The 144,179-nt window shown below is 34.9% G+C and overlaps 7 protein-coding genes and 1 long non-coding RNA gene across 13 annotated transcripts in view; 3 read left to right on the plus strand and 5 right to left on the minus strand.

The window, feature by feature from the left end:
• Positions 1-11,648: 11,648 nt before the first annotated feature.
• LOC122533058 (angiotensin-converting enzyme) lies at positions 11,649-92,326 on the plus strand. 3 transcript variants are annotated; one of them, XM_043662412.1, is made up of 13 exons: positions 11,649-11,667; positions 20,079-20,315; positions 22,499-22,657; positions 23,369-23,465; positions 26,178-26,321; positions 26,813-27,004; positions 27,224-27,321; positions 27,905-28,074; positions 28,281-28,405; positions 30,525-30,867; positions 63,210-63,350; positions 80,269-80,435; positions 89,558-92,326. In XM_043662412.1, the coding sequence occupies exons 2-13, from the start codon at positions 20,082-20,084 to the stop codon at positions 89,701-89,703; spliced, it is 2,016 nt and encodes a 671-aa protein (XP_043518347.1). In that variant the 5' UTR covers positions 11,649-11,667; positions 20,079-20,081; the 3' UTR covers positions 89,704-92,326. The 3 variants fall into 3 exon arrangements, with proteins under 3 accessions (XP_043518347.1, XP_043518348.1, XP_043518349.1); XM_043662413.1 differs by lacking the exon at positions 11,649-11,667 and adding an exon at positions 12,472-12,525; XM_043662414.1 differs by lacking the exon at positions 11,649-11,667 and adding an exon at positions 19,721-19,739.
• Positions 32,863-34,734, minus strand: LOC122533059 (repetitive proline-rich cell wall protein 2-like). The gene is made up of 2 exons (XM_043662415.1): positions 34,636-34,734; positions 32,863-34,442 (listed from the first exon to the last, which is right to left on the minus strand). The coding sequence occupies exons 1-2, from the start codon at positions 34,645-34,647 to the stop codon at positions 33,306-33,308; spliced, it is 1,149 nt and encodes a 382-aa protein (XP_043518350.1). The 5' UTR covers positions 34,648-34,734; the 3' UTR covers positions 32,863-33,305.
• LOC122533061 (tetra-peptide repeat homeobox protein 1-like) lies at positions 38,956-40,336 on the minus strand. The gene is given in 2 exon segments (XM_043662418.1): positions 38,956-40,239; positions 40,328-40,336. Coding segments are annotated over 2 exon segments (1,293 nt in total).
• On the minus strand, positions 44,983-48,959 carry LOC122533067 (proline-rich protein 4-like). Its single transcript, XM_043662430.1, has 4 exons — positions 48,859-48,959; positions 46,747-46,762; positions 46,427-46,652; positions 44,983-45,974 (listed from the first exon to the last, which is right to left on the minus strand). Exons 1-4 carry the CDS (start codon positions 48,957-48,959, stop codon positions 44,992-44,994), a joined length of 1,326 nt encoding a protein of 441 aa, XP_043518365.1. The 3' UTR covers positions 44,983-44,991.
• On the minus strand, positions 53,398-55,655 carry LOC122533060 (proline-rich protein 4-like). Its single transcript, XM_043662417.1, has 2 exons — positions 55,502-55,655; positions 53,398-54,995 (listed from the first exon to the last, which is right to left on the minus strand). Exons 1-2 carry the CDS (start codon positions 55,511-55,513, stop codon positions 53,913-53,915), a joined length of 1,095 nt encoding a protein of 364 aa, XP_043518352.1. The 5' UTR covers positions 55,514-55,655; the 3' UTR covers positions 53,398-53,912.
• Positions 92,327-110,926: 18,600 nt separating the features above from the next.
• LOC122533096 lies at positions 110,927-143,022 on the plus strand. 4 transcript variants are annotated; one of them, XM_043662479.1, is made up of 11 exons: positions 110,927-111,097; positions 118,871-119,060; positions 119,847-119,949; positions 120,213-120,339; positions 134,100-134,286; positions 134,996-135,113; positions 136,326-136,582; positions 137,335-137,634; positions 138,448-138,666; positions 139,501-139,641; positions 139,818-143,022. In XM_043662479.1, the coding sequence occupies exons 3-11, from the start codon at positions 119,855-119,857 to the stop codon at positions 139,955-139,957; spliced, it is 1,584 nt and encodes a 527-aa protein (XP_043518414.1). In that variant the 5' UTR covers positions 110,927-111,097; positions 118,871-119,060; positions 119,847-119,854; the 3' UTR covers positions 139,958-143,022. The 4 variants fall into 4 exon arrangements, with proteins under 4 accessions (XP_043518414.1, XP_043518413.1, XP_043518415.1 ...); XM_043662478.1 differs by having other exon boundaries at positions 119,850-119,949; XM_043662480.1 differs by having other exon boundaries at positions 110,946-110,966; positions 119,850-119,949.
• LOC122533107 lies at positions 142,391-143,557 on the minus strand. Its single transcript, XR_006307646.1, has 2 exons — positions 143,395-143,557; positions 142,391-142,564 (listed from the first exon to the last, which is right to left on the minus strand). It is a non-coding gene; the product is annotated as an uncharacterized LOC122533107 (long non-coding RNA).
• A 61-nt stretch (positions 143,558-143,618) lies between these two features.
• LOC122533069 (balbiani ring protein 3) overlaps positions 143,619-144,179 on the plus strand; it is an 11,715-nt gene continuing 11,154 nt past the window's right edge. Inside the window, exons 1-2 of the mRNA XM_043662432.1 lie at positions 143,619-143,920; positions 144,087-144,165. Of these exons, the coding sequence (XP_043518367.1) occupies positions 143,763-143,920; positions 144,087-144,165 (237 nt within the window). The 5' untranslated portion in view covers positions 143,619-143,762. The remainder of the gene's footprint in view (positions 143,921-144,086; positions 144,166-144,179) is intronic.

Here is a 144,179-nt window from a genome sequence, read left to right on the forward strand (position 1 = left end):
GGATTATTCTAGAGGATTAAGCTCTATTCTTGATGGAATTTTATTATTAGAAGAGGAACGATTTACAGCGTAACAACCTAATTTCCTGCTCGTTAGTCGTACGAAATTACTTGGAGAAGAAGAAGCTGCTACATGAAAATTCTTAAACTAAGTTTAGAATAAGAAGAATATCGTTTAATCATTGAGTTAACTTTTCAACTAATTCTATAGCTACTACATAATTAAACGAAACCTCAAATCTTAAGCAATGATGTCGACTCAGGGCTCGCGGATAAGCAAGCTAGCTAGAAGCTAAACTGAATTAACCTGATTCTCGGCTGTTATACGACCGTGTTTTCATGTCGCGCGAACCACGTGCATTCAGAATAATCCGTTGACTTTCTAAGCAATCGGAATCTCGGTCCATATCCATAATGCAAACGAAGAATCCACGAATGTATTATTACCAATCTTTTCGAAATCTGTAGGAGGTATCAATAAAAAATTATTCGCAAATGTTCGTCAATGGTTTATGGTATGCAAATTGCGAAGCAGGTCGTGAAAAGTTGCGAAAAATAGTGAGAATCAAACAGCCATAAGCGTTATATAAATCTGAGCTCACTTTGGGATGAGAGTTATTTTATACGTATTCAATCATGCGTATATTACATCTCACGTATATTACAAACTTGTCTGTATGTTGTGTAGAAAATTTCATCCGATTACGAACATGTTGTTTCCTCATTACTTTCTTATTGCTTTCTTCTTTTCATTTCAGTATTAGGAAGTACTAATACTTCAATTCATGACTCACTTTAACACGTTTATATTGTTTTCACAATGGAACAGAACTTTCGCAAGGAAGTTATTAAAAGAATTACTAATAGCCGACGACCGAAAACGAAACTAATGTAACTGACGTTTCGTATTGCAAAAACTTCATCGTATTCAACCATTACGGTTGGCGATATAATCTGCTCAAGAAGGAGACCAACGTCGGCTATCAAAAATTTGTGTAACCGCGAATTCCATTAGACATGCGTTCTAGCTTTGATTGCAGCTTTGATTACGAAATACACGCGTAGATTGTTGCAATAAAAGTCTACGGGCCATTACCTGCAATTTCACGTCCCGACAAATGAATACCCTGTCAACGTTAACGAGTTCATGATTTCGTGTAATTTACTGTGGTACGAATGGTAACTGTAATGGATATTTACATGTTTTCATACTGCAGACAATTTGAAACTGGCGAGACAAGCGCGGGTATTTACTTAGCAAGTGTTGGTAAAGCAGATGCCTTTTTTAATTAAAATCACAGATGGTCACAGACGAGGTATATGATGGTACAACAGATATTGCATGCAATGTAAATATAATACAATATCACAGACGTGGTATATGATGAAGTATGTAACGACCTTGTATCTTATGGGATTCGGTATTCCACGCTCTGGAATACCGACATACTAAAAAATCAATGGCTTTTAGCGCACTCTACGCTTAAACAACGGTGAATTGGGGAACTACATCAAGTAAAACGATAAAAGTTGATCAAGTAGTGAACGCGCCAGAAATATGATTTTTGAAATTCATTACAGTGTCCAATTTTCAATACCGAAATGTGAAGCTAGTAACTAACCGAAATCATTCTATTATATATAAAAATAAGAGCTCAATCCATGTTTTACGGTATTACGCTGGTTTTTTTTTCGTATAGTAAATTAAAATTGTCAAGTTATTAATAAAATATTAAAGAACCTATCAATTTTATTAAAAGTTCGATATAATATAAGAGAAATTAAAGAGAAGGAGAAGAACAATCCTCTCATTTCTTCCATCTCTTCCAGAGATATAATCATCATTGTGGAAGAAACAATTAATCCTAGATTTTCTAAAATATTTTTGTGCGAAAAATATACAAATTCGGATGAAATATTTTCCACACGTTTACAAATTAATTATCCATATGTCAAATTTACATATTATTTATTTTTCATTAATCTAATGGATATGTACATCTAACCGAAATCCCAGCCAATCAGCTCGTATTAATTTCCGTATAATTGTATCAGTTATATAAATAATTGTATCAGTTATATAATTAATTACATAATATTACAATTATGTAGTAATTATATATCAAATAATACTAATTACCCAAGTTTCATCACGTGGAAATGCTGCAAATCTAAAACAATAGCCAAAAAGACTACTGAGAAGAAAATCGCGATATAGTAGCCAGAAGAGCTACTAGAAAACAAGCATCTCCTATTCAACAATACAATAACCAGAAGGGCTACTATACAATTATCTACATTACAAACCCGAGCAACAAACTGTATTTTGTTTCGCAACACTAATTCACTAGCATTAACTGAAAAATTTTCAAAATCAAACGCGAAGAGTGCTTCATTATGTTTAAAACTTCCGAAAATAAGTACACAACGCTATTAATCTATGCACTCATGTTTAAAAATGCGCAACACTAATTGCGATGCGTCCACTGCAACCATGCAGGAGATTGCTGATGAATGACCACCTCTGTACAGCTTTTCTAGCTGCATCAGGTGATCCAGGAGCAGAAACAGCCTTCCACAAATCCAGTGGAAGAATTTGGGCATTTTGTAAACGTAACACTACTTCAAGAAACGCGATCATTCATTGTCGCAACACTAACAAGAAAAAAAGTAATTGGAAATCGCGATGAAATAATATCGCAACACTAACTCTAAAATTAAATTCAATGAAAATTATGATGAACAATACAAAATTGTACAAAAGCTACTTTAAATACTCTAAAATTAATTAAAAGCTCTAAAATTTAAAAACTCTAAAACTAATTAAAATGAATTAAAAATTTTAATTAAAAGACAATTACGGTATCGTAATTCGCAACTCTAAAGCAAACACGATTATCACTTCTTCGAAAATTCTAATTCAACCTGTAATCGATCTCTCGCAACACTAACAAGAAAAATCGCGATTTGCCCAAAATGAAGATGAATGAGAAGAAAAAAAAAAAAATACAACTACAAATACTAAAAGAGCATAGTGACAAAGTAGTAACGAGAATGATTTCCCATGCTCTGGAATCATTCAAATGATCCAGAGGATGAGAAGCCATTTGTTGTGACCCTCTTCGTGGCAGTTTGCCGGGCCTCTTCAGCTTTTAGCCTCTTCTTCCTTGGAGCGCAATGCTCGCTGAAACTTACGTCTAGCTCGAGTCTTTCTAATCGCAAATCAAAAAATAACTTACAAAGGTGAAATGAAAAGACGGAAGCTGATACTAATACACATGAACGACCATCGATCATAGTGATCGTTGTCCGTTCGCATGTGCGTGCTCGAGCAATACCTACATAAACGTTCGTTTCGGGACCTACTCGCGACCTATCCGCGACCGCGACCGCGATACTAAATTCGAAAAATCGAAGAGTAAAACCAGAAACAAATAGCATGCTCCATTTGGACCAATTTCACTGTCGATTTTTCAAATTAGATTTCCTGAAACAGGTTGGACACGCGAAAAGGGGACACGAGACCAGAGACTGTGCCAACCTGCCCGGCCCTACCTACTTACAATTAAACACATTCACACCAGAAAGTATGCTACCTATCCTATCCTAACGGATGCCCTATATTTAAAAAATGGCAAAACAGGCACACCAACACATTCACTCCACGATTCTCACACATACCACTCGGGCGCAGAGAACCTAAACTAGAGAGGACGTCCCGGAACACCTCCGACACCCGAGCTTAACACACAACTTTCACACTCTAATTTACGTACCATTTTCCTGAAATCGACTGACAGTGGCTAGCGAACATTGCGTAAAACGTGATTAATACACGTTTATATTTACAGTGAAATATTAATAACTTAGAAAAAATATATGTAATTTCCATAGAAATTACAAGTGCAAGTTAACTTGTGATTATTATATCATATTATATAAATGATAGTATAATTAATAATACAATTATAGTGTATTTAATAAGTATTATTGTAATAAATTCGTATTTCAAATATTTTAAATATTTATAATGAATGGGGCAATAGAAACGACGCAATTCCACATCCTAACCATACACATACATGCGGAAAATACGTCGTGCACGATACGCTAACACACTGTCAGTCGCTGAGAAATTTTTTATAAAATTACAAACTATGGTCATCGTGCCCAATGTCTTTCACCCACCCAAGTAGCACCTGGGCACGTGAGTGAGATCCTGACAATGAACACGGAAGGGGTTAAACCTGAAAATCCTGAACTGAAAAAATGATTATTTATGTAATTTGTATCTAACGGACTATTGCATTATTTTGTTTCAAACACCAATGACTCTACTTTTTTAGAAATTATTGAAATTGCAAGAAAATAAAGAGAATGAACAAGAATTTATTGAAAAAGATACTATGAACAATCTAACAATTAATTCAAACAATCGAAATCAAAAAGTTGACTCTAAATTAAATATTAATACAATATTAATAATCTTAGGCGACTTCTTCATCAAAGCATATTTCCGAAAATGCGAAAACAGTGTTCAAACTTGCTGCTTTGATTCAAAAATCTGCCTGTCGCGAAGTATCTTCTTGCACATAAAATTTCATACATTTTTCGGTGAAAAAAAATTCTAATCTGTTATATTTCAAAATTATACTAAAGTTCAAAATTATAAAACTCAATTAATTAAATTATTTAATACTATCATAAAAGAGAAAATGAAATTAAAAATTATGAATTACTATAACAAAATATATCACTAGTATCAATAAGTAATAACTGCATCTTTCATAGTAACGAAGTTGGAGGACATCCATCTTCTCTACTATGATATGCTCAAACGAAATCGTTTTAATAATAATTATTCATAAACATTTATAATCTGGATATTCATATTTTACTTTTGCAAACATTTATACTGAAGATATTTAGATTTTATAAATAATTACTATAAATATATTCTAATTGTTAAAATCGCGATGTGCAAGAAGCCCTATCCTAATCTAATACATAAAAAAAATTTTAAAAAATTGTTACTACTCACGGGTATAAAAAATACCCGCGGTCACTATGCTCATCAAAAATTCTACGAATACAACCAATCACCCTTGCCGATTCGGACCTTTCGTCCTACGACATGATTGAGTGACCGGAGGAACATAACTGCATGCGACTCACGCGATAGATGCGAAGAACGTTGTCATCGATGCTGCACTGAAGCAGGGAAAGTTATCATGAAGATCCTTACCAAGCAGGTACACTGAGAATCCCATGATGGAAGTGAACGCCATGAAAAATTTCTAAAGGCAGAATGTTATGTGTAAAAATTTAAATTTTAATAATGATAAAAATTGGAACTCTAATACTTTTACATTGAACTTCAATGGAAAGAGAATTGTAGAAAATAGAATTATTTCAAATACAACGTGCTAAAATACTTACATTTTTAGCTTTTGAAGCAGCATACAATTCTTAAAGGATTAGGGGAAGTGGAGATTGTAAAAGATCTGTAATAAAATATTAAACATTAGAATTTGTACATAAAAGCAAAATCTTCTAGTTAGAGATAATGAAAGATTCTTACATTCTTGGCTTTAAAACCATCGTTGGATTTTCCCCAATACAAAAAAATTAATGCTGATGTGAAGCATCTGTAACAAAACATCAAACATTATACTTTGTTGTTGAGTTTGAAAAATTGAATAAATTAAAGCACAATATTATAAAACTACTTACGATTTCCTGGAGAGGCCTTATCCTCTTGAGCACTGATATTACCGAATTCTAATACCGAAAACGAGTTTTGAACAAGAAAAAGTATGAAAAAAGAAAAATAAAAGACTATCAACGCGCACGTTTAAATAACAATCGGCGGACTCACTGACTCTAATTTCGCGAATTATAATTTGAATAAATTATTTAATTTAACAAGAGCCATTTTGCTCAGAAAAATATAAAACTATTTCGCAACAAACACTGATTCTACCGACCGCATTGCACGCAGTCACAAAAACTTTCTGAAAATAAAACTGATTAATAGGAAAGGGAGGAGAGGATATGTTTATTTAGAAAATACTACTATTTTTCTAGAACATGATTGTAAAGAAAACTTGAGTATATATTAAAGATATTAGTTGTAAATTATTTCTCAATACTGAATATTAGTTTAAAATATTTCTCAATATTAAATACTGTAAATAGAAGACGAGTATTGTATTCTGAATGTTCGTTATTAGAATAGAAAATATGCACATTAATAATATATCACATCAAATGTTATAAATATTCTAAAATGTTTCACAAGTCAAAATTTGACAGTCAAATGTACTTAAGAAATAATATTGCGAAAAACGCTTGCTTTGAATCGTTTAATTATGCATCAATCGTTTGTGTATATCTAAAATAAATGAAATATTACCAAATTTCCGTCAAAGAATATCAGATTGTCCATTAATAATCGTAACGTTTGTGTTCTATCCTATCTCTGGGAACAAGGAATAACCTATACAAAAAAAAGCCAAAAGTTAGAATAAATGTATCAAACGAAAGCAAACGTGTAAAAATGAAACGATAATCACATCAAATTCTACTGAAGGAAAACATAAGACAAGCTACCAGTAACCGTACAAGTGAAATCGACGATTGAAGAAAAATCGACGCGAAAAGATTCAAAGTATTATACGATTTCATTGCCGTTAAATACACATGTATTAATTAAATGATACTATTAATAAGGTATAAATGGAAGTAAAAGAGTGTCGAAGAAGCGACGCTATCGAAGAGACGCCACCGATAGGTTAGAAATTACGAGCCTAATGCGACGTAACGCGTGTTGTTATCATGAAATTCTATAGCCGAGTGACTTTCAGCTACACATCTCGTCCAGCAATTGAGAAAATAGTAGGGGATGGGGTGATCTTGAACGAACGAGCACTATGGTTAAGACGAATATAAACATTGTGTTGATTTCTCTTGTGCGATGTCTCGACACGTTTAGTCGAAAGTGTTTATTTGGGACGCCAAAAAAATAGGTGCAATATTAAGAGTCTTACACACAAACACGTAAGCGTGTGTTTATGTTGTTTTGAACTACGAATTTCGAGCCTCAAGGAAAATGTTGTAATAGAAGTATGTATGTAAAAGCATATAATAAAATACATGTATATATATATATATATATATAATGAGTTAGTCAAGGTTACAATATTTTTGGTTAGAATTGAAATGAAATTTTGTATAAAAATTTTATATAAAACTTATAAATAACTTTTAGCATAGTATGTTCTGTTTAAATGTTTATACGCGATTATTTCTTTAATTGTTGAAAATTATATGTAATAGTTTGGTTAAATCTTACCTTGAATTAAAGCCAAAAATGCACGTTTTATCTAAAAAAAATTCACACTACAAATACAAATTTAACAATTACTGATTTATATTTTTACTTTTGATTTATATTTTAGAACTTTTAGACGATACTTCTTTCTGATGATTCTTCTAAATAAAACTTTCTTGTTCACAGATGAGACGTGCTCCTTTCCGCCATGTTTCCCGTTTAAAAATCGATCGTGAGAAATATCGATCATGATTTGAGAATTGTAGGAAGTATATTCCATATTTCACCGTTGTGGCGCTGTAATCACGCATTTCACATGAAATGATAACTTGGAATAAAAAATAAAAAAAGGGTCTAAATCAAATACAAAATTCATAAGATATTCTTCAAAAAGAACGAATATATTCACACACTTGATGAAAAATTGTCAATACTTTACTAAGATATAAGAAATTTTATTATATTACATATTAAGTAAAATTACTATTTTAGCCATTAAATACGTACATCCTCAATAAATTATTGTTGAATTTAGTATTGAAATTGTGCAGTATGAGGTTAAAGAGTCGACAAATTAATAGAAAATGTTGCAATAGAAATAGAAGTATGTTACATACATAATAAAAAAGTAGTCATATTACAAGATCACAATATTTGTACAGGTTAGAATTGATATTAAATTTTGGTATAAAATTATAAATAACATTTAACATAGTATGTTCTGTTTAAAGGTTTATGTGCTATTATTTCTTTAATTGTTGAAAACTATATATAATAATTATTTGGTTAAATCTTACCTTGAGTTGAAGCCAAATATGCATATTTTATCTCAAAAATTCAAAACACAAATATAAATCTAACAATTATTGATTTAAATTTTTACCTAAGAATTTTTGAATGATACTTTTTTATAACACTGGATAATACTTTTTTCTTTACAGACGATGTGTGCTTCCTTCCGCCATTCTTTACGCTTTAAAATCGATCGTGTGAAATATCGATATATTCGAGAATCGTAGGAAGTATATTGCATATTCCACTGTTGACGCTGTAATCTTTAATTAATTTATAAATACGCGCGCATTTCACGTAATGTTAATTTATTGTTAAAATAAAAAATAAAAAACTCTGGTCTAAATCAAATACACAAAATTCAGGGAATTTCTTCAGAAAAAATGAAAATATTTATATACTAGATGAAAAATTGTATAATATTTTAATCTGTTACAGCTTCGTGAAAAATAAATTGTAGAACAATTAAATTGATTTTATTTTAAAGAATGAAGTCTCCACTTTAACAATCTTAAGTTTAGTTCATTTAAAGATATTTATTTTTACATCATGCAGCAAGTCATGACCTCGTCTATGTTAGAATGTTTCTTTAGTGACTAAGTATTTAGTAAACGGCGAAGTCGGTAAAGTTAGGAGCGTAAACGAATTACTACAGTTATCGACGAAACAAAGGACAAACCTGACGTCACAGACAAGGTACTGGATGTGTAGTGATTTTCTGTGTCTCGCAATTTGAAGTGTCAAGTGAGGAATCAAATTTGATTTAAATTGCAGACATGTACAGAAAGACACAAGAGGTAATACATTTCTATACTACATGTTAATTATTAAGTAATACATAGTTAATAAAACGTAAACATTGAAATGTTACTACTCACGGATGAAAAAAGTCCAATGCCTTATTTCTTCGATTGATTTCCGCAATCAGCCAATAACCTGTGCAAAAATTAAACTAAGATTTAAGATTAATGTATGAAGCTAACACTATTTATGTTAGATATGATTATGTTTATGACTATAATTATGTTAGAATAAAATAATAAGTATGTTCAAATTTTATCTCAGAAGCTTATAATATAACCTATTGGTAACTCTGATTACGAAATAAACAGTAGACGAACAAACGACAAGAGTTAAGAAAATATTCATAATAATGACGAAGAATTAAATAAAAACATATTAGATATACGAACCTATTCTAGTATTCTACAAAAATAATAGCATAGTAGTAGAAATATCACGAAATAGAAATCACATACCAAATGAAAAAAAAGATATATTTTTCGACATATAGCTGACGTCTAGCGCCAAAAATCGCCACGCTACATTCTTATTGGCTGATGCAGAATAGTTTCTTTTTTATTTAAAACCGCGCGTAAATTCGAAACATTGTACGTCGAGAAAACTTCCTCGATTAATGAATTATGACAACTTTAGACCACATATCATGACGGAAAATTTATAATTATAAAATATAAAATTACATATAATTATAAAATTCAAATTTTATAAATAGTGAACTATGAAATTATAGTAGTAAAAACTATTATGAAAATCAAAATGTAGTTTCAGCTTATAAAAACTATATAAATCATCATATTTATTGTAATGAACTAGTGGGAGTAAAATATACAGTAAAGATGTAAAATTTGTTAAATTATTTTTCGTTTATATTGGAGGAACTGAAAGCATGCAACTTACCATTCGTAGATAATACTACATAACACCAGTAGAATTTTTTATGCGTTAATTATCGAAATGAAAATTGAAATATAAGTTAATTGTAGTTAACGTAGTTTTTACGCAAACGAATAATTCGCGAATTGAAATTATATTAAATATATGTGATTTCCGATTTCAATATTGAATTATTTAAGACCAACAGTTGGTATAATAGGAGCTGGTATAATAAGTGATTTTTCTAAGATGTACTATTTTCTTAATTTATTAATAAACTTTTTCACAGTAAGAAATGCTTGCAATGTAGAGAAATACCTTTGTGAGACTTTTGTTCTTTTATTTTTGAATTATAATCTTAAAATATCTATAAAAATCATTCACAAAATTGTAACTTACGAAAATTTTGGAAAATAGTTTTGTTAAAATTACTTTTTACAGAGTTTAATAATTCGTCAAACAATAATTTAATAATTCATCGACAAATAAATAACATTTTTCACGTGGAAAGTGTTTCACGTTCTTCCGATGTCACGTGCAGCTCTAAGTGAAACTTCTTAGTGCAATAACATGATTTCATGTAACGAATCATGATCGGTAAACGAAGATCTACGATTTCTTGGAATTCGAGAAAGTAATTTTTTATTATAAGTAAGTTATTTCATTTTTTATGAGATTACTAAGGATTAAGAGTACTTCTGAATCTTCAAAAATACAAATGTCCAAAAATCAGTGAAAGCCATTCGATTTAAAACTCTTGGAGTCTCATGACAAATTAAGAAATTATGACCTTGTTAATTATTCTAAAATGTCCTTCTCAGTCGTTCACAATACGCCATAGTTACGTATTTAATTCTAGGCGCGGGAAAAAGTGACGACACCGATTGTCGTATGATTAACTCGCAGTGAATCAAATTAAAATCGTAATTCAGATAAATTAATTAAAAATCTTGTGATTATTCTTCTTAATGAGACTTTTTCAATTTAACTCTATGCTAGATTAATCCAGCTGCGTTTTTTCAGACATTTTCTTTAATATTAAAAAATATTTTCAATTTAATTTTTTTAAGAAATTTAAGAAATTGTGTCAAAAAGAAGGAGCTTTTTTTAATTTTATTATTCTACTTTTTCATTGTGCTATAATTTTTTTTTAATTTTATTATTCCACTTTATGAAATGTCTCTATGAAATATTTTATAAAATACTATTTTTTCGAAAAAGAAAAATATTTCTGTTTTTATATAAGAAATATGTAAAAATACGTAAAAGTTATATAAAATTTACTATATCAGCAAATATTATAAAGGTGAAAATCCTAAGTGGTACGAAATATGAAAAAGTTAGTTACATATGATTTCCAGATTAAATTCTATATTAAAACATTATAAATTTAACAATTTCTCTATTTCTGCTAAACCGTGCATAAGATTGAAATATAAGTAACAATTTATAAACCACAAAATTAAGATCTACGGGTAATTATAGTTAATAGCTACGTATTTATATTTTTATTATTATGCTCGTGGTGGTGGTGGTTCATTTGTTATGCATCCAATAATGACATAATTGCACTCATATTCAGTTGCTCCGGGAAAATTGTTTCCATATCACTACGCAGAAGAATTTCTAATTGCCACGTAATCAAGAATCAAATAATCAAGGAATCGGTATCCTTGTTGCAGATAGCTTGGATAATCGTCATTTGGAAACGTGCTATTCTATTGTAATTCGTACGTCAGAAATAGAACCACCTACATCGGAAACAATCTCTAACAAAGAAAGAAAAATGTATGGACAGGAAGAGATTCTATAGAACCGTGTAAATCTATATTGAAGTGAGAACATACAAGTCTTCCAGTTTCAATTGTAAGTACAGTTTTGGTGACAATGATTATTATTAAACAATAAAAGAAAAGAGTACAGATTTCAATGAAATGTCAGCGACTTCCTGTTTTCTTCGTATTTTTTACTATAGTTTTTTTATGATTCAGTTCTTGTGCAATGTTTCTCTTATGCATATTATAGTTGAGACGCTTCTTCCTCTTCTGCCGATCGTATCGACAATCAATAATTATTCTAATTGCGTTTACGTCAGTGTCAGATCAACAACAACTCTAATAGTGATCTGTGATTCATATCGTAATTTCATTTTTTTCTCTTAATTTATTATGATATTAAAAATTTACTGCAACTTGTTAATCCAATCGAGAAGCTTTTCATAAGCTACTTTTTCAATATTTCCAATATTGACAATTGAAAAAAATCTCGCACAGGGAAAAAGGAAAACTCTAAATTGCTTAATCGTCGAGGCATTCCGAGCGTACAATGCGCAATCGCGTTAATGACTGTGCAATACAGTGGAAGTTATCGTTGCACGATACATGAAATTGCAAAGATGTGTCACGTGCCCCTCGTTTCCGGTTCACACTGTCGATGCTCCTCACAGTGAAATTAACAGAAGAAAATTTCACATTGTTCAACAATAATTTTCGCTTCTGTTTTATACAGCGTAAAATAACTAGAAATTGTTAAATGGATCCAACACTCGATTTGAAATAACCTGGACGAAGGTACGATAGAAGTAGAAACATTGTTCGATATTTTTCTTCGAGCGTCAACGAGAATAGTCATTAAATTGTTTGTCAGTCTCGTGTTACGATTCGGTTGTGAAACAGTGTCCAGAAGGAATAATTGTCTCTGTCATAGCGTCGTATTCATGCAAAGGTAAATGTGGTGTTTCTCATTTAAATTTCAAGCAGCAACAAAAATGCAATCAGGATGATTGCCTTGAGATTTTTTTCCCGCTCCGTCATGTTCACACTCCTGTTCATAAATATTAGGATACAGAAGGTGAGATTAATTTTAGAAGTTGCCAGGAAATTGTCAAAACCACTAAATGAATAAGGAACTCACATGTGAATCTTTCGGAAGCTAAACCAATCGACTCCACTTTTTTATCAAGTTCTTTACTTCTTTACATAAATACAGGATCAATATTCAGTTGTCGAGAAACAAAAATTTGCATATTTCCAAAAGTTTGTTTGTATTGAGTAAAGATAAATTTCGAAAATGGTGCTTACAATATCATTTCTCTGTGCTTTTCAGTTCATGGAATTGATCAACATGACCTATGTGAATTCAAGATAAATTTCAATAGTTATCATTTAATAAGATTCCCGATTCCGTTTCTTTTTGCGATTAACTTTCATCCATAAAATTAGACGATTTTGTCTTCCGAGTGACAAGCATTTTAAACATTTCGTGACGGTTTTTACACCTGACTCGCTGTTTTCCGATTCCCTTTCCCGTCGTAACACGTTGCTAACCTTCACCTAGAAGTGTGACGAGCCGATCGATGAAAAGGATTCAATCATTTAGCCGATCGGCCTTGCCGTCGTCGTAACGTTGCATTTTGAATAATTCTTGAGCGTGCTCACGTAATACCGGTAACACGTATCACTGTTTTCCCACGTTTCATCGGCTGTCTTGTAGTAACTCTGACAATCGCCGTCATCTGCCACATTACGAGACTATTGTCAGTTTGCATGAAAGATATACCAAGATTCGCAATCGTGCGTATATCAGAATATGTGAACGTCAGGAATAATGTTTAAAAGGATTTAGTGAAAGTGTAGTAAAACGTGATGTCGAGGAAATATCACACAGATTTACTTTCTTCGGCACAAATTGTTGGTGCAGAACGCTTATGCAATTCCACTTTAAATCCACTTTAAACGAGTTCCTCTTACTTAATCGCTCGTACGTATCTTTTCTCGGTGTATCAAGCCACGACGTGTTACGTTACTCTTGACGAGCGTGGATAATACAATTCGACAGTTCGTTCGATTTTTCCTTTGTTTTTCCTCGTTAAATCACGCGCCTTGTATTTAAATATCTTGTATTTAAATTAAGAACCTTAGGATGTCAATTAATCTTGCGATTCCTTCTTGTTGCATTAAATCATCCTCCATTTGCCTTGCTAATACATGCAAGTGATTATTAGCGAAGGGAGAAGCAAGCAGGGATAAATCGACATATACTCACTGTTAGTAGCAGGGATAAATCGACATATACTCACAGTTAGTGTATTCTCCTCCTGCGTGTCTTAAATCCTCATGTCTTTTCTCTTTGAAAATTATATTCTATCATTATTTTCAAATTTTATCAGCACTGAAGTAAGCAGACTGCGGACTTCTGTGCATTTCAAAATGCAAAAATGTACATAATGCACACTAGAAGAAAAAAATTCAAACTATAGTACTTTCCGCAATCTGCATTTTCCATCAAAGTTGTATATTGTATATACAAAAATATGAATTTGCATAAGAATTCGCGTAACAATTCTCATGATTGTATAAGTAAAATTCAAGACCAATCTAAATATATTTAGGAAAAAATTTCTATAAACTCAAACGTTTCGCGAGTTCCTATAAAAATTCGAGCTGTACAGCATCCTCTAGCTTGAAAGAAACAATGAACACGATGATTTATCAGCTGTCGACAAAAAGGCCGAAGAAACGCACGGCTGCCTCTCGTAAACGTTTTCGTACTTGAACCCAGAATTGCGGCCAGTACGTGGGACCGGTGCACCCATTATCTCTTGACAGGATTAGCATTGTCGAAGTTGCTTGTTGGGAGAGCATGAGGCGCGCTTTTAAAGTAGAAATCACCTGCGCCGCGATTGCGTTACCGCTTGTGGCGCGTGCTGGCTGACGGCATTGAAACCTGAATTCGCGTGTCCTTCTACATGTTAATTCAATTTCGCCGGTAAGGAGACCCTAGTAATTAGTTACGTGCGTCTGATACGTAATTTCCAGTTCTACGAAAAATACGCGAGATCTTGAAATGGAACTTTTCTCCAGAAAAAGGATTGATGAACTCATTTAGAATCATAGACTATACTTTTGGGAAGTTTGCAGGAATATCTGGGAGAAACGAAAATTATCGATTTTGTATTGTGATTTTCGTTGAATGTAAAGTGATCATTCACGTATTATGCAAACAGGTGGCTCATTATGTATAATAAAATGTATGCAAGAACAACAGAGCTTCACCATACTGACTCAAGGTCTGACTTACCGATAGATTCAGTCACGTATATATACAGGGTGTTTTGATATTTGTCGCGTAATCAGCTAGAAGGTAATTGAAAAAAGAATAAAGCGGAAGTGTAAAATAAAATTTTTTTAAAAAAAGTCGAATTTGAATTTGTTAAGCATAGCGAATAATTGTACCACTAACGATGAAAAATTCTCGATACTTTAAATTGTTATAACTTGTAAGGAAAAATCATAAAATAATAATAATAGTCTTATATGTAAATACAATACTTTTATTCTCGAAAATTGTAAAAATTCAAACTTCTCTAAAAACGTTAAAAAGTCCACAACTGGTCTTCAAAAATCTACAAAAAATCTTCTGAAAATTTGAGGTTTTCTCTTTACAACGACATCTTAAAACTTGCTGTAGGTCTTTTTCGTCATTTAATTAATATTAACAATAAATGGTGAGAAAGAATCCTATTGTAAGTTTTCAGAAATTATTTCTCGAAAGAGAAAATTTCAATCCTCAAGATCATCGAGGATCTAATCACGAAAAGAAATTTTTCAATGTTTTCAACGAACGTTCGGATTTTTACAATTTTTAAATTTTACGAACTTTTAAATTTCTACATAATGTAAAAACATCTTTGAAAAGAACGTTAAAGTAGAAGCTTCACGCTTTAAAATTAGACTAAATGGATCGTTATACAATTGTCTTTTACGATATTGTGACACCTTAAAAAAATCGACAATTTTTTATTGGTAGTGACACAGTCATGTTCTTCATGTATATTTGACTCATATCCGGTTGAATATGCATAATCACTGAGACACCCTGTGCACAGTTCCATCATCATCGCGAGACTGTCTTCGTAATCCTCGGTAGGGTGCGGCTGTTTACGGCTGTTTCTTGCCGATCAATGAGTTTAGTCTCTGTCAAGTCGACGTGCGTCACGCACGTTCACGATTTGTTCCTCGATCGATGAAAACAAATGCACGGCAATTGCCTTGAACAAGTGCTCGCAATGAATACTAATCACCTATTTTCCCTGCATTCTTTCCCACGGTCCGCCGTCTTATCACTTTGCCTGTAAAATTACAAATCGCAGTGGGAATTGGAAAACAGTTAACTACAGGAAGATAGTTGTCAGTAGTTAATTGCTGCGGCTTTTTACGCGTTTGTGGAAAATTTAGAGATTCATATCTTTAAATTTATCGGAGTACTTCCTTCTTCAATTACTTTATGTTAAAATACTTCTTCTTAATCACCGTACGATGTGAAAGTTAGATAAATTATATCATACTTTTCTCATATGTCCCGCGTGTACAATACACCCAATGTAGAATACTTGTCACGCTTAAACTCCATCCTAATTAAAAAGTTTCAATTTTTCTGACACGTAGATATGCAAATTTTAAACGTAAGTCTGCACGAATATTCACTCTTTGATAACACTAACGAAATTTTTAATAATACCAGTAACAGAATTTTAAAGTACACAATTACACAATTTCACTTAAATTGCAATGGATTATTGCTAAAACTGTGAGAAACTGCAATCTTTATGAGCGATCTAGAGACGACTATAGCTGAGTTGATTTCAATTCATAGCTTCTAGTTATTAATCCTTCAAAGTGAAACGGTATTAAAATTCTGAATCATCGCCCGGTTGAAAAAGGCAGAAATGACGGAAGATTGCGATTAATTGCGAGTCGAAAACCCGATTGTCGAACAATGAGTATTAAACGTGCAATTTCAACCCCGCCGCCTTCCCACGGCCGCGCGGCGTTATTAAAACTTGCAAAATTATGAATCACTGTTTCAATTAAAGGCTGATGCAGTGGTGACACAATGGCGCACATGAATTCTCAGGAAAGCACAGGTAGCATCGAAGCAGGAAACAGCATCGATGAGATTCAAAGATAATTATTTAATTAGCCACACCGGCTACGGGTGAATCATCCTGTTAAATCGAGTCATTTTTTTTTTTTTTTTTTTTACCTCTTCGGGGAATTCGACGATGTTTCATATGCAAATTATATTATTCCTTTTAAAGCAAGTCGGTAACGTTTTTTCGACTTTTTTTAATTCTGAATATTCTTTGCATTAAAGATGTTAGATGGTGTCATTGTATTGATTATTATACTTTCATGAAGCAGAGTATGAAGAATGAAAGGAAGAGTAAATTCATTCAGTAACATAATAAATACATTTATCCATTTATGTGGAATATCCAAAGTAAAGTAGGTATTTAGGCGAAATGTGCAATGACGAATCTATTAGATATTATATCCATTTTTCGTTTTTGTTTTGACGTATTGTACACTTCATAAATATTCATTGGGTTTCATTTATTTAATTGTGTTTATAAAAATATCTGCAATCTATTTATTAGTGAAGCTTCATGATTTAAATATAAGAATTTGGAGCATTAGATAAAAGAATATATTTCTATATAACAATTCTTCTCACTGTGCTTCAAACGCACCCTAATCTTATCGAAGATAATATCTATTGTTCTATCAGTTGTCTATCATCTACAAAGTTCCGATCTATCGTCCATCCATCTCAATTTTGATTAATCAATCAAAAATTGGACCACCTTTCGTCACAACTGAATCTTCACCCTAAGAAACTTTATTCCCCAGAGGCATCATTAAAATCGCTGGCGATCAATTAGTGAAGTTGCTCGACTTCAAGGTTGTCCTTTGAAAATGTGTAATTGAACTATTGGTTTGAATAGAATTAAAAAATAAATGGAAAACAGTTGTGAGATGCAAAACAGACATACTCAACTCGAAAACAATGAGACTCATTGAGAGGGGTCGTCGACGTGTACAACGGTTGTCAACGTGAGAGCTTCGAGCTTTCGCAATCCACCAGCAGGTTGGCCCTCGATTCCATAACCTTCTCGCTGACCTGTTTTCTTCCAGCAACATTCCTCTATTTCCTTCGAATTTCACCTCATTTCACGTGACTGTTACCTTTTTTTGATAGTGGTGATAAACTATCGCGGTTTCTTGAAAAACATGAGATCATCAATGAAGGTTGGTACGAAGTGAAAAATAACAGTAATATAGATGAAACAAGAAATGCATTATTATTATGCATTCACAGAAGACATCACGTCATGTAGAGCAAAAAAGCGCGGTAAAAACTCTGAATTATTTGATCCACAGATCATACAGATCAATGATTTTTCAATTGGCGTGTGCTATATTCCATCTTTTTTGAATTTTTTGCCCTCCTTTTTTTTCATACACGTGAAGTAAGAAATAGATGTTCATTGGTATCATAAAATCTTGCTACTTGCAAAAACATTATAATTTTAGTTTCAACAAACAAATTAAGCTTCGGCTTAGTCTTTGCTAAAAATATAAGTATAATTTCTCAGGTTACACTGAAAATTTTCGTAATTTTCTATATTTTTTCCCCTTGAAATTGTACGTTTTTATTTAACGTCCATTACAATTTTTCAGGAGGAAATTTTGCAGAACAACTTAATCACAACCTTTCAATGGGATTCAATTGTGACTCAAGGGGTTGATTCACCCTCTCGCGATCCACCAAGATCAGGATCATACGTCGTCGACTATCCAATTTACACTCTTAACCAACTTGCCAGAGAGGTTGACCCTCTCTTTTTTCCATCTTCCTAACATTGAATCCCACGCTTGTCCACGACTCGAGACGTCGCCGACGCGACGACGACACCGAGGTGTACACGCGGATCCCCACCTCTCGCTACGGATGACCTCCCTGTGGTTGCGTTCGAACTGCTTCGCAGGGATAAATGTACACTTGGCATCGGCCACGAGGCTTTTAGCGACGCCAGAACGAAACGGCCGCTCGTCAACAATCGTTGTCGCGTCTCATCGTGCATCGTTCACAGCCGCGAGATCCGTATGCCTGCTGCTCGATCCAAGATCGAACGGCGTCCCAACGGAGAGGCGACGCTCGATCATCGGGGGACAAAAGGACTCGTAAGTCTCTCCCTCTTTGAACTGCGTCGATCGACTCTCCACAGAAAGAATTGGAGAACGCTCGGAGGACGAAGAGGGTCTCTCGTAATGAGAGTGAAAGTGCTCGACGTGAATGGGGTAGAAATTTAGAGGGTATTCGTCGTATGGTTCGGTGAACCCGTTAATTGGATAGTTCTGCGAGTTTTTTTTTTTTTTTTTTTACTGTCGAAAAAGTGCGTGAGATTGAAGGGTTAGGTGAATGAATTAGAGTATCTTTGCTTCGGTTTCGATTGACAAATTTCTCGAGTTTCTTCGATTCGGTGGCAAAAGTGTGTGATTCTTGGAACATATTTGATATTTCCTCTGGACGATATTGGAAAAAATATTTCCATTTTCAAGAGAGCATAATGGAAGTTTCTCGAGGCTTTTATTTTCTTTTTTTTTTTTACAGAGATAGTAGTGCATCAATATCGAGTGAATGAGGTGGAGATTGTTAAATAAAAAATCCTCTCTATGAGTAAGATGCAGCGAGTTTCTCACGTGTCGATTAATCGGGCCGCGTGATCGTGCTCGAGTATCGAACGTTCAAGGTCACAGGATCGTGCGATCGTAGATGACCCACTACTCTGCATGAATAGCCTTTCATGTTGAAAGGAACTACGTAACGCGAAGACGTAACACGTGACCGTGAAGTAAACAAATGAATTGCACGTAAACGCTCCGCTCGTAATTCAGCTTGTGGCATTATTTATGAAAACAATATAATATCCAATGGTTCTCGTTAAACTGACTCACGTCCTTATTATCATTGAGCCACGGATAATTTCATTTACATTCAATGTTATCGTTCGCGATTTCTTGAAGTTTTCTAAAAATAGTAAAGGAAAAAATCCTTCGACAACAACTGCTGTGGAAAAAACATAGAGCTAAATAGTAATCATATTTTATGGAACTGAAAAACTCTATAGTTTTGTTTTCATTCTCCTAAAAACATTTCTTCGATAGTAATTATTTACTTGAAATAATGTGGAACTAAATAATGATTAAGTTCCACAAAACTGAGAGCTTTATCGAAGTTTATTATCCTCGATATTTTAACCATATTTGTCGATATTTGTCGATCTTATAATATCTATTAATAGCAACATGGTTTCAATATGATGCCATAAATACTTATTATCGATGCAATAGTGATTGATAACAGTTTACATTACAAGCAGTTTCTCATCGACAGTGCTTCTAATCTTGTTAATTATTACAATTCTTTTTCAGATAATGTTCGCTTGGATCCTTTTCGGTTTACTCTGCCTGGTCTCCGGCCAGCTAGATCTACCCCCTCTAAACGAAGATTCTCGTAACAATTTTGGGAGACGATTTCCACCCACAGAAGCGCAGTTACAAGATGTTTTAGCCAGATTAGATTTCCTTGGTACCGAAAGATGCAGTGCCAATGTGGCAGGACAGTGGGCTTACGAAACGGACGTGAACGAGTACACGCAGCTGCAGGCGGTAAATACAAATTATCCACCAGCATGTATTATAATTTGAATGACAATTTCTACGAATTCGTGGCCGAAATACCCGCATACGATAAGACTTTTTTTAGGCCTGGTGAAAGTACCGTAGAAAAAAGACGATTACACAGATTTCTTATTAGTTGACGTTTTCGTTGCTCATTAATGTCATTGACTTATGACCATGAATTCTGTTCGAGTTAATGCAGTCGACCTTGAATTTCAACCAGTCTAACAATCAGTCTCGCCATCAAACTACGGCTTAATTAAAGCAACAAACTATTTAACTCCGACACTTCAAGTTTCCACGTTTCAAGGGATATTTTATAATATAGATGAACAGGAGAACTGTTCATAGAAGAAAACTTTACGTATAAGTTATTTTAAATTGAAAAGATGGGATATATTTTAAGTGCAAAAATTGTGAAAACTCAACTATTACATATAATTTAAATTTCAAAATATTCATTTGTTTCAATCAATCGAAATTTCGTTGAAAAATGGAGTTGCCACCATTTTCAAAATAAATGGCCCAATTGTCAGACTTTAGACTAATCGTAAGCTATAATTGTAACACTCGAATTTCACAACAGTGCTAATAAAATTTCTCGAAATGTCTCGCACAAGACACGTAGCAGTAGATTCATAAAAATACTTTCGTGAGTCTGGATGTGTAATATTTAATTCTGGACAAGTGTTCGACGTTTCTCGATGGCGCTAAGACCTCGACCTGCTCTACGATTCGACTCGTGAGACCGTGGAACGTCATCGCGGTGAATCGCGATTTCGCCTCGTGTATGCAAGGTTTTCCTCGACGATGGCCGGCCTTTATTGTCTGCCGAAAGGCTAAAAACCTCCGCGGGAAATGTTCCCAACCGATTCCATTGTACCATCGGTGTGTCTCGAATGATTTCGCAATGGTACATCAGTCCGAACGAACCGAGAACGGAAATCTTCAGCCTTCAACGCGAAATTCACTAGGCAGTCGCGTGATGGTAATGATAATCGCTGGTTATCCGTGCCTCGTTTCTTCATATTATTTTTTGTTATTCTTAGAAACTTAGGGAAACTCGTCTATCGCCAGCATGCGAACTGCTGTGAGACACGTGCGTGGCATTCTTCGACGTTGCTCAATGATAATACGCCTCTATCATTAGCTTGGGGACTTTAATGCATTTGTGGGAAATTTAAGTGTTTGGAAATATACAGAATAGAATTTGTAAAATATTCAGAATCAAGTGTTTGTTTCATGCTTAGGTACAGATTTTTATGATTATAATTGAAAAGATTAGGCAAAGGTTTATTTCACTTACTAACTCTAAGCATTCATAAACTTCGAGTTATCACGTAAATTCTTACGTGAACGGATAATCAATCTTCTCTTATGCACAGACAGATGTTCAATCAGGCAATAATCAAATCTTAAATAAAGTTCGAATATCAAACTTATATGTGAGAGATTTTGGGAATTTTCTACAGAAGGGAAAAAAATTTTTATTCAGCGTTATGTATGAGTCTTAAAATATGAAGTATAAAATATAAGATGAAAATAAAAATATAATATATTTTATATCTTGCATTCTATAGATTTTTGCATCTTTTTAATTTCCCACAAACGCATGAATATTACACAGTCCAGTCGTAATTTCTCTCGAATATAAAATAAAACTCTATTTAGGTTCTATTTCTTCAGTTTCATTCGCTACGTTGATTGAAACTCCGTAGAATTTTCCTCGCTTCTCTCGATACATTTAAAGTGAAAAGGAAACGAGGCGCTCTTTTACTTTTCATTTCGAGTTCCTCCACGATATCTGAACGGCTCCCAGTGACCCATAAAGAAACCCGTGCACACTTTCTCGAGCATTTCCCTCTTATTCGTCGTCTTTCTCTATCTCTAATCCCAGGAAGGGTAAAGATAGCGACGTTTATCTCTAACAGTAAATACGGTGTTGGTTGATTTGCACTTCGTACCAGTTCCGCACGGACGATCACCTTCGAGCTGATTACTACCTTGCTTTCCGACACAAGACTTGCACATTCTGACACAAACCGCGTCTGTTAACAAATAGAAATGGATATTAAAAGAATTTACGATTAATTTAATTAAACTTACGAAAAATTATATATTGTATAATTGTAAATGATGTTCAGTGAGATAGAAATATTTTCTTTTTTCAGCTGGAAGCTCAGAGGATATACGCAGACTTTCAAAATCAGGCCTGGTTCTGGATTTCGAGGATCGACAAAGATAACATTAGGGATCCTGTGATCAGAAGACGTCTCAGATATTTATCTGTGGTTGGACCATCTGCTCTTCCACCGGATCAATTGGACAGGGTAAATAATTACTATAATACGTGTTACTGATCCTTTCAGAGCTAAATGAATCCTCTGTTGATCCTAAAAAACTGTTTTTCTTTTTTTATTAATTAGTAATTTAAAGCTAGTTTTGCTTCAAATAAACACATTCACCATTTACATAATACACACTGGAGTTATTCAATTAACACATTTACGTAGCAACTTATTAAAACACAATGTTCCATATACAAAACAAACGTAAAAGGGTTAATGAGATTATGTTACCTGATATAACTCCATTCTGTTAACTAACTTGCCACATTTGAAACACGAACACCACGCGAAAGGTAAAACAGTTTCTCTCCTGTAATCGATTCGATTAACATTAAAAGAAGGCTGGCCTGCCATTTTGCGAGGAAGGAAACCTAAGGCAATAAAACGAAAATCAAGCGAATCTATTCTATCACGCACTTTCGTTCGTCGCGTAACAAGCACGCTCAAAGAGACAGGAAGTATCTGTCGGTAACAGGCTTCATTTTCTATGATAAATGATTACGGAAACAAGACGTGACAAAAAAACAGGCTACGAGACGGTCTATCGAACGAGATGCAGGAAACAACGCCTCCTGTATCTTGCATTTTTTCTTTTCTTTCGCTTCTTAACGACACGGTCAATAAAGTTTTCTCTCTAATGCCTCTTTTCTTCTATCGTTCCTTTCTTCATGTCCTTTTCTTCCTTTCTTTCAGTACAATAGCGTGATCAACGACATGCTGGCGGTGTACAACGATGCCAGTATTTGCGCGTACAACGATCCCTTCCGGTGCGGGCTGCGGCTCTATCCAGGTAATGAATAACTAAGAATTGGATCAAGTCCAGTATATAGACTTGATTCGAGTCAAGTTCGATATCAAAGTTACGCAATTCATAGATAATGATACTAGAAAGTAAAAATACTTTTACGAATATTGTACTTATTGCACAATGTATTCATTTTAGGATTCAAACTGTTTTCGGGTCCTAGAACGGGTATCTACTCACGATATTAATCCGATATTTCATATAATTACATGTTATTAATGCTAGAGCAACTAAACTCGTTAATATTTTAATAAATTTTAGATATTCTTTCTTTACAATTGCTTAAAAGATAAGGATTTTTTCTGTCAAAATTAATATTGATTTCTGTTTAGAGACACAATGTGGAAGTCTATTTATTTTAATTATTATCGTTGAAATTATAATGATTTATAGTAAGAATATTTTGAAACCCCGATTGTTGTAGTGTTGAATATATTATTAAATTACCAAGCCAAATTTGTACCTCATGAGTATTCTATATTTCGCATGTACAACAGACAAAACGTACATTAAAAAGACACTGTAAAGAGAAAGTTTCAATTTTTAAATCCATAACAGAAAAAATATTCTTTCCTGCTGTGAAAAAAATTTGTTAAATACTTTTACACATTGTGGAAGTTAAAGTATTTTTGGCAAGAAAGTATTTTTACATTCCCATTTGTTACATGATGCGAGAACATTTCAGAAAAATATCAACGATGCATTGCAAAAATAAAATTAGCCCTGGATAATTGTTCTATAATTTTTCTTAACACAGTTTAAATATCAACAGCAAAATTTCGGATAATATATATATGTTCTCTACAAATATGCATGTTTAAGAATTCTGAATGTTTTCTTATAAATTATGAATTCCAGAATACTAGAAAATTCAGAATTCTGAACCATGTAGTTCTAAGTTAATAAATTCGTAATAATATTAATACATCTGCATTCTAAAATTTACAAATTTAAAACTATGCAACTTCGGTGTAACCTTAAGTACAATTTCGACATTAGTACCTCTGAACGCGATCTTATTCACAAGTTTCAGTTTTCTTCTAACGGAAGCGCGTGCTTAAGCCAGTAATTTTCCACGAGAAATCGTTTTCAAAAACCGATTAGAAAATCGTTTTCTATGACCAATGACCAGATCGCAAAACGCTAATGCCAATGAAATCGTCGACAAAGAACTGTTACGTATGTTTCCATGCGTGTTACGTGTACGTTATTACCAAGTGAATCTCGATCGAGTAAATGAACCGTGAAGCAAGCAGAATCGCACGATCAGACGATCGCAAACTTCCGTGTTTCTACGTTGCTGTTTGGGCGTTGATTAACTCCCGCGGCTTACGAGGCATCATTTACTATAACCAGACGCTCGAAAAACATAATACATCATGTAACGCGGGAGAAAATCGTTTTCAGATCTCGAGGAACGATCTGTGAGATCGTTTCATCTCAAATAGAAATTAATCCTGTTAATCCTCTGAAAAGAGAAACGATCTTACAGTTTACATTGAAAAATTACTCTTTCTTTTGATACGAAATCTACATAACAATGGCTTCCACGATTGATCTTCCTCATTAAAGAAATAGGGAAAATGCTCTAAGAAAACTTCACCGCGAATAATTCAGCCAAGAGAAAGAAGAAAGGAAAATTGGAGAGGAGCATCGCGAGCGAAAGACACTGCGAATTAAATCGCGATGAATTTTCATGACGTTCCTTCCGATCCCTTTAGCAACGTGTTTCAACGCAGAACGTTGAAATATTCATCATTCAATCGCGCTTTACGATTAGAGAGGCACTTTCTTGCGCGTAACAGCGGCCGTTTACGCGCACTGTGGCAATTTCGCTCGGCTGCCAGCCGTGAAAATCGTATCGTCGTTTATTTTCCACGGGTTCGGACGATTCTTGAATTCTCGGACGTTACTCGTTACTGTGACTAGTACGTTCGAAGTTTTAATTTTTGGATTTTATAAGTATTTCCAATAGTACTTGCAAGTATACTCGAATTTAGACGAGATAGTTTTGAATGTTTCGTAAGTATCTCTAAAAATAGAAACTTGAATATTGCTAGGTAGAAGTGGAATCGAATATCTCACAAGTAAATTTTTTAATTGAATTTCATAACTTTCTTTATAAGTATTTTCAAAGATACTTGCAAGTATACTTGAATCTAGACGAGAATAGTTTGGAGTGTTTTATAAGTATCTCTAAGGAAATGAAAACTTCCAAGTAAACACAGACGCTGCTGGATAGAGATTGATTCGAGTATCTCACAAGTAGATTTGAGCTTTTTTTTTTTTGACCCAAGTTTATACAAACAGGTGGAGTATGCTCCTGTTTTTCTATATTTCGCGAGTTTCAAATGTTGTCTATGCTTCAATACTGTTGTCAATACTTCTCTATTATTATATCAGTAGGAACGCGTCTGTTTCTCCATCTTTGATTTATTTACATATCGTGAATACTGCAGATTTATTTAAATTACAAGTATGCAGATTAACTTTAACGGTTGCGGCAACCAACTTTCCATGATACTTAGATCACACGTGTCGCAAGAAACCATAAAATCGAATCGATCGCACGATCAACGTGAAAGCTGCTCGAGGTGAAAATTCCTAGTTCAACAAAGGCAGGATTCTGTAAATAGAAGGACTGGTTCATCACTTCGTGGACGATAATATTTATTTCGAAATAACGTTATTTTGCAGATATATCGCAAATTATGGCAAAAAGCCGCAATTGGGACGAATTGCAATATGTTTGGGCAGAATGGAGAAGACGTAGTGGAATGAGGATCAAGGATCTCTATCAACAACTTGTTACGTTAAACAATGAAGCAGCTAGGCTAAACAGTATGTATAAAAACCAAAACTAAATTTATATCATTTGTATAATTTATATTTTATCATATTATATGTACCATTATTATTTTATGATAATATTTGATATGGCAGATTTAAACTTTAAATATAAAATTCATCTTTCTACTAAAAATTTCAACTTGAAATATGTTTATATTTCAAGATTCAAATTCAAGTTTCACTTTATATAACTTAATTACAATATTAATAATTATAATTATTACATCAACAGTTTTGTTTATTTAATAAATATTTAATATTTAATAAATTTTTTAATTTAACATTATTAAAAAATTGTGAGCACTAAAGCTTGTAGTTGAAGAAAAATATATTTAGATAATTGATAATTTATCTAATCATTTAAATTAATTAATTTAATAATTTATTAAAGTGTAATGTTACATTTACACAACATCAAACATGAAAGAATTGAAGTTAGCTAAAACAATTGGTAATTATCAAAAAAATATATCATTGTGTAGATTTTACCGATGCAGCCGAATATTGGATGTTCCCCTATGAGTCTCCTAATCTACAACAAGACATCGAGGAAGTGTGGGAAATGATACGTCCTCTTTACGAAGAGTTACACGCGTACGTTCGAAGGAAATTGAGGGATTTATATGGACCAGAGAAGATCGGCACTCATGCTCCTCTTCCAGCTCATATTCTTGGTATTGGCATGATTTTCAATTCATTTGAGACCAATGGTTCTAGTTGTGAAATATTCATTTTAATTTTTAAATGAGCATTCTGCGTTTGCACACTTTATTCTATAGTTCACATTTCAAACTAAATGATTATTTTTTTCATTGCAGTCGAAGAATTTATTAAATATCGAGTACGTTAATACTATCATTGAGATTAACATGAGATGCTCGTTTGATTAACAGGTAACATTTGGGCGCAGTCGTGGACCAACATCATCGACATCACAACACCGTATCCAGGGAAATATTACCTAGACGTGACGCAGGAAATGCAGGCACAGGTAAAAGTTACACGTTATATAATCCTTATCAGGAGAATTAACTTCGACAAGCTAATGAATTCAGTCTGGTACGGCCATTGTTTCCAAGTAGAATCGAAAGTAACCTGTTACGATTCGAAAGTGACGGCGAGGTAAATGAAGATTCAAGAGAAATACAATTCACTCACCTACTTCCATTCGGAATTCTCTGATTCCTCTTTCCTCTATTCCATCCATCGTTATGTGATTCTCAGAACTTCGAATCGCCTGTCACGCACGAAAAATATCGAATTCTCTTCTCTTCTACGAATTAAATGCTGCCGGATTTAATTTTTTATGATTTCACGGTTGGTTCTTATTTGTGCTTCGCTATATTCAATAACAATCGTTCTTATGATTTCTTGCGTTTGATCCACCTTCAAGTAGATTTTCACGCTGCGTTTCTACATGAATTTATTTCGTGATGCGAGATAAGCTTGTGCAAGAACACGTTCGTCGAAAATAATTAATCATAATCTATCAAAATAGTTGGTTCGCATATCATGGATCGTCGCATTGATAGAACGAGAGATTGAAACGAAAATTGTCTTGGTAATTCATTCAGGGTTACACGCCTATTGAGATGTTCAGGATCGCGGAAGAATTCTATCTGTCCTTGAACCTGAGCGCGATGCCGCCGGAATTCTGGGCCGGAAGTATAATCGTGGACCCTGGAGATCGGCCTTTGATTTGCCAGGCTTCCGCTTGGGACTTTTGCAATCGTTTAGACTACAGGTGAATTAATCAATATGTACACTACGGACATTTATGCAAATATTATGCATTTTCATGACAAATGATAGATAAAGATGTAAAACTCAGATGAAAGATTTCATGCAAATTCTTGCACGCATTTGCATATTAACGCTGTGAATGAATAAATGACTGTTATCTAGTTGTAAAGACCAGATCGATAAGCTAATGAATTTAATATTTTTCAGAATTAAAATGTGCACCAAGATCACAATGAAGGATTTAATCACGGTGCATCACGAGATGGCTCACATTCAATATTTCTTACGCTACAGTGGATTGCCTCGTGAATTCAGAGACGGCGCCAATCCAGGTAACTAATATACAATGATTTCTATTAATACTCGGGCAATACAATGTTCAGAGAATTATTTCTTTATATAATCTTGTTGAATTAATTGCTTTTTAATATATTGCAAGAATAAAATTATTTTCGTTGAAGGAAATAAATTTTATTTATTTTGTGCATACAGTTTTTTACAACGAGAATATATTTTATTGCTTTGTCGTAATCAATAATTAATTAATTTGTGACAATACTGCTTATAATAATTATTCTAGTTGGAAAAGCACAAATTTTATTAATCTCATGCAGTTTCTAATCGAAAAAATATTCGAATAATAAAAAAATTTTATTCATTTCATATTAAATATACATATACGAAATGTGTCAAGAGATACAGAATTAGTATGAACTTGATGTAATTTGTTCAAGCAAAAGCTATAAATAAAATAAAATAAATAAAATTTATGTTCTTATCGACTACGAGCAATTAATTTGATAAGGCTATTATAGACAAAAATGAAATAATGATTTCTCCAACCACCAGTTTGTCCGAATATCAACGAGCCACTTCTTATAAGAAACTCCCTTTCAAACTTATCGATTATTTCCTTCCTGGAGAATTGATATTACAGAAAAAGAACTTCTCGTAAACTATTAAAAAAAGAAGCGCGAATTTCTCGGCTTTCACAAAAAAAAAAAAAAAAAATCCGTCGCACACAATCGCGAAGCCACGGAGGAGATACAAGAAGGAGCATTAAGTTCTTGAACGAGAAACGACGGAGCGACACGCGATGGCATGACGGACGACACGCGGTCGTTACGTAAGCGTGGTCGGTTTCCTCGACTTCCGGTAGGCGGTTCGCGCGCGACTTTTACGTCTATTAGCTCGAAAGCGAGAGTGAGAACGATACGGTCGAGATGGATTCGCGCGAGCGAGTGGATGTGCGAGTACTCTCCAATCCGTGTACTCGCCAGATCGTTAAAATATTTTTATTATGGTATAATCGCGCTTTCACCGTTCCGCCAGTTGGTCGTTCGCCCAGTCGCCAAAGTAGATACATATATACTATGGAAATAAATCTCGAACGATGACTGCGACCTTGCCGAGTCGCCTAATGGGAGCTGGAAAGCTGGTTCGAATAACCGGACTCTTGTAGATAGATATTATGAAAAATTTGACGGTCAGGGACATTTGATATTTGAGCCAGAAGCATATTTTAGCCAGGCTGAATTTATTTCTTTATGTACGAGACTTATACGGTGTCTTGCACTAGTATGTTTCATGAGTTAAAATAAGAAGGAAATGTTGTATAAGCATAGGAAATGTTTTATCATCACCCTGCTTTATAAAAACGTGAAAGAATTTGATTTATTTTTCCATTTCGAACTGCCCTTTCCTGTTTCGAATGAAAGTTTGACGTCATGGGAAGATTAAGTTTCTCTAAATTTCGTCCCTTCAAGCATCATCGTGAAAATATTTCCAAACATGATTAAAAAAATCCTAAACACATTGCATTATGACGTATCAATAACAAAGCCGTTATTACTTTTGGGTTTCATATTTTGGTTACAAGTTTTTTCATAAAGCGTTTATGGACTTATTTTGTCATTTCTATTCGTGCAACATGCTGGTGAGGTTTGATCATTCAAACCTGGGACACTCTGCATAGCGAATGTGATTATTCTAAGCAAAGTAGAGATTGAATTTTAAAATAACCCTATCTTATTTAATATTTTTTCATACTTTTTTCACTTATAAAGATTCTTATGATATAAAACAAGTCTGATTATTCTGTGCAAAGTTCAAGATTGAATTTTAACTTATCTTATATTCTTCCTATTTTCTCAAATTTGGACAGACTCTACAAAAAATTCTTATTTTAGTTTTTATACTATGTTCAAAATATAAAAGTTTGAGAGGCGTAGCAAGTTTTATTATGACTATACACCTCTATTTTCACGACAAGATGCGATCCTAGTCACGGGACTAAGAATCTAATTACCAGTCTGCAAGGAAGTCACGATTCGATAAAAACTAACTCTTCTTTCACGCTTGAAGAGTAAAAGAGGCTAGAAGATTTACTGGTTGACAATTTACTTGTCGCTTTCCCCGATGGCTAGAGGCAATAAACGCTCATTTGTGCAGGATTTCACGAAGCTGTGGGTGAAGCCGTGGCCCTTAGCATTGGCACTCCCCGTCACCTTCAAACTCTCAGTTTGGGAAGCAAGTACATCGACGAGCCCACAGCGGATATAAATTACCTATTCTCTCTGGCGATGGATAAATTAGTGATGCTGCCGTTTAGCATCGCGATGGACAGATGGCGGTGGGACGTCTTCCGTGGTTACATCAGCAGGGAAGAGTACAACTGCCACTGGCATCGATTGATGGAACAATACGCTGGAATCAAGCCGCCTGTTCTGAGAACCGAGGATGACTTCGATCCTGGTGCCAAGTATCACATACCAGCGAATATTCCTTACATTCGGTAAGTCTTTAATTCTGCATTTCTATGGGAAGGGGAAGTTCGGCAACCGAGGAATTGAGAATCAAATTTACTATTCTTACAAATTGTTACGATTTTTTTGCTATTCTTAATTATCGTTCTTTAATTATCTATCAAATTGACAATATATGCTTTGGTTCAGAAAATCCTTGAATGATACAGGTGAATGATTTTTTAGTACATGATAGAGATTTCTTGACGAAGTCATGCGTCTGACGTTTATAGGAAATCAATGTTGGATTGTTGTATAATATTGTCGGAAATTTTTGAGAACTTTTCACTGTTACGACATAGACCATACGAAATAACTTTTAATTGAATTTTTTCCTGTTTCTGTCATACTGTTTTGTATTCAAAATAATATGAAAAATAATAATATTCAAAATAATATGAAAAGTCTAGGAGGGATATTTGAAGGAATCTATGTTAGGTAACATTTAGGAACATTTTTGAAAAAAAAAAATAGATTAGGATCTATGTTTCTGCAAATTTTCAAATTTTCTTTTAATTTTTTATATACAAAATAGGTATCCTAATCCTTATCGCGATTGATGTAAAATATAAAGTATATACCTACATATATTGAACAATACTTGTTCAGAATGTTATTGAAATATCAATTTTCTAGCATGGGTTTCTATGAAATCCACAATCCAAAGTTAAAATTTCATACACACTGGCGTTTTATGACATATTGTTTTATATAATAAAATCAGGGAAATATGCAAATAACTGATAATAACTGATAATATTGCTAGTAATCTCTTAGAATAGATTCTAACAAACCCAGTCATCGAGTTCTACAATTCATATTCTAAGAATGAATGAGCTGAAGTTTTCAACTTCATCGCTCAGACACACGATTGGCGTTTAACATATTTAATGTTATTAATATTATTAAGTACATAATTAATGAATATCCAACATTTTATTATCAGTTAATCAATATATTAATTTCATAATTTTACATTTCAAGTGAAAATAGTATATACACGATCGCGAATTTCAAGATAAATTCCTAAAAAATATGTTTATAACTTTATAACGTCTACATTTCAATTCGTAAAGTTGATCGACAAGGCTTCTGAATATCTGGAATATCTCACGCGCGATGAAACTTTTATCAACGAAATCTTCAAGCTCATCGACGTCAGCTAGATTTCTCCCTAGCTGTAGAAGACTATAGGCGGCGATTTCACTCGTGATCATTTTTTTAATTCGAAGACTTCTGCGTTTCGTCTTGCGGTATCATCGATGCAACGGGAGAAAGAGGCTTTCTCCGTGTCAGCGATCCTCCGCCGAGTAACACGTGATCCTGTCTAGACGCTTATTCAAACTTTTCGGTTCTTCCATCGTTACGTGTGTATACGCGAGTTCGATGAAAGTTTCCCCCTTTCTTCGACTACGTCGGCTGGCTAATTGTTGGCCAGTTTTCTTTTATTGCGTTAATCACCGGGCCGCTTCCGCGTTAACGCATTCGCGAGCAATCGTTGCTGCATACCGGCTCGTTACTTTCCAACTTTTCCGGGAAACGTTCGTTACGGACGTAACGTTGCGTTACCGCCGGATCGCGAAAGTCGATTCAAAGATGATATCGTGTGTTCCGCGTTGGACGCTTTCCTCAGGGAGGAAAAGTCCGTTACGAAACTGTGATCCGAGCGAAAATGTAATCGCTGGATCGCGGCCTTGATTCGATTCGGAGCAGAGTCTCGCGAATGGAGAAACTGAAAAATTCCAGGAGGATGTTGAAGATCTCAGAGTTGATATTAAAGTCTTTACGGAGTTTGTTTAGGTTTCACGGAAGTGTGCTTCTTCGATTAGAAAACTAAAGATAATGCGAGACGCTTGAAATAATTAGTTTAGTCATTAGAGGTTCAAAATTCATATTATTAAAGATAGATCCTCTGGATTAAGGAGGCCTGTAACAAATGTTGTCAGATTTTTGGTAATTGGGATTAAATAAGCCATAGAAAGGAATTTTTGTTCTTTGGTTTTATTAAAAAGAAGCGAAAGACATGGGTACAGGGGTGTTCACCGGGCTGAGCTCGCAATCAATCGCCAGCAAACACCATCTATGTATGAATCCTTCTACAATACATCGCACGTGTACAATATGTGTATTCTTAGGTACTCAGGTATCAAAAGATATCAAAATCGCTACGATCTAAGTGAATCACTGGTTGAAGAACGCTCTGGAACGTCACCTTGCAAACTCCTTTACTTTACAAATCATTCTTCAACGCAGCGAAATGCTTTTCCGAGAAATGTAATAAATATACCCCCGTCGCGTCGAAAAGAAAGAAAAGAACGAATTCTAAAATATTTCCAACCAAGGGAAGACGAATGTAACGCGACAAAATTGTGATATTAAACAATATTACCAGGCGCCACTGGCTACCACTCGACCTACCCTAATTCTTCTAATGTTCCCCATAACTGGACTCGTAGCCACCCTCGTATCCTCCAGACTCCTCGTAACCTCCTCCGTGACTGTGCACCACCACAGGTACTGGAACCTTGACTGGATAGGGCACAGGTTTAGCGACAGGCACTGGTACGTGTTTCGTCACCGAAACTGGCACTGGCCGTTCCACCGGTACCTTCACCGCGTACGGTACCGGCTTCTCGACAGGCACAGGTACTGGCTTCTCCACTGGATAGGGCGCTGGTACTGGTACCTTGACATGGACAGGTACTGGCTTCTCCACTGGTACTCCGATTGGTCGCTCCACCGGCACCTTGACTGGATAAGGTACAGGCTTTTCGACAGGCACTGGTACGTGTTTCTCGACCGGAACTGGATACGGTTTCGGGATGTGAACGGGATATGGCCGTTCAACGGGCACGTTCACGGGGTACGGTACAGGCTTCTCGACAGGGAACGGTTGAGGAACGTGTTCCACGACTTTCACGGGGTATGGTACAGGCTTCTCGACAGGGAACGGCTGAGGTACAGGTACCTTCACAGGGTAGTGTACTTTTTTCTCCACCGGGTACGGCTGTGGCACGTAAACCTTGTACGGTACTGGCCTCTCCACGGGTACTTGGACCGGGTATGGTACCTTTTTCTCCACTGGATAGGGTTGCGGGATATGCACCGGTACCTTGACCAGGACTTTTACTGGAACTGGAATCTTCTTTTCCACTGGATACGGTTGTGGTACATGCACCTTGACTGGGTACGGTATCTCTTTCTCGACCGGATAGTGGACCTTCTTCTCGACCGGATAGGGTATCTTCACGCTCTTCACGATCGTGATCTCCTTCACTTTGCCTTCTTCGTGACCGTAACCTCCAGCGTAACCACCGCCGAGGTCATCTCCACCGTATCCACCGCCGTATCCACCGCCGTATCCACCGCCATAGCCACCGCCGTCTCCACCCGACAAAGAGATCTCGTGCCCTCCGCCGAGATCACCCCCTTCGTAACCTCCCTCGAGATGGCTGAGACCTCGTTTCTCTTGCTTCTTTTCCACGCTCGGTTCTTGAGCCTCCGCGTTCTTCGCGCTCTCCTCGCAGAACGCCGTGGCCAGCAGGCCGAAAACTATCGTAGGAATCTGAAACGAAAGAATAGTTGCCTCTATCCTTATCAAATTTTAACTTGGAAACTTTCGGCAGCAGTGGTGTCGTAAAATCGTGAAAGTCGAAAGATCGTAGGCTTCCAAAGGATACGTCGAACGCTCTTCGCTTCTGAAAGACTTTCGCGCCAGAATTTTATTTAATATCGATGCCAGAGTGGCCGCTACTTACCAAAAATTTCATGTTTCACAGGCACTCGGGGTATCTGGTCGAAGTCCAGACTTTACTGGATACTTCCCCCCAAGGTGCCACCGTCTTTATAGTCCGCTTTCCCCCGGCTCGGTCGCGAGCCCCTCTGTTCGCGCTACGTTCGCGGAAAAGTGAAACACGCGCGTGTGGCGCGCGCGAGCGGCCGCTCGTTCGGAGCGTGCGACGTTGTAGCATTTTTTTTTTTTTTTTTTTTTCAAATCTCGGCCGGCCACGATCGTTGCTTCCATAACCCGTTGCACTGGCGTAGCCACAGACCGCCTGTGCTCTTCCAGGGTGAAAGGAAACGCTCACCGCGCGCGGAAGACGTAAGAATGTTTACCAAGCTCTCCGCCGTTCGCGCCACTAATCTCTAGATCGATCGATTATATCGACACGATACGGAGGTTTACCGTGGGCTTGAACTGTAATTGGATTTAACGCGCTGGATAATAGAGGAGAAACAATGGGATAGTACGCGAGAACAATGACTCGGAGATGGTGAAAATCGCAGTGGCGATGGACAATCAACGACAAATTACCGCGGGTATGATTTAACTAAGTGAGCCGTTTGCCGGCTTTTATGGCAGAAAGAGAACGTACGCGGTCGATCGTTCAGAATCCTAAACGATTCGCCTAACGGCTCTATTAGACTTCCTTGTGAGAAGAATGCGCGGTGGTCATCACCGACTCAGTTCATCTCTCTCTTCTGTCTGGAGGCTCAAACGCTTCTTACTGTTACTTCTAATTCGAGTTTTTATGTCTGTATTCGGACGTTTCGTTAGTAGAGGAAAATCAATTTTGCACAAACTGTGTTTTAATTATTATAAAAATTGTCGTGCTTCTTTGATCAGAGATTATCGGATAAAATTGACAGTGTAATCAAACTGTCGTCGGCAGAATTCGATGTTCATTTAAACTGGTATTTTTATGAACAAAGTTGAAAACATAGGATCTAAGAAAAATTTGTACCAACTAAATATTTTATCATAATTTGAATATTTCATGCGTTTTAAATTTCTTTATAAATGCATAGAAAAATTCACAATCATCAGTTTTTAGTTTCATGAATTGAAAGAGTAGAAAACGTTCAAACAAAGCTTCATACTAATTGAATTCATACCAATATGAATACCATATTATAGTATAGTTATGCTATTTTAACTTTAACACGTTTCTCATAGATGCATGAAAAAAGAAATGCGCAGTTTGATCATCAGTCTGAAAGATGAGGCAATCTGAAATGCTTACGAAACATTGAACCTCTTACTCTCGAAAGTATCCATTTCGATAATTCTCTCGACCACGTGACTCGAAATATTCGCTCATTTCGAGCGAAAACTCGTCCAATTCTACGCCAGTGCGTCGGCGAATTCGCATTTAGCCAACAGCTTCTCTCTTTCTCCTTCTCCGTGCGAGAGATATTTCGAAGTTTCTCGCCAGGACGATTGCCCCCACCCCGTTTCCGGTCCCCAGCAGAAGGACGCGCGCGACGTTTCTATCACTTATAAATCCTCTCGTTCGCGGCGAAGTCCTCTCTCGTCGAACGAAGAGAGCGCGAGGAAGGAAGAAGTCACACAAGTGGGAGAAAAAGTTTGTGTAACAAAAACAAAATCAATAAATAAAAAGCGAGAGAAGGAGTATACTGGCGAGAAGGATTCAAATGAAACTACGCCCGACTCGAGAGATCGATCGTGTAGATCCTGAGCTCGTTGCAACGAACGTTAATTGCATTGCACCTGGAGAGAGTCATACCAAATTCTGTTTGTTTCCGTATTAGCAAAAAGTTTGTAATCACCACGTTATTTTATTGAAATCGATAATTTCAAAGGGAAATTGGAATTTTAAAGGAATTTTAAAATTCAGGAAATTTTTAGGAATATACAGAAATGTAGAAAAATTACTGCTGATGGTTTGTGGTGTTGATTTTGAATTAATGATAAAATGAATAGAAAGTTCAGAGTGGATACAATTAAGAAGTAATTTTTAATTTTTCATAATGTAATTAAATGGTAAAATGTATAAAATGTATGATTTTTCACGATTCATGCTTCATTAAATCCTGAAAAGTGATGCGTTTTAAACGTAGATATTGGAAAAGTAAAATTATGTAGAGAAAGAGAAAATTCTCTGTTTTGAAATGACACATACTATCTATTATAAAATAGAGAATTCCTACTTACATTTAATAGAAATTGAATGCTTTCTAATTTTATTACAAAGTCATGATTTCATTCAAATTATATATAGAAAATAATATAATTTGTATTATGTATTAATATTATAATATATATAATATATTATAATATTAATATTATATATATATATATATATAAAATACAAAATAATACAGATTATTATATTTAAAATACCGAATAAAGCAGAATTTCATCAAATTTAATCATTAAATGCCAGTCTACGTGTTCTACAGACGATAAAAAATATTTATGGAGGACAACATTTAGGAATACGATAAATTTGCCGGGAACTTGTTAAATTTTAATTGAAAATAAATATACTGTGTTTTCCGCAGAAAATAAATTTACTGCGTTACGAAATGGAGGAAGTGTATTTACTATGCTACATCAGATTGGTAATCTCAAGCCTGGAAAGCAGAGTGATAGGAGCAGTTAAATGGAAAAGTATGCTTGCTGTTGCTTTTAATGGTGGATTTAAGTAGCAATTACGCGATATTAAAAGTGAAATGATGCGGGGGAGAAGTAAGCAAGCAATGAGCAAAGTGATATCATTAATAGATTGCTGATTTCTTATACGTGATACAAGTACCACGAGTTCTCTGAATTACCATCTTCAATCGAAGAATTGTGCATCGTTGTCGACGAGCAGGAATCGCTTTATTACAACCGGAAGGAATTACCGGATTCGTAAGAACAGCTAAACACGAGATTAGAGCAACTAATCATTAGATAATTTCTTCCTGGTGATCGTTCTTCCTCCCGTTCGTGATTTACAGTAATTCAAATGGTAATTTCACATGTTCAGCACTTTACATTTATTTAAAGCAATGTGAATTTAAAAAAAAAAAGACTTATTATTCTACAACTTGATAGTCTTTCTATAAATTACCTTTGCTCATAATATTCCATTCGAGAAGTTCATCAAGTTTTTAAAAATTTCGAAGGATTGAGAGATTTATACACCATTACAATTGTGAATGATTATGCAATTTTGTATCTTTATAAATTTTGCTAAAAACTGGAAGTTGAATAAAAATTTGTTTCATCTATTAAATATCATTCTGCTCTGTTCTATATTCTATATATTGTTGTGTATAATACGTATCTTCATGTTTGTGTAAATGTGTACTTTTAAATTTTCCAAATGTGCACAAACATCCACATTCCACACTTCGGTAACGTTTTGTTGTTGTTCATTATTTAGAAATCAATAATAATAATAATAATAATAATAATAATAATAATAATATTTAACAGTTCAGTTACCTCGAACTGTTAATATTGAATTGCTGTGAGATCAAAGGAAAGTGCGTCAGTGAAATTTGCATGAGTCTATCAGAGATTATTCCGTATTCCATCACGTGCACAGTAGAACGAGCAAGGAATTCGCGGGTAGAATATTAATCAACGAGGTACGAGCACTTCCTCGAAAAGAATCCGCTGTTGGGAAAGAGAACAGTGAAATATGGATATTGACTGAAGCGTTAACAAGTTTTCCGTGAGAAACACGAGTAGTTGCATTCATATGTTCAATCATTCGCAAGGAATGAATCTAATCGAAGAGAAACACGCGAGGAACGGTGAGAAAAACAAGATTTCCAGATCGTATACTATTAGATTGAAATCATGTTTATTTACATTTAACAGAAAGTTTACTTATAAATGTAAATTATCCTTAAAAATAAGAATACTGAACATCTTTGCGTTTGGAGAACCAACGATGTCGGAAGTCAGTCGAAATAAATAACCAGTATAATATACACTGCTCGGAACAATTAGAGGATCGCTGCGACAATATAAAGTATGTTCATTCTCTTTTGCATAATACATAGTGTTCAAGTGCAGTGTTCTCACTTGCCACATGTTCGTCAAATACTATTCGTCAAGTATTTAATCAATTATTTAATCAGTTTCGCATAAATTGGACATTCTCTCCAAAAGTTAGTTTTGTTATCAAATTTCGATACAATAAATAAAAAACAGCCTCTAAAACAATTTTAAAATAATATATGTAAGTACACTATAAGAAGCGAATGTGATAATCAAAGCAAAACGATCCCCTAGTTGTCCCAGCCAATGCAAAATCACCATCACGAATACGTTGCCATCACAAATTCATTTCATTCGCGATCCACACTTTCGTCTTCTACTCCCTCTTTTTACGTTCATCCTTGTCTCCCACGCTCTTCGTATCTCCCCTCGAATCTATCCTATCCTTCCACCCATTCGATTCAGCTTGCTTCCAATCGAGATTCACCGGCACCGGCTCCTGCACCCAGTAAGGGAACGGTTTCTTCACCGGTATCGGTACTGGTTTCGTCACGTGAACTTCGTACGGTCTGTCCACGGGCACTTTGACCGGAACGGGATAAGGCTTGTCCACTTCGACCTGAACCGGTTTCTCCACGCTGTACGGTTTCGGCACTGGCACCTTGATCGGCACTGGTACCGGCCTCTTCACGGGCACGGAGAAAGGCACGTCGACAGGTACCTTGACTTCAACGTGGTACGGCTTGTCCACGGGTACTGGATAGGGTTTCGCGACTACCACAGGATACGGTTTCGGTACCGGAACTGGGTATGGTCGATTGATGACTACCTTCACCGGTACCGGTACCTTCTTCTCCACTTCGTACGGCTCTGGCACCTTAACAGGTACTTTCACCTCGTAGGACACTGTCTTATCGACGGTGTACGGCTGTGGTACCGGCACCTCCACCTCCACCGGTATCTTCTTCTCGATGGTGTACGGCTGAGGGACCGGAATTTCCACCTTGTACGGTACCGGCCGATCCACCTTCACTTCGTACGGTACTTTCTTCTCTACTATGTACGGCTCTGGCACCTCGACTGGTACGTTCACGAACACTTTCACTGGGTACGGTACCTTCTTCTCAACCGTGTACGGCTGCGGTACTAGCACTTTGACCTCGTAGGGAACATGTTTGTACACAGTGTACGGTACCTTCTTCTCCACGGTCACAGGTACCGGAACTTTCTTCTCAACTGTCAACACCTTCGGGGTGTGCCAGGGCGAAGCTTGCAAGGATAAGTCCTTCCTCCGGAGTCGTCTCCAATCTTCCTTCTTCACTCTGCTTGGCCGTTCTCTGAACGAATTCGATCGAGATCTTTCAGTATGGATCCAATCCTCGATATCGTCCTCCTGTGTTCCTTCGTCTTTCACTTTTCGCACGTTGGAGTATGATTCACTGGCTGTTTTTGATTCGGTGGTAGTATTCCCGCCATCTAACGCTTTTTTCACTGCTCCCTCGGCTGCCCTTTCCGCTGGCTTTTCTACTGCGAGCTTCGCCGCCTTTTCCACGTCCTCTTTTCGAGTGGCGGAACAAGTTAGGGCCACGGAGAAGCATAGTAATGCGATTATGATCTGTCGCTACATTGAAATTTCGTAAAATTACTCGCCAGTTTACATCGAATTTTTACGAAAAAAAAAAAAAAAATCGGAAGGGGAAAAGATAAACCATCTGCATATTTACATCTACTTTGATCAAATCTCTAGAAAAATTTATCGAAACGGAATACTTTTTGATGATAAATTACAGGTCGATCAACTTAAGAGAAAGACAAGAATATTGATAAAGTATTAGTGACTTATTTATCTGTACATTGATGAACTTTTTCGAACTACAAGATAATTCATGGATAGAGAATCATTGAATCACTTTGGTATTTATGCGTTAAAATTTTTGGAAAAAATGTCAAAACAAAATAAATCAGTTTAATAATTCATAATGGATTTGTTAAAAATTTTAAGCAACAAGAACATGTTTCTCTTTACTTTTTCAATAATACAATTTCCGACAAACCATCTGGGATTTAATCTTCTGCGTTGAGTATAACAGACAACTCTTATATACTGTGTAATCTATTTTATACAACTCCAACAGAAATATCGATCAAATTCCTCCCAAAATTAAACAAATTTGTTCGACCTTTAATCTGTTAAAAACACTCGCGAAAGGAGGAAGAGGAAGGCTCTGGTTAATGAAAGTAAATGGCTGAAGTTTCGAAATACCAACCAGACGTCCCATGATTTTTCTAACCGTACCGATAGATCAACGTGCACTGAATCCAAGCGGATGCTGCTCCAGTATTATTTATACACGGTGGACGACTTTCGCCTGTTCGACCAGCTAGATCTTTATAGATTTCGCAATGCCTATCTCGTGACAATGATCGGTCATTGTTTTTCCCTGAGAATTAGCGAAAATCTACAGACATTCGTTACTTTGCTCGTAAAACTATTTTACCACAGAAGAAGTAATCTTGGAATATTTCTGCCGGATATTCTAGAAACAAAAAATCCTTTGAATGCCACTTTAATTATTCACAGATGTTGCTTCACGTTGACTCAATCATTGACAAGTTCACGTTAAATTCCAATTGAGTTCGGATGAAAATTTTCGAAAGAATTCAGATAGAAAGAGTTTGTACCGGGAAATATTAATTATAGTAGCAGTGAAGTGAATGAAATGATAGAAAGTAAATAGAATTTTCATTGTGGTTTGGCGAGGTACTAAACTAAAATTTCATTTCTCTGCAGCCACATTTTCACATTCAAATTTCACTCTTCCCTTCGTATTTTCTAATTTTCACGAAAAATTTTCAAATCAGCTTGTATTTGTACATGTAACATTTCAACAAGATAGAATCGTTCAATCGTTCTGTATATATATATATATATATATATTTCTTTTTCTCAACTTCTCAAATTATATGTAGCCGCTTTCCATGTTATTGAAATATCACAGAATGATTGAAACTCTCATCTCGTGGATCCAATCAACGTATTTTACGTTTGAAATGGAAGTAAAAGTAGGAAGGAAATATTATTTTCACACAACACTGTGGAAAACGCGAAGATCTATTTACGATGTATCAGCCCGGGCTGCAATGGTTCGTTAATCTGATGAAAAGCCCGTCGGAACAGCAACGCTATTCATGTTTGACAGATGAAAGCGAATGACCACTTTCTATGGGCAATCGTAAAACCGGGCGAACCCTGAACTACTGCGAAGCTACGTTTTTCTCTACAATGGAACAAACATTCCAGAATTTCCATCGCGAAACTCGCTGCAGACAAAAATTGGAGCCGTAGTTAGGTAGGACTTGTTTGAATCGGCTGAGCGTTAACATTTTAAAATTCAATCCCGAACTTTACACGTAACAATGAAACTTGCTACAGATTCTAATAACAACGAAACGAACGAGGAAATATCGTGTACTTTAGATTTAGCAAGAGGAAATATTAAACACGAGAAAATGACTCGAGTAATATCTATGGCATAATTGATGTACGAGAATGAAGTATTATACAAGAAATAATAAGATAAACGACATAATAATTTTCAGAAATAAATTACTACTTCCGTGACACGGAGTTATGATAATTAAACCTGAGAATATTAACGTAAGCTTTCCTTTTAATGAGTAAAAGTTATATTTTCGTAAGGCAATTTTGGCCTTCGAACTGTCAACTGTCGATGTTTCTTTCATTCTTTATTACGCCGTTAATAAAAAGTTAATTTGTCTACTTTCAAGTTAGATAAATTGCTAAGAATTATTCATAATTGAATTCAATCACAAATGTAAATACTTAGCTCGACTCAAAGAAACCCTGTCTAAAAATTAGTGCTTAAAATTGTCAAAAATTTAATACTGAAATGAGGATCAAAGAACAAATTATGAATGCATTCATCTTTAAACATATGCATATGCATTTGACATATATATTGTAATACGTTTTTCTTCTTGAACTAGTAAATCAATAATTATTATTGATTATAATATTTAGTATTAATTACAATATTATCTATTACAATTCTTTAATATAGACTGAACACTCAAAGAGTTAATAAACAATGCAAAAGTTGATAGAGTAGTTTAATTATTACTAGACTACGGATTTTTATGCATTTATAGAAAATTAAAAAATGCAAAATTACACAAAATACACACAATATGAAAAGAATATTTATGAAATATAATATTTAGTACGTAAATAAATCTTGTATAAGTGTCTTCTATCTTTTAGATTATATTTTCAAAGATACGAATTTGCAGAAAAATCCGCAATAAATCACTACGACGTTACAACTAAATCTTTCCATTTACAACTGAACGTTTTGACAACGAAAACATTTTCATACGGCACAAGCCATTTTTAACGGTAAAATTATTTACGTTGATTGATCTCTGAGCCTTCCACGCACTGGGTATTTCTATCAGTCAGTCTCCTCACGTCTCTTTTTTCTTTTACTGCTGATCCTCATCGATCACACGCCATCAAGTTTCTCGTGTCTTGTTCAAGTGAAACCGAAACCGGTATAAAAGTTCTCCGCGACGATCTTGCCATTTTAAATCGCGCCGCTTTCTTCCTCTGGCTCGATAATCAGATTAGGTATACCATCTCGTTCGTGACTTCATCTCGAGATATTTTTCAATCAAACGGACTATTGTCTTCCGCATTCATATCGTATATATGGCGATATTTCATTTTCGTTTCCCGAAGTAAGATGATAAATTAAAGAAATTACAGATTACGATATTTCTGTTCTTCATTGTCGGAATTAGGTCATGATTAATATCTGTAGGTTATGATTAATATCGGGGATTGTGGGAATTTTCAAGATTAAACTTGGACGATTTATACGGATTTATACCGCCGGGGACATCAGTGCGGTTAATCGGAGCGAAAGCGAACGTGACTGGAACGAAATCGATGGCTTGGATATCGCTATATTTGTGGAGAAAATCGTCTGGTATCTTTGATCTAAATTGTTCTGAAATTGTTTCCGGCCGTTAATCGGAAAATACTCGAACACTCTGTCGCTACGATAATTTACAAAGAGAAAATAATCTTAAGAAGATAAAATTAAGCACCGTAAAATTAATTATTACCTTTTGGCGACGGAGGTCATTGTATTTGAAAATCAATAATTATTAGCGGATATAGTGTAAAATTTGTTTATTTTTACATCGTGCAACCTCTCGCGGAATGTGCGTGTACTATAGTTAGAAACGGTACTGTCGATATGAATTGCAATCGAGATTTACAGTTGTAGAAATTTATAGTTCGAAGAAAAAAATGAAAGATCGTATTTAAAAACTTTTCGGGAGAATTTTGCAAATTTGTTTTATTAAAAATATTAAAAATAACAAGTTTCGATATTTCTATATTATTGTTAGAATTTTGGTACATTTTCGATATTATATGTATATTACACTCAGTGCAGACGAGAAATTTTGTGTGCCACGATTTAATTTGCGAGACTGCATGCTGGGTGTGCATTGCACCATTCGGAAAATACATACATATATGTATATATATAATCTCGAAATATATATGTGCATATAGGATCACCGCTGCAATGTCGTCGCAATGACGTCGCGTCCTTCCTCTGCATTCGGTTTAATATTAGACGAAACAGAAATTTTGAGATTCGAGTTACGCTTGACAAAACAATTTTGTTAAAGTTTCCCACTGAATGATTAAGAACACAATTAGACAATTAGACCGATTTAGACTTCGTGCAGTTTTCATATTCTTACAATCAAGTTAAAATTAAAAAATAATGAACCTAAATAAAATCTATTTCACCCTCTGATCCTTCTTTTCATCATTCTTTAACAAGCCATAAATTTCTATACTACGTATCTTACATATATATTCTTACATATAATATACATTTAAATTTCCTACAATAAAATAATTCTGAAAATAATTTTTAAATACCTCGAATTAAATAACTAAACTCCTTTCACGGTATTTGTACAAAAGAATCGTCCGGCAACTATAGGGGTGGACACGCATCAGGTCAATGACAGACATGTCGTAAAGAGCCATAGTTACAGTATTCAATACACAAATTCAAATTTAATTTAATTAATATGGTTACATATTCTACTATTATTAGCAGAAATGTTACTAATATTAGTTACTTGGCCAATTTAACAAGATTCGGTGAAAAAAAGTTCCGAAAAAATAGAAAGAAAAAACGGATTTAAATTTTCACTGGAAGCCGCACTTAACTCAACAAAGAGCCGTATTTGCCCACCCCTGTATTTATACCATTAACTCCAAAATTATCCTAAAACATCCCTCCTGCTATTCACATCCTATTCGTTACTTCCAACCGTGATGATGAGCCCCTTCTGCCTCAGCTGGTACTTCAACGGGTACCTTGATCGGATAAGGAACAAGCTTCTCGATTGGATAAGCGACAGGTTTCGTCACGTGTACAGGTATAGGCCTGTCAACTGGTATCTTCACCGGTACTGGTACTGGTTTCTCAACAGTGTAGGGTACCTCCTTTTCCACAGGATACGGTGCTGGCACCGGGATCTTCACTTTGACAGGGACAGGCTTATCAACGGGCACAGGCACAGGTCGTGGTACCTTGACTGTCACTGGTACAGGCACTGGCTTGTCAACCGGGTAAGGAACGGGTTTAGAAACTGGTACGGGATATGGTTTAGGCACTGGTACCGGTATCGGTTGTTCGACTTCAATCTTTAGAGGATAATGCACCACCTTCTCCACGGGGTACGGTTGGGGCACGTGCACTGGTACCTTCACCGCTACTGGAATCTTTCGTTCGATAGGGAACGGTTCGGGTACAGGCACCTTCACCTGGTAATGAACTTTCTTTTCGATCGGGTACGGGTCCGGTACGTAAACCTTGACAGGCACCGGGCGATCGACTGGCACCTGGACCGGATAAGGGACTTCCTTGATCACCGGTACCGGTTTCGGAATTTTTACTGGAACCTTGACAAAGACTTTTACTGGGTACGGTACTTTCTTCTCGACTGGGTAAGGTTGAGCTACGGGGACTTTAACGGGGTACGGTATGTTCTTCACGACAGGGTATCGTATCAGTTTTTCGACCGGATAGGGAACTGCCACTTTCTTCACCACGGTTACCATCTTGTGCACGTCCTCGTGCACGTCGTGACCTAGAATTTGACCGTCCTCTGGTATCTTGTCGGGTTTCGACACGGAATATCTGCCGTTTAGAGCTTCTTTGAAGTCACTGTTGACGACGATGTCTTCGAGGCTCCCTGCTTCTGCTTGCTGGTCCTCCAGGAACTCGTCGTACGGATCGTCTGTAATGATCTGGTTTAATTAACGTTCGTACTCGCGGAAATATACAATCGTTTGTGAAAGTCGTCGTATAAGGGATCTTTTTATTAAAATCATTATTTTCGTGTAAGATTTTTGCCGGTTTAACTGGCGTTGAAAATTCAAAATCGTTCATGGAACTCTTTGTACGTTCTATAAAAGAGCTAGAATTTTTATTCGAATTATATCTTGTGGTGTAATATACTTATAAACAATTTACTATTTGTCGAAGAAATAAACGTAACACTTTTTATTATTTGTACGTAGCAGACAGTCTGTGTGGAATGTCTGAACGTCTTTGTACAAAAGCTGTTAATATTCTTTATGGAGTTTCACTTTAATTTAGTATCTTAATGAAATTAATTTTATTTCGCTTCATACAAAGTGTAAGAACACTTTCAGATAAAGAGATTTTACTACTGCGAGATTTACGCACACATTCTTTCGACGGATTCCGTCGATCTTGATCCCCGATCCATCTTTTCCAAGGCTCTGCAGCTTTTCTCTTTGGCAACATGATCGTTCCATTCTTGCTTGTAGTACGTCTGCGGTCGCGTATTCGTAGTTCTGTAACTTTTCTCAAAAATCGAATCTTGCTTCGAATTGACGTGATATCCAGACGACGTTGCCACGATGAGTATCACCAAGATCGCTGTGTTTCTCTGCAAATGGAACAAATGAATTCTTTACGAAAATCGTAGTATTCTTCGGATTCACTTTTCAACGTTATCACCAAGCAATTAGTCAAATACATACAGATTCAGGTACTCGTCTCTTTCACTTTTCTTTTTGCACCTACCATTGTAGAATCCTGATATCTTCAGGATTGAAGATTCAAACTAGACAGAAGTTAATCAATTTTTGTGGTTCTTGTAGCGAAGATTCTTCGACGCACGATCGAAACTAAAATGATGTACGTCAATTTTGTGATTTTTATTGACTTTTATTAACTTTCTACGATACACGGTCGAAACTAGAACGAAGTAAATCGACTTGAGCTTTCGAAGATCTTTCGATATACGATAGAAACTAAAAAACAAAAAATAAATAAATAAATTAACTTTGTAATTCTGTTATACTAATTTTCGAACATTTTCCGTTGCACGAATCACACTAGAATGAAGGAAATAAATTTTCTGGTTTAGGTTCCAAAGATTCTTCTATGTACAATTTAATATAAACAGAAATTTTAGACAGTCTTACTAACGAAATTTGAGCAAATCAAGTTAATTTTGTCATTTTATTAATAGATACGTAAAGATTCTTCGACGATGACCAATTAATAAAATTAATTAATTTCGTGATTCTATTAACTTCCGAATTCAGTGATGCACGATCCGAACGAGAACGAGGTGAATTGATTTCGTAATTTTATTAACTTTTTAAAAATCCTTCGATGCACGATCCAAACTAGAAAGAAGTAAATCAGACCTGTGGATGTACTAGCTTTTATATAGACGTTCCTCCATCTTAAGTTTGTGCACAGGCTGAGGGATTTACGGGGGACGCGTCTTCGCTTTCGCATGTTTTTTAGAGAGTGAAACTCTCATCCAGATAATAACCCGGTCAGGAGGAATCTGACTCTTGTGTTCCATCCAGCATCTGATAATGAAGTGATATCGGTTGTTGGCAAACGTGCTCCAGCCAAGTCCGGTCTCGATGTTTTCACGCCCTTTTGCGACAACGTTTTTTCCCTGTTGTGGCGACCTTGGAGAGCATTCCATCGAGAACGCTAGCCGCGATCGATCTCCATGCCAGTCACGCACAAAACGAAAGCGAAAGATCATCTGACTTCTCAGATTCTCCGGTTGATCTGTCGTGGGATTTCTAATTGAAAACGAAACTCGTGTTGCATCGTTCGAAATTCACAGTGTTATTTTCAGATTTTTCATTTTTATATATATATATATACATATAGTAGTGTAGTAGTAAAGTATGGCATAGTAGTAAATCTCTCTTGAAAAAAAATTATTATTATCTTACTTAATGTATAATACATAAATTATTATTATCCTACTATTATCCTACTATTATTATCCTAATGTATAATATATAAATTATTAAATTATACTATTATATTATTAAATTATATAATTATTAAATTATTATACAAAAATTATTATGATCCTGCTTAATACATATATTATTAATATAATATAATATGTATTATATTATATTATATTATATTATACTATATTATATTATAATATATATATTGAGTCAACGGAGAAAAGTGTAGGATAGTAATAATTCTTTTTCAAAAGAGATTTACTAAATGTATTCATAGTAAAAATTGCATTTAATATAGATAGATTTTCGCGTATACACGGCAATTACTATTTTTCAAGAAGCTTGCTAAAATTATTCGTAGTGAGAATTATATTTAGTATACTAAATTTTAAGTTATAAAATTGAGACTCTGAGTTGAAAGCGATAAAATAGAAAAAATTACTCCTAATATGAAAATTTGCTAAAACTAGTCTTACCACATTAAATTAGTTGAATGAAACATTGAAATTTTAATAGAAAATCAATGGTCTCGAATAATTAAAACATCATAAAATAAACAGAATTATTCCTAATCCAAGAGTCTATAAAAAGAAATTAATACACTAAATTATAAATTAATAAAATTAATTATTAAGTTATAAATTAAAATCTAATGCGATATCGAGTAATATTTTCACTTCAGAAATCTATCAGTAATTGGCAAATTAAATAGAATTGACACGAGAGACTAAGCGCTAGAACTTTTCAAATTAATAACTCGTAATACATAATATAGAACTCGCTGGCTGTCAATGAATGTTAAATCGAGCGTATCGAAAGGGGAGAAATTAAAACGGATCGAGTTGCAATCAGCTTTACGATCTTCCGGGTACCAAGCGGAAAGTCGCAGATGAATAATCGTAGAGAACTTTCATGGTCATGGACTGCGTCTGTGGAGACAGTATCGCGGTTGTAACCATAATCGAGAAAACAGTGGACAGTCCTTCTCGAAGATACACGTAATAGAAAAAGAACCAAACATTGGCCGTGGTGAAAACGTGGATTCTTGAAACTGCGACTATTATAGACGAAGATTTCACAGCGGACACGCGATGATCACGGAACCGTGGCTGGATTCTGATCCTCTTCTGCTTTTTGGTATCATTTCTGTCATGCTCGGTGCATCGAGCATGCAGATTTTTTCCCATACATCTTGTTAAGATGCAGAACACGCATCATTCAGGAGAGAGTAATAATTCTTCTTTTGTGTAGAAAGGAAACATTTCAAGGAATTTTTCTACATATATATATGAAAGTTACAGAATAGATGCATTTTGAAATATTTTAAGAAGCAAGGAATTTTGCAGTAATTTTATGCTTTTACGTTAATTTTTGGTGTACAGAGAATTTTTATTCATAGTTTTATACGATGAGAAGTTTATGTAAGATTATGTTTTTTTTAATCAGACACGACTGCCATAATTATTTTGGTAAAATTTAGAATTAATTTTTATATTATTTTGTATAGAATTCGGGGAACTTTTATTCGTATTTTCATATGATAAAAAGATCATAAATTCGAAAAATAACTGTTGTGTTTTTTAATGAAACACAGCTGTCATAATTATACTGATAAGACTCGGAATTAACCTGAATATTTATATAAAAAGTATAAGATAGTAAAAAATTAGTAGAGTTCAATAACTTTTCCGATAGAGATGAACTTATTGACAAATTGAATAATCGATGATAATTAATAATTGAAATATTTATTTCATAATAGTCGGTTCTTATCACAATCCATAAATTAGTTTTTCACGCATCTTTACGTAACATGTAATTCACAAAAATCATCGAATGATCTACGATCATTCAAATACTTTATCGAGATTAAACAGATCACAATTCTGATCCAAGATCTTTGAATTTTCAAAGTGCACGCTAGAAGAACTCTATTTTAAAGTCGATACGCAAATAACTTTCTTTTTACCTTTAGTAGCATCATCAAGATTAACAAGTGTAAACAACTGCTTCCATTCATGGAGCACGCTTGTTAGAATATATGCTTCAATTAACACGTATAAAACAAGAATGGATCATTCTAATCACTATAATTAGAAGTGAAGATGTAGAAATCGATGAAGAATAACGATGTGAAAACACGCAAGATATTCCAAAGATGCTCCAAACAATTAGGAAAAAACAGTTTCAATTAAAAGTGCACAGTTTAATTATACAGTCCGCATCGTCAGCATCGTTCTTCACTTTCGATGAGCGCATGCCAAACAAAACATTTGTACTCTGCGTTGAAGTACCATTTACCGATTACCATACTTTTAAAGTTCCATTACGATCAATGTGTAGCAATTTGAATTTCCGGTCATGGCGCCACTTATCTCGAATTGAAATCTAGTCATTATTTGATTTGTTGAATATCGTTATCGTTGCTAGTCTCATTTCGAATTAACTACTGTAACTGCAGCCGATACTGTTTCCCACAGTTGGTTAATCTCAATATTCTCAGACAATAATCGAATCATTATTCGGAAATTGCGATCCTTGATCTCCGCGATACAATTTCGATTCGATGAATTTAAATTTTAAGAATTCAATTCCTCTTTTAATTCATTAATTTTTAAACTCACATAAAATGAATGTACCGATCGTCGTTAAAATCGCGCAGCTGCTTTATCGACGCTCGTTTCAAGTAAAAGTTTGCGAAACTGCCTCGACAACGCGTTGCAGAAGTTAAAATTCAAGTCTCTTCCTAATTCATTTGACATAGAAATTTATATAGACCACTCTATGCATTTGGTAAATTAAAAAAAAAAAAAAAAATTATTCAGAACAAAAAACACATGAAAACCAAAGTAAAGATCAAGACACCAAAGGAAACAATCCTCGCCCACAGTTAGGAGACGCGAAAGGGAAACACGATCGTTCCGGTCAGACACAAAGGCGCGAGTTTTTCTCCCATGACGATCTTTCGTACGAAAGGGGAGGTCTCTCTCACTTTCAGCCTCGATCGAAGTCGCGTGCGGCACAGATTGCATAAGAGTTGCTGACTTGTTCGACGGACGAGCACGAAGTGTACGACTCGTGAGTCAAGTAACTGTGCTTGGGCACGGTCGAAGTGGGTCGAAGCGCAACTCGTTGGATATTATTACACCAAAAAATTCGACATTTTACTTTCATTTGTCGTAACCTTGATACACTTTTTTTGTTTGTTACGATTTTATTTGTCGTTTGTTTGAACTTTCCCTCTTGCCTGCAAAGAGAACGGAACAATTTTTTTTTCTGCTGAAAGACCTGGATCTTGGGGAATGAAAAACCCTCTCCAAGAAAACCTTGACTTCTCTCATTAAATAAATACGTGCGAAATTTTTGTCACTGAGAACTTTCCTGCGTCTAATAGTACGTATTTCAGTTTAAGGAACCATCGAATGTTTTTGTTCATTTGACAAAGCATGTTCTTGAATTGGTACAACCATGCCTGACGTGCATCTCTAATACTTACAGAAAATCCCAACTCGAGATATACGAAAAGAGTTGAATTAAAAGTTGTATTATTTTTTACGATCTGCATCAGAGATCATGATTTTGAACATATATTAAAAATACAAAATATTTGATGAATATTCGTATTTTAATTCGTGTAGTTTTTAATACACGAGTACATATGAAATAGACAACTACACGTGTATCAAAATACAAGTCTATTAACATGTTCAAGTTTTATTTTGCGTGATACATACAAATAGAGATTTCTAGTTTATATTATGATGATCAGTATACAGACAATAAAAAACAATACAACTCTTCCTGCAGCTTGTACAATTTCGTAAATATTCACATTCATATCGCATTCAATTTCGTAAATATTCAGGATAACGTGAAAAGTGAAGACTTTTTCTCAGAGGAAAAGGGAGGGAGTGTTTTCATCCCTCTTTCAATAGAAAAAAAATTGTTCAATTATTACTACGTTTATGCAAATTACATTTTACGTTTAAAGCACCAAATTGTTTGAACTTTGAACATTATATTTTTCCCAGTCGTTACCGCGTTGCAAATTTAGCCGTGAAAGAATTAAATAAGTCGTGGGCGTGATCCTTTGACACGGTCGGCTGGCTCAAGCCCCGAGAATACGTTCGCCAAGCTAACGACGTCAATTAACGATTCTAGTGAAACAGGCCGCCACGTGCGCGATTCCCTGAACGTTAATTAAAATAAAATAAAACGCTGCTGCGTTTCCAGCCAGTTCTCTACGTGGTGCAGCGTAGATTGAAATCGTATACAGTCGAGGGATCCATCGGGGTTGCTTAACGAACGCACAACGAAGGTAATTGAAGGTTGCCGGTGGATCGTTGCTAAAGTTTCCGGTGCTTCCGTCGAACTTTCCTGCCTTCTTGATAATCACTTTCCCCTTGACGGTGTTTCTCCAAGCGAGCACACGTGCCGTTATTTTTCAATTCGCTTCGAAACTCGCTGGCTCGAAAGAAACTCGCGGACAAAAGAAAGAACAGTAGAGTACGCTCGATACAAAAAAAAAAAAAAAAAAAAAAAAAAAAAATGATGTAAGTCGAAAGAGGTTATACTCGTTTCTGGATAATGAGGAGTGAAGCGAAAGTTCTGTAATATGCGATAAGAGTTACGTCTCTTTGTATGAGTTTTGCGGAACATTAAGCTTTCGAAACGTGATCGTGTAGTTTCAAAAGCCACATTAATCGACTCACACGAATGATTCGTGTGTATAATATAACGTGCAAGACAGAAAAAAAAATAAGAAAAACAGACAGAAAGATCAATAGAGTCGCGTTTCCACGAATCTTTTCTCGAGTACTCCGCGGTGATTCCGTGGAAAGTAGATGTGGGTCGAAAAGCAACGAACTGCACGTCGGTGCAAATTACGAGGACACATGGACGGCAAGGGGCGATCAAGAACATCGATTTGGCAAGGCCGTGTTGGCAGCGAGAGAACTAGGTCGTAGCTCTGCCATCCGATTTCGCGTGTCGTCGCCATAGAGCGCACGAATCTTTCGCGCACCTGCACGCGTGGCCAGCCGTACGCTCGAAGAAAGTTCCAAACGCGAAAGTGAAACCGGCGAATCTGGCGAACTCTGTCCCTACGATCGAGGGAACACGTCGCGTGGAAAGCGAGCGCATTCGATCGTGACACGATGTCTTCTCCCACAGTCCCGCCGTTTGTCGACGATTCGAGGAGCATCGATCGACAGAGAACAGTGAAATTGTTTCTGGGATCGTCGACGATAAATATCGTAATGGAATAGTTAATGATTAGGAACGGGGCCGAGGAACGCCGGAAAATGAAACTAGAAATGAAGGAAACTTTGTTAAACTGATCGTGACGGTGGAGTGCGAGGAAAAGGTCGAGAACGATCGTGAAAGAACAAGAACGCAGCCGGCTCGATATTCTTTACGTTATTAATATTTATAATTCGTACAAAAATACATGTATTTTGCTATTTCGGTAGAAAAAAAAACAAAAATAAAGTAGAGAAGGTGAGATAAGCGAGTTGTTTGTCGAACGAAGAATCGCTAAGGACGGGCTCGATGAACAATGAATCTCTCGGTTTCTTTTTCGTATCGGTGACGCGCGTCGTCGCCGTGTTTCGTGGGGCTCGGTACGATCGACCTCGGAGGGACCGGCCTCTGGTGCGACGTGTGTCTTCGTTAACCCAGTCCATCCCCGTCGCGATCCAGGTACATACAAAGGAAGGAATACGTGGATCGACGCGTGCCATCGAATACCGCCCTCTCCCTACTGTCTCGTCAATGAATTTCATTTCTCCTTTTCTCTCCTAATGTGTTACCTAAAACTGCTTGTCGATTGCCTGATGTCGCCGGCGTGTAATTACCATCTGACACGATGTTTGTTCAAACGGCAATCAAAAACCGACACGATTGGTACGTGCTTAATGATAACCGTAGCCACCGGCCCAGTCGCTGCTGTAACCGTGGTCGTGGTGTACCGGAACCGCGACTGGTATTTTGACCGGAACGGGGACAGGCTTCTCGACCGGGTATGGCACCGGCCTCTCGATGTGAACCGGATACGGTCTGTCAACCGGGACCTTAACTTCGACCGGAACGGGTCGTTCGACCGGGTAAGGTACTGGCTTCTCAACCGGATACGGTTGTGGCACCGGCACCTTCACCGGCACAGCGACTGGCTTCTCAACTGGGACTGGGTACGGTCTGTCGACTGGTACTTTGACTGGAACCGGCACTGGCCTGTCCACCGCGTACGGCACCGGCTTTTCGATGTGCACCGGGTACGGTTTCAGTACTGGCACGTGAATTGGACGGTCGACGGGGACCTTCACTGGGACCAATTTTTCCACCGGATAGGGTGCTGGTACGTGGACCGGAACTTTGACCGGCACTGGGACTGGTTTCTCGACCGGATACGGTTGTGGCACCGGTACCTTCACCGGATACGGTATGTGTTTCTCCACGGGGTAGGGCTGCGGTACCAAAACTTTGACGGGGTACGGACGATCGACGGGTACGTGTACCGGATATGGGACCTTCTTCTCCACGGGATACGGTTGCGGTATGTGTACTGGAACCTTGACAAGAACCTTGACTGGATAGGGCTTCTCGACTGGGTAAGGCTGCGGTACTGGAACCTTCACGGGGACTGGTACTGGCTTCTCCACGGGGTACGGCACGTGTTTCTCCACGGGGTATGGAACAGCCACGTTCTTGACGACGGTCACGGTCTTCACGTGTTCGTGTCCACCGTGTTCGTAGCCACCGTAGCCATAGCCGCCGTAGCCGCCGTAGCCGCCGTAGCCGCTCAGTTCCAGGCCACCGTGTCCACCAGCTCCGATATCGTAGCCACCGTCGTAACTGTAGCCGTAACCGAGACCCAACAGGCCCCGTTTCTCCTGCTTCTTCGTCGATTTGTCCTCCGCAGAAGCGTCCGCTCTCTCAGCCGTCTTCTCCTCGGCCCATGTGCACGAGACCAACAAAGCGATCGCTGTCGTGTAGACCTGGAAAACCACAGTTAGAACAGTATTAGCGTCTGGATTACGTCGTCGACTCGACCGCGTACGAAAACGAAAGCGATTCGTGGAAACCGGTTGCGGAACGAATCACGTCTGAACGATTTCGGGTTTCTCGAAAGTCTCGAAAGAAGAAGAAGAAGAAGCTAAGTCGTTTGACTGTCAAATACCCTTGATCCATCGATCAGACTCCAGTTTATCAAGATTTTCAAGAAATTCTCAAGGAACCAGAGACTCAAACTCTCTTACGACGTGATCACTGTACGCGAATCTACGTCCCAAACAAACTATGCGGAAACTACAAAACTGTAGTCGCGGATCACCAGCGCGAAATAGAAATCATTCACTGCGCGAATACACGAATGCAAGCGTAACCGTGTCTCTCTGGTCACTGCTCGACCCCCGGTTGCATCCCCCCTTCCCCTGTTTCTCGGACAGCGGCCCGATAATCGTCCGTTTTCCCCGTTTCGGCTGCGTGCGTGTCACTCACGTACCAGGACTCTCATTTTTGCTCTCGAGATATTCCAGGTGCGTCCAGAAGTGAACTGGATGCTGATTGCCGACGGTTCGTCGCCTTATATACGCGGCATACTTTCGCCTTCGCCACCCGGGCCCGACACACCGTACCCCCCACGTTACACCTCTTTGTTCGCGTAGAGAACGACCACGATCGTCGTACCACTCCCCTTTGGCAGACACACGACTCCACTTCCCCACGCCTCTCGAAAACGTCCCTCTCCTTGGGCAACAGTTTCGTTTTCCTCTTCGTCCGAGTGATCCCCACTTGGGGCCCGCCGTCAGTGAGTCCCACTGTTACGCGTATGAGTCGCTTCCAGTGCTAAACACCTGACGTAGCTTTGACGTTTATTTTTAGTTTTTTTCGCGAGAATGTTGCAGTCTCGCGGGACCCACGGTGAGTTTGGGAATTGTCGACAGTGGACAGGTGGGACGCGGTCCTCTCGCTCTCGATCCTGTCAAAGCCAGGGGATTTAACACTCTTTTGTCACTTCTGCACGTTCTCTGATTCTAACGTGACTAATTATTTCGTTGTTTCGGTGAATTTGAGTAGGCGAGAGTAGACTCGTTGTCAGTTCGCAAGTCCAGTGATCTTGACTTAATTTCATTTCATCTCGCATCCGATCGAGTAAACTCTGATTGAGTATTATTTTTACTTCCTCCCCTTGATCTTCTTCGTGATTGTTCCTTTCTTCGTGAGATCGAACGAGTCGTAGTTAGATTGGTGAATGGAACACTGATACTTTGGGATAGAATTTCAATACCAGGTCTGTGTCTTGTAATGTCTTGTTATCGTATTCAATTGCAAAGGGAATTGCTTTTTAATTGCTTTTGTTCCTGGTGAGTTTGAATAAATTGAAATATATATCGGTGGATGGAAATGAGACTGCCTCAGATTTGATCTCTCAAATTTTATTTCGTAAGAAAATATCCAATTGGAAAATTCGTTTTCAACTCGCCGCACCGTGCATTTCCGTGCATTTTAAATTTTTCTTTCATCCGTGTCATTTATATCCTGTTATTTCATCGTTCGACGTTCGTACTTCCAGCGATTCGAATTCCTTCCGTATTTGCATTACGCACTTCCACTTTTCTATGTATATAAATTATGAAAGGCTTTGGTTCCATTATACATTCTCTTTCAATTGAGAAAAAAAATTACTTCTCAATTAATACACTTCTCTTTCCCTATGAAGCTTTAATTACTTCATTAGCGTCATTTACATTCAAAAGAGTAACGTAAAAGGAAACTTTTCACGTAACGTTCGCTCTGACGTAACGTACCCCGTGCCCCATACACAAAAATCTCCCTGTCACGTTGCATCGGTCCTTTCTCTGCAGCTTCGCTACAATTTCCAGCTGCGTGTAATTCGCAGTCCGGCGTCTCTGATAGTCTCAGTTAATAGTTATATATACAATTATTAGAAACGTGCCTCAAATGAGACCCTCATCATTTTATTTTGATTTAATTTTTATCTCCGATCTAATACTAACTACGTATGATTCAAACAGAAGTGAAGTAATTCAAACACATCAGTCGTGTTGCAAAAGGATGTTGATAGAAAAGAAGATAAATTTAAAGAGAATAATAAATAAAAGAAGATAAATTTAAAAGAGAATAATCAAAGGTGAACGAGATATCTAAGTAATTTTAAATGCATCTGTTTCATATCGGATTCTGGGTCACGTTCTAAAAGTGTTAATAAATTTCATGGAATATCAAGTATTCGTTGAAGTAAAATATACGACCTTGTACAACACAGATATATAATGTCACTTTCAATTTATCAGATTATTCGTAACTTAATTGTTGCGACAAGTAACAGATTAAAGACGGAGAAACATTCTTCACGTTATATTGCGAAAGTTGAGAACTAATTTTTTTAATCGAAACACACCAATTGTCCGACTACTTGTACAGTGTATGTTTTAAACCTCAACTTTATCCCTGTCCTCTGCAGAACGTGTTGGATCGATGAGACGTGAAACACAAAGGATTCTATTTTGATCAACGTTATTCGAATGCTACCACGCACCTCGTGTATTTTCAATTGTTTTCTTTTGGAATTTCATCACACTTATTTGTATCACCAAACAATTGTCTACTGTCAAACATTAATTTACTATTTTTATTCCATTATACTACTAACTTTACTACTTTATGTGCTTCTACGTGTCCCACAAACAACCGACGATTGGGTTAGAAATGACACGTACTTATATATAATTAACAGTGCACGAAAAAATGTATTTTTACAATATTTACCATGTTTTATTATGTTTGCAAGTGGTTCGATTCCAATTACAAATATTTACTCTCCTTTTCAACCGGACGTTTTCAATTTTATCACGTTTATTTGTATCACTAAACATCTCAATTGTCAAACATTAATTTACTATTTTTATTCCATTATACTACTAGCTTTACTTTATGTGCTTCTACGTGTTCCACAAACAACCGACGATTGGGTTAGAAATGGCACGTATTTATACATAATTAACATGAAAAAATGTATTTTTACAATATTTACCATGTTTTATTATGTTTGCAAGTAGTTCGATTCCAATTACAAATATTTAGTCTCTCTTCCAACCGGACGTTTTCAATTTCATCACATTTATTTGTATCATCAAACATCTCAATTGTCAAACATTAATTTACTATTTTTATTCCATTATACTACTAATTTTACTACTTTATGTGCTTCTACGTGTCCCACAAACAACCGACGATTGGGTTAGAAATGGCACGTATTTATACATAATTAACAGTGCACGAAAAAATGTATTTTTACAATATTTACCATGTTTTATTATGTTTGCAAGTGGTTCGATTCCAATTACAAATATTTACTCTCCTTTTCAACCGGACGTTTTCAATTTTATCACATTTATTTGTATCACCAAACATCTCAATTGTCAAACATTAATTTACTATTTTTATTCCATTATACTACTAATTTTACTACTTTATGTGCTTCTACGTGTCCCACAAACAACCGACGATTGGGTTAGAAATGGCACGTATTTATACATAATTAACAGTGCACGAAAAAATGTATTTTTACAATATTTACCATGTTTTATTATGTTTGCAAGTGGTTCGATTCCAATTACAAATATTTACTCTCCTTTTCAACCGGACGTTTTCAATTTTATCACATTTATTTGTATCACCAAACATCTCAATTGTCAAACATTAATTTACTATTTTTATTCTATTATACTACTAATTTTACTACTTTATGTGCTTCTACGTGTCCCACAAACAACCGACGATTAGGTTAGAAATGGCACGTATTTATACATAATTAACAGTGCACGAAAAAATGTATTTTTACAATATTTACCATGTTTTATTATATTTGCAACTGGTTCGATTCCAATTACGAATATTTAGTCTCTTTTTCAACCGGACGTGGAGATCGGCGGTGTAATCAAATCAGCGTAACACGCTCGAACTCCTCTTCCCTTTCTCCCTGTTGTACCGTTCCGTTTTCGTCCTTCCTCTCTCGACAGCAACCTCGACGGTTACGTGTACACCAAGCCGTAGGTGCTCACCCGTAAGGATTTATCCGCTGCCAATCTCGTGGGTGCAACTATTACTCCCTTTCATGAGACACGCGGCTCTACGTCACGATTTCCCTCTCCTTTTCTTGCCTGGCCCCGGTTCCGTTTTCTTCTGCGCCTATACATTATCGCGCAAAAGTTTGAGCGCCACCGTTTTCCACTGATCTGTTTCTCCACGTTCGAGGAACACCGGAGACCAAGGTAACGATTTCTGGTCTATCCTGGTCTTTTCTGATTATTGACAGTCTTTAACAGTTTCGAAATCGTTTCCAAATCGGTTACGAAAGAGAATGGAAGTTAGAAATGATACAACTCGCTGTGAGTGATATTCAGCAGTTTTGGATTTGTTATTCGTCGTGAAGGAAAGTAAGGTTGAAAGCAACGTTTTCGTTATGATTTGCGAATCGTTTCTGGTAGTGGGCGATTTGTGAAAGAGTACGAGATTGAACGCAACGTAATTTATCGCGCGTGTGAGTTTGAAATAACTTTGAGTAATATGTTTCTTTTTTTTATTTATCGGAGAAAGTTAACTCTCTAGTAAGGTTCATCAGAGACTTTTCAATTGAAAATTATTACAATTATTACGCCAAGAGAGTATAACAATTCCAAGCAAATGTCTTCGTTAAACAATTAACTTTTCGTTACCATTTATAATTCCATATGTGAATTATTTAGAACCCATATTGTCCAACATCATGAATTAAAAGTCGTAAAATACAAAATCGACTATGCAAACTGTTTTTAAAGTTCTCGTACTATTTTTCTTAAATTTACTTTAAAATTCACTGTTATTCGTACCTTCCACTTCTGGAGAATTAAATGTAATAAAATTAAATAAGATGAGAAATATAAATCAATTTGTCTTCTGATTGAACAAGAACAAATCTTTTTCACACCAAATTCCAAATTCTCTTCTCACGAAATTTTTGATCGGTAGTGTACAGAGAGAGAGACAACGCGGTACGCCTACTCGCACGATACTCATTAGAAATGTATAACGTACGATCGATGTTTATAGTGACCACTCGCGAGATCGTTAGATCGTTATGTAACAGACAGTTTGTGTATGTGTAACAAGATGCATGCCATTACTGTGCGAACAGTTTGTACTCGATCGAGGGAAAACTGATGGTCGAAATGTGGGCAGCAGAGATCGAGAACTGGTTTTATTTGTAAAGGATATCGCGTACAGGCAACATTGACGTTCGAAATAAATCACGCGTATCGAATCAAGTTGCTTCTTCGATATAGGGATATTGAGCAAGCGAGACATCATTTTCTTGTAAAGGGGAAAAAAAAGATGTTCGAACGAATCTTTACGAAAGAAGCTGCCCGAGCAGCGAACAGGATTTGAAAGTCGGGCCCATTTGGCGCCACGCGAATTGTTATCTAACGTTAGGTTGAAATACCAGAGATCAATGTTCTCGGTGATCATTGGATTTTGAACATCGGAGAAAATTCAAGTATATTCCCCTCTAGCATCTCCACGAATTTCGAGATATTTACGAGATTTCAATTGTCGCAGAAAATCCATTTACGAATCTCGAACGATCAACGAAATTTCGAGCGTCGGAAAAATTTAGAATTTTCTGATCTACGAAACTTTGAATATCGAAATAATTTAGAATCGAGAATAATAGTTTTATCAATTTTGATCTATTAAATTCTGTATATCGACGCACTAAATTTTGAACGACCTACGAAATTTTGAATATAAAACAAAATTGAGAAATTTAGAACTTTCTTAAAAGAAACAATGAGGTGACCTATGTATTTTGAACAATTTTGAACATAAAACAAAATTTACTGACTTAGAATTTTAAAACAGCGGAGCGATCTGTGAATTTCGAACGATCTGCAAAATTTACAATTGAGAATCGATTTCCCCGAAGCAGTATACGAATATTAAACGATCTGTCGAAATTCTGAATATCGATGAAAGTCGTAATCGAATCGATCTACGAAATTTGGAGTGTCAAAGAAATTTCACTTAGGCAGCGATTTGTAAATCACGAGCCCTGGCGTTCGAAGATGAAGGTTTCCTCTCCTTGGACTTAATTATTGAACGAATTTCGAATATTGGAGAAATTTTTAAACGGTAGCGATATTATGAATCACGAGCTCTACCGTTCACAGCGTGTACGTCCTCCTTCTTGAAATATTATTACCTGTTCCCCTTGCATCGAAGATAGGAGCTTCGATTTTTCATCCCGTGGTAATCACACAGGCGAAACTCAAAGGTTGATCAGTAAAAGGAAGTTCTCGTTACTACGTAATCGAGTCGGACGGGCTTTTCTCTCTCGTTCAATTTCACCTTTTTTGGGCACGCTCGAATATAACAATTACGGTGGTCGCCACAAATTTTTTTTTTTCTTTTCGTTCACACTCTACTTAATGTGTTGAATAACAACGATCAAAATTCGATTACAAGAAACTTTCAGGGGAACCTTGAATTTCAAGGATAACTTAACCTTCGTGATTCGGTGGAAAATCGATATATTGTTTGTACTACATTACATAGAATTCGAGATTAGGATCATCCGTTTGGCATCGGTTCTCCGTTATCCTTGTCACCTGATTATTCAGATTGATACACGCCTGCTCGCATCTATAATGAAGAGACAGAACGAAGGCGGGCAGTAACATAAATTAATAGAATCTGTCGTGTGATTGCATCAATAACAGATAAAATATTTCGTGACTCTTCGACAATCACTATCATTTTATCCGTGAATTGGAGAAAGAGTATCGTTCAGTATTTTTCCGCCATGTGAATTTCTCTGTGCCAGAATTTATCAAATTAAATAAATTTAAGGAATACAGTGATTCGAAGGCGGACATTGAAAAGTGATTTATATAAATCATTGGAACTCGTTATATGAGAGAGAAAAATTTTTACAAAATTTTTAAAAATTTTTACAATTTTTTCTGAAAGACACAATTTCATCAATGATTCGGCAAATAGCATTTTCTGCATATTAAATTATCCACCAAGATTTGTAACAACAAACGAATTAAAGAACAAATGATCGAAAGTGCGCAGTGATATTTACACAATTGTGTGATAGATAATTCTCTTTATAAAATCTAGAAATTCTCTTTGAAGAAAGATAATTAAAATTTTCTTTTTATAAAATCTAGAATTACAGTTTTTTTTTTCAGTGATTTAGAAGAAATATTTTTTTTTTTTTTTTTGCAACAGTGATCACTGTAATGCTAAATTTTTCAACTGTTCAATTTTATCGCCAACTTCTCGCTTCTACCAGAAATTTGTTTGTTAACAAATCATCGACGAAGGAAAGGAATAATGAAAAACAACTGGAACGAATCGTACGAGAGTGGTGGGGATTTGTCACGCGAAAGTGAGACAACCGAAAATCAGACAACCGAAAACCACAGTCTAATTACGGATTCGTTACGAAACCGATCGATCGACGCTCCAGTGAAAGATCGGCCAGGCGACATTCCTCACTTTCGCGATCGCGGTCGCAACGGTTTCCTCGTCGCCGGCTACGACGTCCAGACTCTGTTCGATGGAAAGTAGAGGAACGAGAGTGTAACAACAATCTGCGAAGGATAGTCCCCGCGTTTGTTACGTAAAGGTCGTTGTCGATGAAGAGTCTCGGTGAAACGAGCTCCTCTTTCTCTCTTTCTCTCACTGTCGATCTTCTTCTTTCCTCTCTTTTATCCACCTTGCTATAATACTCCGAGAGAGATCTATCCGCATGAGGATGAACAAGCACGACCTCCTGTGTATACGATTCGTTGGAATGAATTCTAAATGGCGAATCGACCACGTTGACACTGACCTTGAGGAAGACGTTCCCTCACGGTTGTCAAAAAGTCACCACGGTTGAGGTCGTTAAACGCTGGTCGTCAATTAAACGATCCATCGCTTCGTTTCTTTCTTGTTTCAGAATATCCATTGTCATTATCATTCGATTGTTATTATTGTTGCTTTACTTTGCGTCTCGTTGCACTGTGAATCTGTCAGTGAAAGAGGGATATTTTCCCTGGAATATAATTGGTGTGGACGAGATATGATATAACTGATGAAACTCGTTACGGGGAAATTCGCGGCGAAGTTTTAATTTCACTTTCTCTCATATTTCACAGGAATTTCGTGGCAGGGGTCCTCCAGTTCCAACTGTATCGCGCGCTGTGTCAAGCAGCTGGACAAAGGTACGACGATGATCCCAGGAGGCCTTTGCACAGATGCGACTTCTACAGGAGTCCGGACGCTGGCAGGATATTGGGGTGAGTTTTCCAGTGAAATATTAGCAATATATAGGAATATAATAAGTGATAATGAAGTCGAACGAAATATACGGGATCCACGACGAAATAAATAAAAATCGAAAACAACTCGCACAGTAATATTCCCCTTGTTTCAAAATAGATACACGCATAATTGTAATTTTCGAATGAATTCAGAAACGCATATGTTTACGTGTTATAAGTGACTCTGTGGAACACAGATTGCAAATACTACGTGTTATTTAAGTGATGAAAGTCGAATATTTATTATCATGATAATAATATGATCAATTTATAAACACTCTCTCTATATTATTATGTATAATGTTCCTGAGTAGTTGTATAATATAATATTGTTTCAGAGTATCTTGAAAGATTTGGAAAGTATATAATAACATATGGAAATGTATAATAATATGATAATAGTAAAGCAGACTAACTCGACTGAAATGTGATAAAATAGACTCGACTAAAATATTATATGAAGGATTTGAAGATACACGAATAATGATAATATCTGGGAGTAAAATACATATGATCTCGAATGATGGTGTGTATCGTTGCTATTGAATATGATGTCGCTGATTAATGATATCGTTTTATATTTTGAAGGGCTTGAAAACTACATAACATCATATAAAATACACACGAATGATAATAATAATAATAATAATAATAATATCTTGGAATAAAATACATATGTATGATCTCATACAAATGATAGTAAATATAATTGAGTATCACATTCCCAAGTAATGATATCGCTTTACATTATCTTGAATGACTTGAAAAATTCTATATAATAATAAGATAGTAGCAAAATAAACAACAATAATAATTAAAATATGAATACAAGTGACAACGCGCATCACTGAATATTACATACTTATCATCCCAGTCGATTTCTAAAAGTATATTTGCTCAGTGGCAATATTTTAATACAAGTGCCAAACACCCTCATACATAAAGAGCCAGACGAAAATTCAATATTGAAACACTGAAAAATTTCGCGAGTATTAGGTAAAGAGCAAGAAAACCGACGACAGCCTGTCGCAAAGGAGGGGATCTTGACGCCTCCGTTCGCTAGAAATATTCTCAAACTGTACTGATTTACACTCTAGGCCAGGGTTTCTCGAAAGAGGTCGCGTAACTAAATTTGGGGGTCGCAGAAATTTTAGCAAAAAAATCCGCAGACACGCAACGACTCGAAAATTAATTCCAAAGATTTGGTACCAAAGAATCGTTTTCAAATAAAACTTTCTGTATGATTTATTATTGCATATTCAGAGTCGCGGAAATATTTGCTCGGGTGAAAAAAAGGGAAAAGTTTTGAGGAGCCCTCCTCTGCTCTAGGCGAACAAAGCGAACGATTTTCTCAGCGAGATGATAAATACATTGAACATAACTCGTTGCCCGTTTCTTCGTTGTCCTTGCTTCAAAGTAGAGTTAACGAAACGATTTCGCGTTTGACTGAATGGCCTCGCGGAAAAGACAGCAAGAAAGTGAAGCACAGACAGAGAAAGAAAAGAAAACGAGATGAAACAGAGCATACGAGAGCCAAAGGCCGTATTAAAGTGTAAAGCGTGAACGCGAAACGTAACTCCTGGCTAACGAGGAAATAGTACAGAAGGTGTCTGAACGAATAATCGCGGGAATCCGAATAATCGCGCTGTCGTTCATAGAAAGTCCGTAAGGTCGCAAGTATAACGATTAAATAATCGATAGAAAAAGTTCCGGTTTGCGAAACATCGCGTACTTTCCCTTTCCATCTCCTTCGTGCACTGGCCGTCGTCGCTAGATCATTTTACAGAAGGAAAGGAATGCTCTCGACGATAGGAGATGTATAGCAAGTCGTTCTCACTATACTTGCCGCGGCATCGTACGGAAATCATTTGTCATCGTGATCGTTCTAGTTTTAGAGACGAGTACATACTTGATGTTATTAGAGTATTAGTGAAATTACTGATTTTTACATTGATTTTTCTTTTTCGAACACTTTTGGTTATTTCTTTTAATGGGGAAGAAATGAAAATCATTTTTGCATGGTATGTGACTTTAATTTTTTTTAACTTTTATATATATAAATATTTTTTTTAATGATTTAATGTGGAACGTAGTATTAATAAACTAGCATTTTATATTATAGTGATACAACAGATTAATAGTAAAATAATTGGAAAATAAAAGCAGCAAATTTTCCAATATCACATAATTTTGTACTATCTGAGAAATATAAAATTAGGTTGCAATTTTTTTTAAGTAATGATTTTGCCATCAATTATTATTTTTTTGCAATAACAAACGGTGAAGTAATAGAGAATTGTTTTAGATAGTTGATAGAACTTATTCCTTACAAATCGAATCTGTTATCTCACTGTTGTAACACGAACCACGTGCTAAATGAACCGAAGTTTATGAAAGTTTTTCAACAAATGTCTAACGAGTAGGTGTTCTAATACTTGTGAGTCATAGCTATGACCTAGTAAATCAGCAACGTAGGTGGTCTAACACTTCTACGCAGTATCATCTATCTTCTAATGAAACAAAGGCTTCATCTGCATTCCTCAACTTCCATCGCCGTCCAACGTGAGAAATTGTACTGTTTCTCGAACGACCTGTTAACCTATTCTATCCTGGTAGAAGATAAATTTCCACTTTTAGAAATTTCGGTGGAACATCGACATTTTTCTCGACAGAGAGACACACGAGAGTTTGAATATTTATACGCCAAATTAAGAAACACACAGACACACACATAGAGAGAGCACGGTTGTAAATTCACATTATCTGAAACTATAAGAGAAACTATAGAAAAACTTGCACCCATCTCTCGGAAAGTTGCATCGAAGATCGAGAAAGAACAACATTTTAACCCCTTGGATAAACGGAAGATCATCTAAAAAGGAATCTTTCGAACGATGAGATTAATATTCAATCAGTAAAAAAGAAAAAAGAAAGAATTGAACACTGTCGAAGATGCTCTCCTCTTCTTTCTCTTTATTTTCTTAGCCTTCCTTCCTTTCCATCCATCTTTATTACTCTCTTCTCCCTTTCTAATTTATCTTTTCCACCCTTTTCTACTCTTCCCATCTTTGCCAACGTCTCCTTTTCCATTTTTATTACCCTCTTTTCATCTTTATCACTCTCTCCTCTTCTTTCTCTTCAGCTTCTTCTTCTCTTTATTTTCATTTTTATTTTCATTTATTTTCATTTATCTTCATTTATCTTCATTTCCTCCGTTTCCTCTTTATGTTCCTCTCTTCCTCTTTGACTTGGTCAATGTTTTTCTGGTTTTAAACAAGATATCCTGCTTATGAATATTCCAATTTATTTTGACTATTTCGCGGATGAGACATGAATATTTCTCGAATTTATATCGTTCAAAGTTCAATAAAATTCAATAAAAATTCGAATATCCCAAAGCTTGAAAAAATTCAATTTATTTTCTGAACCAGATCCAGATTTTATAATTGAAGTCTATTTATTCATTTATTGAATATTACGGTTAAAAAAGCTTCTTGAATTTTTCTCATTTAACTGTAATATTTAAAATTCAATGAAAAGCGGAAATCGTGTAGCAAGTTTTAAGCACTCGTTATAAAGAGATTTCAATTTCTTGATGGTCTATTATTACAGTCATAAAAATATTTAGTTTCACTTAGTTTAGTCATTAAAAAAGCGATTCCAGAGGCGAAAAATTTTACAATTTTTCAAGAATAAAAGTCTTTCTCATTTCATTCATCGTTGATTCTGTTTACATATAAGATATACTATTTAAGACAGCACCAAAGTATAACGCATCGATACAAATTTTCAGTCGAGGTTCTGTTTATTTTCTCTGTTTGCTATATTCTCTGAACCATTTGCATAAAACCACCACGATTTTTCATGAACCATTAACAGACACGATGAAAAACAGAAATTCCGTAACTGCCCGGGTTAAATCAGACACGCGGAGAAGAGTCGAAACATCCGAAAAATTTCTTTCCTTTCTGAGCCGAAATGGCATTCTGGCTCTGACGTTCTGGTCTGCTTAAAATTCAAGGCTGTCCTATTTACATACCTGCATGGACACTCGAGTGCCTCGATCCCTCCAGCGGGACTTATAATTTTAAAAATAGTTCCTCCCAAAATAATTGCATTCTTTCGCTCATGGCACACATACATAACATTACGAAACTCTTACTTTTACTTCCATTTTCTCAGACCATTAAGACGTGACGAAATACATGTATGTATATACTAGATTTGTAAAAGAGAAGCGGAAAACAAAACGACGTTTCTTTTGCAACGAATACTCACTTGATAAATATATATATATATATATATACATACGCTTATGTTTAGTTAGTCGAGGCTAACGAATTAATAGCGTTGATAACATGAATGGAACACAGTGTCTGAGAAAGTGTGACGAAAGAAGGTACACGTTGATTTTACAAAACCGCGTCATCGATCGCTTACGTGACGATTGATTGCGAAAATGCTTACGCGAGAAAAAGAAATCCGAAAAATTGATCTGCCCGACTGTGGCCATTACCATTATCCGTTGCTTCTCCAATTTCTTACGCATTGCGACAAGATTACGCTTGTACACGGGATATATACAATACTGTGTATATCACGCTTGAGCACTCTATGTCGTAAACTCTGTACAACTGAATGAAATGTCATCCAACTTGACCGACAAGTTTATTTAATTTGTTAAGGGCCAGCTAACGTGAAATAACGCGTAGATGTTGCGCGATTGCAATGCTAACTGAAAAGTGTGAGATGTTGAGTAATCAAGAAAGTTCTGTGAGAAAAAAAAAGAATGACGCGGAGACAGAGAAAACACATCGTTTCAATTTTTAATGAAATTTTAACGAAGAATTTTGAATGGATAATTATGAATGCAGTATAATATATTTTAATGAATATTTAATAAACATACATTTTAATGAATGTGAGTTAAATAAATGGAAATTTTTAGTCAATAACGAATAATGAATGCAGCATATTAATAAATTTTAATAAATATAAATACAATATCGTTAGGACACTATTAATTAATTAAATTACACTAAAATTAAATAGATAATTAATCAAATATTGAAGATATCATAGTTGAAATAATTTCATTGTGATGAAACTTTCTTTTAGAACTTGGTTTCGGTGTCAAAAATTGATCGAATTGTAAAATAATAATATAATGCACCATACAATTAGAAATACAAAAGAAGTTTCCGTAATTTCAAAAATGATGAATACGTCTCGTGTCCTAACTACAAAACCGTGCAGGAACTTTCCACTTTTATTTAGTTCTCTTCGACGGTTGTTAAAACAGCGATCGGTATTCAACAATGTAAATCGATTGCAAGCAAAAACTACGAGTCAAATTAATGCAAAATTGGGCCTCAACGAGTTTAAAAAAAAAATAGACAAACACCTAATTAAGAATCTTTTTAAGGATGAGTTCTGTTTTCGAGTTTGTGCCTAACCAGAACCAGCGTCCTTTCTTTCAACATTTCGTTATGGTCGTAAAATGATAATAAAAAGACGGCGGAAGATCCGAGTTTCATGCTTTCGCGACAAAAACTGATCGCAGGAATGTCTGCATCTCGATGATTTATATACGAAACCTCGAGTTCGTACATGCTCGTCCGGGACGTATTCCTGGTAAATCCATAGAATCACAATGACCCATCTTCGACTTCAGAAACTCGAGAATTTCTGAAATTTTATCCCAGAAAAATCAGCAGTCGACTGGTTTTTCGACGCTGTCGTCACGCCGAGCTCGAATCTAAATTATGGAAACGCGCAGAGACGAAGTGTTGTTTTGCGTAAAACGGGTGAAAAAGATTCGAATAACACGTTCGTAACATTTATCATCAATTGTTTAAACGACGTTTAGTAAATATCGTCTATTCTCAGACAGATACACGAATATTCAATTTTCAGAGGAGGCTTTTCAAAAGATCTCTCTAAGCCTATTTATTTCTGGCGAGGAAACGACACAAACAATAGCAGATTTCAAGGTAAATTTTGAAAAATCATCAGTCGACAATAAAAAAAAAATTGTACAACACAATCATTGGAAAATATTAGAAATTAATTTGCATTGAATTATATTAATACACATTGTAGATTATTGAAAGAAGAAGATATATATGCTTTTTCTATTCGCTTCCAATTAAAACTAATTCTTTCTCAATCAAAATTTCATGATCAATTGAAATTTCGAAGGACTTGCCAAATGAAAATTCTCCTCAGAACTCTCTGTCACGGAATTTCCTATTAAAATGATCCCACCACTTGCTGCTTAAGATTATCCAAAAAGCCACTAAATTAATTTCCACGCCTAACAGTATTAACAAATATCAAACGAACAATACAATTTACAATGAAGATTAACGCGTAATAAAGTAAGTAACAATGAATCGAAGATGATGGCGAAATATCTGACACTTTTCCCTCGTTTGTAATCGATGATCAATTACGCGTTTCGAACACTTTCACTGAGGGCCGTCGAAGGAACGAGCGCCGGACATTTATTCAACGTCCACGAATTTCTCGGGCTACCACGAGGAGAAGGGATCTCGATACGCCAAGGAGGACACACAACACGGACAATGTCCATCGAACTGTAAATTATTCGCGATCTCGCTTCCAACGAAAAAAAAAAAAAAAAAAAGAAGAAGAAGAAGAAAAGAAAATTCAAAATCCATTTTATTCCTTGGAAATTTCATCCTGAGGCATCTGTTACCTCGATTGCCAGATTGCGATTTCTAATAAGAGTAGGAACATGGAGAGAGAACCCAAATTATTAGGCAAGATTGAAGAAATAAACGATACTTCCAAGGTCCGGCAGAGAAACGAAATGGACAATCTTGGAACGGTATCAAGAAGTCACCCCCTCGACTTGGTGCACGCGAAATGGAATATAAGGCACGTAAGGTACGTTGCGCGGAGGTCGAAGATATCGTGCGGAAGATGCAATCGGAAGAGACCTATCTTATCGATCTCTCGTGGCGATCCGATCGCGTCCCTTGACAATCTCTCTCTCTCTCTCTCTCTCTCTCTCCCCCTTTTTCTGCGCGATCTGGGTCAACGAGAGAGAAACCATTGTCCGCTTCCGCAATTTCGTTGCCAATTCGATATTTGTATCCGGACTGCTCGTTGACGAATCCGACGTGACAAGCGCGGCCATCGATTTAACGAAAAATCGCCGTCCGATCGGGAAATATCGGACGATCGTGTCGCTCGGGAGCTAGTTCGAACGCGATGAAAAAGAAAAAAACGAGCGGAGGTTGCGAATATTACTTCTTGGATTTTGTGATAAACCGAGGTTGCTTTAACATATTGAACGCCCAGCGATGACAGATTAAAAGAGTATATGTGTTTATAATTAATCTACCTGTGCTTTGCACTACAATTGAGATTGTTTAAAATCCATTTCTTTCTTTAGCTTTTAATTTTTTAGCAATTGCAACAGGTAATCATTTGTCGTTGAATAAATTCGAGCAACAGAAAAATTTGACACGCTGTGACGTCGAACTGACGAGCTGACATTTGTGCTCGTCAGCTCAAGAGTGGTATGTTTAGATAAGGAGAATCGAGATAATTATTTGTTCAGAATACTTTCCCAGCCGTCTAAGAAATTTCAATTTGATTCGTCAATTTTATTCAGTCTTTCAAAATCTTTACAGTATACAAGCGTATCTGTGATTTCAAAATGTTTGTTGGACAGTGTAAAATTTTTGTAAACTACTTGTAAAATCCTACGTAATCTGAGCGCAGAATTTTGAAAATTACACAAAACTTTATACAACGATTTTCCATCTTTTCCATCTTTGTTAAGTTTCATTCGTAGAAATATGAATTTTTGAGCGAGCTTGTAACGTCAATCATTTGATAAACTCGCGAAAGCGAGTCAGACGTTGGATAACCAATTCCAGTCGTTGAAATTAAAAGTTCCACAACAAATGGAATTGATTGAACATTTTTACTCTGTAATGAAGGAAACGTTCGCGGTCACGCGGTTAAACGATGGCACGCGGCGAGACGAGATGGCTGCCTTCGAATGAATGAAGAAATCTCGCGAAACGAGCAATTAAATGCGATACAGCTGTCAGAATCGCGGGGCCCCGCGATAATAAATCGTTTCTATCGCTTGGGAGGATCTGCAACTGATTTTCTGCAGCGGTGAAATTATTCGTTTGGAAGGGGGCGGTGGGGGGAGGGGGGAGGGAAGAGCGTAATGCGCGTTCGCCCGGCCATTATGAAATTTTACGTGCAGCCCAATTGCGCAAACAACACTCGAATATGATACTCTTCTATCCTTCTTCGATCTAGATTTCCAGGTCCACCGTTGCATCCGTGAACTATTTTCCAAATTTAATTTCGTCCCTCGCAGCTGGTGTATCGTTAAGAACGAAATTCATTAAATTATTCACGCGACGATTGTTCAATTTGCTGTCAAACGACCCGTGCTGGCCCATTTTCTCCCCTTTCACACGCTGCTGACAGAGATGGGCTCGAGTCCAACGTGCACTCACGAATTAAGATCAACATCTGAGTTTCGTGAGTTTCGTTTCGTGGATTTTGAATACTACTCGAAAGTAAAAATTGGTTCGTTCAGTTTTGTTTATTGTTATGACTATGGTCATTTGTTCGTTCTATACAGGTCGAGAATTAAATGTACGCGAGTACATTTCGAGGTAGTTCAATGTATACGATATATACATAGGCATGTTTCATCGAGAATATTTTATACAGGTGAATTTCGTTCATGGGTATCGAGTACTATGCTCGAAAGTAAAAATATTTTATCGAGTACGTTTTATGCAAATCTAGATCAATGTGTTTTAGTTCTTTAATGTATCAGTTCACACAATTGTACGTTTATAATCTATGCATTTTATATAAATCAAGTTTTGATGTCTAAATCTCGTTTCATACGTTTCGTATACTGTTTAAAAGTAAAAATGTTTCAACACTTGTGATAAATTCATTTTATACTAGTCAAACGCAGATCAGTGTATGTATTTTGTACATTTTAATCTGCAAATTAAAATATCTACTAATTTGATGGTTTCAATCCATCGAAATCTACAATTTGCTAACATTTTCAAGAAAACTGGATTACGTTTTTAATAGATTAGCAACATGGATGTATTATTTATTTATATCGTTAACGAGATAAATACTTTTTGATATATAGTATTGTGACGATACATTAAAATAGTCAAGATGATCAATCTATAATTTTCATATAATTCATTTTTCATATAATTTCTATAACATTTTATACATTTACTACATTTTATAATTTTATAACACTTTTATAATTTCTATAAAATTTTATATCACAGTGTATTTTTAGAGACTTGAATGATTTCTATAGAACTCTCGTGTTCTTTATTATATCATAAATCCTGGTACAAATTTTATACTTCGTCGGTAGTTATAGCGTCAATGTTATGAATATATATCGTTCCGTGGTGTCGAAAAATTCGCAGTGATTGGCCTCTCTGAAGAATAACATTCAGGAAGTGACAGTTGCCCCGAGAAATCTTTCCTCGAAACATATCGCTTCCGTCTTCTCGTCCTTCTCCCACCTCCGGCTACCATTTTGGTTCTCTCTCGATCGAGAGTAAAGTTACACGGCTCGTAAAACGGAAGTGCAACGCATAACAAGTCGAGTTTCTTTGTGCGACACGCGCGCGTTCTTTTACGCGGCGCAATCGCTTTCGTAACGGCGTCCGCAGAGTCCGCGAAAGCCCGCGATCGTCCTTCGATTACAGGAAGTCAGGCCTTTGGACGACTGCCCGCTTGATTTCGATCTATCGATCGCCGGACGTTCGCGCGCCAACGTCCGTTTCTCGAAAGAGAAGCCCGCTTCTCCGGCTCGTCGAACGTCCTCTTCTTATTAAATATTCTTCTTTTTATTATTATTAATATCTATTATTATTGTTATTAGAAATTATTATATATCTATTATTGTTATTATTAGAAATTATTATACATTTTATATAAATTTTTATTTAAATTTTATAGAAATTATATATATATTTATATATATTTATAGAAATTATATTTATATATTTTATATAAATTTTTATTTAAATTATTATTATAAAAATTATTATATATTTTATATATTATTATATTATATATTATACATTATTAATATTTATTATTATTATTATTATTATTAGAACTTATTATATATTTTATATATTATTATATTATATATTATACATTATTAATATTTATTATTACTATTATTATTATTAAAAATTGCTATCTATTTATTATTATTATTATTAGAAATTATTGCGCGTGAGCAACCCCGTTGGTAGTCACTCGAAAAACAAAACGCATCCCGATAATATTATTTTCCGACAATAATAAAAACAATAACCAGTTGGACCGTGTGCTCGTACGCTCGATATCTCACTGTGGGCCTGTCAAGGTCTCCATCAGGCAACGAGCAAATAACAGCGGGCGCCTATCGTGCAAAACCGATAACCCCTTTAGCCAAATGACACGCGTTTCCCACACGGGTGTCAGAGGTCATCCTTAAAACGCAGAACCATGGTAGTCAACTCGTGACTGGATTCTACCGTGCAAAGGAGAATGGGAATCATTCGACACGGGGCTTTTTTTCCCCGAACGAATCCGAGCGCGATACCCTTCGAGATAATAGTGCTACCGAGGATACGACTAATACGATTAAATTGGGAAAGATGGAGAAGACGAAGCGTTGCTTAATCGAGACTCGAAAGGAAAATATCGATATCGAATCCTTTACAAAACTTTGATGATTCTTATTGCAGAAATATTCGAAGAGTTTTGCAGAAATCGTTCTCGCTCTTTGCGATGTTTTTAATTCCTTGTATAGTATTATATTGAGATACATTTGAGAAGTTCGAATCACTTCGAACCTGATTCGATACTTCCAGACTTTTGATAAGATTCGATAAGGTATTAATTAAAAAGTTTCGATGAACTTTGACTTTCCGAAATTCCGAGAAAACTTGGCTTTTCAATGTTTAGATAATTCTTGAATTCTGATGTTTCGATAATTCGAAGCATCATTCGAGATTTAATGCGTCTCGAGTTGTAGATTAGATTTGAAGTTTTTAAAGATTCGACAGGCCTCGAGCAGCTTTGATAAAGCTCGTGCCATATCTTCTGATAGAGTGTACAATAATATAGAATATTTACCAAACTTTGAAGATTATGAAGTCTCTTTAAATATTGAAATATTCGAGACCTGTCAAAAGATAGTATTCAAGACTTATCGATCTTCCAACATTAGAAATCAACTGCACAAAAAAAAAAGAAAATGATTGATTTCAACAATTGAACCTTTTGCACTCGACTGTTCCTTTTAAGGAAATATCGTACAGCTCAGACTTCCTTTTATTTAATAATAAAAATATAATTATAACGAATGTAGGCGTTGTACGATATAATAATGCAATGGCATAATGCTTGAACAGACGCCTGAGAGTGAAAGCTATAATACGACGTGGGAAGAATAAAAGAATTTCAGAAGACGAAGTTCCCGAAGACAGAAGCAGTCGTGAGTCAATCGACACTTATTCGAAATAATTCACGCAAACTATAGACTTCTTATTATAAGTTTACAAAATGATAGAAAAGATTTCTTTTTTAAATTATGTTTTCAAATTATTTTAAAATTATTATTTTTAGAAAATAATCTTCTCTATTACTTTGATTAAAATTATATTTCAAAGTATTGCATATATCATTAAGTCTTATCTTATATGCAATAGTTGTTCTAGAAAACCTGTAATGCACGTTGATGATTGCTTTAAATCTAAACGACACATCACACGTTAGAAAGATGTCAACAAAATATCGTGCTGCATGCTATTTCAACAGGAAGATTATTCCCAATTATGTCTGTGTCATTTTATTTAAAAATGATACCACTTCGTAAATAAATTGCTGGTGGATGATATAAAGAAAAAAAAAAGTTTCCGAGGGCAAAGGATTAAAAATCTGCAACAACTACTTCAGTCGATCGTACAAAACAAAAATTAGTAGAAACTCCAAGATCTCAGAGGCAGCCGCTTTTTTCTTGTAAATCAGCCTATAGGAAAGTTTGTTTTCTACATCACGTCACGTTTTTCCATAAATGTCTGATACACGTTAAAACGCAGGAATCGCGGCAGCCAGCATCCCGCGTTACGAAATATTGGCGGCCAGAGCGAGCAGGAAAGTGGCGATTTCGCCGACACCGGAAATTGTGCGATCGATATAAATTGCAACGGGGGCATACCGAAATATTTCTGCGCGTCCGGCCGATTCCCACGGGGGGCGTGGCCCGTTCTCGAAGGAACCGGAAGCGAGCTGCACCGTGGCCTGCATCCAAATGACTTTCCAAAAACTCGTTATATCATACACGCCGGTCGACTACGGGACACTTTTCACTTTCGAGAAATCGACCCTCCGCTTTTCACCTTTCACCTCTTGCGACGTCATTTGCTCCAACGGCAAGTCGAACAATCTTTTTTAGATATTGTCGATATTCATCTAGCGTGCAGTACGAAATTTTTCTTGGCTTAATAGCTTTTGTCTTGACTAATAAGCTTTTGTCTATAGTTTGTTTCAGTATGCTTAGTATGAATATTTTTTAAATTTAATTTTCTCAAAATTGTGAACAGGTGTCGTTGTTGTATTAACTGTGTAATTTCTTTGAGTTTTAGTAACTTTATCTAATTTATTAATTTAATTTAGTTCTGGTAATTAATATGTTTCCATTTTATTTATTTATTTTTTTTTTTTTTTTTTTTTTATAGAAATTGACAGTTTTTTTTAACAGTGAAAGTTCGACAATAATTGAATGCAAACAAAAAAGGGCAATTGCGTCAGCAAGATTGTGGAAATAATTAAAAACACGCAAAGCTTGCGTGAAAAGCATCAGAGATATTAAGCTACCTATAACTATTAACAAAATGAAACAATACAAATAGTAGTAATAACTAGTAATAACACTAAAAATTTACAAACTATTAAAATCAGCTTCATCAAGATTTGAATTTACATTTAAATTAAAATTCGCCCGATCTCATTTTCTACGTTAATTCGTCAAGTCTATCAATTTATGGTCAAGATACCTGAAACACGAAATTAACATTTGATAAGAAACACTAGAAATATTAAGTTACCTGTAACTGAAACTATTAACAAAGTGAAATAATGGAAATACCAATAATAATTACTAATAACACTAAAAATTTACAAACTATTAAAATCAGCTTCATCGAGATTTAAATTTACATTTAAATTAAAATTCGCCCAATCTCATTTTCTACGTTAATTCGTCAAGTCTATCAATTTATTGTCAAGATACCTGAAACTAATATTTAATAAAAAGCACCAGAAATATTAAGCTACCTGTAACTGAAATTATTAAAAAAAAGAAATACCAGTAATAATTAGTAATAACACTAAAAATTTACAAACTATTAAAATCAGCTTCATCAAGATTTAAATTTACATTTAAATTAAAATTCGCCCAATTTCATTTTCTACGTTAATTCGTCAAGTCTATCAATTTATGGTCAAGATACCTGAAACACGAAATTAACATTTGATAAGAAACACTAGAAATATTAAGTTACCTGTAACTGAAACTATTAACAAAGTGAAATAATGGAAATACCAATAATAATTAGTAATAACACTAAAAATTTACAAACTATTAAAATCAACTTCATCGAGATTTAAATTTACATTTAAATTAAAATTCGGCCAATCTCATTTTCTACGTTAATTCGTCAAGTCTATCAATTTATTGTCAAGATACCTGAAACTAATATTTGATAAAAAGCACCAGAAATATTAAGCTACCTGTAACTGAAATTATTAAAAAAAAAGAAATACCAGTAATAATTAGTAATAACACTAAAAATTTACAAACTATTAAAATCAGCTTCATCGAGATTTAAATTTACATTTAAATTAAAATTCGCCCGATCTCTTCCTTCATATTAGCTCTAGAACTACCATCGGCTATAAAAATTAGAATGCAGGGAATAGAAAAAAGTTTATAACGCAGTAAAGATCACGAGATTTTGTATTTATGTACTTCGCACGAAAAAAAAAGTAATTTAGATCTGATAGAAGTACAGTCGATCGAAACTTGCCAAGTTCTTCTGAGAATTGGTCATCTCGACCATCTTTAGATAAATCCCTTAGGTGTTAATTACATTATACTTCCTCAAGTCTGTCAATCTGTGATTGACGTGCCTGACGAAACACGAAACGAACGATGCATTTGCAGACAAATTTTTCAAAAAGCCTTCGGTCTCCAGTTACCACACGTCATTTACAAGACTCGGATAAATGGCCAGACACCCTCTTACGCAATGGAAGGTGTCTTGTATCAGCAATTCTTCATGGAAAAGCTCTCGCCGTTACAAAAAAACAAATCCCTCATGGGGGATTAGGTTCGCTTTATGTAACGCGGAGCATTGTCGTACCGGAATAACCGAGATTACGCGCTCCGCGTCTCGGAATCGACGATCAAACGCAAAAGCAAACAGGAAAACAGAGGGAAAGAAGGCGACGCAATCACTCGGCACGAGGAGGAAAGAAGCTCGAGTAACAGAGAAACTCTCCTCCTGAAATCACGTAACAAAGCTGATTTTTCTCGGCAGCGCCGTCCAACAACGGAACTAAAATTCACTTGGAACTTTGGAGTTTGTTTAATGGCCACGTCGAACGATAGCGAAACGTTGAACGATCCCATCAGTCGGGTCCTCGGCGATGAATATCTTCGTTCCATGACTACTTCCAGGTCATTGTATTTAAATACGACCGTCTCGCTGACATGTTTTTGTCTCAGGCAGGGACATGTCCTTTCTCAAATTTAAATTTAAATGATAATCATTTTTCTCGATCGTGTCAACGATCTCTTAACGGCGTTTCGTCACATATTATTAATTAAATTTAATTATATTCAATGTAAATTACATGTTAAATTTCAATTTTTAATAAATTATGATATTAATAATATTATAAATAAAATTTAAAATATAATTATGGTAGAATTATTAATTAAATTAATATTTTATATATGATTTATTAAAATTAAATATAAACTAATAAAATAATAAAATTGATAAGAAATTCTTTGTATAATTAATGAAAATTAAATGAGGGAATTAAAATTAATAATTATAAATTAAAGTGCCAGCAATAGCGGTTGAACTTTGATTACAATTAGATAGAATAGTTTGTTTCATAGACTAAACATTGTTTATTGCTTCAAAATTAATTAACAGTGGTCAAATTGGAAAGGAAAGCATCATCTTATCTTGTAAAATCGAGTTACAGTGATGGTAATTTCACGTTTTTATTTCATCTTCAGGTCAAACTTTAAATATACAAATTATATGCAATACTGAAATATATACGATAGCTAGATTTTTTCTTGCCTATTGATTGAAGAAATTATAACGAAGGGAAAGAGAAATATTTATAAATACGCTCTTTGCTAGTTTTGAAACAAAGTAGTCGATAGCTGTTTCGCAAACTGATTGGAGTTGAACTGCTATAAATTTAAAATTCCAAGTGAACTGACGAGAGTACTTAACACGCAAAGTGTTCCAGCAGTTAACGTACTGAAAATGACATAAAGTTCCCTACGACGACGACAATGATGATTATACCAATCACTAGAAGCCACAGTGTTCACGTGGGTGTAGCTACTTAGTCGAGATCAACCGTGCATTATCCTCGAAAGAAATAACACGAGACTACGTGCTTCTCGAATCCATTTAAATTCACGTTACCGATCGATTTCTATTACTAGAAAGTGCGAGTTGCAAATTTGCTGAAAAATGACAACTGACCAGATAAAAGAGAAAAATTTCTGAAAGCCATAAGATGGATCAAACGTATATATTAAAGTTCTGTTTTCTGCTTTTCTTCTTAACGTCGTAACTTATAATATACAGGGTGTCCGCAGTATCGGTAGTGCAACCAGAAAGTAAGTGATTCTGTATGGAAAAGTAAGTTGAAAATAGGGAATAAAATTTTTTTTTCGTACAAGAAGATTTAGTTTCTGAGAAAATCGAGTTTATCAAGTATACTTGAGCTTGAATTCTAGATCTGACGAAAAAAGAATCATTATAACAATGGGTTACTCTACTTCTGTGATAATGAGTCGAAAATCTAGAATAAAATGCTTCGTTTTGAAGAAAATCGAGTTTGAAAATTTATCTGTTCAAGTAACAGGGCAATTTTTAACGAAACACGTTCAAAATTCATTGCCTTGAAACTGAAGCTTCGAATGAAAAATATTTCTTCCCACCATTCTCGACTCACTTTTGCGTTTCACTAATCTCCTGTCGATTGTTCTTCTCTGTTAATTTTTAAGCTCGATTTTCTCAAAAAAAAATTCTATTCTTTATTGTTGACTTATTTTTCCGTACAGGATCGCACTGTCGATACTGGGACACTTGGTGTGCGCGAATTATAATTATTACACACCCACGCGGTTCGAGCACACTCGAACGCGTTTCAAGCACGATTGCCAAAGATAGGCTAATTAGCGGCTGGAAGAAAAAGGCTCGTTACGCGTCTTTATTTTTCTCTCGTTCCAATTCCTCCCGCGGATTTTCCTTTTCCTCCGCTGACGGGGTTTTTCATTGTTCCGGCGTTCGGCGCGCGTTGTCGCAACAGTGTTCCGCCGAGAAAGCGCCGCCGGTGATCTCGTTAAAGCCTAACAACGCACGAATTACGAGCTTCCCCCGCGGTAATTTGAATGGCCGAACGTTCGCAGCTGCCTCTGCGAACTTGTTCGTTGCGTTGCGTCGCGTTTCGTTTCCCCGCGTTCCGTGTGCCACGAAAAACTGCTAACATCTGCCTTTGTTTCTCGTCCTCGTTGTTGCAGAAAAATTATGGAGAGAGGCTCGTCGATCCCGTGGCAGGAGACGCTCCGAGAAGCTATAGGCGAGGACAGACTGGACGCGTCCGCGCTCAGAGAGTACTTCAGGCCTCTCGAAGATTGGCTGAGAACGGAGAACTTGAGAACCAGCGACATCGTCGGCTGGTCTTACGGTAAGAAACTCATCTCTTGCTCCTTTTATATTTAACCTCTTGCGCTGGGATGACGTGCCACGCACGTCGAGAATGTTTCTGTTCCAAAATTGCAATATCTTCTCAGTTTTAAGTATATCTAGGTAAAAGAAAATAGGCAAAATAAAGAATGAATTTAATGCTTCTCGATAATTTCTATCCAGTGATATCGTACCGACGAGTTCAAAAGGATTGCGGCGAATTATTGTACACGGTATTTGGTCACTCGTTATGGTCCGCAATCAGTTGCCAGCGCAAGCGGTTAAAACGTTGGTTAAAGCGCTGGTGATTGAAAAAGACGTCAGATTAGCGCGTGTGAAATGTTATTTCTCTTGAAATTTTCATCTTCTGCAGGAGTCGTAAGAGAAAAATTGTTCTCAGTTGATTATTTAATATTTTTATATTATTATATATTATATTTATATATATATATATATATTATAATATTATTATATGTTATCATTTAATATTTTTATATTTTTATATATTATAATGATGTATTAATGAAATATAATGGTAAAATAATAAGTATGCAAAATAAAATTGTTAACATATGGATAGGGAGTTGCTTGTAGTAATAATATATCTTCGTTCGACTGTTTCTTATCGCGAGTTGAGCGTTTCAAAATTTTCTCTAAATTTCATAATCTTATTATAGGAGGTTATAATACATGATTAATAGACCGAGAATTTTTATGAATTTGTGCGATATTTAAAGGCGCAAGTAATAGGAAAAATATGTGGAATATTTCATTAAGCATTTGTAATATTTGGTATGTGTAATAAATTTCTATTTAGATTTCACTTTTTTTTAACTGCACTCATAATTTTTAAGACTGTGAGTCCATTTGTTACAATAATATAGCAGTAAATTTGCGACGTCGTTTCTTTGTTTTTTTAATTTACATGCACAGTTGGTCACTCTTGCTTCTCAAAAATTACGAATTTTCAATAAAAATTTAGTGATTTAATAAGTATGTAATATTTCAAAGAAGCTACAAATTTTAGTTAAGTTTTAGAGGAAAAGTTGACGTTTCACACGAGCCAACCTAACGCTCTAGCCTCGTATAAAACTTTATCTTTGAATACCAATTTTGACCGGCAATGTTCACACAACACGACGAGTCCATTAGAATTCACACGATCCACTTAACTACAATTCCAATCCCGTGAGATCGTCTCATTTGTTTTTTTTTCTTTTCTTCTTCTCCACGCTAACCAACCCTTTCACCATTTTACTCCGATCCATTATTCGTGCGTCATAACCATTATACTTTGCAACGTCGAGTCGTACGAAACTAATTGGTTGCAAACGCGTTGCTCTAGACTGCAGACGATCGAACGATTCGATCTCGAACGTGAGGAATAATCACGCATTACGTAATCACGTAACAATGACAGAGAGCTGGCATTTGGCGAACGACACGATTAATCTTAATTAGTGGATCGAACGATTAGTGGATCGAAAGATTCAACTAACGAAGAACAGTCGTAAATTATGCGCGTTGACTTTACCCTTCCACGATTTTTTCACCTCTCAGTCGGCCATTTCATTCTAAAACGAGCAACAGTATTCTCACACTTTTCGCGTGTAGAATTAAATGGCCAAAAATAAATATTCCTAAATTGCTAAATTTCCTTACGATTCCAATTTCGTGCAACAAACATGGGACAATTAATATCGATTAATTATCCTAATTAAATATTCCCAGTTATATATACATTTTTGTATTCGTCCGAACGAGTGGGGTAATAAGGATCGATTAATTCTCCTAATAAACTGATCTCTACTATCCACTCTCCGAACGTGTTAAAATTCCACGGTGAAATTACTATAATTTCCCCTATTCCGCATAATACGTCGTACATCACGTTCGAGCGGCTACAACTCACGCGAGCCGAGGTTCTACCGTATTTCCTCCGCGCAGCCGGTGTATTACGCGATTTTTAATATTCCAACATCCTGGGCCCAGCGCGAACAGCCTGGAACCTAGAAACAAGGAACCGATTCACGCGACCATCGAGACACAAGCGTACGCTAGCTAGCGTTCGCGCCACAGCCTTTCATCGTAACTTGTTACAAATTATGCAATTTCCTACCGTAACAGATTGAAGGTTGCAGTTCCCACGTGCCAGTTACCGACCGGGTAGCGCTACAAATATTCATCGTGTGACGACACTCGACTGAATTACGATCCCGGCGCGCGGCGAAATTATCGGGATCGCCGCGTTACATCTTCCCGAGCCTAGCCTCTTGCCAAATTCGCGAGCCACGTTGTGCAACCTCACGCCGTGTATAATCGTTAACACTGGAACAATCGAAGTGGTCAAAATTCATAATTTTTTTTTTTTTTTTTACACATATTACAGATGCAAAACAGTGTATTTTTACAGGTTTAAATGATTTTTTTAAAATACACGAATAAAAGTTTGCGTACTCTATTGTATTTCTATTTTTTTTTCACTTTAGTATCTCTGATGAGAATTCTATGCTTTAGTCCTTAGGGTAGTTTTAGTCCTTAGAGTAGTTAATAAGATATAGCAGGGGAAAAAAGAAAAAGAAACAAAGGGAAAAATTCATTATTCGGATGATTATTCCTGAGGATCGTGACTTTCTGATTGATTGACTTTCTTCTCTATTAAAGACTAAAGTATAAAAATTAGTATCAGAGAGATTAGAATGTATGGAAAATAGGAAATAATTACTAAAATCTCTAGAAGAACTACTCTGAGAAATTATAAATTAGTCCATTTTTGACCATTTTCGTAGTTCTAGTGTTAAATCGTGAAATCATTTCTCTCTCTTTCTCTGTTTGTTGTTTTTCTTCCTTTCACTGCATCAGCGTTTATAATATCCATATTTAATGGACAGGAATTTTGAAACATGTAGTAATTAAATGTACTCTCAGAGAAACTACGGGAGAATATTTTGATCCTACGTATTTTACTGAAAAATAATTTTTGGAATTTAGTACGCAACGAATATGTTTGAATGTTCTGAGTATTTTCCTCTGTTGAATATTTGAAAATTTTTATCCATATTGAATATTTTTATTTACGGTTTTTATTGTCGGACGTTAAGAAAATACGATTGTTATAAAATTAATCACGCAATTAATTCTGTACAAAACACGTCAGTAGATATTATTCGAAAGTAACAGATTATTCTCTTTTTTCATCTTCTAACGATGCAATAAGTCTTTAAATATTGTGCACGAAACAGAATTTCACGATTATATTATTCGAGATATTGTTATTAATCATTCAGTTCAACCGAACAAACAATATCAGAATTAACAGAATTGTAACAAAGTCAAACATATTCAATTAAATTGAAATTAAATTACTCCACCAAAGTAATTAAAATTACTTACTAGTTTAAAATTAAATTCACTCCACCAATCATACACGTTTCGAAGGCGGTGCTTTAAAATGAAAAATAAAGCAATTTCGTTTCTTAGATGGTACAAAGACTTTTTTATACGATGACTGAGCTTTTTCATTCGACGTACACATCGTATCGCGAGGAAATCGTTTCTGAAATTCACACAGAGGAAACGTCACGATTATTTCCGCGTTAAACGCAAAGCAGGGTCCTGTTGGGCCACAGATCGTGAAGTTCTCTGTCCGTGGGACTGGCGGAATTGCGAAATCGGAGTAAAACGTAGGAACGAACGCGAGCATGGCCCGGTAAGAGTCGCTTATACTATCGAAGGAGTGAGAGACGTTGAATCGTGAGACACGTTCGGCGACTTTACTCTCGATTTCCATTGCACGTTGCGCCTCGAAGCCCGCTCGATTTACCTCGGCAACACACACACACACACACACACACACACACACACACACACACACGTGTTACGTGTTACACGTAGTTTCCTAATCCATTAAGAACGAAATAGTGCGTAAAAGTTGAGTAAACGTGACGTTCGATCGAAAAATGTAAAAATACAGGGTAACTTTCATGCCAATCTGTCAAGGTATAAAAAGTCTGATTGAAATGGCAAATAAATAGTACCCTCAGAGGTGGAGAAAAAGTTTATGTGAATTCAAGAACTGTAATTTGTCAGGTGATTTCGAAATAGAAACAGGATTTTTAGCTCTGTCATGCAGAGTTGAAGGTACCTCTTACTTAAAACAAACAAGTGTCTTTAATTATGATCGACGATCGTAAATGAAAACCACGGCAGAAGATAGAGTAACGAGGAAGATTTTAAGATTCAACGTGTTTCAGTTTTAAGTCTCTCCTTTTCTATTAGCTGTGGGTTAGTTAAATATTTAGTTTGGATCCTATTAAGCGTTTCAATATCAAAAGTTTAAATACACATTCTCTGTGTAAAGTACGTACCTATATCTCTTCTGTTTCCCAATGTTAACGCTGGAACTGCCGAGGACTAAAGTATAAAAATATCGAGTCAAAGAAATCATTACAGAATGCAAGGAATAGAAAAAGGTTTATTATACGATAGTTTATGACACGAACTTTTGTTCGTATATTTTACAAAAATCATTCGAATCTCTAAAACTAGAATTACCGAGGACTACAGTATGAAAAAAAAAATTGTGTCAAAGAAATTAGAATACAAGGAATAAGAAAAGATTTATTATACGATAATTTATGACACTTTTGTTCGTATATTTTACAAAAATCATTCGAATCTCTAAAAAAAAAAAAAAAAACGCAACACTATAAATGTTGTAATGCAAGATTGCTTTCAAAAATTGGAAGTTAACCATTTTTACCAACTTTGGCAATTTTAATAATTAAAAATAATTGAAATTAAAAAAATAATAAAATAAAAATTAAAAAGCAGTGTTTAATAATATCATTGTAGTAAAAAAGGGAAGGTTTAATAATATCTAGTGTTTAATAATTTAATAAAAATTTAATAATTTATAATTTAATTTAATACTAATAATTTAAATTAATAATTAATTTATAATTATTAATTTGGCAGTTTTAATAATTAAAAATAATTAAAATTAAAAAAATAATAAAATAAAAATTAAAAGGCAGTGTTTAATAATATCATTGTAGTAAAAAAGAGAGGGTTTAATAATATTTAGTGTTTAACAATTTAATAAAAATTTAATAATTTATAATTTAATTTAATATTAGTAATTTAATATTAATAATTTAAATTAATAATTGATTTATAATTTTTGTAAAAAAAGAGGAGGGAGGACGGTGGCTCAGCGACACACAGAAGAAAAATGGGCCGTTTCAGAGAAGTGACGGTGATGGAAAGCGCAGATGTACGTGACTCGTGCGTTACGAGGAGAAAGAGCGCCGGTTGTATAATTTCTCTGTCGATCGCCATACCAAAAGCACCGTTCGTTCCTCTTTCCTTCCTTTACTCTCTGCCTCTCGATTCCTTCTGAAAAGAGCGCCCGTAGTGGCCCTTTCGATTTCGTACGTCACTGTTCCCAACGGAGAAAGCATTTCGCGTCGCGCTTTATCACTTCTTTCCTTTTTCTCGTCAATGACTGGCGACTAGAAATGGTGTATTAAATTCGAAATTTTTACAAACGATCTTCCGTAAATTTTATTGAATCTCACGGGCAACCTGTCGCGACTGTCAAGTAAAATAAATATTTCATTCAACACACGAGTGTCTAAAATTATTCCTGATCTGAAAAAGTGAGAATTTAGTATGTGATAATTGAAAGTTTAGACAACAGAGAGATAAATAACGAGAACTTGTTGAATTAAAAATCATAATGGTGCAATTTGCTATTGTGTTTCAAATATTTTTCGTATAACAATCTTCTTGTATTTGTTTCTATAATTGTATGTAATTATGATAAAATAATTGTCATAATAAATAATAACGAATAAAATTGTGAAACTAAAAGTATGATATTCTACGAGATCTAGAACTGGCATCATTGGACTTCAGAAGCCATAAAAATTTAGATTTTGGACTACTTGATTTTCGAATTTTTAATTCAATTTAATTTTATTACCAATCTCAGTCAGAGATGAAATGCAAAATATAATTAAATTCCTTGAATTTTTCCAATATGATATGATACAAACTACTATAGTTATTTATAACTTCACAAGATTTGTTACAGTTATACAACTTTTACTCGAGAGTTAAATTCAAATTCTCAAAACCTTGATTTACACCATAAAAATTTCCAACTCGCTATATGGTCATTTCAGATAAGATCAGGAACCAAATTGAATTAAAGATTTTTATTTCGAATATATTTTATATACGCACGAAAATATAACACTTGTGGTCGGCAGTTTAGAGGAGAGAATGTTAAACTCGAAATTTTTACAAGGAAAAACGAGTTATCGCGACATAAATTCAACAGTTTAGTATTCGTGTACAGTATTAATTACAAAAGTGGATATAATCGCGGTCTATATAAGTCTATATGATCACGGAAATTATTGGAATTGCAGAGCTGGCTCAGCTAATTACCGGAGCGGTTAGCTTGGTACACAAGTTACGCGTCGATACACGTGAGGAGAGATCGTGGGATGATGATCGCGTAATTTCAAGAATCGATAACTTGTAAACTGGAAGGAAAAGGCGTTTAGATTTTATGGCGATCGGGACGCACGTCACGAGTGGAAAGGGGAAACGGTACCTGTTCTAGTTCCTCGATCAAGACAAGTTGGCTTTTTTCTTCGCCACGATTAATCTCGATTATGGAATTTTAGAATGGTTTAGAACACGTTTACAAAGCTCCTTTCAACTCGTGAACGATTTATCAATCTTTTGCAACAGATGTAATAGTATATCTCCTTTAACCTTAGAACCCTATAGAACCCTAGAACTCTGGAGCTCTAGAACCTTAGAACCTTAGAACCTTAGAACCTTAGAACCTCTACGAAACTTGAAAAAACAAGCACAATTTTGCCCTCGTAAAACAGATAAAGCGAAAAGAGTTATGATCGAAGTAATTTAATTTATCATTTCTTGTTGTTTTTGTATTATTTTTTGGAGGAGAAGAGGGTTCAGTGATTTTTTTTTTTTTTAACGAAATATGTAATATTTTTCATTTAATCATTGGTAATTATATTCTAGAAAAAGTAAGGAAAGTGAACGCGTACAAGTAAACAAATAAATTCTAAATTTGTTTCATTCACGAAACATAGTAAAACTTTCACGCAAAGTGTTGTATTAATTCTGTAAAAAAAAAGAAAACATTCGTGACATAAATATATTAATAAAATTTGAAAGCAATTTGGAAATGTATTTACAAAGTACGAAATATTTGGTGCAAACGGATATTAATCGCCTTAAACGTGCGTGACGGCACTTGTATTGACCTATACTACTTGCATCGTACAAATCACACTTGTACAAAAGATGCAGAAGCTGTACCTGTACCGAATATCTTGAAACATATTTTCATATTTGCAACAAACTTAAACTTTTGAAACAGAGAATTGATCGAACATGAAAATATTCATACTTCGTTTCCACAAGGTCTTGAAATATTTTCGCGAGCATGTGTATGTTTTTTCGTGTACAGGTTCTGTACACTTTTGCGTCTTCAACTTCTCCACAAATCCGGTGTGTCTATGATTCTTAACGAGAATTATCCGAGGCTGAGCAATTTGTATGCAAAATTATTCTGACTGATCAACGAGACATTATGAGCGTTGATCATGGCATGTTTAATGTCGACAACTGCAGACGTTGAAAGAATCGACCTTATTGGGCAGATGATTGCGTATTGCACGAGTTTGTTGCGCATAGTATTAAAATCTTGTCTTCACCTGAACTGGTGAATACATTATCTATGGATTTTTACAAGTGATTTGACTGCGAATTCATTTGTGAATTATCTGCGAGAAACTGGCGGTATAAAGAATTATTTCAATTATATCACCGAGGTCAGGAATTTTAGAGAAACTTAAAAATCTGTCGCTCGATCGGAAAATTGAAACGCGTGCGATGTTCGTGAACGTTTAACAAGAAAAATTTCATCAACGTGTAATTTAGACCGAAACGAAATTCCGAGACGAGTAGCGATGAAAATAGAAAAATCGATCGATCCAAGCGACGGACAACGAAGTTTTAAAATTCACAATGTACAGCGTTGTATCAATTCGTTTTCGAGCTACTTCGAATAACAGCATTTACAGTGACAACTGGTAATACCTTAGAACCTTAGAACCATATATATATATATATGTATATAAAATTATATTATTTCACAAAATATTAAATATTAATACGTACAAATATACGTATGTAAAATTATATTATTTATATAAAATTATTCATGATTGCAATGTATCGTTACGAATAATTGCATTGCCTTAAAAATTTACATTATTACTGAAAAATCTGATTTTCATTCCAGAGTAATTATAAAGTCAAATTACAAATTTTTCTTTTACAATATCGTAATCATAATGCATCAATTAAAAATCACTTTTATTGTCTTAATCACGATAAATCAATAGCTTAAATTTATTAATTTAAATCGTTGGGTCACAATTCGTTAAATTGTAAGTCGTATTGGAATTAATTACATTAATTACCAAGTCAAATTATAGATTCATTCAAGTTTGTGCTACTTTTACAAATTACACATTACTCGTTTATTGTATTATAGACTGATACCATCATATAAATTCGTATTGTGATTGATACAGATATTGTTTAACCAATTCCAACGATTCAAATTGCAGATTACTTAATGATTATATCATAGATTAATATCATCATATAATTGTATCGTATAATTACTATTATCATGAAATACGCAGATTAATTACAGACACTACTTAGTTATAGGATCGTACAATTATTTGATCATCTAATCGCAGATGAAATTGAAATCAATTTATAGATTCTTTTTTCCACGATTATCGAATAGTGAAATGCATCATTGAATCAAGAGTAGAAAAATTTAATGATCATCGTCAATTCGAATAACACCCATTATTACACCTTCGATCCTTTCATCATCTTATTTTTGCAACTTACACTGAATCACTTCGAACCGTAATTCCTCCCACTAAACAAATATCGCGGTAAAGTCATTCATCGACAGTAATAACAGTAAACGTGATAGCGTGATATCACTAGCTTTCGCGACAAGCTAACCACAGATTACCCTGATTGCAGACGGAGATTACTGCAAGCGCAGCATCGAGACCGCCGGTCTGCAGGTCTACGGAAGCGGATTCTACGGCAAAGCGACGACGACGAGCGCGACGACAATCCTGCCGGCGATCACGATGATTCTCTCAACGATTTCGATACTTCATTAATAAAGGAGAGATTTTTTTTTTTACGGAACAGTGAGTCGAATGTTCAAACAAGGTTATGCAATTCCGAACGTTTGAAAACACTTTTCCCCTTCTTCGGGATAGAGAAACCTCCCGATCAACCAATACAGTCAGAAACCAAAAAAAAAGAAGGACCAAATAAGATGTACGATGTTAGGTTGGTGTGTATGAAATGTGTCTTTTTTTTTCTTTTTTTTTTTTAATTTAGATTTAACGCTAAAACTACCGACAAATAAAGCATAAAATTTCCATCAGAGACATTAAAGTAAATGAAACCAGAAAATCTTTATGATAAAACAGGGTACGCAAGCTTCTGTTTATGTATTTTACGAGAAATCAAGTCTCTAAAAATACACTGTTTTATATCTAACAAACTGTTTTCTAAAATATCTAACAAAAGTTATCAATTGGTCATTTTGACTGCTTTGGTAGTTCTAATGTTGAAACTGGAACTGTAAAGTAAAGTGAATTTTTTAGAGAAATCTTATAGACTTGCAATGATACATTTTCCGATATCTGAGTAATTTCTCAATAAAAGCTTGTGTTCTTCAACACGTATTCAAACACGTTTTCCTGTTCCATGTAATTTAATTTCTCTGATGCAAGTTTTACACTTTAATCATCGATGATTCTATTAGAGACACCTCGATTAAAATAACTAGTTCCCAAATTCCAGTTTCTGAATTCTGAATAATTTACAAACTTTCTAAATTTCATTTGTCGCGAATTGAAACATTAAATTTCATTTTGTTACGTGCGATCAGTAACAAATTTTTATGATAAAAAAAAATTTGCTAGACGAGCTTGAAAGGAAAAAGCGACTAGACTGACCTAACGCCTAAACAGAGCGGTAAAAGCTCGATCGAGAACGAGCGATTTTCACGCGAAAGAGAAGGCGTCGAGTTGGAAACGTCGCGTGCGTCCTCTAATTATCGTTATTGTTGTAAGTATCCGTTGCTAATTTAACCGCGAGCCGTGACAATCGTACGCGCGTGCAATTAAGCTCGCGTGCGAGCTGCGCTCATGCGAGCGCATAAATCGTTTCAGCGTGTCGAGGGCCGTTCCTCGTGTCGCCCGCCTTCAAACAACTCGGCCCCGGCGTTTAATAAAGACAAAGAGATTTACGTCCTCCGTTGTTAAACAGTGCCAGATAAACGGTACGAGACAGGCACGAGTCGCGCTTTTCTTCTCTGAAACTCCAGTTTAATGCCAGAACTGCCACTGCCAGTCACGGCGATCGATTTATAATTTTTCTTTTCTCACCATCGGAATTTTCATCACAAAACACAGCGATGCATCTCTCCAGAATCTTTTTGTAATTTCTCAAATCTTTTTTTTTTCTTATTTTTAATGGAGCCTTTATTATCGGTGGGGAGAAGAAAGGAGCAATATTTCGTCTGGAATTCTTCTTCTATATGTCTGTGAAATGCCAAATTCCAAAAATTCGTTTTATATATATTGTTCACTGTTGCTTCTTCCAGTTGCATAAAATTAAATCTAACTGTTACTTGATTCTTGATAAAATGGTAAAAAATCTGAAGTTCTTTGCTTCAAAAAAAAGAAGAAAAAAAGTTATGAGATAAAAGGTGCAAAAGTTCTTGATCTTGTTTCATATGTTAATATTTATAAGATAGCTTTAGGCTTTAGCTATGTTAATGTCTCTTAATCCTTTGAAACTAAAAGCACCTTTCAGAAAGACTATTATTGTTCATCATTTTCCCGACATTATTAAAATGTCACGTATTATGCTCTAAGAATAATCGATGGAATGGAATGTCGATTAATCGAGAGTTTTTAAAAGAAAATTTTCTTTTTCCCCAAGAAAGACTACAAAACAAATATAGAAATTCCAGTCATGTTCATTCGAAACTTTCGCCATTTAAAAACAAACTCCAATATTTTTATTCAAAATATTTTTGAAACAGTTCGAAACGAACCATTCTTCTTTTATCCCTCGTTTCATATAGTTTCTCGAAAGATCATCGAAAAAACGATCACGGTGTACTGTTATTTTGCAGATGATCAAGATTCTACTGTTTACTTCGATTTCTTCGATATATCTGAATGTTCGGCAGTGTTCTGGCGTTAACGCGACTGTAAACCCAATTGTAAATACATACTTGCGTGCATAAGTTTGATGTGTGAGATGTCACGACAGATCGAATTTAAAAATATTAAAAAAAAAAAAGAAAGAACAAGGAAAGAAAGAAAAAGACGAAGAGATAAGCTCGTTTTCGAAACTGCCTTCGCGATACGGTTCGTGAGCCACGTTTCAGACAATCCCACAAATTCCGTGTAACGTAATTGGACGATATTTCGACCGTAAAATGGGAAACGAGCTCGGTTTGTAACGGCCGTACGAACTTAACGTTCTCTCGTTCGGCATCGTTGCAATTTTCATGAGGAGAAAATCTATATTCCGTATTAGCCTTAGTATATATGCGTTTTGTACCATCGATCGCGTGCGTTGTTCATTGAGCATCGTATATTCGTTAAGGCGAATTATTTTTACCGTAATGCGTTCTCCTTTCCTGGGAGAAAATCGTATGTGTAAACACGAGTTGTTAGCCGAAGCTTTAAACAAATATACATATTTTAACCACAAGTGTTTCTTGATTCTATTATGATAATCAGATCGCGGATTTCTTGTGATTCCCTGCGGTTGAGATTGAAATACGAAAGGAATCCATGGAATGCACGCAGAGAGTAATATTTGTATAACTGAAATTTTGTCAGAATGTTTCTCTTCAGAGTATCTCATCATTGTTTCGTAACTATCTTGTATGATATAACTCTCTTTGAAAAAATTAGAAACACCAGGTATTTTAAGTATTTCCGAGTGCGTTCGAAGAAAATGCCAGATAGGAAATTTTATTAAGTGAATGCTCGTTACAATACTCGATCATTAAAGTAAACTATTGGATGTGCCTGCAGCTCCATTTAATTTTAGAAATGGGATACAATTTTTATCGTTGTTAGAAAATTGATATAATCCTCTGTTATTTCTTTTAAACCTCTTTGAAATCCCCTTTAACTTTTAAACAGAGAAAATTAATCAACTACTGTGGCCTTTGAACTTTCCCTTCGACGTTGTTTTCGTTTCCACGAGTAAAAGGATCTTCAGTGTTTCGAAGATTTTATAAAAGTCACGTATCTAATCTGATCAATTCTTTCCAATAATATTCTTTATTACAATTAGTACTTCTTCAATTTTATTAAGATATAGATCGAAAGAGAAAATTTTGTTAAATGATAATAAAAAGATATATAAGAGAAAACGAGAATATTATAATTAAGAAATGAGCCAAGAGATTTTAGCAGAGCTAAAAAAAAAAGAACATTTTCTTAATGATATCAAAAATTTTAGGATTTCTCCTATTTTTAATAAAATAAAACTCTGGTATTTAATACGTGGTGACAAGCACATAAAATAGCATAAAACTTTTACTCTCGCATTTTTAAATTAATATTACCAACAGCATAAAAAATTGCCAACACAAATTATACACATGGTCACTGCGAAATGCAGATCGAAAGTTTTAAATTTAAATTACAGTTGATAATGCGTTAGGAGCGTGTTTACGTGTCAAAAATTACATGATTTATCGCAGTATAATTCATCCATAATTCCAGTTCATCCAAGTGTCAGGTTACGTAAATCATTGCAACATATAGTTGTAATTTTGTTCAATTTTCAACAAAACAACACCGCTGCCTCGATATCAATCTCTCGAATTCTTCGCAGGCTTATAAAATTTAACAAAGGTGCTGTAACTGGAACTTTCCTTGATACATGCACGACGACAGCTTTCACGTGAACGGCAATAGAAGACGTTATTGTTCCTACAGAGGCAGCTGCCCAAGCATAATTACACAAAGGTGGTTTGTCCAGAAACTGGTTCACCCACTTGCGTAACGAAAAGATGCAGAAAGTGAATTCGAAAGAGCCGAAACTCTCGGCTGATTACGTCACCAAACGTGCCCCGATGCTTTTATTCCGCTCGAACGTGTCTCGATCTTATCTACCCCTTTCGATGCGTCTCGAATATTACTATAATCAGTGCCATCCTCGCCATACAGCTACTTTACAATGGTAACTGAAAGTGTTTGAAATGCTCATACAAGTTTCATGCAAATGTGAAATACATTTCGAAATTTTAAGCGGCTGTGATGCAATTAAAATTTGAAAGAAACTTGAAAACACGGTAAGGGATCGATAATGTTGAAAAATTGTCGATAATAACTGTTTATATCTTTGTAAGGAAAAAATCATTGGTCATGTTTTAAAGCTCAAAATCTTTACTTCGATAGTTAAAATACTTAAAGCGTTTAATTCTTCGCATGTGTCCGAAACGTTTGTATAATTTTATAGGTGCCACTATAGGTGTTGACGTTTCGAAGATCCTGCTCTATAACGATGAATGGCTACATTTGACCAGCGAGCGAAATCGAAATGGAAACGACAAGATTTCATCACGCGCGTCTATAAATTATTTCTGTAAATTATCTACGATCGAATGATTCGCAGAAATTCGTTAGATTTCTCCTCGTACCATGCGTACACGCAATAGAGAAAATCGTAGAAGACCATTTCGAAGGAAGCCATGGAGTATTAATAAACTGAGAATCTACTGCCGGAAATATTTTCGTGATTCCCCAAAAATAATAAGTAGAAATATTACTTGACATAAGTGAAATTTGAATAAACAGAAATTGCTCGTTCGACAGATGAAGAATAAATTCGAAGCTGGAATTTATTTTTCTACGCGAAATATAGAATTCTACAAAATCAACTTCCATGATATCACTGTATGTATATATTGGCTACCTTTCTCTCAATTTTTATTCGCAACCTTCTCCCTTATCGCTCTCGGAATGTATCCAATAAACGGGACAAACAAAACACCGTGAACGATATTGATTCCACGGAACTTTCACCATGAATCATTAACGAGGTATTTTGGTAATCCGGCTTAAAAAAAATTTATGTACGAGGATTGAATTTGTAAAATTAGCAAAGTTATAGATGTTTAGAGGAAACGGTGTACTGCTCGTAACGTAAGTATGAATATTTTTGAACAACGGATAACAAGAACTTCAAGTGTGTTTTTCTCAAGAAAATATTTTATTTTATAATATTATTATTTATATTATTATTTTTTTCTACATCATTATTAGTTTATAATATTTTATTTTTTGTACTGCTCGATTGATCGTGAAGTATGAATATTTTTGTACAACGGATAACAAGAATTTCAAGTGTGTTTTTCTCAGGAAAATATTTTATTTTATAATATTATTATTTATATTATTATTTATTTCTACATCATTATTAGTTTATAATATTTTATTTTTTGTACTACTCGATTGATCGTGAAGTATGAATATTTTTGTACAACGAGTAACGAAAGCTTCAAACGTGTCTTTTCTCAAGAAAATATTTTATTTTATAATATTATTATTTATTTTTATATCATTAGTTTATAATATTTTATTTTTTGTACTGCGTGATTGATCGTGAAGTATGAATATTTTTGTACAACGGGTAACGAAAGCTTCAAACGTGTTTTTTCTCAGGAAAATATTTTATTTTATAATATTATTATTTATATTATTATTTATTTCTACATCATTATTAGTTTATAATATTTTATTTTTNTGTACTGCTCGATTGATCGTGAAGTATGAATATTTTTGTACAACGGGTAACAAAAACTTCAAGTGTGTTTTTCTCAAATCCATATTTTTTAAACTGACTGACAGGAAATCTCACGTTTTAATTGACCGATTGACTTGAAATTTGGAGGAGATCTTTACCAGAAGTACCTTTATCGCATGAACCACGGATTTCAAAATCTGATGGTTTTTCTATTTTTTTTTTTTTTTACCACCCAAAAAACAAAAAGGAAAATCGATATTTTAATTTCAAAATGCTGTCATTTTTTAAATTTTCGAAATTTCGCTGTTTCCGTGATTGATGCGATAGCCATCTTTACACTAATTAAGATGGATTTTGGTTTTTCAGTTTCAAATAACCAGGTGAACCGGAATCACGTCGGCCATTCGAACCCGTTTTTAAAAACATGCCTTACCCAAGGCTATATAATTTCCACAACTTTCATTAATTTCGTTAAAAACAAAATTGTAAATACTCTTCAAGTATGAATAAATCTGATTTCCTTGGGAGAAAAAACATAATTTCCTTAGAAAAAAAATCCGCAAAAAGTCGATTTTTTTCAAGCCGGATTACCAGAATATCCCCTTAATTAGCGACGATCGATTAACGATTTTTCTCATCTTGTATATAGTGTAAATTGGCTGTGATCAACGACAATCAAACTTACCAACAGCAAAGCACGTAGCCTGCGGTCGTGAACTTGGAGATAAAGAAGAAAGAAAAAAGACAGAGAGCGGAAAAATCGAGACGGAGAGGGAGATAGGAGAAGTCACGCTTCGGTCGTCAATCTCGATCCAATCCACGGTTTTCGTGTCCCCGGGCCACGACAAACACGGTGTCAAAAGGCGCTTTTTCTCTCTGGTTCGTGCACCAGAGCTCCACCAGTCGGTGATCGAAGGATCGATCCGGTCGGTTTTGTTCCTTTCGCTTTCGATTTCGTTCGGTCGGCTGGGTGTCGGTGTTTGGCTGGCCAAAAACTGGTCCGTCCGGTTGTGTAATCGGAAGAACCGGGAAGTTCTGTCTTTCCGTGAAACGTCTGCACAATGAGCCGGCGAATACCTCTCGCCCACTTTCACCACGCACGCACGCACGCACGCGTGTAAGCAAGCACACGCGCGCGGTCACCTTTGAAATTCGCTCGAGAAAAAAGCCGCGGAAATTCCGAGCTCTCGGCTCGCCATTGAAAGAGGAATGTGGAATGATCTCTTTGCCAGGCGAGCAGTACATAAACTTCTGGAAGGTCGTAGTTGAAGAAATTTAAGGAATGAACAGCCGAGATGGGTGAGACATTTTTGGCAAGGTCGCTGATTCTGTGGTTTCAAGGACAGGTGAGATTGATGCATACGAAACGACGTCTTCTATTTTCAGTGTCAGGTAGTACTGTGAAATATTGTATTGTATTTGTGTCGTGTGTCAGGAAAATTTAAGGCGTATTCTTTCCAATAGAGACTGATAATAAAAATGAAATGAAATTAAAAGTTCCAAAATTAAAATAATGTAAAATGTAAATTCTTATGGTTTAGCTCCCAGTGTTTGATGTGTCGAGTTAAGGTTTAAATGAAACTTTGATCGTTGTGTATTTAAATAAAGTTGTAGGTTGTGAATTTTTATGCAAATTTATATTTTTAAGAATGTAACTCAAAGAAAATAGAACTTTCATTTCGTATTATAATATAATATAATATAAATAATATAAATCATATAAATATAATATAAATAATATAAATTGAATATATTACAATAATAATTTATAATATATAAATAATATAATATAATATAATATAAATAATATAAATATAAAATAATATAAATAATATAAATTGAATATATTACAATAATAATTTATAAGCATATATAAATTACGTATAAAAAGCATCATACTTATATTTTACATAATTTTTCATATCATGTGCATTCTGTGCAACTTCAAAATTTTAAAATAATATAAATAAGACTGATTAATTTTATCATTTTCTAGATTTAGAAATAAAATAGAAAATGGAATAGATTTAGAAATAGAGCAGAATAGATATTTGTAGATGTCCAGCAATCCTTGGAGCTATTAAAGTTTCTTCCCAAATAATTTATGCATGAAAGATCATCCAGATGGTCTTCTTCAAATGCTAAATTTATTTCTAGCAACTTTCGCAGCAATCTAAGTTTCGTATGATTATTCATGAGGCTCGATAATGAAGTTTTGACGCTTTTATTACACGTTATTTTGACATTGAATATATTACGCATAATTTGTAGTAAATTTCTTCTTCTTCGACATATTCGACTGTTCACTGTTGAATGCCAATATTTTTTCTTAAAAAAAAATCATACGAATATACCGAAATATATTTATAAAAAGAAAAATAATAACTGACAGTCTGATATTGTGTGAAACGTGCTATAAATTTATAATGATTTGTTGCGAAACCACCATACTTGCCAACTTGGAACCTTTTTCTACACCAAGTGTGAAAAATCACATTCTTTTCAACAAAGTTGAGTAGAACTTGTAACAAAAATGCAACCTCCGTCTTGCTGCAAACCTTTCAGTTCTTATTGCAAATCTCAATAAGTCTCTTTGCTAGATTTCAATTTTTGATTGAAATGTAACGATTTGACAGGTCGAGTACATACAACGTAATGGAGATCGCAAAGCGAACGACATCAGAGAAAATGAAACTGGTGGTCAACGTTACTCGGGACTAATATCTGGTTAGATCGTAATGAGTGTAATTACTATTAACGGAGAACAATGCCTCTCCTGCGCAATGCTCGGGGAGGAAAACTCCGAGTCACTGGCAATGTCACTGGCTTGTGCAACTGGCTCGATCCTGCAATCGGTTGCCCTTTATTCGATCAATTTCCGTCAAGCCTCTGAATGAAACCCGCCGTGCGTTCGTAAAACAAGAAATCATGACTATTCGATTTACCTCTGACTAATGGATTCCATTCGAAAGTAGCCAAGAAACGAGAGATAGATATTTCGTCGTTCCATTATGAAATGGAAATATTCTTATTTTTATAAATAATATTAGAATAAAAAAATTTATTAAACTTTTCAAATTTATATTAGAAAATAAATTAATTATTAATAATTTAAAAAAATATAAATATAATAGATGATAAAGATGAAATTGAATAATATAAAATTCTAATTATTTTTGTAGAATTTTTTATAATATTTAATGATCTAATTATTAAAATTATTGAAAATTCATAAATAATTCGTTTTATTATAAAATTATCAATTATTAATAATAAAATTATACAAAAATATATTTAAAAAAAATTAAATTTTATTATTTTATTTATTTTATTAATAAATAATATTTTCATATACATAATTAATTTTAAAAATTAATATGTTTAATTGAATAATTTTTAATTTATTATTATAATAATTCATAAATTTATATATATTAATATATTACACTAGGTGTCTGATAAAAGAATTAATTTTTTAAATTAAAATATAATAATAAATATTATTTCTAATGATATTACATTAATTTATTAATTATGAAATTTATAAAGTTTTTAGTAATAATATAAATAAATTATATATAAATATTTTATCAAAATATATCTTTTTCAAACATATTACTTAATTTTAATTTATATTAAATTAAAGATAAATTTGGAATTTAGTTTAAAAAAAATAATTAATTTGCAATTAATAGATATAAATGAATAAATCTAATAATATACAAAAATTTGAATTAAAACTTAATTATATAAAAATTTTTTTAATTTATCGTTAGAGTATGAACCTACAAGCTTATATTTAGCTTATTATATAATATTATAATTAAAAATTGTATTCAAATGTCTTAAAATACATTTAAATAATTTTTAGATTATTAATATTTATTAATTCATTTAAAATCTATCATTTTATGAACGAGGGCATTCAAAATCTTATGTAATACGTATATAAAAATTGAAGATCGTTCTTCTGCGACTACAAAAAAGAAAAAAAAAATTGCAGAAAAGAAAAAGAAAGATGTTGCACGATTAATTAGCTTTCGATTAATCATCGATAGATAATGTGCAACTTTCGATTGTTTCGTAGTAAAAAGGTTGAAACGTAAATGATATAAATAGAGGAACAAAAGCTTAGGAAAAATTTTAATATCTTTGTATTTCATTATTCATTCGATTGTATTTTGCTTATTTGATTATTCGGCTATTATTCAAATTAGATTTCCAGCTGCTTCAAGCGTAAAAAAAACAACGTTAGAGGTGTTTTAACGAAACGATGAAATACTGTTTGCAAATGGGAAAGCAAGAAATTGCAGAATAAGGGAAGAATTGAATTTTAAAGACACGTTTCCAATTGTGATCTAATATTGTATGTAGTAGAGCAGTAAGCATGATTAGCGAACGATCTAATGCTTTTATAATATTTCTTCGAATCACCAGTCCAGTCGGTGCATAAAATTTATAGTTCCACGTTGCGATAGAGTGTGTAATTTCCTTTTTTTTTTTTTTATCATCGTATTTCATATGGAATGCACGTTCTTTTTTCATTGAAAACAGATCCGTTTCTTACTCAGCATTCTCGTAGCATTTACCCATGTCATTGACTTGGCATCTTTTTACCTTTTTTAGCTGCTTGATCGTAATTCGCTGCAGGTTACTAAAACGAGCGTATACACGACACACAAGAGGTAAAAAAAAAGCGACGAAAACGAGAGAATTATGTATTCTCTTGAACACATAACGCATGGATTTATGAGCCGGAAGCGCGAGATTCAGAAGGCGGAAAGAGAGAACTCGCATCGGAATTCCGCTTTCGCGGCGCAGAAAAATTCGACTTTGCTGCCTCGAATGTTCGACGTATGTATGTAGTTCGATAGAAATTTCCTTCAGTCTGCGATGAAAAAAAAAAAAAAAGAAAATAAAACTAATTGCTTCCGACGAAAAACAAGAAAATCTCTGGGAAAAGGAAACAGCGCGAGTCGTGAACTTGAAATTCTCCATGTCAAATTTTAACTATACTACAATTCTACTAATTTCAAAATTTCACGAAACGCCACAATGAGACACGAGTTTGAATAACGAGACGAGGTGTTAAGCTACTGTCGCGAGTTTAGTTAATTAATATTGATAATGCTTAATAACCAAAATTTATTTAATATCGATTGACAGCTAGGTGGAAATTGCAGAATACTTATTGCAAATGTACAGTTCGCAGAAATCGAGTAGTAACCTTCTACATGGGATCGCTTTCAGCACTAATTGTATATGTATGTATTCAAAACTATTCATAGCTTTACTCTTACTTACTCTCTAATCTCTGAACATAAAATACACATTGCGTAATAATACGTTTGCACTAATTGGCTTTTTAACTTCTATGTATAATTCCCAGTTACTTTCAAAGAACCGTGTCTGGTTACGATTCGTAGACTGCGGACCTTTATGCAAATTGTTCGAAACTTGTTGAAAATGGAGTTAAAAGACGAGAACTACCAAGAAGAATTATTTTAAGTTGAAATAATTGTACTTTGAATATTTTATGTTTGTCCATATTTCCGCGCTTTCTGTGCAAATCTGCACTTTCAAATTTCCTACAAACGCATAAAAGGTCCACTGGATTAGAATACAATGGCGTTGCACAAATATTTTCATGACTCATAACAGACAAGAATCAAGTACCGCTCCCTGATATACTCGTGTTCCCAGGAGCATATCGCAGTAAATGTACTAATACCTTCGTGAGAATTAACGAATTAAATCAGTGCACGTCCATCTCGATAGTTTTGTCTATGAAAATTCACGTCGAAGCAAGGACAAGTTCCTCGTGTCCTCATCGTGGATGTAATAAAAAAAATTTCCTGTTGAAATTCTTCAAGGTTAAACCTGAAGTAGGGTATCGCAGTAAAAAAAAAAAAAAAAAAAGAGAGATAGAGACAGAAAGATGCGTCGAATTTATGCAACCTGTTCACTTTCTATTCACTATGTCCAAATCGTGTGTACGTCCCCTTGACAGAGCGGGGATATTAATTGAACGTTGCCTGGGCCGATGTTCATGAGGACGGTAAACAACGGCGACGTATATTAACGTAATCGTTATGCAATGTCGCTGGTACTTCCACGTTCCGTTGATTCGTGGACGTACGGCAAGGATTACAAGAGTCTTGCGTCATTTCGGGGGGAGAAAAAGAAGAAAAAGAAAAAGAAAGGAAGAACGAAAGTTCACCTTACGAACCGAACGACAACGACAACAGCTTCGACTCTCTATTACAAATTCTCTTTCCTCTGGTACAGTAACATACTGACAGTGCTGTCGTGATAAATCCAGAGGGAGTATCCGCAACTTTCGCTGAAATCGAGTCGTTAATACGAAAATAGTTTATCTGCATATATACAGGGTGTTTCGTAACTTGTGGGATCCACTTCGGGAGCTGATTGTACGCCTAAAAATAATGAAAAATAGTCATAGAAATATATGTCTTATCTGTCTTCGTTTATGAGATATAATGAATTTTCTGTTTTAATTACTTTTACAAAAGATGCTCGAAATGACCAGCTTACATTTGAAGACAAGCCTGCACGCGTCTTCTCATTCATTTGGTTACACTCTCTATCATTTCTGGTGTTTCTCGAATTTGTCAGAAGCCTTGCTCTATTCTATTTCAGCATTTTCAAACGATGTTGCGTATATACAATAGATTTTAAATGTCCCCACAAATGAAAATCTAATGGATTCAAATCCGGAGAAAAACGAGCAGGCCGTGCAATAGGACCTCCACGACCAATCCATTTATTTGCAAAGTGTTGATTTAAAATTGCCTAGCCACTCGGCTAAAATGCGGCGGAGCTCCATCATGCATAAACCGCATACGAATAATCTAATATCGACTGGAACTTCCTCTAATATTTCGTGTAAACGCGTGCTCAAAAAATCAACGTACTTTGTGCCTGTTAGTTTCCCATCAAGAAAAAAAGGTCCAGTTAAAAATTTATCAATTATTCCTGCCCATACGTTTAAACTAAACTGGTGTTGATGTCTTGAATGCACAATAACATGTGGGGTTTCTTCATCTCAATTATGATTATTATGAAAATTGAATGTACCATCTCTGGTAAAACTAGCTTACTAGAGTTTGCTCTGTTTATAAAATTCANTTATATCTCATAAACAAAGACAGATAGGACATGTATTTATATGACTCTTTTTTTCATTATTTTTAGGCTTACAATCAGCCCACAAGTTACGAAACACCCTGTATATATACTGTGAGAGAACTTTAACCGGATTGAAAGTGAACGTGTAACACTTTACGTTTCGGATTGTATTAGGTAACGTCGTTTTTTTGATACTGGTACAAAATTTTATTTTATCTAAGAGTTACTAATACAGTTTCATTATTAATTATTTTATTATTAACTTTATTATTAATACACTTTTAATCTGTAATATAATTTAACAAGGACACTAAACGTCAGTATATTTCACTAAAATATAAATTATGTTATAATAAATTAAATTATTGTCACTAGATGGCAATGTTTATTAAATATTAAGACAACGTCATTATTTATGGGTAGCCCTAATATGTGAAGTCGATGTCTGAATAAATACTGAAAGTCTTTCTTTCTAAAGTCATTTGTCAAAGTATCCCTCAATCAGATTAAATTCACTTCGCTACAATAATGATATAATTCAAAAATCACAAAACGGTCTTCATTCTATCATTTCTTTTTTTTTTTTTTTTCATAGCATGACATAAAAATGTTAACTTCTTAGAATAATATTTCGAACACCATGCAAAAAGAATACCAACTAAATATAAGTGATGACTTATTTTTCTTTTGCTTTTTTTACAAATTTTACAATAAACAGTAAATGGTCGATTCTGAAAGCTTGATACCGTGCAAACGAAACGTAGAAACTATGATAAGGACACGCCAATATTTTTTATAATCAGTTTTATGCTAAAAAAAAAAAAAATTGACAGTTCTTTGTCAGACAGTATAGATTCAGATAAATAGATTTGACCGTCAGACATTAAAATTTCGTCTTTAATATTATCGTTCCAGAATGTATCATTGTTCCAGAAAATTTCAGGAGAAAAATTTCGCTTGTAAGGAGATTTTTTTTCTTTCTGCGTCGGAAGAAAAGTACAGGAAACGTTACGCGGAAACTTTCACGCGTGTTTAACCTCTTGCCGCAGAAAAGTTTATGGGGGAACGTGAGTCTGCTCGATCAGAAGGCATGGAGCCGGTTTCAACGATGCGGTGGCTGAGCCTAGCTATTCAGGACAGCCTTGCTCCCGTCGTAAAGACATAAATATCGACTGGTTCGGTATACTAATTGGTACCGATCCGGTGCGTATCCGTCACCTCGGCCATTTTTGCCACTTTAAACGACCGTTCCACCGTAGTATAATTATTTATTCGATGCCATTTGACTCCTGACTCCTCTTACTAATTTGCTTTCCAAAGGATGACTCGAAATAAAAATTTCAAAATAAATAGTAATAAATAGATAGTTTCAAAATTAAAAAGAGAATCGAAGAATAACACGAGATACAATTTTTGTACAAGTTTTGTGCTACGACGTCAAATTTTTCATTATTATTATTATTATATCATCATTCGTTTACTGTCAAATGAAAACGTGTATTTATTATTGTATCGTATGAAAGTATTATTTACAGCGAGGTAGAGAATTTCATGAATATCGAATTCTGTCAAACTCGTGGAATTTTCAACGAACGTTTTTCGACAACATAGTCACGTTATATCAAGCTGTTACGCATTCTGAATCGCCGATAATTCGCATCCAATACCCTTGCCATGAATATTCGCTCATTGTCGGTTTTTCAATTGCTCGTCATGCACGCGGCATTCCTACTCTCACAATGAGGTATTTTCAAATGCTTTTTTTCCCACTGGTTCGGGCGTTTCCTTTTGTAAAACGTGTACATCGACCGCGGTATCGATTAACGCTTAGCCGGCATAACTAACCTCCCCGTTGTCGAGAACAATAGGCCGTGAATAAGTGGCCGTTGCTTGCAAAAGTTAATAACGTCGCGCAACATTATCGTGCATTTCCCTATCCTGTTTGCTGGCGTGGAAAAGGCGAACGAATCGGTGGGAAATTGCTTCTTGAGTAAATAAATCGGGTGGCTGGCCGACAGGTGCTATATACCGCTTCGTACAAAAGACGTACACCTTCCTCGATGTGTACGTACGTTTGGAAAGAAAACAACTCCTTTAGAAATAATAAAGAAATTCTACGATATGTAATTTATTTAAAAATGTATTTTCCTTGACAAACTTTGATAAAATTGAAATATTTTCGAAATATTTGATTTATTTCGTATCTTACGTAAGGTAGTTATTAACGAAGAATGTTGTAATGAACGATACCAAAACAAGCGAGTATTACATAAAATAAATTGTTTTCACGAATAGAATTGAAACGTTGTAATAAATAAATATCATCGACTTGTTTTTATTCATTGCTTTCATACTATGTTTTACTAGCTATGGTTAATATGGTTAATAGTTTTTATTAGCTATGGTTAATATAGGGTGAGCCAAAAGTTCTTCCCACCTAGTTTTTTTAATAAAATATCAAAATATAAAAAAAACTAATTTCATCAATTTTAAATTAGATTTAAGATCAAACATGATTTTTTCCATTACGTTTTAAGAAATATCATAATAATATAATATATATAATATATATAATAATATATAATAATATATATTAAATAAATAATATATATATAAAATATTTATCTCTTTCAAATGTTGGTCGTCAGAGCGTTCGCAAATTAATAAAAAAGTAATAAGAAAATTACAGATTTATTTTAGTAGGAAGTGAGTTTTGGCCCATCTTACGCAAACGTTTCTGATATTGTTAAGAAAATTAAAGAACGTGAGGAATTTTATTTATGAATAGTAATTTTTCTCTCGATTATAAACTTGAAACATAATCCCTAAATATATCTATGTCCCTGTATATGTATTACAATGCATCACGACGCCAGAATATACTGATACCATCGTAACGGAACGAAATTCTAGAACAAGTTAGCTCATCATCACCATATCCAATTAAATCAAAGTAATTCAAATTCATTCGCATCGAATATTCCACGAAATATCGACGTCGAGAAAGTTTGAAAAATGGAAGGTGCCGCCAACTCGTTGGAACGAAATCCAGCATAATTCTTTGAAAAATGGTTATTGCTTGTTGAAACTCGACGGCGATCATTCGAAAATTTCACGAGCCGCTGCAACTTTTGCTCGATTAATAAATCGGACGAGGGATCGACGATGAACCAATTTGAAAGTTGCCGACTTTAAGGCCGGCTAGAATATTCAGGCGACCGACTTTGTCTTCATAAAATCAGATCCGGAGAAATAGTCGGGCGATAGGAAAAGGTGTTTGAAGAAGAAGCTTGCTCGAATAGCTGAAAGAAGAGCCCCGGCCAACGGGGCGAGTTGTTTATCAACGTTGAATCTTGCGAAGGACAGCTAAATCAGGTTCATATAGTCTCTCGCCTCTTGTCCCAGTTACTTTAGACGCCGACAAATCGCGGCAATTAGGCTGTCTTCGAAACGAGGCTGTTATTAATCGATCGTGCCAATAACCAATTGATGGATGTTCAAATCGATGTTGAAGGAAGCTCCGATCCGTGGAAATATCCTAGTTCATAAATATTGGAACAGAGCAAGACGAATAATAACTTATTATTTGGGGATAATTATATCATCCCCGAATATTACTATATATATCTGGGATAATTAAGGAATTATCTGGACCAAGAGATAATTAATTTGGATCGAGGAATAATTAAAAAATCTGGACTAAGAATTGTTTAAACTCTCTTTATACAATGAAATCAGTAGAAATTGGAGAAATTTTCCAAGTCGCAAATTACCAGTCATCAACACTTATAAATTCTAATAATACTTATACGAATAAAAGTACTATCGTGCTCAGTGAAGAACAAACAAGGTTGTAAATTTATAAAAAGATCTAACACCCGTCGATTCAGTAATATTATTAGTTGGTGAGTTTAAATCTTAAGATGAATAAGAATTTATGTAAATTATCCGTTTCAGATTTTATGCAATTTTATGTTTATTCCGTATAATCTTTATAAGTAATTTTTACGAGTTTACAAGTAAGCTAAACGTACCAAAGAAAGTTTTATATAAATTAGAACTCAAAGAAGTTCGCTTACAATTTGAATTAAAGCCGAGAGTTTCTTTAATAAAATTTAGTTTGATGATGATGATGTTGTCTGTCCCTTTTTCAACCGCGTCGATGCAAAATCGCAATTAATTTGCTTGGTAATACAATGATATTTAATAATATAAACCAACTACAATTTAACTTGTATGAAATCGTACGCATCTTGTATTTTATAGAAACCAAAATTCATATCAATATCTTGAAATCAGAGCAACGTGTCACCTGTAATATTTAACTCGTATATTTCTCGACGTAGATCATTTTGTAACGTTTAACTAAACTATTCCTTGACGTAGGTCATTTTGTAATCAAGTCACAAGCGTGAAGTATGTACCTACTTCGAATGGCTGCTTCGTGTTTCACGAGTGTGCTTCGAAAGGCAGCAAAGAATCTATATAATTATTCGCGATATCATTTGTGCTCACAGTGAGTCGATCTAAACTGGAAATACCGGGATTTCTTAGAATTTCTGCACGATCCGAGTTACATACCTGGCTTCGCGCGCGATTTCACGCGAAACTATGATGCACATTTAATCGTTACGGCTCGATCGCTCGTGTCGCGACACTATTCCCGTGCGGTCGTTAGAAGCATTTACATTAATTATCTCGTTACGTCGCCGCTAGCGAGCCGGATATTTAATGAGGACTACCTTTAAACACTAATATTAGTCGTTTCGATGCATCCAATAGGTCGAATATTTTATTTCGCAATTTAGCTTGATTAGCTACTACATGAATCATGCTACGATAATGTTACTATCACAGTAATTACAGTAAGGTTACTATCACAGTATATAAAGTGTCACAAAATATTTATAGGGCAGTGTTTAGATACGAAAATGTTAAAAAGAAGTTTGATGGCTTATTTTTGAAGTAGATATTCTACGATGAAAATATACTTGTATTAATAAATCGACATGACTGTATTTTATACCGTCTGCTCCATTTCGATCTAAATTAATAATTTCGCAATATTATTTATGCCTCGTGTCACTTATCGATTGTTTCGACTTTCCGTACATTATATAATGACATCAAAGAAATATTCCATTTATATCGCTGCTTTTGTTAATGTTAAATCTCCTTTTAATTCCATCAATAATTTCTCAATTACTTATTATACACGTGTCTAATATAATTTAAATAAGAACGACAATCCAATTAAAAAATACACTGAGAATATTTGTTAACCATATGTCCAATAAATTAAGAATAATAATCTATCGAGATTCACAGGTATCTCATCAAGTATATTTAGAATATTTATTTTCTATCGCTTGATCGATATTATTCAGACGATCGGACGTTCGAATATGGAATCGACTCGTGTGAAAAGTATCCAAAAAATTCATGTTTACAACTAAGATCCTAATTTCAGTTTATAACTATATTGAAAGTACTGCTTCGAATTATTGATTTAATTATTATAATGCGAGTTCCAATGGACGGTTAATTGCACCGTTTCGTCGGATGTTGTTCGTCACGTGATTAAATGGCCGATGCTCGGGCCAACGAGGTCCGGCTCCCATTGCGTGTCGAAGGAGAATAAGAGGGAACACGATGAATTGCTCTTCCAATCATCTCATTACGCGAGGTCTGCTTAGTTCTAGTCGCATCGAACCGGCGACCCTAAGAACCCATCTCTTCGTTTCGTTCGCGCGAAATTCTTTGAAAAAGTTCGAGATCTACCATCAACAACCACCAAGAATCTCGCGAATTCGTGGAACGCGGCTGGCTAAACTTGCTGTTAGGAATAGTTGCGTGCAATCACCGCCGGCGAATGATCGAAAGCGACGTAGCGACGAGATCTGCCTGTACACACACGCTCAATTCCCTTTCTGAGAGTTTCAATTGCTCGTGTACCTCTTAATTGCGAGGTTTCTTGCCAACGTGGACAATTGCTCAGTTGCTCGGGCAATTTGTCAAGCTCTCGGTTCGTACCCGAAATATATCTCGACGGTGTGTGTTTGGATGGTTCGTCTACTTCTTGACAGCAGTTTAGTTCCGCACTTTTTTAGAATTACATACTGGGTTATTTATTAACGTTACTTAATCACGTTAATAGACAGCAAGTATGTTTGCAAATCCATGCATAATATTTATATATTATTCCACGATTTGTGTGTATTTCTTGTATCAGTACGAATGACTCCTGTAAGATGAGATGAATTGAGATGAACATTTTAATTTTATTATATTAGTTTTAATATTTTTTATATTAATATTAAATATTTTTTATATTAATTTTATTATATCAATTTTAATATTTTTTATATTGTATAATTTTGTACAATAATTTTATTATATTAATTTTTCAATCTAAATAGTGTCTAACTTTTATATATTTTCAACTATTATCTACAATCCATGAACGATATATAATGACAAGAAAAGAAAGAATGAAAAGATTATGTAATAATAGTAAATAACATACATATAATATTATAATATATGACGATATATAATAATAACAAAAGAAATACGAAAAAATAGAATAACAAAATTTTTAATTCGTATCATATTTATGTCTTAAAAATCTTCCACAATATATAATGTTTTCTTTTCAAAGTACCATTATATGTATGTTTTAAAATACTCGTGCAATTTCTACGTTCTCTCAAAATGTACCGAACTTGTCTCTGCCCACCATTATTTCCAAAATTTATGATAAATAACCTTTCTGAAAGGTTATTTATCATTCCATTAAATGATATTTAAATAATGATATCCTTAATAATGATATTTCAATCCAAATGATAATGACATTTCACTTTCTCAATTGAATATGTCAGGATTGCCTTGACAGACAATCAGAACGTTTTTCGTGGCCTCACTTTCGCCGTAATTACAGTCGTTACCCTCGACACGAAAAATGCTTCATTTAACCAAGACCTTCGTGGAAATGAACGGCTCCCATCGAATTACAGTAATGTTCAAAAATATCCGGACATGTGACAGAGTGCATCAAATTGTAATCATTCTGTTTCTTATACACGTGTACGTGGATTGACAGTTAAAAAAAACTGACATCATGTTATACAAAACATCTTAATATTTCATTAATACCGATAGTGAAACCCGAACTGTCATGATTATATTGGTCAAGTCTGAAACTTGAAACAAGTATATAATATTTACAAACCATATATTTACATATATATTTCGCAAAAGTATTTGATCATCTTCAATCTTTCAATTCGACTATTTTATATCAAGTCAATTGTATCAATTATAAGCCTCAATATTCAATAACAATATTGAATCTGTAACACTTGTAATCTGGTTAAGACAAACTAGTAGTATGTATATTAAAATTAGTATGTATATATGTATAATACTAATTTTTTTCTAAATATATATTTGCGACAAATATCTCAGAATGTTAATTTCCAATTTCACGACAGTCCTGTTTTTTTTTTTTTTAATGCTGATGATATTTCACATCAGTCGACATAATAAAAATTCTTTTATTTTAAAAATAAATATGTAAATATTTTCACTGTACAGACATTATACTTACAGTGTACATCTTTTTTATAAAAATATTTAAATACTTTCACAACTTATTATATTATAGTGTACCTTCGTCCAACGAGTTTCCTTTTATTCTTTCATTTAATACAATAAATTTATTCTACGACCAATATTTAAATACTTTCACCATAGTGATTATACTTGCAGTGTAGACCTTCTTTATAAAAATATTTAAATACTTTCACAACTTATTATACTATAGTGTACCTTCGTCCAACGAATTTCCTTTTATTCTTTCATTTAATACAATAAATTTATTCTACGACCAATATTTAAATACTTTCACCATAGTGATTATACTTGCAGTGTAGGCCGCCTTTATAAAAATATTTAATTACTTTACTTCAAATATTTAAACACTTTCACAAGCCATTATATGTACTTGTTGTATACTATAGCGTATGTATACTTTCGTCCAACGAATTCCCTCTTATTCCTCTCTTTAAACGTCGGCGCCCTTCCGAAAGGGCCGCTAAAAGCAGAGACAGAGAGTGAACCGTAGGTCGTGAACTTCGTTACGCTCGGACGAATGTTCCCCCGGGAACCAGTGTCAATGTCTCTGGGCAGGATATCCTCGGTGCTTCAGAGTGCTCGAGTGGCCGGCCACTCGTGCGTTCTCTGTCTTCCACGAGGAAAGAGGACCCAGAATCGTCAACACCCAGTTCCCTATGGGATCTTCTGACCCCACCTTCTACAGCACGGCTGTATTAGTTGTCGTTGTCGGTCGCGTAGGGTCGGAGTTCATTGTGCCACAAGTGCATTCCGAGTGCCGGCGACGCCAATTGTTCGTCACGAAGCCAGTTGTGAATCGGTCTGTGAAACATTCGCTGACGTCTTGCTACGTCGTTCGTCCGCGCCTCCGACCTTTCTTTCGCCGACTGTCCAGGATCCAATCTGGTGGATCCATCGCGGGCCCGTGGATTCCTCGTCCATCGATCCACGGTACAATTTGGTTCTTAAGCCCAGTTAATCAGTTTATACGGATTGTGCACCAGTTGTGACCCATGTGATCTATGCACGGTAGCAAAAGTTTGGAATCGCTCTTTTAATTGGAGCAAAGAGCGATTGTCGATATTTTAAACGGTTGTAATTTTGTAAAAAGAAAATCAGAAATTCATTTAATCTGATTTCGAAGCGTTGAGTCTTTACTTTGACGCAGCTCAGTTCGTCCCTTCTCAGAAATGTAATTTTGCGTCATGTAAATCGGGTGTAAAAGCGAGGATACTTCTACTCTGAGAAACTATAAAAATTCAAACGTCTCTAGAAACATTCACAATTTTTTTTTTTTTGTAGATAGAATCACCACAGTCTTAAATATCAACGACCTCCTTAAAATTGCTGTACGACTTTTTTCCATCATTTCATTGAACTACAGATTTTAACGTTGAGCGACGAAATGTTGGATTTTTCTCAAAATTTAACAAAATGACGAAAAATAATCGCACAGGTTATTTTAAGAGATCATTGTGAAGAAAAAAATCACTATTCAAGATCGTCGTGAGTCCAGTCATGAGAAAAGTGTTTCAACGTTTGAATTTTAATCATTTTCGAGAATAAAAATATTCTTACTTGACACGGAAACATCTTCGAGAAAAACGACCTCAGAACATTTCGCGTATTACTATGATTCGATATAAATGTGATTCGAAATTTGAATATATTTACATGTTATATGCACTGTATGTATATTTTATCATCAATTTTTCATGGAATCAGCAAATCTACGATATAACTATGAATGACATGTGTGTTCGATCGGGGATACATATTTTCTGGAAATGGAAGGTTAATCGTTCTTCTCAAAATATTTTAGCACAATCGAATTTCCAGTATAATATAATAATTTTAGCCTACTGGCAATGCTCCATCGTTGTAATGAATCCTTAATTCGAAATTACTTTTAACCAGCAAATTTAATTAAATTTAAAATTTCATATTCTCGTACATTTAAAGTTTCATATCCTTATGTTCCACGTATTTTTACACTTTTAAATTTCTGCATAATAAGCTTCCAATTTTATCATCATGATGTAGTAGTATCACAGATTGCACAATATTATAGAAAACGAATTATACAATTTTACCAAAATTTCCGAATGGACCAAAATCTCAACTTCGCGTTCCCCTAAAATATTAGTCCCTAGTCGAACGTTTAGTCGTCAAGAGTATACACAGTTGATCATATATATATATATATAGTAGCAGTTTGTTGTTGTTTCCTAGCTCCAATTGAAACGCCTTCGCGGAATCGTTCCTTTGTGCTTGATAAATCGCTTTAACGCTGAAATTCTCGTTGCACGAACGCAGCCTCGTGGCGGGAACTATTAGGCGAGAGGAAGTTTCCTCGGCTGAACCCTGAAAACTTGTGAGAGCTTTTCCAATTAATCCGTTCGTTCCAGCAACGCGTCGGCCGTGTGAAATTTTAATTAACGCCCGTACAGCGAGCGCTTGGCGAAAGAAGAAGAAGAAAAACGAAAATGAGAAAGAATGAGAAAGAAATTCCAACACCACGATGAAAGATCACCGCCGGTTACATCATTAACAGATTTTTCGTCAGACCCCTGTCGAGTCCCACGTGCGATTGATTCGAATCGCGGCTGCTCGCGTGTCCTTTGCCTCACTGCCATGGGAAACCGTATCGTGTTTGATTATGCAACGTCTCTTTGGAATTCCTCGAGTCTCGTTGGAAATCATGTACTGGAGCGTGTAGAAGGCAGAAACTCCCAAGACGGTGTAATTATGGATTCTCTTGATGAAAATTAACCTCGCCGTGCATAATACGTGGCGGAACAATTATTACTCTCCCATCGACCATACACGGAGAGCCGTGAGAACGATTCCCATCCGAGGGAAGAAGATGCGTCGATAGTTTGAGAAAGATTCGCTCAACTTTTTTCCTTCTTAACTTTGTGTTTCGATTTCTAAAGCAATTGCTAGGTACGTACATTGACTGCCCTTTGTTGCTTATTTTGAGCAACAAAATTGATACATCGATTGAACGTTACGTGAATAATAAATTCGAAACTATGTTTCGTTATTGTTATTTTAAGATTCTTGCCTGTAAAATTTTTGTAGATTTTGATTCTTTTTTTTTTTTTTTTTACTTTTCCTACTTTTAACGAGACTAGGGTTGTTGATTCTTGTCTTTAAGATTATTTGTAGTTTTTTAGACTTCACTAAACGAAAGGGACGCGAGTGACATTTGTCAACACAAGCTTTTCTTCTCGTTAAATATTTTAACGTTTTAATTTTTATTGTAACATATGATAATTTTGGCAGAGATCGTATTTACAAATATTATTATCATATTTTTACTAACATGTAGTTATCTTATAATTGTACAAACTATTCTGCTTCTGCACTCAAATGAGTATCATCCTGCGATCGCCATTTAAGGGTTAATAACTGTACGGATGTACTAATTACACGTGCATTTGGATACAAACGTGATAGAAACCTCTCTCTTCAGAATACAAATTAGAAACGATTTTTTCTCTATAAAAAGAAAAACATCTCGAAATACATTGTCAAAAAAAAAAAAAGGAAAAAGAAAAAAGATAGAAGAACTAGTTCAAAATTCACATTTTACAACGCTATATTTACTTTGTAATTATTAAATTAAAACTCGAATCAACAACTGATTTTACAATCCGCTAATTATTAAATTAAAACTCGAATCAACAACTGATTTTACAATCCCTAACGTCTAGATATATCTGGCGTCATATCAAAATTTACCACAAAAAAATAATTAAAATCTCAAAATCATAAAATCGCTAACCGTTGTATCTTCTTCGGTTATATCGCGACTTCATTCCGCATGAATGACGAATGAATTTGCTCGACGAAATTTGGAACACGGAGCTTTAGTTTGCACAAGCTAAACTGTTTCCGATCGGCAATTCACCACGCCTTCTCTCTCGATACACTTCGCCAACAAAGTCGCCAACGATCACGTAACACGTCGCGTCTCTATGCATGTACCTCCGCAGCGAGTTGAAAGAAAACGCCGGAATAAAGTCATTCCACGTCGTCGGAGCCAATTTCGCGTTTAAAACGGGGAATAGAGACATTCGTATTGGAATTTGCATTCCACGGTACAACGAACCGTGGTGTGTGCACCTGTTTCCTCTCTGTCGTAACGACGATCGACTTTCCACGGCTTTCATTGACGACCAGTCGGAGAAATGGAAAGTCGTTGAAATTAATCGCGCGGTTGTTGATCTTGCAATGAGCGCCTGTGACAATTGAAACGCGACATTTATCTACGATGAATCTAGCGACAATTAAAATACACGTTTGATGTACGAGCGAGAAACAACTAGAGATTGGTGCATGGAAAATTTCTGTTTCTTTTAGTTTTTCTTAAATGAAACATTGTTTCTTTCAGACTATCGTATCACTTACGATAAAGAAAATATAAAATTATTATAATATTTTGTATTATATTATATATATTGAATTATTAAATATTATTATGTATATTACGTTTCTTCGAATATGATTTGAAATGGTGAGAACTAAGTCTTAGTTTTTACAGAATAGCGTTTCGCGAAAAATTCATTACACCTTCATGTGTTATAAAAACAAGTCGCAGTGGAGAATAAAATTACTAAATTTCAAGAACAAGTTAATTAAAATTGATGATTTAGACTTTTTGATACATTTACATGAATCAAAATTACATTAATAATTGGAGGTTTAATAATAACTTTTTTGTAGCTTTGAATGATAGTAACGAATAACAAGCACATGTTAATTTCGTTTGTATATAATTATGAAATTGTTGAAATAATGAACCTTTTGTGGTGAAGAAGAATTAGAGCCAAAGACGTATTTACAAACAAATTTCATACCCACAAAGTTCACTCAATTTTCATAATTTTTAACTAAACTAAATCCAGCTGCACTTTTTAAAATTGTAAAATTTAAATAATCGCTCCAATTGTATGTTTCTGGCATTACGAAATATTCTAAACTTGAACAAAATGTAAAGATATTCTCTCCCTTTTCTCAAACATTGCAAGACTGAAAGAACAGAAATTGAGTGTCTCGTGTCTCGCTGTGCAACTCAAAGTTACTACAAACGGACTTCGCGGGAGGGAAAGAAAAGGTGAAAGTTCATTAAGGCAAAACCAACTGGTTGAAAAAAAAGAAATATATCAGCGACGATGAGTGAGAAATGGAATTCACTTAACCGTGACAGCTCTACGGACGGTCGAGATTTCACTGTGCAAGGTCTCATCTCCGCTTACACGAAACGAATTAATTAACTCGTTTGAATTTCTTCTTCAAAGCCAAGGTTGAGGATGTGGCCGGGGATAATCGGATAATTAAGATCTTCCGCGTTAATCTTCCACGTTGATCTGAAATCTAGGTAGTAGCTTCTGTACTGGCGCGCATCGAGATGATATCTCGTTTTGGGTAACTTACAAGCCTTGCTTGATTCATTCAACGCCGGCAATCACCTTGCCTTTTGACAGAGTGATACATCAGGAGCGTCAAGGGACAAACGAGACATTTCTCACGATAGTGACAGTACACCTAGTATCGAAACTATTTCTCACGTGATCGTGTCTATATAGTGTTTCAACTAGAGAGAAGGTTCGCGTCTTCATGTTCACATGCACGACTTTTAATTTACCACTTTTACAATTTCTTTTTTTTTTTTTTGTTTTTTTTTTTTTTTTTTTTTTTTTTTTTTTTTTTTTTTTGATTCTGTGATTATAGTGCAATATTACAAGTGTTCTGTTCTTCTATTTGCCGTTTGCTTTTCTTCAATTTTTCATTTCACTACAATTGCTTTACTGTAACTTAATCTGACAATTGACGAAGAAAGCTACTTATTGAAAAACGATTGGTAAGTTCAAAAAATCTATAAATGTTGCAAGTGAAGGGATTTTTGATGTAACATTAAAAATTCTTCATTTGATGAAGTGTAGTCTTTTCTAAACATAGGATTTTGTAAAAATCGAAAATTCTAGCTGCTCTTTCTCCAGCTTGTACAAAATGAACATATTGTAAGTGTATTCATCGATATTTTTTACTGTCGAGTAGAAACGAGACTTAAATATAATTTCATTCGTATAAAATATACTTAATGAACTGTATATTGAACTTATCATTAAGGGAGTGTTCTAGTGTAAAGTGCGTGTTTTTTTAACTTTGTTAAGGAATTTTTTGCAAAGAAATTATACCTTTTGCAGTCAAATTGTACGTATTTCAACAACGTTTTAAAGTCTTTTGGGACAAAAAAGTTAAAATTAGTGGCACCGCATACTCTCAAACATAGTCGTTTTTAAAAAAGATAGTCCATGATTCCGGCCATTCTACTCGTCGGAAATAAAAAAACGTGAATGTTCCTTAATTAGTATGAGTTTGGCTGTAGCAGATGCCAAAACAAAAGAAAAAAGTCGGTAATTAAAAAAGTGGCGATACTTTGAAGCTCGATTATCGATTTTTGCATGTTTTTGTTAAACTTCGAAAGCCTAAAAAAATATAAAACATAAAATTTTTTGATTGATTCTGGTAGAGACTATAGCCACATATGTACTTTTGTAGAGTCAATTGGTCAAGTAGATTTTGAGACACGGTTCTGAAAAACATAGTTTCCAAAAAAATGCCTTTAAAGTTTAGTATTGCGGTCACAATGACGCTGGTCGTCGCGTCTTTCAAATAATCATAACATCGTAAATTTTAGGAGTTCATATGTAAGGTTACAGAGATTTATGAATATGCAAAAGAAAAAAATCGATTTTTTTCAAAAGTTCACACCCCCTTAAGCTGCAAAAGTATAAATACATCAAACTTGACTTGTATAAAATAAAAGTGTACTCATCGAAGTATTTTTATTCTCACGACTACAAATACAGAATTTAACTCAGATTCGTAAGCACGTATTGGACAAAATGCTATTCCTACGTTCCGAGCGTGGAAAGAGTGGCAAGAGATTGAATTATAAACCACATGTCGCTACGTTTCGAAGTTGTCCAACCAAGAACGACCGAGCGGTTAGTCGGTGACATTAGACGCGATCGAAAGTGTAAGTTTGTCGCTTGTTGCGGTCTGTGGGTGCCATTATCGATTTCACGGCGTGCTCATAGTAAAACAGATACGTACGATTTGTCAAGATATTATTCTGTGAATGACATTTGAATCTACTTTTTATTAGGACTTTTTTCTCATTGAAATTATAATTGGTTAAGTAAAATTAAGTCTTTCTATTTTACCAATTTTTATACCGTGATATTGGTCTTGATTTTATGAATGAAATTTCAGTCCATTTTCATTCAATTCTTGTCTTTGAAAGTATAATTAATTGAAAGTACAATTTGAAAGTATAATTAATTAGAGTAAAATTAAACCCTTTGTATTCTGTTGCGATACCAGTCTTGGCACAAAGGATTCCGAATGAAATTCAGATATATCCTTCTTTCAGAAATTCTTATCTTTGAAAGTATAATTCTACTGTTATTATGGCGTTATATTGTAACAACACAATTAATATGAAAATTTATGACAAGTTTACAAACATTTAGAACATTGAACCTCAAGTTGAAAGAATTTCACTCTAAGCACGTGGTATTATGAATTTTCGAAGCGAAAAGAATTGAATTCTATCTTTCCTACATTTTTATATTCTCTCTTCTACGTTCTATTATTTCTTTATCGCATAACTTTCATACATTGTTTCACTGTTTTCGTCCTCAACGGGTCTCATCGGAGTTTTATTATTTACACGGAGCTGTGTGTTTATGAAATACGTCGAGTCGGTTGATTACCGCCGAATAAATCAGCCAATTGGAGCAACTTAACATTTCCTGTCGAGAAGGACGTCCTTTGAAAGAGATCGTTCGTCCCTCTTACGTCAAATATGGGCGACGCAATTTCCGGTAACAACGTCTGAACGCAACGCCGTGCGTTTCTTTCCACTAGCCGCTCTCTTATTTCCCGTTCACAATTATTTCTCTGTGCAAAAATCTAGCCTGGCACGCGAAAATAGCAGGAAAGAAATTTCGTTCTTTATGGACATTGAAAAATCTCTTCTTTGCAACGATCTTTTAAAATTTGTTGTACATAGAAACAAACAAATATCGACAATTTTTCATCGAGTAATTTCGCCAATATTTTCTATACTTGTTGCAAGTTCCATTTGTATAATATTATCGATGTATTGTAATCTTCAATTAGTCTCCAAAATATTGTCTCTCAACTTTAAACGTTACGATAACAAAATGTTACGATTTCTTACAATTTTTCGATAAAATTCAATAAAACAGAGAAGAAAAGCTTTCGTCGCTCGTGAAAAGAGAAACTTTGATCTTTAAACTGAAACGATTTTACAGTGATTTTCTAGAGATGAGGCTTCGCATTTTATAAGATCAGTTTAACTGATGTACGATTTTTTTTCGCGAAATTATAACAGTTTCAAATATCGAGAATTTTTTTCATCAAGTACACGAACAATTTTGCGTTACAGAACACGCTACATATATATATATATATATCGTAATTTTTTTCTTGCCAAAGATATTTGAAAGTTCCGTCTCACGTTACTTTCCCGCAAGACGAGACAACGTCTCAATGAATATAATTGGGCTAATAAAAAATTATGAACAGCGGCGAGAAGTGTCGCGAAACGGTTTTCTTGTACGGTGACATCGAGCCGCGTAACATGTCTTACTGCCGATAGTAACGGGAGACCTTTTCGTTTAGATACCCGGTCATTTACACCAGCTGTTATGTCGATCCGTTTCCGGCGAAAGAATGACACTTGAGACAACGGTGGCGTCCGATCGACGTCGATGTCCAACAACCTCCTGCACCAACGTGTCATTTTGAAAAGGCCAATTGAACGTTCACCCTGAACCGTCCAGACTTTCACTGCAGACAACCTTCGACAAACGTGAGTACCGCGAGTCAAAATCCTTTGCTGCCTGAGGTCATTGTAATTATGCCTATTTTTATACACAGGCTGTCCAATTGCAACCTGAAATTATCTTTCAATTTACCCGATCTGCCCCCTGATCCAATTGCAAAATGAAATTGTCATTGTTCTTTTGTCCATTGTCCGAAATGTTTCAGACATATCTTGCTTCGAGATGGAAGTGATTTCGATGAAATCGGTTTTTATTTATGGATGAAGACGTTTCAAGATCAACGTAATTTCTTTAGAATCCTGTATCTTTTTTTTATTACCATCGATGCATCGTTTCATTTTTTATTAAAAAAAAAGGTATTGGTCTATTTATGTCAGAAGAAACTAAGGTCTTCATGATCTAGCAATGACCATTAGCAAAAATACAAAATTCGCTTATCTAATTGCTGTAATTAAAAAAGAATTAAAAGATCGAAACATTTCGTCAATTACCGTATCGTTGGTCGCAAAAAAAATTATTCTACTAAAGATCTTCATGACTGAGGAATGACTATTGAATAAAATGCAAAATTTACTTATTTAAGAAAGAATAAAAATGCTGAAACATTTCATCAATTTTATTGTTCATCGCTTCACAAACATATTGCATAAATATTTTGCGTATATTCGTCTGTCATATGGACTTTCTTCGTAAACATCATGGTGTTTTATTAAATTTGAAAGAAGATAATGGAGATACATTGACACGGCTCTGCAAGAGGTTAATCGAGAAAAAAAATTAATCGAAAGCTAAAGGGGAAAAAATTGTTTCAGCAGCTGAAATGAGCGATTCGAGGATCTGGCAGGTGGTCCTATCCCTGATTATATCTTTCTCGAGGATACTCTCAGCGGACAACGTATGCTCGAGGGTGGAAAAGTGAGTATTTTCTGATGTCGGTTTTGGTAACACAAACATAAAATTCACTCTGCAATAGTTCGAGATAATTTGAGAGATGAAAATTAATCCCGCGAACGTTGAAGCGAAGCGAAAGTTAAAGCAGCTTGGCGAACGAACCTTGACACTAACCTAGAGTTCTTAATTTAATACGCGTGGCCAGTTGGTCCCGGCACGCCGCCGGTGCTCTCCCGATAAGGAAACCACGAGACACAGGTTGATACTTAATTGATCAAACATTGCAGCTACACGGTCACTTCGATGGAAACGTACACGGAGCCGGTTGTTGTGAACACGTTCACCTGGTGTCTGCAGATTCCACCCAGATGCCCAAAGACACGGACAGAAATGAGGCAACGATACCGCGTGAAGGTGAGCATATCTTGCTCTTGAATTTTTTGCTCTCTTAAAATTTTTTTAACGAACACTTCACGATGTCCTTTTTAAACGGACAATGTGTTTATTACTTGTTTATTGATCGACATTCAAGACACAGCCTCCTCTATCGCGCCACAAAACAATTCGAGGAAGCCATTTGTATTAAATGGAAAGCAATTGGTGATCGATAAAATTGTACATCGAATCGTGATAACTTCATAAAAGACTTTAATTAAACGCGTGGCCTCGACGTTATTTATTACTAATTGATACAGTCAAGACAAAAAGGGAATAAAAATCTTTTTTCTATTTCGTGTTCTGAAACTTATATAACGATACATTGATAATAAAATCGTAACAAATTATGAAACGTAAAAGGAGAAAATTGTATTTCTTTTCTTTCTCTCCGTGAAATTGAAAAGTCGATTGGAGCCTGAATGTGTTAAATTGTTTCGAACCATGACGAATCTACGTCATTAATGGGAGTTTTTCTCAACGTGATACAAGGAGGGACCAGAAGCCAATCAATCAGTGTAAGTCATTTTCCATTAAAAATAAATCCTTGTTACACACAAACTTCAGTCTATGGAATAGTTTAGTTATAATATCATAATAACTATATAATATTACGAAATCAAAATCATTCACAATCAATATCATAATAATTATATGATAATGACCATATCAACTGTTCCGTTGACTGAGAATTTTAGCAAGAGGAGGATATTTCCATGGCATAAATTATTCTTAATGAGAGGTGACTTGCACAACTTCTAAAACCCTCCATGTAATTAGCGTAAAAATTACCAAAGAAGAGAGAACTGCATGAATGGACAGACAGATTGAACGTTGGAAATGCCAATGTTGTTCCCTCAAAGAAGAAAAGTCGAAATGAAAAATATTTCCTCTTACAACTTACAACTTACAACATCTGCAATGTACTCCGTATTATTATACAGAAAACCAACTTATACTTATTAAAGCCAAAACATCTTGTACAAAAAAAGAAAAAAAAGAAAAAGAAAAAATAAACAAGAGGGTAAAGTTTAGAGGGAAGAGATTGCAAGTTTCGTAATCTCGCTGGAAATTCTTACGAAAAAAATATTCAAAACACAGAGGAGAGGAAAGATCCCTTGGATGAAGCCAAGGGATTTGCAATAAATCCGCCAATGAGCGTGTAACGTTGCCCGTTACACGGAGCAATAAAAGCATGGTGGCAAGTCCCCTTCGTTTTTCTCGTTTCAGCCCTTCTTGCTCTCACGGTCGATAAGACCGTCGTCCGAGTTAATTGCAGGGAAAGCGACCGCCTTGTATGCTCTGTCTAATTAAACGTCTGAAAAAAGAAAAGTATTGCGAACGCAAGAAACCATAGGTGTGTCTCCGCTACGGTTTCGACGTTCGAGCGTCGAAAGAGGAACTTACGTCTGCAGGAGGAAACGGGGAAGGAATTTACAAAATGGCGGAATGTTGAACCTCCGGAAGGAACGTTCTTTCTACAGACTGCCAAAGTTTTCCTCCTGCGTTCTGTAAGAAACGTCTGATAGGATTGATTGCAAACGTTTCGACAAGTTTATAACAAGTGAAATATATTGTCTCGAAACGTTGTTTATTTGTTTAACTGTTTTCTGTTTAATTAGTATTAGGTTGATGGATGTGAAATGTTTTCTTGGATGAAACTGCAGTATTAGTGTTTGAATATCAAAACAATTTCTATATGATTTCATACTAATGATATTCTTAATGATCAACGAGCTTTGTTAAGAATTATCAATATCAATTAGTCTCGGTTAATAATTATCGGTTCTAAAATTGAAAAATTTATGAAATATTGTGTCTTTCTGGATCTTTTGTAATTAATTTACAGACGCACGAAAAATTGTCTAAAGATAAAATAAAAGATATCTTTAATCTATCTTAAATGATAAAATATTTTTAATAACTTTCGTGATATGAGAAAATTATCTGATTATGAAATAATGATAATGAGAATCTAAGATCTTTATTATAAATCTTGGCGTTGAATATATCTGATTTGTAGTAAATTTTTTTATAGTATATTAAATTATATTAATAATTTAATACTTCTTTTTTAATCAATATATTAAATTATACATTTATAATATATTATTATATATATTAAATTTTTTTATGATTAATAGTATTATCAATATGGTTATTGATAAAATAAAATATAATTGAACATTTATATATATGCGCCAACCTAAGAACTGAAACACAGTTTTTTTTTTTTTTCTAAACAACGTTTGTTACTTCGTATGTCATTAACGCTTAAACATTAATTTAACCGAGTCGTTTAACTGTTTCCTGTTATCAATAATCAAAAACTGTATTTGCACCATTGGATTAACATAGAAATTAGAAATTATTGAACCAGCGCGCACCGTCACGTACATATATTGTAGAACTTTTATTGGTAAAGAGTTACGACAAAGAACACACGAGAGTTGCACAACCCTTGCAGAACAATTTCACGCTTCTTATCTCTTGCAGTATGACGCGTAAAAAGCTAATTATCGTAGGGAAAAAGTTTCTAAAGCGGCAGTATCTAGCATCAATCTTGCGAAAATGATATCACTTTCCTCGTTACACCGTGGAAAGTATCGTTGAAGTTGAGTTTCAGCTGGATATTTCACCGGCGTAATTAACACCGTTCGTACTGTCTCATGTTTTCGCGCCATTTTTCATTCAGGCTACACGTTCCATCGGGGCACATTGCCACTTTGCTTCTCCACATTCGTTTGTTCCTATTTTCTTTCTTCTTTTTTTTTTAATGAAACAACACTTTATGGTGATGTACGAGTCTCTCAGGAAGTAAACTAGTAAATAGCAAGCAACTATAATTTTTTTCTTCTATCCAGATGTTGTAGATATTACATAAACTATTTCCATGTAGTAACAGCATATTTTTATAACGAAGCTTGTAATTTTTGAAGCTTTAGATGCCTATGTTAAAACTCTAAGAAATCTTGCAGTCTTAGCAAGTTGTGAATGTTGACTCTTGTTAAATAATATCTAAGTGCCTTGCACCTTGATGGGGTTACCAGTAGAACCTATTTGAATTTCAATTATTGCAACGAAATTTTAGAAAATAGAAATTCGTGAAACCAAGTTTTTACCTGGAGAAACTTCTATTCTATGAATTATTTATTATTCGGTTAAATTCATTCAAATAAGTGAAGTTCTTGTTAGACATGATGTCATCACGAAGAATCTTAGATTCAAAGATAAATTGAAAAAAATAATTCATGTAATAATTTTATCATTTGTCTGTGAATGTTTCTATTCTTCAATTACTTCACATTATTGTGAATGTAATTATTTGCCTGAATTAATTACTTGAATTTCTTCAATCAGTATTTGTATACATCGTTCTGACTATCACTGTGATCATTCAATTATTATACCGAGGATGTAAAAGGATTACAACCATTAATAAGTTGAAATTAAAACTGAAATCACGATATTTAAAAAATGGAATCTCAGCAGATATTTATCTCACACGCTAAACATTGTAACGAATCATATATCTTGCGATTATTTTACAAATTCCTGTACATTACATGCATTTTTCAATGTTCAAATTTTTTGGCCTAATTCTTTTCTCTTCAATTCATAGAATTTCGATCACTGTTAGTTTCTGAGCGACTGATTATCCACATTTAACATATTTTGATTAGAAAGCATGGCTAAATGGAACGATTTTGCAATGCGTCCACGTCGGAATTAAAACAAAAAGAAAAAGCGATCACGATTACTCGTAAAATGTTTTGCGGGTAAAAGTAGGCCATTCCTGTAACCAATTTCTACCATACTGGCGATACACCGGTCGGATAATTACCATATATCGGCGGCATTAATTGCCATCGAGCAACAATAAATCAATACCTTCCTATTTATCTAATGGTAAATCGAGATCCCGACAATGATTTCGGTAGCCAGCTATGTACCCCCGATTGGAACCCGTTACACGCTCTTGCGTAACAATTTACGTCCACGCGTGGAGCAATTGCTACCGGAAGAAAGCAAGCGTAATGTTTAATGCAAATGTGGTCGAACCGTGGAAAAAAAAAGGACACGTCTCTGTTTCTCTGCTTCCATCGTAGACGTATACTTGCTGGAAGAGATACCGCGTGCATGTAAATTAACTCTGCTGCGTTTGTTGTATCATTTTTTTTTTCCTTTTTTTTTTTTGGTCTGATCCAGTGATTTTTTTTTATTGTTAAAAGATTTCTGATGCTTTTACACTTTTCAGTTGGCGTGACCATCTGTTGGAAGTTACTTCAACAGTAATAAATTTTATAGATCATTCACTACCATCGTTTAAAGTTGTAAAAATTATTATTGTAAAGTTATTTAATTATTATTAATATATATTATTGTATGTATGTATTATTATTAATACATATTATATATATGTTATATATTATATATGTATTATTATTATTAATATTAATATATATTAATTTTATATTATTATTATTATTAATATATATTAAATTTAAGAAAATTATAAACAAGCCCAGATCATTAACACTGAACGTCGTCTGACCCCTAAAGAATTAAATTTATGCTAAAGTTTTTCTTAAAATATTATAAAGTTTTTTCACACTCGGCAGCAACAAGAATGAGATTGGGATATAGAAATGTAAAGTTAAAAGAATTTGAAACGTTAGTTTGGAAAAATTATTTAAAACTTTCTTCTAAGCATGTCAATTACTAATTTATTATTTTCATATTCTGTTGCCAGAAGTCCACTGAAATATTTCAATAAATTATTCTACCTACTAACAGTATTATACTATTGTTCACTACATATTTAACGTATTGTTAATTAATTCTTAATCACCATGAATCGATTCAGTCAGTGTTGTCAAATTACTGTTTCGACAAGCATAGTCTCGCGGTATCTCTTCCACCAACAGTGCAACAAAACGATCCGACAGAGTGAGTCTTTCGTAACGGAACGTCGGTGCACCGATTGTTCGCCATCGATGTCGAATAAGCTTGGACACCAGCGTTACCCTTCTAACTTCCGATCGAAACTTTCTCCGATAAAAAAAATCAAACGACACGAATAAGAGGTTTGAATCGGTTTGAGTCGATCGTTTCTCGATCGAGTCAAGGATCGAACGACTCTACTCCTCGAATCCAGGCTGGTGCGTGTACACGCGGTTAGCCGATGATCGAGATAACAAATTGCCGGAAGAGAAAAGGAGTCTCGTCTAAATTTCTCGGTTTTGCAATCGGCTGCAGCCGCATTGAACTGTGGAACACGGTTAGACTGGAATGGAAAATCGCGAATCGCGGAGAACACGCGCCTGCGAGAGAGCAAACGCGTGCATCAGATTCCACTGCGTGCGAATATACTTCGCTGTTCAACTTTGGTGTATCATAAATAGATTCACGTTCTACCTCGAACCACTTCGAAACGCTGTTTTATATTCGTCGTCGGTGTTATTAAATTCAAATTTTAATGCGCCTCCTGTTCTCAATCTTCTCAAGTGAGCATTAATTATTGTACTCAACTTTATTTCACCGTATCAGATGTAAATATTGAATAATTTGTATTTATTAGTCTTCAGTTTGAAGAATTGAAATTTTAAATTCAAATGCAGATTTTATTAGACACAGTGAGAGTCGAAGCAATTATAATGAATTGATCAAAATTAATAATTATTGATAACTGTTCTAAATCTGTTTTATAACGTTGCGGGTTTAATTTTTTTTTTTTTTTTCGTAATAACGTGGTGAAAGATAAACGAAATCGATATCTAATAACTTTCGTAATAACGTGGTGAAAGATAAAGGAAATCGATATCATAATAACTTTATATTATGATTTATACTACAACTTTAACATTTTATCATGATTTGCTATTTTTATCTGATTTCTATATTTATCCGTATTTGCGATTTTTTTATTACAATATCAAAAAGAGAATTGATTCTAAAACCATTGCAAAACTTTGTATAATATAAAATTTAGCTATAAGTAAACATAATTAAGTTCAATCTAATTTACAACAGACACGACTTATAAAATCGATAAATCTCATAAAATTAAAAAAAAAAATGACGATTTTGAAAAACACCAAAGATGTAAAGAAATGTAGCGAAACGTGTAGCATTCGCGTATACTTCGCAAACAATGAGAGCGTATCCCTGTGAGAAAAAGAAGCATCGAATGTTCGCCATATATATATATCGTGTATTACTCAAGTCTCTCACGACTAGAGCGGCGTTTAATATTTATTACGTAGAGGAATATCACACCGTGTTCTGCGTACACGCCGTATAACACTGTTACATAACTTGCCTAGAGAAAGACACAGTGACTCACAAAGGTATTTGGACACTCGTCAAATTCAAAATTTTACTAACCTATACATACAATTCGTCGCAATATTTTAACGAACAGGCCGCGGATCTTCATGCGGCATCACATTTTTATAAACGCAATAAAAGAAATTAAATCTACTAAATATCGCTACTTCACTTTAGATGTTTTATACATAATGCATACACTTGGCGAGATTTTGCATCCTTAAGTTATTAGCAACCGCGTAATAATAAACAGAGTATTCCAAATGCTAATGAAATTTCAAAAAAATATTCTATAATTATACGTGTTCGTAAATTTTCTAAAAATTTAGAAAACTATATTTACTATAGCATAGTGTATTCTCAGGAACATTTTACAAGGATTCTGACATTTTCGTGAGTCGTTAGGGGAGAAGGAAAATTTAACAGCTGAGTTGTTCGACAATCGAAAATAACCGATCGTCGGTCGATCGTATGGCATTGCTCGTTTCCGACTCTACGATCCAGGATTTCGTCACCGGTGTGTAACTGTCGATGACTATAGTTCCTTGAAACGTTCCTTCGAAACGTTCGATCGCAGACATGGCGTTGCACACTATCGAGGATGTAACTGATAACGTAATATCCGAGTTACAGAGAAAGGGAGAGAGAGAGAGAGAGAAAGAGAGAGAGTTAAATCGATTAGTAAAGTGCCTGTACGAACAAGAGAAAAGAACAAAACGATGATCAAAACAGCGGAGATTTTTACTATGTTTTTACTGTTAAAACATTTATTACGGCAAATGTCAACGATATCATGAAACTTGCAGAAGCCTTTCAGCGGAGAGAAATAAAAATTGAGTAATTTTTAATGCGCTCTCGTAACTATAAAACTAGCCAGGAACTTTCAATTTTTAGATGTTGACGCGATATGGAACAAATTATGCTTGCTAAACTGTGTCGGGAATCGTATTGAGAAACAACTTATCTTTTCCTTCCTTTCACTGGAAAAAAAGAGAAACGGTAGAAAGCTACGTGATTTTTGTTTTATAATTGTAGAATCGACGGTGAAGTAACGCGTTATATCGCATAACAATGAAACGCAGCAATTACAATGATAATCGAAAGAATTTTCCATTCAACTTTGCAAACTTTCAAATTGAACTGTATCGTGTTGCATTTTGTAATGAGAATCGAAAATTTTCAGTCTAACGAGGTGTTACGAGGTGTTCAGTCAATGCCAAGGAAACTTCATTGTTGACGATACGTAAACAATGAAAATATTCAAGTGTCGTTTATTGAAATGAGAAACTTTCTTTCGAAAAAATTTTTGAAAGCCTATTTTAAGAGAAATTACAAATAAAAGCAACGTGACACATTGGAACCTTTACAATACAAAGAAACAAATGAATCCTCAAGAAAATGTGCTCGATCGTGTGTAATTTCTCACGATGATCAAAAATTAATAATCCATGATATTCGATAGTCGGGGGAAAAATTAATATTCGATGTACGCGGAGCTATCTAGTGACACGATGAAACAAGGGAAGAACAAGGGACAGGGAGCTTAGCATTGAAACACGCGGATATTAATCAGAGTGATAGCAGTAACCTCGGAGATAGTAGTAATGGGAAGCATTGGTAAGACAATGAGAGGCAGGCCTTGAGCGCGTTTCAAAGTAGATCTAGACGTTCGTAAACGTCAGCGCGAATCGTGCCACGGGACGGAGTGACGTAGACTGTAAAAATTGTGAGAACAAGAAGTCTCGCGGATGTTTTTTCCGAAAGAAACTGGAATGTCCTAGAAAAAATGGAGTGGCCTGAACGATCTGAACGTGAAAATGAGATTCGAGGAAGGGGAGGAAACACCAGGAGACAGGATCGGTATTGACGTTCGATATCTCGAGGTCGTTTGACGTTTTCTACGGGCAAAGAAGAAGAAAAATGGAAGGAGAAAGAGCACCGATGCCGTTAATTACACAACTTTTCGTGAAACGTTACTACGTGAAACGTTCGATAGTTGGAGACAAGGGACTTGGCCACTTCTCACGAAACATCTAGGATTCCTGAGAAATTCGAGTTAGGATCGCACGCAGGAATTTCACATCTCTAAAAATGAAAAGAGGAACACCTTTTCTCTGAATACAATCATTTATAAACAGACACTAGAGTAATAAACGCAAGTGAAAGAAAAATAATTCGCAATCATATGAATTACAGTAGTAAAAATATTTCAAAAACATGGAACTAATCTGTGTTGAAAATTTAGTATTATCCAGATAGATAAATAGATTTTAATATTAATCGTAATTAATTAATTAAAAAATACGAATATTTTTGATTCAATGAATTATCAAGCAACTTAATTAATGTTTGTTTATTTATTTGTAATATATATTAAAATTACGTGTATTTTAATTTTAGAAAATATTTCTCTGTTTCTATCTGTACAAATAATTTTGTCTGTTACTGTATACATTATGTTCCACGTTGTATGACAAATTATCCTCGGTTGTCGAAATTAGGACGCTGATTATCGGAACAAAAACTAGAGTTGCGTGTCAAAAAGATATTTAACTTTAAGAAAAAGAAAAAGGATATTATGTAAGCAGATTGTGAATACCACTTTCTGTTTCTGTTGTGGTTAGCTACTACATCGTAAAAATCGTCACAACTATGTTACGTCGCCATTATTAATCATGCTAATATTCGTTCTCACCTCCTAATTAATTCGTTTCACCGATTGAACCTGTCAACCGATTATACAACATAATTAACCAAAGCGTTCTTTACAAGTTGTAGAAGAGAAATCATATCTAATACCGTTAATTAACTAATCGGTACAGTATAATATAATAATGTGTGCCTTATGTAATGGAATGTAGTAGAATGTTAACGGAATTTCTTAGAATTTAGCATATGTGCGCAAGATATACTTTAAGTGTCATTAAACGAGATACAGTTGGTTACAAAAGTATATTTCACGTGCAATTTTTAAAAATTTTAAAATTCGTGATTGAAATATGATGGAACAACAGGCATGGGTGTTATTCGAATAAAATGTTTGAGAAATGATGATTTGAATGACACATTTCATTCAACTTCCTCGTGTTATTTTAAAATAATCGTATGTTTATTTGAACGAGCAAACATTTTTTCTCTGAATTATTTGATTATTTGGCTATCAAGTAAAAAAATTTCTTATCGTCGTTTTGCATTTTCTATTTGTTTCTACAAATAGTTTCTGATTCTATTGTAAACTCCACTTTCTACTGGGATTATTTACTATTATAAAAAAAATTATTTGCAAATGATTTATTTGATTTGGATCCAAAATAAAGTCATCTACTTTTCCCAAGTTATTTTTGATAATAATGAAAATAATGAATCAGTGAAACAGCTCGTTATTTCAAATTGTTATCTTTTTTATATTTATTTCAAATAAAATTAATAGTGTGCATTTTTGCGAGTGTTTATACATTGTTGACAATTTTAAAATTCCAAAACTTTAGAAAACATACATACATAGAATGTGTAAAATATCCAAAATAAAATACGTATTGCAATATCTTAACTGTAATATATTGACTAAAAATCTATAATCGCGCAAATATCCACATTCTAGAATAATAATGTAAGTAAATAAATATCCAATTAAATCATCAATTTCCAGCTAATCAACAAGTAGAATGACATTTATGCTAGCAATCAAATACTTTTGCAAGCCACTGTACGTTGAAACTTAAGAAGGCTGCTTAAGATCTTAGTAATTGGGCTTCATGAAAAAACATGAATTGGAAGTAACGAAACACACGATAAGTACATAAAACTTTCAAGAATGACGGAAATCGTGCAACGAGGATCACGTGCATTGACTTTATATATGAGGCTGGCTCGCTCGAATGATCTGTGAAAACGAACCGATATTTCCCGGCTTGTGGGACTGTTAGATGAAATCCATTCGACACGCTATTACCGTTAGAACGCAGAACTGGCATCTGAACCGAGCATTAATAGTAGTAGTGGCGTAACGAACTTTGATCGATGTCGAAAGATTCATCGGAATCGTGATATGACGTCGCTAATTGACACATTATCGAACCGCTCCCTGATGGAATTTTAAATTACTCATTTTTCCATAGCGTGACTTTCAGCGAAGATCTCTTTCCAGATCCATTAAATCTCGTTGAAATAAATTTTGTTTCAGATATGATCCTACGATCATTTGCATGATTACATAAATTCAGGATTTTATAAACAGGACTTGAACAGAAAGATTTGTCTCGTATATCCGTGTTTAAATACATTTTCAATACAAATATATAAATATATGTATGTATAAATAATAAATAATAATAAATATATAAATATACGTATGTATAAATAATAAATAATAACAAATATATAAATATACGTATGTATAAATAATAAATAATGATAAATATATATAAATACATAAATATATGTATGTATAAATAATAAATAATAATAAACATAAACGTATATATATAATAATAATAAATGTGTAAATATATTATAATATAATATATTTTCTATATATATATTATATTATTATAATATATTTTCTATTGGATAGAATTTTATAATTCGCTATATTATATGATAATTTCATACAATTCAATTGTTTGAAATAAAATAAAAAGTAACAACTTTAAATAATGAACTGTCTCTTGAAGAATTCATTTCAGATATAGAAAAAGTAAGTTTATTGTAGCGTGAGATTCAAATAAATCACTCCTAAAATAACTTCTTATTTGAATCAAATTATCTGATATCTGTCATGCAATCAAGAATTAGGAAATATTGGAGAAATTGTTTGAATAAAATTTCATTCAAATTAAAAAGACAGTAAAACGATATTTCCATCAATAGTCAAATGATGGAACAGTCTAGAGAAAAATCATTCTCATGTTCAGATAATCTAATGAATGACACGCCATTTAAAATTGAATAATAACAACAATATCATCTATTATTCAATTCATTCATTTCTGAAATATATTATTTCAATAAGATCGAAGTCTATGGTAGATAAACCTTTTCACTACAATGTAATAATAATTTAATTTTCGAAAACACGATGATAATCTTGGAATCTCATCGAGTCACACAATTTAACTCGGTTCTCGATTCTTTCTCCGCTTAATTAACACGTTAATAACCGATATTATTAATCTGTGAGACATTCGATTGCATAACGAGTCCCTGGTTTCCACAGATAGATCCTAATTGCAACATTGTGTCGATTCGATGGCGTCACTCGTAAGACGTTAATCGACTTTATCGTTCGCAACGATCTCGCCGAGCCACCGTGACAGTGTCGTTCAAAGCAAATCGCGCGAATTCCATCCCGGAAAGAATGCAGTAAGCAATAGCTATGAACGATGACGTTTAACATGCAAAAATATCGAACGATCAATGCTTTGATTGTTTCATTGATACTAGGGCGAACGCTCTGTTCATTTATCGACGATCGTCTCGATTAAGAGTTACGCTGACATCTCGAATCTGATCTTGATCGATCAGTTTGGGTCGAGCCATTATTTAATCATCAATGTTTGAGAAAGAGAAGACTTTTGGAACGTAGAGGGTGTCTCTAAAATCGTGACAAGGAGTAATTCTATATGAAGGAAATGAATCAAAAGGAAGGAACAACATTTTTCTCGTTTGAGAAATTCGTTTTCGAGAAATTCGAGTTTGTGAGTTTGTCAGGTATTTCTGAATTTAGCGAAATCAAAACATTCGCAAAAGTGTGGAATAAAATTTAAGATTAATAAATAAGGCAACAACAGAATAATAAAAGTTTAAGGCCTGGTTTCTAAGAAAATAGAATTTGGACGTGTTTGGTTAAGAATTGTACACTTTTGCTTGACAAAATTTTTAAAAGGATTTGTGATAAAATTTCATTCGATTTTTACTTATTTTCACAGATAGAATAATCTCGTATTAATTATACTCCTTTGTTAGCTCAGAATGAGCCAAATTTAACTATATCTGAAAAAGTTTTTAATTCAATTTTCTCGAAAAAAGAAAATATTATTCTTTTTTCTTTGGCTTATTTTTCCATGAAAAATGTATTATTCACGTCGGCTTTTGACACGTGACATAAAAGTTAAAAAATTAATCCTTTAAAACCCGCATCCGCAATACTACGTTCGCTGTGTCATGTAAATTCTGCGGATTTTTATGCAAATATATATTTTTGGGAATATCGTCTTGTTTAGGTTCTACCCACTGAATATTACAGAAAGCACTGTATTTACATATATATATATATATATAAAATGCACTCTGCATTTATACATTCAAATACACTCTCTGCAATTTTGTATTCGTTTTATATTATTTAATTAAAAGTCCTTTTTCATAAAATAACACCTCATATGATCAAATAGTAGCCAAATAAAATTTTTTTCTAAAATTCAATAAAAAGTGTTAATAAAAATGGCACTTGTGCGGCCTTCAAACAAAGAGATCGCGAATAATGCTTAAAACTATCACTTTCATTCAGTGCAGGACAGAGCAAAGTGAAAAGAAAAAAAAAAAAGAAACGGTGAAACGAAAAGGCGCGAGGAAAAAGACAGGCGTGTAATTTACAGAGGTTGATTTTCTCGCGCGTATCCATTTACAAAAGGATTACGAACGTAACCGTTACACGCTTTCGTTCTCGACGTATCGAGATCTCGTTTCAGGAAGCTACTTCGGAAAAAGAAAAGAAAAAAAAAATAGGATCTTTTTTCCAAAGATCCAGCAGTCACGTTGCCAGAACACTGCCTCGTTCGATGGCCAAAGCGACCTGGTTTTTGTTTCTTAATCGCTTTTTCAACTGCAGTACAGTTTGAAAACTAGACGCTCATTGAACTTGCTCTTATATTACTTCGTTCGAATAAATTGCATGCTTATTTCGAATACTAATTAGAAAAGCCGAGGCAGATTCTCGTAGGGATCACTGGCAATGTCGAGGTGAATTTAATTAAATTAACTAAAGAAACTATCAGTATACTGCAAGAGTCTTCGTCCAATCTACGAAAGAATCATTTCAATTTAAATAAAATATATATTATCAATATAATATAATATCAATAATTATTCTTTAACGTATATATAATATAATATCAATAATTATTCTATAACGTATATATAATTTTATTGCTGCACGTTATTTAAATGAAAATGGTTGTTTAAAAAGTATCCGAATATTTGAAACTTAACTTTTAGTTATTATTATTTATAGTTCTTCATTCTAACGAAGGTACCTACTTTGCAAGAACTAATAACTGCTATAAACAATTACTTGACAAACTAATAGCACAATGATAAAATAAAAAAATGTTCAAAACATATAAATAGATAAATATGTATTTAATTTACTCGAGTTATAGTAGGTTAATAATAATACTTTTATTTAACAGACAGAACTAAAAACTAGGATCGTAAACGAATGCTGCGATGGTTACAAAACGATCTCGTCCAATGAAGAGACATCATCCGCAGGCATGAAATGCGTGCCTCTCTGTGAAAAATGCTCGTCAGGAATTTGTGTTTCTCCAAATCAGTGTCAATGTGTTCCCGGCAGTCAGGATAAAAATTGTCAAACTAGTAAGTCTCCATTCTTTTCTCTTTTTCTTTGTTAATAAAACAATCTCTTGTCTTTTGATCTTTCAAGCGATAATGGTAATAATAATGATATACGCTTCGTTTTATCGTAAATCACAAAATTCACAATTTCATAATATAATTGGACTTGACATGATTCAAAGAACGCAACCGAGTTGAAGTTAAAACACAAAATTTGCTTCTACGAGAAAAGCCAAAGAAACAAAAAAAAAAAAAAATACAGACACGGGAGAGACAAGAACTGTTTTCGTTGCGAACTTTTCAATTTGTGATCGATCGCGTATCTTTCGTTAACCGCGGCCAGATTCGCTCGGTGGATCGCGAAACGAACGAACTTCACGAAACTCCGCGTCAGTGCGGATATATTTCACGCTCAATGAAACAGGCCGACCTTCCGTAATCGCGAGAACGCGAATAATTTTCACCCGTTCGTTCTGTTACGTTTCTGAAATCGGTGATCCGATATTCCGCTCTCTTTCTCGCAACATATACGCACCGCTCGTGTATCGGTTACTCGAGAAAACGGAAAAGTAACCGACCAGCTGGCTTCGTTGCGCCATCGTCGGTTGCAATTATCTCGAGAGTAGGAAAAAAAAAAAAAAAAAAAGAAAGTGTAAGAAAAGATTCGAGCTTCACAGTTTGATCGATAATTACGCAGCTCACGCAGAAATCCGCTCTATTTTCGTTGCAGCATGTCCGCCGGGCACATGGGGTTTCAAATGCCAGGAGAAATGCAACTGCGCCGGGGACGTGCCTTGCAACCCCATCGATGGACACTGTGTTTGTCCGCCGGGATTACACGGGCAAATGTAAGACCTCATCTGTAAATCACATCTCTGATAGACGAGCAAGGGAGCGTAAATTAGAAAATTGTTAGTTTACCAGAAGAATGTATTGCGACATTGAAACTCAAAGTCCAATGTAAGATTAGGTGGCTTGACTTTGGACGTGAAAATTGGTAATTTCGGGGTTTCATCTCATTTCCCTTACAAAATGTACATTCTTCTGTTGAAAATGGCGTGTGTTAGTTCGACTAAAGTTTTATTTATATTCTGTTCCATTCACCGGAATATGTATCGCTAGTTTGTTAGAATAGTAACAGATTTTAAACATCGAAGAAGATTGACTCTAAATGTGAAATCTTCTCTTACAGTTAGAATAGATTAAAATACCATTAAATTGTCATAATATATGGAAACATTGAAAAATATTTTTTACAACTGAACTCCACGATGGATTTGAAACTTTGAATATTGAACGGTTAGAAAATTCAAGAGATCATGACATTTCGCCCGATAATTCAAAATTCAATAAACTAGCGATAAAAAGAAGATCGTACGGCAAATTTTGAAAGATTGAAAATCGCAAAGGAAAGACTTTAATCTTCAAATCCATTGTAATTCGATTCGTGAAAAAGAATCTTTCGATAGCCCTATATACTATAACAATTTACAGCATTTTCGAAAAGAAAAATGTTTTCACATTGTCGTCTGTTATATCTTAGGATAAAATGAGCGATGCATTTTGAAAGAGGAGTTTCTTCGAAAACTTTAAAACAAGCTCAAGTTCATTACCGCATAATTTCTGTTTACAAAATTATAGCAGTTTCAACACTTAGCGTTGCATTAATAGTCACTATAGTATAATACATAAAAAGATATAAATACTAAGGACATGATGCTATACAATATATACAAAAATGCGTGTAATAATAAAGTATTTTCGTGCACACGTCTATAAAAAACACAAGTCCTTGATTCCTTAATACACGTTCAAAACCACGACCTCCAGTTTAAAAAAAATATTTTGAAAAACCGCGAAGAAGAGAAATGTCATGACTCATCGTCGATTCAACAAGTTCTGATTGATTTCTACGCATCCTGTTTATCGTACAATCACATAACACACACTGTGAGCAACCTGTTGATTGAAACAGATGGCCTAATAATTGCCCCTATAATGCATAACCTCAGCAGACGTTTGCCACGTGTGGCACATATAATCACGGTTTTCACCTTCAGATGCAATAAGCCGTGTTCGAGCGATCGCTGGGGACCTGGATGCGCTTTCCCATGCGACTGCAAGGATCCGATCGGGGAATGTCATCCGGAAACAGGTCGATGCATCCACGAAGATCTGGATAACACCGTTCCCGTGCAGAACGCCAGCTACTCTCGGAACGTGAACGAGGAGAACAGCGTAGCTGTGAATTTCACGATCATTCAACTCGACAAAGAATCCTCGCGGATTTGGGAAACAACAGAGACCAGCACAGCAGGTAACAAATAAAAATCTCTACACGTTCAGTGAAGAATTCAAAGATGTATAAAAACGCGCATGTGTAAAATATTTCAAGCGGAGCGGTCCATTGAAGTAACAATTGAACGAATGAACGAAAATTTAACACCAGAGTCGTCAAAATGGCTGATTCTTAATATTTTATTTGATACATAACGCGATGCATTTTAGAATATATTTTCGTCAAATATAATACATAAATGTGAACGCTTCTGTTCTTCATTTTATTATCAATTTTTTTTATACTCTTTGCTTTTGAATTTCTCTGGTACAAGTTTTATACCTTAGTCGGTTGGTAATTTAAACGTTGAAGATGGAGAAAATTATTGTTCATAAATAAATTCACATTTTAATATATATTTAAAAAAATGGGATCCAATTGGACGATATAAAAATATTGAAATGTAATTAAATATTTAAGATATTGAAATGTAAAATATTTAATTGTAAGTTCATTGCCTGACTATAATTGTTTCTCAAATATTATATACACACTGTACATTCTTGCACATTTAAATCTGTTTAGTTAGAAATGAGATGAGCTCGCGTGTTCGTGCGTGTGCTGACTGTGAGATATTTATTCGCGCGTGATGCAACTTTGTTGACCGAGAGCCGCGAGTTTAAACACACGTCAGGCAAAATATTTTTCATTTGGATAAGATGAAACTCATGGCAAACAGGCTCGCGCGATTTACGTAATAATCGTCGTTTCGTTTGACGAATTGTTGGAAGATGTGCGCGAAACAGCTGTCACGCCGGATAATCCTGGCGTCAGAACAACGAGTCCGGAAACTAGCAGCGTCTCGACCTCGGATGAGAGGAAAATTAGGACACAGGCCCATGAGGATGGAAACTCGAGCACCGCCAAGCCTGTGATCGTTTGGGTTTCCGTGCCGGAACGAAGAAGAAACCTGGACAAGGACCGAGGGAAATTCGCGATGAAAACTCCGTTCGTGAGTCATGTCGATGACAACGTTAACCTGCACGACATCGGCCCACCTAAAACCGATTATGTCAAAAATATACACAAAGGTGCGTATATTTCTATAGAGTAGAAACGTGACCTTCACTTTCGATTTCAACAAACGACGATTTTACACAATTAATCCATTATGAATCGAGCAGTAATTCATTATAATTTCATAAATACTTCGATTCAATCATGACCATTTTGTACAATTAATCCGCTATGAACCAAACGTTGTCATAAATATTGTACTTTAATTTAATCGCGACTATTCATGCAACAATTCTATTACGAACCAAGTACTGAATCACATTTAAGGTTTTCTTAAATGTCATAAATGCCTGCTTGATATTCATAAGATTGTAAAGTCTTGAGAAATTACATTTACAGTATTACATTTATAGAGACTTTATAAATACACATGGTGCATGCATAATATAATATAATAAAATAATCTTTATATTACGTAGTGAATGAAACAAATCTCGATTTCATTGTTTCCATTTCTATAGTTACGTTCACGAAGATTTGCTCGCGATATGATCATTTCATTAAATCGGCAATATTCAACGCCGAAGTAAATTTCTCTAAACGTTCATAAACTAATAACTTTAAAATTTATGTTACAGCCTAATACGTTTATAAAAATTTTACAAATTCCCATAATATATAAAGATGCACCAAATACATAAAATAAAATCATCTTTATACTCTTATGACTGAGAGAAACCTCAACATTGTTTCTATTTCTGTCATGAAGATTTGCCCACGATATGTTTGATTAAATATTTATCTATTCGTTAAATCGGCGATAATGACGCAGATATAAATTTTTCTTAAACATCCATAGACTAATAATAATAACAACTTCTTTACAGACATTCAACCAGCGCCGATTTCCCTGGACATTGCTCTAATCGTGGTAGCATCGATCGTGTCATTGGGCCTAACCTCGGTAGCAGTGGTGATGGTCCTCCACATGCGTTCAAAGTTATTGGAGGCAGCAAGGATCTCGATATACGAAGAAGGCAAGACGAAGAGCCAAGAAAGCACAAATACAACGAAGATCTCGTCGATAGTCACCGGTAGCCTACCCCGTGAGTACTAGACGCGTTTCGCGAAATCCTCCTTTCTCGCAGCCAGGTGAAATCTGTCTGTCCTTGACCTCGATTTCGCACACGTAATCTTATCTCGATGACCATCTTGAACCATACTTCAAGCGTGGATTATTCGCAGGGAATTAGAACGGTATCCGGTAACGCGTTTTCCCTTTTTTTTTTCTCGAAGGCCGCTGCGTTCGATTTTTCGCTCGCATTGGTGTAATACCGTACACGTTTCTATTTTTTTTTTTTTTTTCTTTTATTTCGATCGTATCAGAAATCGGGGAGTTTCTTAGAAAAACCAGCCTACGAGGCAAAATGGTGAATCGAGTAATTGTAATTGAATGTTTTAGTTTCTTCGAGAACTCTGATATTCTAATATTTACAAACGACCGATTACAAGGATATTGATTGAAAAAAAAAATTTAGGACTGCCTAAGAAAGAATCAAAATGAAAACTGAAAATCGTTACATTTTAAATCGAAGATCTGAGGAATCTGGGTCGTTTGTGTCCACTGTCTCCGAAGCGAATTTCTGTTTTTGCTCATTATCCCCTCAAATGTTTGGTTCGAGGATCGATCGTACATCAAAGTGGAGATTTCAATTCTCCGAATTTTTCAGAGTCGAAAACAGTAGAAAAATTACAAAAAATCCAGCGGAGGATTAATATTTATTAAAATTAGTTTTAATATATATTTATTAATATTAAAAATAATTTGACATAAATTATCTTTCACGGGAGAGAAACTTGCTCGATAATCAAGGTTCTATTTAAATCGAAATCTCATAATTCAATTAATTGACCGTACGTCTATTATAATTCTATTATAGAAACGCCAATTCGCTTGGTGCCACTGTTTGCTTCCACCCCAGAGCCCAGAGTGATGCCATCCATGGCTAATAACGATCTGACGAGCAACTACGCCAATGGAGCTGCCACGATTGGTCTACGTATATCTGGAAATCTGCATGGTAAACACATGTGCCAATATTCCTGTCATTAATCATCTTCGCACCTTCCTTTCACGAAGATTTATTCACGTACAAGTATACGTCCTTCCTTTTGAAAGAATCTATCCGTCATATCGCTACTTTCTATATTTTTATAGTATTTTCCTCTTTTCTTCTTTTTACTTTATGTTTCCCAGGTCTTTTCCAAGAAGATCATTACGATCGACCGCCAGCAACGCGGATCCATCTGCAAAACGACTTCGATCTAAACACGGAACACGTTTACGACGAGATTCCTTTGCAATCGAGTCCTTTAAATTCCCGTAAGAACGCGTGATTTGAATAATAAACCAGAGTTTGAATGGAAAACTGCGGTCGAACGAACGAGCATCCTTGTATTTCGATTAGCAAAAGAGAAGAATACAAATCGATCGACAGCACGTTTAATTAAAAAATCTCGACATCTTTGGAGAAGTGAAGCTAAGGATGCTAAAGAAAGCCTACGAGAAACCCTAATTATTTAGCTAAATACAACTCTGACGTCTCAATGAGACATAAAATGAAATCTATAAACGACTTGCAGCTCAATTAGGGACACGTTTGATCAACAAGCCTGTAAATATATATGATAGAAAAAAGTAGAAGTAACAGCAAGCGAAACTTTGAACCTCATTGTCTAGCCTGACAATCACTTTAATACTTCAAAGTTAGAGAGAACTGGCAAATCACCTGGCTAACTCGACCAATGAGCCGTGTAATTAAACAATGCGCTCGAGCATTCGAAGAAAGAAAGGGAAGGAAGAAAGTGATGATAAAATTGTCGGGGATGTTTATGCGTCTATTGTTCAAGTGTCAGGCTCAAGCGCAATTCCGAAGGCGGATGTGAGCCAGCCAGCTCGTCTACGGGACGAGGAAAAATCCAACTGAACTGGTTGTCGACCTTACGCGGGTCTCGTCTAAGTGTGCAAGGCTGAACGTGACTGCAATCGTTCCTAGACCAAGCAAAAAAAAAAAAACATTCGCAGCTCCGATCGAACGATCCGGGGCGTGACAAGGAGACTTTTCTCTCCTCGGAAACCGTTCACATCAATCGGCGGCCATCGAGCCCTCTGAACGCGCTTACGTCAACGCTGCGTAATTCAACCAATACGAGAATGTCTCGAAAGAAGTTTCTTTTTTTTTTTTACTCTTAATAGGAAAGCACATATTCACGTTGAACTTTTTTTTTTACCGTTGCGGGCTTTTAAGAAATGTTAAGGAACTTTGGGCTACTCGACAAAGTCTTTCTTATATTGTACAATTAGTTTTTAAGTTTTCGAAAGGTTTCCTTTTTTAAGGAAGAGTAATTGTAAGCAATTTTTTTTTTTAAGGGAGAGTATATTGTACAATTAGTTTTCAAGTTCAGTTTTCTTCAGGAAGAGTAAAAATTTGCTTCGAAGAAATTTCATGGGATTAAGTATCTTTTAAAGATACGAAATAGGGAATTGAAAACATTTTCGCGGCACGCTGTTATTGGAGGATTATTCTGCAAGCCACGAGTCACCAGTTACCAATACTAATCAATTCTCGTGTACGTCGAGAACAGGTTTTAACAGTAATAAAAAAAAAAAAAATGATTTGCAAGCAGTAGAATGATGAAAAACTGTTTGTGTAATAGTTTCTATACTTGTCACTTGTTAATTCAATAACATTATCAGCACAGTATTGCGTAGGAGATATTTAATAGAATAATAACGCGTAAATATAGCTTAGGAACTAATGAATGTGAAATATCTACGTACTCTATCGCAATTGATCCAATTTTTGCCGATTAGTGCATTAAGAATGTACGAGTGAGTTTAAACCGCGTTTCCTGAAAATACTTGAATGAACAGCGTGTATAATATTGATAATTATTAAGTGATAAATATTAATAATTATTAAGTGATAATATTAATAATTATTAAGTGATAATTATTAAGATTGGAAATTGTTGATCGATTTAAAAGATATATATATATATAAATATCTTTTAAAGATCTGTAAGGACCAGTGACGTCACAATGATATCATTATTATGAGAAATTTGCATACTCAAAAAATATACAGCATGTACAGAATATCTAATCCAATCGTCATAGTGTTAAAAATAAACCCAACGATTTCAAGTTTGAGAATCAAGCAGCGATTTAAGCGTGATCTAAATTTTACATTTTAAGACTCGACTATGTAACAACGTCTGTGCTATACATATGTCTTCACTTGACATCACCGATAATAATAGATTACAGTTACAAATTTGTGTCATGCGTTTAACTAACGTCGTAGTGATATTTGCTAAGAAGAAAAGAAGAAAAAAAAGAAAAAAACAGATAAGTCGTAATTAGGATAGTGCTTGCATAATCATATTTATATCAGCGCGTTTAATCCCTCAGCTTCGCCATGCTAAACCGATAAATTCGCCGTAATCGTTGCACTCGTCGTAATCTGGTCCACTTCTCGTTAAATTCTTCGAGAATTTTGTGATAAACTACATAGAAGAGAGACCTTGGTGTTACACGATTTTATTCAAATACCGAGATTTCATTAAATGAGTTATATGTCGGAAGGCTTTGTATAAATTTTCTTTTTCTTTTTCATTAAAAACAACTTGTACTGTGCAAATTCTTTTATTGTTAGAATCTTCAGTTGATGGAAGAATTCAACAGATTATAATATAATCACTGTACTGTTTTATAGACTGAAGGTTTCGACAACGAAGGTTTCGATATTCATATAGTCATTTTTTTGATGGTATACTCCTTTTACAGAATTATCATTTTTTTGTTTTTGGTCAATCCACAGTAAATCATTCACAAGTTATCGCGGTACGAGTTGAAACGTCCAGTTTATCACATACTTAAAAATAGGACGGCATCGCGCCTCCCGTTCGCTTGTTTTATCTCGTCGCACTGCGCTGCATCCTCTGTGAAGCAACGGTATCGATGGATTACATAAACTGGCAATATGCGAGTTTCACGCGTGCCGAACATTTCCATTGTCCATAGTCGAACACATGTAGATGTTTCTTTTTTGTTTCTTGTGAATGTATTACATCCGTACGGAGGCATTCCAAAATTTCATTTTCAGCATTCCAATAAGATTTTGAAAAGCAAATTTACGTGTAAGTTTGATACAGATGTGTATTTCATAGAAAACACAAAGTTATTAAATATTTAAACAGTCAATATTATTGATTTAACGCATTTCAATATTCGATCATTTTTTAAATGGCTATTCATATTGTGTATTTATTTCTTTTCGTTTTCCCGATTTTTCTCATATTGTCAAGTTGAGCTCAATACGTAATGACGATTCAAGGAAACGAATAGTTTTTATAAACGACTTTGCAATTAAACTCCGGAAATGTTATCTAAATGCAATTAGAAAAAAGAAAGGAAACAATTATGATAAATCGAAACGATATGCAGAATGTTGAGAAAGAAGGTAGCCGACGTTCAGAAGATGAGATTCTATAGAAACGTCAACGAAGCGAGGAAAATTCGCCTTCAGCAATACAAAAGTGTCGCTCGAGTGTTTTATTCTTTTTTTTTTTTTTTTTTTCTCTAGCTACAAGCAATTCTTAGAATACACTGATTGCTACGTCAATGAATCAATGAATCAACTTTGCGAACCATCTCTCTCTATCTTTTACTCGCTCTTGCTCCGTAGAAAAATTAAATACAATCAAAATTTTCTTTTGCTCAGAGTGAGAAACAGGAGATGCAAGTGAGATACACAAGAAAGTCAACTGACCTACAGCAACTGCCAACGTAATTGTATGTATGTTCAGCGTAATGTTCAATTGAAAAATATGCCTCGAATGTACGTAAATCTTCTACACTCAGTCTCGATGTCTAAGATCGCGCTTAATTAATAACGTGCTCCACTGTCTTCGATTATTTTAAAAAAGACTCTAGACTGGTGAGTGGGAGAGTGGAGGGGCGTAAAATTCGCTGAATTCCGATACACGGATGCTGGTCGCGTTCATAAACACTTCTACGAACAGCTACGTAATCGAAAAAGAAACGCCGTGGTGACCCCACGATGTTATCAGAAGAGATGTAATCCTGCGCGCCGAGAAAATAAGAAACCAGTAATCCATTGGTGCTCGCGGATTCAACATGTACAAAACATTGTTCGTCTGTTCGTTTATTTGGACGTTGCTGTTGTCCGACACCTTGGCGATCGAAGGTGTCAAGGGCCGTCGCGTTCATCACGATCGATCGAATCTTGCCTTGAACAGCACCGTGCAGGCTGGACTCTGCTACAAGAGGATACGGTGAGTGAAACGAGAAAACTTTCGATAATTTTAAATGAGCAACGACGCGACGACGGTCATACATCGCAGTCGAATCGCAAATATGCGAACGAACGGCGACCTTTGAACGATGGTTTTATCGTCGATACGCTCATCAAATTTGTCGTCTTTCTCTCTTTCTTTTCAGTTACGCGGACGCGTTGCAGTTGAACGCCACGGGTCAATTCCCTCACAACACGCTCCCCTCGACACCTCAGGAAGACACGGTAAATACACAGAT

The sequence above is a fragment of the Frieseomelitta varia genome, unplaced genomic scaffold (assembly GCF_011392965.1).
Source record: "Frieseomelitta varia isolate USP_RPSP 00005682 unplaced genomic scaffold, Fvar_1.2 scaffold_493, whole genome shotgun sequence".
In the NCBI taxonomy this organism is placed as follows: Eukaryota; Metazoa; Arthropoda; class Insecta; order Hymenoptera; family Apidae; genus Frieseomelitta; species Frieseomelitta varia.

Coding starts and splice junctions, on each gene's coding strand:
- LOC122533058 (XM_043662412.1), top strand. CDS start 20,082: ATGTTCGCTTGGATCCTTTTCGGTTTACTCTGCCTGGTCTCCGGCCAG. Junction 26,322..26,812: donor TGAAGCAGCTAGGCTAAACA/GTATGTATAAAA, acceptor ATCATTGTGTAG/ATTTTACCGATGCAGCCGAA. Junction 28,406..30,524: donor CAGAGACGGCGCCAATCCAG/GTAACTAATATA, acceptor TCATTTGTGCAG/GATTTCACGAAGCTGTGGGT.
- LOC122533067 (XM_043662430.1), bottom strand. CDS start 48,959: ATGGTTACAACCGCGATACTGTCTCCACAGACGCAGTCCATGACCATG. Junction 45,975..46,426: donor GGAATCCGTCGAAAGAATGT/GTGCGTAAATCT, acceptor AGATCATTACAG/ACGATCCGTACGACGAGTTC.
- LOC122533096 (XM_043662479.1), top strand. CDS start 119,855: ATGAGCGATTCGAGGATCTGGCAGGTGGTCCTATCCCTGATTATATCT. Junction 134,287..134,995: donor GGATAAAAATTGTCAAACTA/GTAAGTCTCCAT, acceptor TTTTCGTTGCAG/CATGTCCGCCGGGCACATGG. Junction 139,642..139,817: donor TATATCTGGAAATCTGCATG/GTAAACACATGT, acceptor TATGTTTCCCAG/GTCTTTTCCAAGAAGATCAT.